We start from the raw sequence: 143,819 nt of genomic DNA on the forward strand, positions 1-143,819 counted from the left end.
GTGAAGATAGTTTTACACTGTTTCATTCTTTCAGAGACAGAGTGCTTGATATATACTTTCAAGCTTAATGCATTTGTTTTGCTCAGTATTATTCACTCCTTGCAATGAGGAGCCGAACCCTGAATTCTCCTCTGACATGGACCTCTCATAAGAGACCGGTTTCACTCCGGCTGCAGCAGGGGCACTTCACCAGCGCCCTGCTCATGGCCTGCTGCCCGCCAAAGCGAGCGTCGTCCTCCTCGCTCCCGGCCAGTCCTGCTCCCTCTCCAGGGCAGAGAGCAGGGAGCCGGGGCGCACCGCCTCGGCTGCTGCTGCCCAAGACGCCCTGTGTGTTGGCGTGGGTTTCTGGGAGAGGGCACAGGTTGTCTGTGTCTGAGGGGACGAAACACCAGGGCTCGCGTCTGCGTTGCTCGGACAGTGCCTGCAGGACACGCCGTTCCCAGCCGGATCCAGCAGCTGCACCGAGCTTTCGGCTCCAAAGGCAGCAGCTGCTGCTGCGGGAGCCCGGAGACTTCCCCTTCTTTTGCCTTTGCCACGATTTTGGACTTTTGCCTGGGGGACAAACTGAGCAAGGAACCAGGGAGCCTCGGAGCTCCGATGTGCGCAAGGGCTGCGGCCCGGGCCCCGGCAGAGCCCAAAGGGCTCCCCTGAAGGGAGCGGGACGCGGCCTCCGCCCGCTCGGGACTAGCTCGCTTCAGCGGGACCTTTCAGCAGCGCCGCCCGCGGGGCCCGCGCACGCGGGTGGGCGCTCCTCGCACCGCAGGCGCCCGGTGCCCTGGGCGGGAAGGAGGCGGGGGCCAGGGGTCTTCCGCGCCGCCGAGGCCTGCAGCGCGGCCCCCGCCTTCCGGCCGTACCGAGCTGCAGGGTCGGGCGGGCTTCTCCTCCTGGGCCGGGAGCGGCACATATCCCGGCAGCCAGCGTGGCCCCCGCGGCCGGTCTCACTGGGCCGGCCCGAGGCGGGCGGCTCCCGCCTCCACCGCCTTTGGGGGCGCCTTGTCCCGCTCGCGGCGCCTCATGGCGCTTTGCAGCTGCAGTGGGAGGGAGAGGAAGCCCACCCCCCTCTCCCGGCGGCTGCCTTTGTAACCGCTCTGCCCGGCTCGCCGCCCGGCCCGACTCGCAGCAGCTTAGGCAGCGCCGGAGAGCGGCGGCGGGAGCACATGGAGCCGGAGGGTAAGGCTGCGCCCTCCGTGCCGGGCCCCGCTGCCCGCCCGGGGATCTGCCCCAGCACCCTTGGGCAGAGGTTTCCGTGGGCGCCCCGGGCTTGCCCGCCAGGTCTTTTCCTCAGCGGAGGCTGGGGCGGGCAGGGGCCGCGGGGAGCCCGGGCTGGGGAGTGGGGCGGGTGGGGGTCTCGGTGGGGTGAAGTCTGCGGGGTCACCCTGGTGGGCGCGGAGGAGGCCGCTCCCTGGGCCGGCTCCGCTCCAGGTGTGCAAGGCCTGGAGGGGCAGCGCTGCCCTGTCGAGCAGTGCGCCCACACCGGTCGCTGCCATGCCCTGTCCGGCCGGCGGGCGCTGCCTCGGCGGTGGGGCCTTCCTCTGCCCGCTCCCCTCGCCGGGTGCTGTGCCTGGCCCGGAGCGGCGGCACCCAGGAACGCGGGGGTCGGACTGCCCCGGGGCGGAGGTCCGGCCTGCCCCGGAGCAGCCTGGACAGGTCCGGAGGCACGCTGAACTTTTCTTGGTGTTGATTTTGTTCTCCCCTCCCCGCCCTCCGCCGCGGGCTGCTGTGCGTCTGAGGCGAACCCATTGTCCGTGGGAGCCCGACCAGCCCCTCTTCAGGCCCGAGCTTTGAAGCTGGGACTGGCAAGTGCTGCTGCCCCGGTCCTGCTAGGTGGAGGTGAAGTACTCCTGCGGTGTTTCCCTTCAAACCTGGTGGATGTCTGCAGGCACCGAGCAGCCTTGTCCCTGCGTGGCTGACAATGCTCAGAGGTTGCATGTTTGAGTAAATATAGTACTATATGTGTAATAGTACTATATGTGCAAATAATAGTGCTGTATGTGTAAATATATTTTTAGTTCTCCTAAAGCCACATAAAACCAGTTTTGTTACGTGCTTACTTTAGTGAGACTAGCATTAACTGCATAGATTGAATTTATTTTCTGCCAATCCATATTTAGGCACTTATGCTGAGTTTTTCTCCACTCTTGCCTTTTTAAATACCTTTTGGAGCTGTTAGTACTTGTAGTGTAAACCATTTCTAGTTGCAAATTGGAAACCTCTGAGCCATAATGGTCCGTTGCATTTAGCTGGCTGCCTCTTGTAAGCCTTACATTCTCGTGCAAAAAAAAAAAAAAAAAGGAAAGGAAAAAAAACCCACCCTGAAAACCCTTATGAGATTCATGTTTAGAAAATTGGCTGCATACATTGTAGCTGTTTTTTAAACCTCGGTACCTAAGTCACATTTTCCATTCCAAATATTGAGTGGTTAAAATGTGTTAAAGGGATATACTCTACCTTAGCTCCCTTGCAAGCTTTAGGGAATTTTAACACAAAGGAAAATGGCTCTACAGTTTACAAGAGTCTGGGACTAACCGCTTCTTGCAGTGCCTGATCTGCAGCAGCAGCAAGCAGTAAAGAGACTGCTGGCAATTGTTAATGACCAGAATTGGGTTTGTTGCCCAAGCAGAGAAGTGTGCAGAATGTAAATGGGATATTGATAAAATTATTCATGTATGTTTTATAACAAATATATATTTAATATAAAGCTGGTTTTCACAGTGCTGTTACAATACTTCGGTTATACAAAGTAGCAGAGCTGTGTCTATAATCATACCATGAAACAAGCAAGCTGGGTTTGTTCTTGATTTAGCGCATTTATGACCTAGTTCTTTATATTGTATATCTACTTCTTTAGTAAAACTAGAGAAAAATTATAACAATGAGGTTAAGTTTAAAGGAATTCCTTCCTTTGAAGAAATAAATACTCAAAAAACTGAAAGTTTTTGGCCCACTTCTGAGGTAGGTAAAGGCAGATCAACCGAAGAAAAGATTCCAGCGAGCTGCAGGCCTGTTGAGGTTCCCCATCTGCACTGGGTCCAGGAATATTCAGCCAGTCTGACTTCTGGCATCTCCTGAGCTACACAGGTACCAATCTTCAGTACATTAAATTTGGAGATGGGTCCTCCCACATGGGTTGGACACTGCAGGAGCTGAAATACCTGTGTTAGCAACCTGTTAAAAGGAGCTGGGACTCTCACGTCAGATCCTTGTGGATAGGTACTATAGATATTCCACGGCATGTGTGAATATGTAGTTTTGTTGATTGTGGTTGTCTTCAATGAGTTATTTCTGTGCTCAGAGTTACAGCACCTGGACTCTGGTGATCTCATGGAATGCTGTAGAGACTTAAGCTTGCTTGCTCCTGTGACTTTGATCAGATGTGTTCTGCTTGTGTAGTCCTGACTCAGTTCTTGAATGGAGCTGGAATTGCCATTGTCCAGTCCCTTTTGGTGCAGCTCTTTGCATTTAAATTATGTCTAAAACTCTTGATGAAAATGAAGTCGGGACTTTCTTCCCAAAGGAGCTGCCAAATGTGCAGATGCAAGCTGTTAATAGGTATCTTCCACAGAGACAGGGAAGAAAAAGTTGATACTCAGTTGCCTTTCATCAAGGAAATCTAGTCGAGCGTAGTATGCCATGGCAAATACTGACCTGCAGAGTTCCTATGGATATCTCTGAAGCTCCAAACATTGATTGAGGTGGTAATGTGTGAGGAGATTGGGATTTGGAAGCTTATTTGAAGTGTCTCAGGGATGCAAGAGAGGATGATATGTTCAAACCAACAAAAAGAATGGAATCATAAATGGAGTGGTGATGGTCCTCATGGCTTGCTTTCTGTGTGGGATGGGCTTCCATAGTGTGATCCAGAATGAGGAAGACTGTCTTGGGTCAGTAGCAGTGGAAGCAGGTTGCCAAAACCCTGGGCCACTCTGAGGGAAAGACTTCAGAAGTCAGAATCCAAGGTGATAATTTTTTATTTGTGCATTGTTTGCATTGCATGTTTTCAGGACAGGCTTTGTGGTTGAGTTTTTCAAAGCATCCCAAGGGTTTCCTGCTCTGAGCTCCCTGATTAGGTTGCTATGGGTTTGATTTTGGGGAAGTCTTGTTTTCAAACTGTGAGATGGGATGATATGGGGACTGCTGCCCTCTGACATGCTATGTAAAAGCCACGTGCTTCCCACTGGTTTCAGATGAAAAATGAACTAACTTCTGTAAGAGGTCTTTGGAACAGCTTTGTCTTCTTGTGTGTCTGTAAAGCGTCTGCCTCAGTGTGCACTGGATGTTCCTGAGTGGAGCTTTCCTGCTGACCTAGCTCAATAATAATGAATACATGTTTTTTTCCCAAATTGTTTCTACCTTCTTTTGTTCTAGGGGTCTTGTTAAGGTTATCAGACATCAATAATATTGGTGCAGATGATCCTGCTGTGGTTAGTGAATGGGACCTAGTGGGCTGTGTGAGGATTGAAAGCTCAGAGAGTGCAAATGTAACAATGATGTAGTTAATGCTTTGTTTCTGCTAAGACTATACACTGGTTTCTACTAAAGGTATGCACCTATAAGATACTTCTGAGTAAGATTAATTTTCTTCTTCAAGCTATTTTGTAACCATTTAAAATATTTTTCATTTACTAAATACTGAAAACTTGCAGAATTCGAAACCATTTAAAAAAGGTGAGTGATAAAAACAAAGTAGCTCTCAGGACTGGATACAGATACTGTGTTAGAGGTCTGAGCTGATTGTCTAGATATTAACTTGTTTGAGTAAATAGTGTGGCAGATTAAAAGTAGCAATAACTACTGCGGTATTTGTTTGTGTTGGTGCTACCAAAGTTTAATGTGAAAATGAACGTTTCCTGACAGCCATTGGTTTATCATTTTTACATAATGATGAATATTGATACCACTGGTAAAAAGTCTCTTGTTCCAAATTCTCTGAACGAATTGGAAGTTCCTTTCAAGTTAAAAAAAAAAAAAAAAACCCAACCAAAACCAACATCTTTGTATATTTTTTGGATGCGGAAACAGAGAATTTGGGATAGCCTGAGATGAGGTGGACTAAGGTACAAACGAGAGAGAGAAAAAATATGAGGGAGTATCACTGAGGTCCTGAGCTAGTTTCTTCCATGATGCGGCAGCTCTCAGGTCACACTGTGTGCTCACCACCAGCTCTCAGGTTTCTTAATTTTCTTGTCCTCTACTAGCTCCTGTGAACTCACTGAGTACGGAGCCCAGTCCCCCAGGCACAGGACCCCAGACCTCCACCGTGAAAATTTATGTGAAATTGGGAAGAGATGTTTGCAGATCAATGTTGTGTTCAGTGGAGCATACAGTAATTGGAAGGCAGTCAGTCACAAGCACCGCACTTCAGCTGGTTTGGAGGTTATGAGTAGTGAAATTTGAGAAGGCCTTTGTCGGTGGAACAATAGTGGAAGTACACTGGAAAGTGCTTCCAGTGGAACTTTTTGCCCCTCCCACTATCTCCCCCCTCCTGTTCCCCAGCCAGCTCCTAAAAGCGAGATTTAGTATAACTATATTTACATCTAATGCTTGGCACTATCTTAAAATTTTATGGGTCTTTGAATTTGATTTCACACTTTGTAGCTTTTCACTGTTTATCTGGTTTAGCTGTCATTAGGAGTTTTTGGTACTGAAGTACTGCATGCTTGCTATACCTTGATACCGGGCAAATACTGTCCTGGCCAGCACAGAGAAGTGCTAGCTCATGGTGTCTTCTCCTGCAGTGCTAAATGGAATGACAGCCTGACGTGCACCTCTGTTTCCTCATTGATATGGCTACTGCTTTTTCTGGCAGTAGTCACCATGTATGTCTGAGCAATACCAAGGTGTGCAGTTGTGACCTGTCTTCTCAGGGTTAAGTTACTGAGTTTAAATGGTGCTATTTCAAGCGTGTTGCCTTCATACTGTTCTCAGAATGCTGTTCTCCCTGCTCTTTCCTCTGGTGTTGCTGACTTTCTTTGCTATTTTCACCTTTATGTGAAATGCAATTGTATTTCAGAGTTTATTGGTATTACCCACTTCCTTGTTTTCTGGGTTGCTCTTCTCTTATTGTTTAGCTAGGCTTAAGACCCTGGTATGGGACAGAAAGTGATGTGACTGCTGTGGGAGGGCTTGGTGGGGAGCTGGGCCGGAAGGCTGGGAAGAGGAGGTTGTTTACGTAGTATAACCTCAGTCCTCTCTTGCAGGATTCCCTGCAGGGTCCTTGGTGGGTTCAGAGAGGTGATTTCATCAGCCATCTTCAGAAGCTCCAATAACAGAGGCTCAAGGTTTCTACCTCAAAGCTAGGCTACCTGAATAACCCTTCAGTTGTCATCAGGATACATTTCTCCCTTTGTCTGTGTTCTCCTCTTAATATGATTACTGTTTTGGTTCTTGTCCAGGGTTTGGCTGTAACAGTTATTTTTGTCCTTCTTAGTAGCTGGTGCAGTGCTGTGTTTCCAACTTTAGTCTGAGAACAATGCTGATAAGACACTGATGGTTTAGTTATTGCTCAGTAGTGCTTACCCTGATCAAGGACTTCTTAGTCTCTCATGCTCTGCCAGTGAAAAGAGGCACAAGAAGCTGGGAGGAAGCAGAGACAGGACACCTGACCCAAAGATATAAGAGGTACACACCATGGGCCACCCTATGGTTTTACTTGAGGGATCATGGAGAAGACAGGAGAAAGTGGGATGGAAAACCCACCCCACTTCTGGTTGAATGGATGCGTGACTTGAAAAGGAAAACAACTGTCAATGATGATATCACTGGCATTGATGATAACAGTCTGTATCCTGGGCTGCATCAAAAGGAGCGTGACCAGCAGGTCAAAGGAGGTGATCCTGCTCCTCTTCTCTGCTCTTGTGGGACCTCATTTGGAATATTGTGTGCAGTTCTGGTGTCCTCAACATAAAAAGGACATGGAACTGTTGGAACAAGTCCAGAGGAGGGCCATGAGGATGATCAGGGGACTGGCGTACCTGCCGTGTGAAGGTAGGCTGAGAAAGTTGGGGCTGTTCAGCATTGAGAAAAGAAAGCTGCATGAAAACCTCATAGCAGCCTTCCAGTATCTGATGGGGGTCTATAGGGATGCTGGAGAGGGACTATTCCTTAGGGACTGTAGTGACAGGACAAGGGATAATGCGTTAAAACTTAAACAGGGGAAGTTTAGATTGGATATAAGGAAGAAATTCTTTACTGAGGCACTGGAATGCCTCAGTAATTCCAGTGAGGCACTGGAATGGGTTGCCCAGGGAGGTTGTGAATGCTCCATCCCTGGTGGTATTCAAGGCCGGGTTGGACAGAGCCTTGAGTGGCATGGTTTAGTGTGAGGTATCCCTGCCCATGGCAGGGGGGTTGGAACTAGATGATTTTAAGGTCCTTCCCAACCCTAACTATTCTATGATTCTATGATCATGCAGCTGATGCTACATGGAATAAGTGGTCCGCACTGATCACACTACGAGCTTGAGTAGGAAATCCCAGTCGTCTAGGAATCTTGGAAGTGATCATGGACTGATCTGAAGGCAAAGACTTAGAATGTCACCAGAGGGGGAGGTGACATGCTGAGGAGGCCCCACTGTACAACCAACTCCCAGACAGTGAAAAGCAATATGCCTTGTTTACTGATGGGTCCTGCCATGATGTGGCAAAGCACTGGTGATAGAAGGTGGCTGTATGGAGTCCCCTACAACAAGTTGCAGAAACTGTTGAAGGAGAGGGTGAATTGAGTCAGTTTGCTGAGGTGAAAGACACTCAGCTGGCCTTGAACATTGCTGAATGAGAAAAATGGCCAGTACTTTATCCCTATACTGACTCATGGATGGTGGCAAATGCCCTATGGGGGTGGTTGTAGCAATGGAAGCAGAGCAACTGGCAATGCAGAGGTAAACCCATCTGGGCTGCTGCACTGTGGCAAGATAATCACTGCCTGGGTGCAGAACCTGGTGCTGGAGATACGCCATGTAGATGCTCATGTATCCAAGAGTAGGGACACCAATGAACATCAGAACCACCAACATGTGGATCAAGCTGCTAAGATTGAAGTGGCTCAGATGGATTTAGATTGGCAACATAAGGGTGAATTATTTTTAGTCCGGGGTGGCCATGACACTTCAGGCCGTCAAAGCAGAAACGTGAAACGTGCTGCAGTTAAGCAAGCCAAATGGTTAAAGCCTCTCTGGTGTGGAGGGCGATGGCTGAAGTACAAATATGGAGAGGCCTGACAGGTTGACTATATCATACTCCCACCAACCCACCAAGGCAAGCGCCATGTGCTTACCATGATGGAAGCAAGCACTGGATGGCTAGAAATACACACTGTGCCCCATGCCACTACTCTGAATCCTATCCTGGGCCTTGAGAAACAAGTCTTGTGGCAACATGGCACCCCATAAAGAACAGAGTCGGAGAATGGGACTCATTTCTGAAACAACCTTATAGACACTTGGGCCAAAGAGCATGGTATTGAGTGGGTTTATCACATCCCCTACCATGCACCAGCCTCTGGGAAAATCGAATGGTACAATGGGCTGTTAAAAACTACACTGAGAGAAATGGGTGGTAGGACTTTCAAGCATTGGGATACACATTTACCAAAAGCCACTTGGTTGGTCAACATGAGGAGATCTGTCAACAGGGCTGGCCCAGTCTAGTCACAACTTTTACATACTGTAGAGGAGGATAAAGTTCCTGTGGTGCGCATAAAGAATTTGTTGGGAAAACAGTCTCAGTTATTCCTGCTTCAGGTAAAGGCAAGCCCACTTGTGGGATTGCTTTTGCTCAGGGACTTGGATCTACTTGGTGGGTAATGCAGGAAGATGGGGAAGTCTGGTGTGTACCTCAAGGGGATTTAATTTTGGGGGAAAACAGCCAATGAACTTAATTGTATGCTATTGCCTGCTATATAACACTTCTGTAGCCCCTTAACTTGATGCCTATCTCTGCCACTCTGGGTTTTGAAAACAAGATACGTGCTGTCATGATCATCAATAGAGAATAAAATCATTGGAAAGCCAGCAGCAACAGAACTGTCCTCAGGTCACCATTGACAGACCCTGACTTCCCTCAGATCATCACCCCACCACAGAACCTTGATGAAACCAGATGAGCTCAGCAGTGACCAGACCGAGTTCAGCGGTGTCATCAGCAGGCAACAGTCCAACACTACACACTGTCTCTCATGCCCTGAGAGACTGTTACAACAGGTGGAGCCTGACAACATGGACTGGATGAATTCAGAGAACGTTATAGGGATGGTCCATGGACTAAGGAATGATACCTCTCCCTTTGTGTATGTGGATACATATATATATATGAGACAAAAAGCAATGGTTTATTGAAAAATGTGGGATCTGAGCATGACATGAATGCTATAGAATAAGGGATAGATAAGTGTTCTGAGTTCAGCTGTAACAGTTATTTTTCTCCTTAGTAGCGGGTGCAGTGCTGTGTTCTCAACTTCAGTCTGAGAACAGTGCTGATAACACACTGATGTTTTAGTTGTTGCTCAGTAGCGCTTACCCTGATCAAGGACTTTTCAGTCTCATGCTCTGCCAGTGAGGAGGGGCATGGGAAGCTGGGGGAAAGCAGAGACGGGACACCCAACCCAAACTAGCCAAAGGGGTATTCCATACCACAGCACATCATGCCCAGCATAGAAGCTGGGGGGAGTTACCTGGAAGACCCAGATCACTGTTTTATTGTTTTCTTTTCCCCTTTTAGTTCTATATTCTCTCCCCTTGTTATTTTCCTTATCATTATTCTTGGTGATAGTAGTAGTGGTTTTGTATTATACCTTAGTTGCTGGACTGTTCTTATCTCAACGTGTGGGATTTACATTCTTTCAGTTCTCCTCCCCATCCTCCCATGAGCGGTGGGCGGACAAAGGAGAGAGTAAGCGAGTGGCTTTGTGGTTCTGAGTTACTGGCTGGGCCTAAACGATGACAGTTCTGAACTCTAAAAAACCATGGCTCTTTGACAGTCTTCGACTGTGGTCGAAGTTAATTTAGGGAGAAGGCTGAGGTTCTCAATGACTTCTTTGCCTTGGTCTTCACTGGCAAGTGCTCTAACCACACCACCCGAGTCTTGGAAGGCAGACACAGGGACTGTGAGAATGAAGACCTTGGGCCCACTGTAGGAAAGGGTCTGGTTCGAGACCATCTTAAAAACCTGAACATGCACAAGTCCATGGGACCTGATGAAATCCATCTGTGGGTCCTGAAGGAGCTGGCTAATGAAGTTCCTAAGCAACTGGCCATCATATTTGAAAAATCATGGCAGTCAGGTAAAGTTACCAATGACTGGAAACAGGGAAATACAACCCCCATTTTCAAGAAGGGGAAAATGGATGACCTGGGGAATTACAGAGCAGTCAGTCTCACCTCTGTGCCTGGCAAAATCTTGGAGCAGATTCTCCTGGAAGGCATGCTAAGGCACATGAAAAACAACAAGGTGGTTGGTAACAGCCAGCATGGCTTCACTAAGGGGAAATCCTGCCTGACCAATTTGGTGGCCTTCTATGATGGGGCTACAGAACTGATGGACAGGGGCAGAGCAGTTGATGTCATCTACCTGAACTTGTGCAAAGCATTGGACACTGTCCCACACGACACCCTTGTCTCTAAATTGGAGAGACATCAATTTGATGGATGGACCACTGGGTGGATAAAGAACTGGCTGGATGGCCACACGCAAAGAGTTATGGTCAATGGCTCAATGTCCAGCTGGAGACAGTAACGAGTGGTGTCCCTCAGGGATTGGTGTTGGGACCGGTCTTGTTCAACATCTTTGTCAGTGACATGGGCAGTGGGATTGAGTGCACCCACAGCAAGTTTGCCGATGACACCAAGCTGCGTGGTTTGGTTGATACGCTGGAGGGAAGGAATGCCATCCAGAGGGACCTCGACACGCTTGTGAGGTGGGCTGATGCCAACCTCATGAAGTTTAACTGTAACAAGTGTAAGGTCCTACACATGGGTTGGTGCAATCCCAGGCACATCTGCAGGTTGGGCAGACAAGAGATTCAGAGCAGCCCTATGGAGAAGGACTTGAGGGTGTTGGTCGATGCAAAACTTAACATGAGCCGGCAGCGTGTGCTCACAGCTCAGAAAGCCAACCGTATCCTGGGCTGCATCAAAAGGAGCGTGACCAGCAGGTTGAAGGAGGTGATCCTGCCCCTCTACTCTGCTCTTGTGAGACCTCACCTGGAGGATTGTGTGCAGTTGTGGTGTCCTCAACATAAAAAGGACATGGAACTGTTGGAACAAGTCCAGAGGGGGCCATGAGGCTGATCAGGGGACTGAGCACCTCCTGTATCAAGATAGGCTGAGAAAGTTGAGGCTGTTCAGACTGGAGAAGGCTGCGTGGAGACCTCAGAGCAGCCTTGAAGTATCTGGAGGGGGCCTATAGGGATGCTGGGGAGAGATTCTTCATTAGGGACTGTAGTGACAGGACAAGGGGTAGCGGGTTAAAACTGAAACAGGGAAGTTTAGATTGGATATAAGGAAGAAATTCTTTCCTGTTAGGGTGGTGAGGCACTGGAATGGGTTGCCTAAGGAAGTTGTGAATACTCTATCCCTGTGAGTGTTCAAGGCCTGGTTGGACAGAGCCTTGAGTGGCATGGTTTAGTGTGAGGTGTCCCTGCCCATGTCAGGGGGGTTGGAACTGGATGATCTTAAGGTCCTTTCCAACCCTAACTATTCTATGATTCATTGAGCTGGTGAATTAATGTGAAAGGCTAAACCACTGACACTTTGGAGTCTGGTTATTTGTTAGCCTGTTGTTGGAAGTCCAACCTCTGTCCTTTGAACAGAGCGTTTGGGTACAGTGTACGCATGAGCTTGCACAGCTGTACACATCATTGTGGCTGTCTGGTTGGAAATTCTGGGAGGCTACCAGCCTTCATGTTAAAGAATGTGATTTCTAAAAGTCCAAAGAGCCAAGTATTTTTTTGAAGGCAGGGAGACATCTGAATATTGCTTGGATGTCAGAGTTTTCTTCTGTTTACTTTAGACTTCTGAAAAGCAGGCAGGTGTCTGACTATAATGAATGAATTTAAAACTGGGCTTCTGTTTTCTTAAACTTTTGGCCTCTTTTTATTCTTTCTTTTTCAGCTTGCAGGCTCTGAGAAGAAATTCTCTCTTGGTAACTCTACCCTGAGCAAATATTTACATTCATGAGATTCTTCTACTTTAGCAGTCCTTATGGGCCTTGAGCTTGGTGCAGGGTGAAAGTTACTGTACCAAACATTGGGGGTGGGGAAGGAATGGGGATAGGAAGCCTGAAGAAGCCTCCAAATGGGATTTTACCTGTTCAGCGTGTATCGGTTGTCACTCCACAAACATTGATGTATTTCAGAATGAGATTTGCAGAGATACCACAGAGATATCCTGCCACTGGCCCTATGCTTGTGATTTGAATTTCACTTATGTCTTCAAAATGCTGAAAAAAATATTTTTGTGTAAAAACTGAAGTGAATGGAGTAGTAGAAGGAAAGAGTAAGATGGAAAGGAAGGAAAAAGTGAATGGAGTAGTAGAAGGAAAGAGTAAGATGGAAAGGAAGGAAAAAGTGGAGAGTACAGTGCAAAAACCATTGCAAGGGGTGTAAGAAGACATTTTGAAGGAAGAGGGGTTTAAAGTCAAAATTGCTTAAGAAATCTGAAGTTGTAAAAGAGGAAACCCATACAAAACGCAGTTTGAAATTAACCTGTGGACGCTGCAGAAATAAATGAAAGGTTCTCCGAGGTACAGAACAACAGAGAGCTGACTCATTAAGGCAAAGGAGGGAGTTATGTCCCCTAAAACCAGTGGGTGAAAATACCACCAGATTTTACCCTCATGTGTGTTATTTTTTTCTCTAGACTTTACTGCTGTTGTCCAGCAGCATGCCCTGTGCTGGCTGCACTCTGAGAAAGGGGGAAGATGACCCTGAACTCAGTTCTTACACCCTTTGTGGGCGGTTTCTTATGGGGGATCTTAGCAGAGAGATGTGGCCAGCGATGCAGCATCCTCTCCCAAGCTCATCTCTCCCATCTTGGGTTGGGGCTGTGCAGGGAGTCCTGTGGCAGCGGCCTGGCCCTTGGGCTGAACACTGCAGCTGACCGCAGGAGCACAGGAGAGTATGTACTTGTATGGGAGAGCTGGCCACATAAGCAAACTGGGCACTGTATTTCCTCTTAAGTTCCTGAGATGAAGGGATTGTGCCCCTGCAGCTAAATTTGTACTGCTGGTTGACATGGTTCTGCTGGAGCCATGGCTGAATGTATAATAGCTTACACTGATTAAAGGTCTAGGCCCCAGGCTGTAACAGTGTATAGCTACATGTTGGAACTATTACCCCTTGCACTGGAGGAGCATATATGGTTTTTCTATTATTTTTTTTTTCCCCTGTTTGTTGGATAGCTGCAAAGGCTGGGTTGGGGGTGGGTAAATTTGCCTGCAGGGAGATCTCAGCGGTTCCAGTTTCCTGCTGCAGCCAGGTGTGCCACCTCCTGCATTGCTCCCACCGGCTGCGGGAGGTGTGCGCTGGGAGTGAAGCTTCCCATGAAGGAATGAACAGCGGCTGCCTGCTGAGCCCTCCTGGATCTGTTCCACTAATGACTATTGAAATTCTTGCAGCTAGTTTCTCGGCTGTAAAAATACAGAGCCAAATATCAAGGTTGAGGAGAAGAACCACCCTGGTATTATTGTGCAGTCAAGAAATTAAGTTCTTGAAAAAGCCTGCCTCATCCATACTGTCTGGAGTTTCTGCAATTGGGTTGTTGGTCTGAGTTACGGCTCCTTGACTTTAATGGTTGTGCAGTCGAAAAAGTTGCTTCACTGGGAATGCAGAACAGATGCTCTTCTTATTAACTTGAAAGGAAAGTCTAATTTTTTTTAATTTTATTTTTTTATTTATTTCCCAGAACATGAAAGTCCCCAAAGTTATTTTAAAAATTGCTAATCCTCTTTTTAGGACAAAGAAACTGTGGAAATGAATTTTGAGGGTAAAGGAGCTGCTGTGTTCATTTAGTGCAGGGTTCAAGCTCTGCCCCTGCCCTCAGCCACTGCTTCAGCCATGAAAATCTTTGTAGTAAATGGTTATAGAATAGCTGGCAGCAAGAGGTACTTTTATTTTCAGTTTTCTTCCCTCTTTTTCCCCCAGCTGTTTAAAAATGGGATTGTGTCGTAAGACAGGAGAGTTCATAAGCTGTCAGAACTTGTGGCCTCCACCAAAATAGACATTTTCTTCTGTCTGGTAACAGATTTAGGGGTTTTAGTAGATCTTATTAAAAAAAAAAAAAAGTTCATTTCTAGTTGTTAAGAAGATATGTACAGAGTGGTGTCGTTTTTTTACTTGTATGTTCAAAGTGTTAAACCACTGGATTTTGACAGCATAGTTGGGGAGATAGGTGCTGTTCATCCCTGCTACTGTGTACATGGGCAAATAGAATCAGAGAATAGTTAGGGTTGCAAAGGACCTTAATATCATCTAGTTCCAAAAGTTGCATTTTGCATTTAAGCTGACACTCCCAAAACAGTAAGAAACCTGCAGATAAGTTGCTCCATTTGGGGTACAGTGTGCACTATTTTGATGTTCCCTTTTCTCTCCTCCATCCTTGTTGAATTAGGTTTCAAGCAAGACCACTGTTGAAAATTGAGCAGGATCTTGCTTAATGATTATTATGGCAGCAGAGCCTCCATAGGGTGATGTCTTGTGTTCTGTTTAGTGGACAGTTGGAAACCCAAGACCCATAAGGGTGTCTAATTTGGGAATGGCTTGGTGAAATGCTCTTAAATGCCTTAAACTGGACATTTGATTTCCACTATATCTACTTTTGCATCTACATTCCTTGAGTCTCCCAGCCACACAGGTATTAGCTGCTAAGACTATATTCCAGATCTGCCAAATGCTTTAGATTATCCTGTCTTCTGTTTCCTGATTTATTCCATTAGCTTCATTGGATGAGCCTCAGACTGCTGCTGAGTCCTGTTACCTGTTTGTCCTGCTTCAGGATGACTGTGGAACCTTTGAGTGCTACGGAGGAGGCTCAGCATTGGCCTCCCACTTGCTTTTATCCATTTCTCAGTGTTCTTGATATTTTACCTCGCCTGAAATCTCTGGTACCTTCAGGATATTCCTGATGACATCTCTTTCCAAGATGTTTTTTAGATTTTTAAATCCAAAACCTTGAGGTTTAGCTAGATCATGTCCATGCAGTTTTGATACTGTGCTGCTGTTTCCCTGTCTCCCACCCCCACCCCTCTAATTTATGTTTCTCTATCTTGTCATGGTAAAAGAAAATGATCTTGTGTATTAAATCAGACTTTTGAGACAGTGTACTCTGGGTGTAGTTTGCAGAATTCTGGGTGTGGTGGTATGACAAATACCAAGATTGATCATTGTTGTCATTCCATAGAACTGTGCATCCCTATAGGAAATCCCTCAGGTGCCCTGTCTGTGAGGAACTACACACTGAAAACTGCCTTTTTCTTTTATTTTACTATGTAGTGGGGGGTAAAGAAGATGAGTCTTCATCTAATGTTTATTTGATTAGTAAATTCATACAATCATAGACTCAATAGAATAGTTAGGGTTGGAAAGGGCCTTAAGATCATACAGTTCCAACCCCCCAGCCATGGGCAGGGAAACCTCCCACTAAACCATGTCACCAAAGACTCTGTCCAGCCTGGCCTTGAACATTGCCAGGGATGGAGCATTCACAACTTCCTTGGGCACCCTGTGCCAGTGTCTTACCACCCTCACAGTAAAGAACTTCTTCCTTATATCTAACCTAAACTTCCCCTGTTTCAATTTGAACCCATCACCCCTTGTCCTATTGCTACAGTCCCTCCTGAAGAGTCCCTCTCCAGCATCCTTGTAGGCCCCCTTCAGATACTGGAAGGCTGCTATGAGGTCTTCACACAGCTTCTCTTTTCCAGACTCAACAACCCCAACTTGATTTATAGCTCCCATCAATCCCCCTTTTGAAATATATTAAAAATGTTTAAATATCACGTGCTTTAGTTTCTAAAAATACTGCAAAATCATCATTTGCAGTGAAACCCTCAAAATTTATTTTTTTTTTCATGGCATATAATTGAAGTTTCTCTTTTTAAGATTTTGGGTAGGATTTTTCAAAGGGAGCACAGTTAAAGCGGAGCTTAATTCTATAACTTCCATTTCAGTTTTGTTTGGGTTTTTTTAAGACTTGAAAATCTGGTGGTGGTTTTAGGTCTTTTTAAGTTAATGTGCATGATTGCAGTGGTGTCCCCTTGCTGAAAAGGCATATGGCAGACCGTAAAGTTAGTACTTTTCAGTCTGCCATAATGATGGAAGAGAATACTGTCATTTATTTTGCTTAGAAGCTGAGTATGCAGAGTACTTTGTTTTTTATTTTTTTGTCAACTTTGATGTTAAAAGACATGTCCCAAAGGAATTTTACATTTTTATCCGTGACACTTCTGCTGCAACATCTTGAGGGGAGGTCACGCTTAAAGGGATTAACAGAAGATGGAGCAAGATAAAGCTGTGTTGAAGCTGCCTGAGCAGGAAGTGCTTTGCATGGGTATTGATTCTTCTTGGATGTCTTATAATGTCAGTGGGTAAACAGTACAGGACTATAGTCAATCAGCCATAGTGAATGCCTGGAGATGCCTAGAGACAGGGAATCTGTTTGGAAAATGCTTATCCAAAAGGGGAGCCTGGCCTGGAAATGCTGGTGGTGATGTTCAAGTTGCTGTTAAAATTACGTGCAGAGTTCTGCTTAAAATGATGCTTCTTTATTATATGTTTTTTAGGTAGTGTTATGGCTGGTTAATAGACTTATGGAAATGTGTTGAATGAATGTGTAATTAGTGCTGAATATTATGCGCAGAATAAAAGAAATGTAATTTGCAAGATCTTCATAAGGACTGCATTTAGAAAATAGGTTTGTTTTTTCATGTTAGGAACATGCAGAAAGCTGCATGTAGGTTGTTACTATTTCCTGCTTTGGCTCTGACTTTTATTGAATTTGGTTTTCAGTGATGAAGAAGCATTCCATGCCTTTATCTGACTCTTAACTGACCCTGAATTTGTCCCCACTGCCTGTGCCCAGCTGCCCTGTTCAAAATGGTGCGGAGGGTCTTCATTTAAACTTGCTGCTATTGATTGAAACTGTAGTGTCTGGGTTTTTTTTTCTCCTTTTAAAATCTGTTAAATGTATTTTTCAGAGCTCCCTGCTGGATTCACAATTGCAGGATTTGAGCTAGTTTGCGTAAACAAAAAACCCAACACAAAACCCAACAAAAACTGGAAGTCTGCATTTTTTCTGCGTTGTTATTTTTGTGTCTATTTAATGGCAGTCATGATAAAGTCTGATTTATGTATGGTTTGTAGCATAGACTCAGCTGTGGATTTTTACAAGCAGAATTTTAGTGTGCTTAGAAGTGTTTGTAGAAGTTAGATAATGACAGATTTGGTGCTGTGCCCTGGCTGAAATACATAGCATGTTAAATAAAGGTACCGACATATCTGATCTTGTATCTGGAGCTTGTCTAAACATGGCAGTGTTGCTGCTCTCTCTTCAGGCCCACCCTGTACAGGCCTGTCTCTTCTCTACATAGTCTGAATGTAAGGGCTAAAATCTAGTTAAATACATTTACAGTTTTTGTTGACTATTGAAATGAAATCCCAAGTGGTTTTTGATTTGGGTTTCGTTTTGTAGTTTGGTTTTGGTTTTAGTTTTATTTTATTTTTTCTTTGCTGTATTAATTGCAGCACAATCCCTTCTTGAGAGCAGTCAGCAATATGACTTCTGGGCTGTTTTGCAGTGCTGACAATTGTCTTCTATGTATTTGGTCTAAACCAGCAGGTTCGTGCTCCATCAGTCAGACTTGCTTCTGAATCCATTCCCAGCACTGTAACTATTACAGGAGGTTAATGCAAACACAGTTTCTTCCTACCCTCAACTTCTGTCATACTGATCATGTAAAAATAACAATTTCTGATTAAATTTGAATAGTTTCTGTTTGCTAGTCTCCAGCAGTGCTCCATAAGCTGTCTTCTGCTAAGTCATCTTGGAGGCAGTCAGGACCTGGCTCTCTGGGGCTGAACGTGTGAAGTAGGCTGAGATATGGTCAGAGTAGTTAAGGGTCTGTTGACTGGGAAGACAGCAAAATCTATATTACAAGTACTGTTTTTTTTTTGGGGGGGGGGGGAGGGGCTTGGCTTTTTTTTAAGAAGGCCTTTGAAAATAACATCATCTGTTGTACACATGATTAAGTACCTCTGTCTCAGCTGAGGCAAACAGCAGATCCTTGGCAATATGAGCTCAATTTTAGTTTGCATTATATGTTGTCAGATCCCTGGATGGATTTGCCACTAGGAAAGGAATGTTATCTTCTGCATTCTGGTTGGCTAACGCACTGTTAAAAGCGGGCTTGCAGTGTTTGTTAGCTAGGGTGCACCATACTCTTACGTCATGTAGCCAGGATTATTCTTTCTTTTTATGCTTTCTACTCTCTGCACAGTCATGCTTAGTGGGATGACATTTCAAAACATTTTTAGTGCTTTAGGCAGCCTGCAATACTAAGCAGACCCTGTACAGCAGGAGATAAAATATTTACCAGTGTCTTGTCAGGAAAAACAAAGATTCTTCTGAGTTCAAAAGGAGTCAGTATATTTTCTTGCAATTACATCCAGCTTTGTAAGACAAGTGGTATTTTGCTCACGTTTAGGTCATTAAGTATGCTCAGAAACCTGAACCAAACTCGGAGTTCCCTGGAAGTCATGGTGCAAGTTTTCCCTCCTTTAAGTTCAAATGCTGGGTAAGACTTAGATTATTTTTAAAAGTGTTTTAGGGTACAGATTATAAAATAACATCAGCATTTAAGATCTAGGCTATTTAACAATTAAAGATTTTCCTCACCATATCAATATCTTTAGGAAAACCCCAGTCTATTATAAGTTGTTTTCTACTATCTTTTCTACTAATTACAGGCTTGATACGGGTTTTATCATTTAGGTGGCATGACAGACTTCGGTCAATAAGAGCACAAAATGACAGGGACAAATGTTTGCTGTCTGTTACACCCCTCTGTTCCAATGGGAAAATAAAAGTAGGAAGAAAACTTTTATTTTCCCCTTCATTTTCCCATTTGTGAGATGAGTATGAGTTCATTCTGATAGAAATGAGTCAACGAGACTCCATTTGCAGTTCTGCTTATGAAAAACATGGGTACATCTAGAAAGGCTAGATTGTTTTGCACTTGGGAGATTAGGGCAGTTTGCAGCAGTCAAAGGTGTCTGTCATTCCTGTGGTGAACATGAGATGTTTTAGGATCAGTGGCGCAGGGGGTTGCATATATACCTAATGAAGGCAGTGGGAAAAGTCAGAGCCTGGATGCTAAAAAGTGAGAGGGTTTTGGTTCTGTCAAAGAAAAGAGCTTTGCAATGATTTTTTTCTGTGGGGAATACTATAAACTGTTGGCTCTGCAGCAGTTCTTGGTGTCTTACAGGGAGTCACAGTGGTAGCAGAGCTTGTCTTGGTGTCTTATACTGCCTAATCAAGAAGACAAGCATGGCGAAGAGAAGAAAAGCATCCTGTGCATTTCTGCAGCAGTTCACCAGTGCTCTGCTGGTGTTGCAGGAAACTCCTAATTGTTAATATTTTTAGTAATGCTTCACCCTCTTGCTCCCCACTGTTGCAAGCCTAGTTACTACTGTGCTGGCAGACAGCATACTTGGCACCAACGTTAAAGGCAACACTATAAAGATGTATATTTAAAGAATCTGTAAGATGTATGTCAGGAGAAGATTTCTTTAGCTGGCAGCTGGTGCAGTGGCAGAGTTATGTCTGTTTGTAGTGAATAAACTGGCATTTAATTGAGTCCTCAGAAGACCACAGATCTCCCCTGGAAAAAGTGGGTGTTGTAGGAAATTCTAGATATAGCCGTGCTAATTCTCGTGATTTATGAGAGTTTCTTTCTCAGTTTCTTTCCATGCCCCTAAACATAGGGTTTGCAATCCCTAATGGGACATGAAGACACTGCATTGAAGTGGCTTTACTTGGCACTGTGTTAAGACATGTTGGTGCCTTGAGCTGTAACACAACTTGATTCTGGCATCATTGCTGCACTGCAGTTCGTGGAGGAGGGCTCCTCTTATCATACATGCAGAGTTAAGAGGTTTTTATCCTCCTAGGACTAATAGCAAGGACCTTGGAGCACCAGGGGTACATGCGTGGGCAGTATACCCATTATTCATTTTTTTGTTTGTTTTAATATTTTAGTCTCCTTACTTGCCTTAAGTATTTTTAGATGTCATGCAGAAGCAGCTGGGCATGGAGCTGGGAGGTTACTGGAAGGTGAGGTGCTGCTTTTAAGTGACTTCTTTCAGCTTTCCTGCAATTAGGCAGACCATGTTTACACTCAGTTGCTTGAAAGTTTTTAATCAGGAGAACCAGAAACTTACCCTGTTTCCAGTACTGATTTACACTGTATAATTTAAACAACTGAACCTTTAGAAGTTAGTATACAGTACCTGCAATTTAATCTGACACTGAATCAGCTGCCTTTGAGCATTGAGGTAATGCTTTTTGGTCTTTGTCAGCTCAGCTGGACTTGGCAGCTGTTGAGGAAGTTGAGAAGATTGTTTCCTCTAATCTGTTGCTTTGTTACCTCTAATCTGTTGAAGCTTTTTGTCTCTTTGTTAGCTCATCTGGGGCAGTTGAGGACTTCATTTGGAGTATGGAAAGCAAAAAAAAAAAGAGGATTAGGTTATTTAAGGCTGCCCAAAAGCTTGGTTCAGATCTAGGCTAGCTTATTACCAGCCAGGCAGCTCTTTCTGTGAACTGGTCTGTTGGTGTTTTGAGTAACCTTTGAAGTTCCAACTTGAACTGGAGTGCGTGAACACATGGTCTCCCTTGCAGCCAGATGGACCAGCTGGCTCTCTGTGGCATCGGCATCTATCAGTGGCAGCTGCAACTTGGGATACACAGGTGAGCAGTCCCTCACAAATATTTTTCCAGTGGGTACTGCCTGTTAGAAATCCCTGCTGAGAAGCTTGCTCTTGCCTCCTCCTGAACAGCCTGGGCTTCATTTTAAAAAATGCTGCAGTGGTTGGCTTCTCTCTTGTGTCAGGTTTGGGGAAGGACTTGATTTGGTTAGTAGGTGAGGCATATAAACAATGTTTGGAGTATTTCTGTCCCTGGTTCAGGAGTGGGAAGCAGTTCCAGTTGGTATAGTCCATATTAAGATGTATTCTTAGTTCTTAATGTTTAGTAGTAGGTTTTATTTAGGTTAAAAGTATCAAAGAAAGGAAAAATAGTTTAAGTCAGCTCTGTCTGCATCAGCAATAAATGTGGCCTAGAAAAGTGGGTCTACAGAAGGCAGTGCTGAGGACCCTACATCTGCCCTGTGTGTTTGGTGGTCTTTTACATTAATTAGGCCAGCTCTAGGTAGGCCCTGTGGGTTGAATGCGTTAGCTGCTGTTGGGTGCTAGATGCACTCACTAAATGCCTCTTCTGTTTCTTCTGAATGGTATCCAGGTCGTATGCTCCCATGCTGCAGAGCTACAAGCCAAAACTCAGTAGGGTAAGGCATACAGGGAGACTGGCTTTAAAGGATCTCTCTGGTCAGGACTGAAGTGGGGTCGGTGACATATTCATCATCAGCCCCATGGCAAGCCAGCACAGCAGGGTTGGACAGCCAGCTTGGTGGGGCTGTTCTCCAGTTGGGTCTTCTTAGTGTTTTTTGCCCAAACCTTTGATCCCACACATGAAAGGAGCATCACGAGCGTATTGATTCTGTATGCAAAAAGTGTACTTTTGGATTAATACTTGAACTTGATGAAGTCTAATTTGTGTAGACCTTGAGAAGCAGAGCCAAGTTGTGCTGCCTGGTTTGCCTTCTCCAGCAGTCAGATTTTCAGTGGTTTCAAACAGTTAAAAGTCATTTCCATTCCATTGATAGCTGTGATCTTCCACAGCTGAAATTGTTTAAAAGTTCAGGAAGATACTGTTGATTTTCTACCTTAGAACTTGATTGACATTCTTCTTTCTAAAATCTTTTGAGTGTTTCCCAAAGGCATCTGCCCCATTTACTTATCAGGTTTGCTAAATTACCTATTTAAAAATCAGTGTCTTTAAAGTAACACATTTGGGGGGGAGGGGGTAGTTGCTTTCATAGTTGAAGCATTGAAACTGATAGAAGTTAATTTTTTGGTGGTGATCCTGGCAAAAGCTTTTACTTTTCTTTCTTATTTTTTCTTTCTCTTTAGCTCCATTAGGAGGTTGTTGTAGTCACTCTTCTCTTTCTGGCTCGGTCTCTTACTTCTCTTCAGTGATGTATTTTTGTTGTTTTTCTCAGAGGTAGTGAATCTTGGCTTAGAGAGCAGAATGTGTGTTGAGAAGGAACAGAAGAAAAATAGGAAGTTTGTTTTCTAGTTTAATATTTGCTCTTTTATTTAAAACATTGCAGCGTGCTTGTTGGCATTGATTAGGGCAAAAGTAATTTGACTAAAGTTTTCTTGATGTCTGTGCTGGAAACGTACAGCTTTTTAGTAGCTTTCTGAATGCTTTTTGGTAGCTTTTGGACAGTAAGTCACAAGTAACCTGAGTTTCTCAAATTTGAGGTGAGGCCATCAGATCTCTAGATGTGTTATGAGAGGCTTATAGCTGATCCTCTTCTAAACTGTACACCTGATGGAGGTTTGTACTTCTGCTCTTTGCATTTCTGAGGTCCTATGTAAATATTATCTCAGCTTAGTTTGTTTAGTTTTACTTTTCCAGTAAGATTTGCTCAGAGGAAAGGTTACTTTCAGTGCAATTCTGTGTCAATCCACCAGATGACACTTGATGCTTAAAGATGAACGACATCCATGTCTCTGAATTGGAGAGGCATCAATTTGACAGATGGACCACTCGGTGGATAAAGAACTGGCTGGATGGCTGCACACAGAGTTGTGGTCAATGGCTCAATGTCCGGCTGGAGATCAGTAACGAGTGGCGTCTCTCAGGGATCAATGTTGGGACCGGTCTTGTTTAACATCTTCGTCGCTGACATGGACAGTGGGATTGAGTGCACCCTCAGCAAGTTTGCCAATGACACCAAGCTGTGTGGTTCAGTTGATACCTTGGAGGGAAGGAATGCCATCCAGAGGGACCTCGACACGCTTGTGAGGCGGGCTGATGCCAACCTCATGAAATTTAACCATGCCAAATGCGAGGTCCTGCACCTGGGTGGGAGCAATCCCAGGCACAGCTACAGGTTGGGCAGAGAAGAGATTCAGAGCAGCCCTGCGGAGAAGGACTTGGGGATGTTGGTTGAGAAAATGAGACATGAACATGAACCGGCAGTGTGCACTCACAGCTCAGAAAGCCAACCGTATCCTGGGCTGCATCAAAAGGATCATGACTAGCAGGTTGAAGGAGGTGATCCTGCCCCTCTACTCTGCTCTTGTGAGACCTCACCTGGAGCATTGTGTGCAGTTGTGGTGTCCTCAACATAAAAAGGACATGGAACTGTTGGAACAAGTCCAGAGGAGGCCACAAGGATGATCAGGGGACTGGAGCACCTCCCGTGTGAAGGTAGGCTGAGGAAGTTGGGGCTGTTCAGCCTGGAGAAGAGAAGGCTGCGTGGAGACCTCATAGCAGCCTTGAAGTATCTGAAGGGGGCCTATAGGGATGCTGGGAAGGGACTCTTCATTACAGACTGTAGTGACAGGACAAGGGGTAGCGGGTTAAATCTTAAACAGGGGAAGTTTAGATTGGATATAAGGAGGAAATTCTTTCCTGTAAGGGTGGTGAGGCACTGGAATAAGGTTGCCCAGGGAGGTTGTGAATGCTCCATCCCTGGTAGTATTCAAGACCAGGTTGGATGAGGCCTTGGGTAATATGATTTAGCGTAAGGTGTCCCTGCCCATGTCAGGGGGGTTGGAACTCGATGATCTTAAGGTCCTTTCCAGCCCTAACTATTCTGTGATTCTATGATTCTATGAAAAGATGAATGCTCTTGCATTTAAAATTCCATGGTTGATTCAGAAAAATCATAAAATTCAGAACATTTTATTTCCAAAATGTAAGTTTTCAGTTGTGTGTATTAGAACTGTTTATATGCTGTACTTGGCCTTCTCCAATGTGCTCAAAAGAAAACAAAAATTGAAGGGAGACTTTTTTTTTTTTAAATAAAGGTTTTGAACAAAACTGCAGGTAAACCCAGAGTCATCATCATGTTCTGATGCGCTGTTACTAGACATGTTACTCTTCTTCAAGAGAGGTTAATGGTGGGAGGAAAGACATTCTTAAGGTTGTATTCTTACACTTAAGCTTATTGGAAGGGAAGTGTTTTTTGTCATCCTTTTGTGTAATGGAGTTCTGGTGTCTTTGCAAGCTACACCACAATATTGACAGTAATTGCAAATAGGTAAATGGTTTAGACACAGCTTTGTCAACGCAGAATGTTCTTGAGCACAGACCTGTCCATGCAAGCCAAGCTGTACTGTAAAACCAAGGGAAGGTTGTTCTGTTTTGTACCAGTGCAGAGCTGAACTCCCTTTACGACACTTATGTGACAAGTCAGAGGATTAGAACTGTGGTGTTAGCATACATCTCCTGTGTGTATTTTTGTGCATATAGAAAACAGAGTAGACAAATGAGCCGGAGAATTTTGCTGTAGCGGTATTTATTTTTTTTAAAGTCAATAAAATAGTATGTTGCAAAAGGTCTTGGGAGATGTTTTTTGTCAACCTGGACTCATGCCATCAGATACTGAACTTGGAGTGAACAAGTGCTGGGAGAAGTGGGGTTCTGTCCCTTTGGACAGATCCCGGAAGGGTGCACATCCACATCTCCATGCTCAAACTGTAGTTACTTCAGCAAGAGCTTTGTAATGTGTAACTGTCTCACTGCTGCTCATCCTGAGAAGCAGCTCATAATTAGAGATGCATCGTACTTGGCTGTTCCAGTTCCAACCGTGTAGTATCTAGGAAGCTTATAGATGTGTAAAAAGGGCTGATGGGTGGTTCATGGGTAGAATACATACATTTATATGAAGTAATCTCCCTCCCACCAACTAACTTGTTTTGTTGCACCTCTTCACATCTTTTTCTTTACCCTCTGCTTAAGATATTACTAAGGTGCTGTGCCTAAGCCGTGTGATCAGTTACACTGCAATTTTTGGAAGCAATGTACCTCAGTGATGTTTTAATCAAAAGCTTTAAGATTAACCTAACATCTTACTGATACTGTCTTTGAAATAACACAACTTGAGCACCTAGCACACAAACTATATTACTTCTTCCACTGAAAAACATCAACCTGTGGTTGTGCCTTACTTGCTTTCCAAGTAACTTCTTTGTATTTGTTTTTTAATTTGTTGAGTAGCTGGTTTGCATTGCTCAGCAAAAGGTCTGCTTTGAGGCCCTTGGTCCCAGGAAGTACTTTCGCTTTATGTGGCTATGACTTGGCATTAGTGGTTCAAGTGACTTTCTTGGAGACACTTGACATTCTTGTTGCTCTTGATGCTGCTTGTGATAATTAAAGGAGCCACAGTGCGTACAGACCTTTAACAGTGGCATTTGCAATCTGACACATCGGGGTGTAGTCCCAGGATCTGGGAAATGTTCTCCTGGTAAAATCCATAATCAGTTAGTTAGTGACATTGCAGTTTAGATGCTGGCAATTCCACCTGTGTTTGGAATCTGTCCTAACATTAATCTGGGGAAAAACAGGGATGGGTCATTTTCATTACTGGACCCTTGGTCAGGAATTTGTTTCAGGCTCATGACTGGAAAGATTGTGTTGTCTGTCTGTTCACAGCTGTGGGTTTTAAGGAGCTGCAGATTGATGCTCTGTGGCCCACCCTGTAGGTTTCCACTTCCTTAACTTGAAGGGAATACAGAGGAGGCTTGTAGAATTGCTCCTGAATAGTGACCTGGCCTAGCAATAAGTTTTTTTCTAAATGATTGTAGAGAAGAAAACAAGGAGGAGAAATACTGGACATGTGGAGCTGTAGGCTCCTCCTGAGAGTAGGCTGGAGCAGCAGGATGGGTGTCTTCTGGAGAGCTGCTTCTCAGCCCTAGGTTAGGAGCTGCTGGAGCTGAAGGAGTGTCCATGGGTGGCAGTGTTGGCTGTCAGCCTAGCAATTCCTTTAGTTAAGGTTCAGGTTTGTAGAATTCAATGTAAATGAACAATCATGGAATCACAGAATAGTTAGGGTTGGAAAGGACCTAAAGATCACCTAGTTCCAACCCCCCTGCCGTGAGCAGGGACACCCCACACTAGACCATGTCACCCAAGGCTTTGTCCAACCTGGCCTTGAGCACCGCCAGGGATGGAACATTCACAGCCTCCCTGGGCAACCCGTTTCAGTGCCTCATGACCCTAACAGGAAAGAATTTCTTCCTTATATCCAATCTAAACTTCCCTTGTTTAAGTTTTAACCGGTTACCCCTTGTCCTATCTCTACGGTCCCTAAAATACAACTCCAGAACTCAAAATCAAGATGTGCTTTAAACACCGTGTACACTTTCATTGAATTAGTATAAAAAAAGTGGTAATCCTGGCAACTGCTTTGCTGGTATTTTATTTATGGTTCTAGGATTTAAGCTGACTTTTGCAAGTACACAGTTCTACGTTTTTCAGGTAATGTGCATTGTCTTTAGCCCGGACAGAAGTTCAGATGTTGTCCCGTTCCGTCAGAGGATCGGTCTGGGATTAGTTTGGAAATAAAGTTCAGAATGGGTTAGTTGTAAAGCTCTGTGGTCTGTCTGCATGTGATGCTACAAGACCTGACTGTCAGGTTAGCTCCATTTAGGTGAGAGGTGGACAGTGCCAAACACAACTTGGAAAGCTCTTAAATGTCAGGAGAAACACTGAAGTTTGTTTGGAGGGTTGGCAAAATTGAATTACATAATTCCTTTCTAATTTAAATCCTCACCTCTCTTTCATTTTTGCTTCCTCCACCCTTCATACCTGGGCAGTGTATTAAAATAGAGGAATTGCATGTCTGATGGCACAAGAGCTAAGGAGGGATGAAATAGTTTACAGGGCATAGTATGCATTTGTCATGTTCCTTGCAGCTCTTCCCTTTCCATCTATTACCCAAATATTTTGTTTTTAATTTTCAATCTTATTTTTCTTTTCTTAGAATTGTTATGGTCAACTCTTTTGTTACTCCTCAGTTTTGTTTCAAAACCCCACAAAAGAATTATGCTAAAAAGGTAAAGCAGTAGTTCCTAGACAAGCTGCACTTTTAAACTGTGTTCAAAGGAGGTTTGAAATTAGGTGATGCGAGTTTATGAATCCCTGATTAGAGGCAAAGTTAAGGGACCATGACAGATTCATTGATGATCAACCTCAGCCCTGATTAAACATCTGTTGAAGCTCAACTTAATAAATTACAGCAGATTACTGCTGCCTGAGATGCAGTTACTGTTTGTGGGGCTCTGGAGGAGCCCCATCACAGTGTGTTAGGGGGACTAGTAATAGCAGTCTAGGGGCTCCATCCATTCTGCCCAGTTTGCTGCAAGAGATAAAGCCCCTTGTCCTCCCTAACGTCAACATAACTGCTTGTTTCTTTAAAAAAAAAAAAAAAAAAAAGAAAATCCAGAATCTCAAGGTGTTCTACTGAAGGGAACAGAAGATAGTGGAGAAAACTTCATTTTCTTTTTGATTAAAGAGGATCTGAACAGATCCTGAAGGCAGACAGAAGGCTGTAAAGTTTGAAGGGTAACAAAATATTTGGCTTAATGTGAATTTGAGCTTACTTGTGCGGAAAATCATGTTTTACAGGTTGGAGAAGAGTGCAGCAATCATAAGGAGCTTCAGTGCAGCTTGGGTTAGTGCTGGTGAAGATCACCTGGGGCTTGGGTGGTTTGTGTGATTCTGGCACATCTTCCCGCTGTGGGGAACCCAAGGATTTCTTGAATATGGTGTTTTGCCTTTCCTCACTGTGCTCAGGTGTGTCCAACTTCTTTTTTCCCTTTATTCCGACAGATCCAAGATGTGTTGTGTTCTGTAATCAGTATAATAGTTTCTCGCCTTTTCACCTTTTTCATATTCATTTAGCAGTATTGAAAGATATTTCCTTGAGAAAATGAGTTTCTTGAGCCAAGAGTGCATTGCCAAATGTTTGTCTAAACCATGTCATTAGTATGGACGAAACAAATGATAATAAGCACAAATTGAAACCTCTTGGCACTAAGCTAGAACAAAGAACTCTTTTGACTCTCTTGTGCCAAACATTTAAACCCATGCAAGAGACTGTGCTTAAAAGAACAACATTCAAAATAGAAGCCCTGGGTACCATAAAAGAGGCAAGTTTGTACAAGACAGGAGGGCCTGGTACTTTATTCCTCAAGCCAGGATGTAGTTTCATGGCTATTTGAAAAATAAGAGAACAAAGTAAATCCTTTTCCTGCAAATACTGAGCTTGTGCTGGCTCCAAAGCATCTCAGGCTGGGCTCTGGTCATGGAGCCATGGTCCTCAGAACAGAAATGCCCAGCAACTCGTGGGGATGCTGCAGAGTGGCAGCTGGCTCAGAGGTTGAAGCACTCAGTCCGTTGATTCGTATTTCTTTGGTTCCCTTAAGCAAAAACCTGCTAAATCTTAGCCAGGAGGTGATTGGATTTCTGTAATAGATATATTATTTCATGTCAATAGAAATGTTACTTAATGAAGTGCTTTGGGGTTAGGTTTTTTTTGTTTTGTTTTTTCTTTTTTTTGGTAAAGTCTTTTGCATAATAAATCAGTAAGTCTGATTAATTATGATTGAGCATATTCTGAAATCCAAGATGAAGGCTTTAGAATATGATTGAACATATTCTGAAATCCAAGATGAAGGCTTTAGAAATGACAGGCTTGAGTTGAGTGTGCAGGCGCTGATTTTTGATCGATACAGTGCAGACATTAATAGGAATGGCCAGATTTTTTCTATTTATTTATTTATTTTATTTGTGTCCCTACAGTTTTAACTTCTTCCGTGGTGGAGCAGGCTGCACTGATTGCCATGCTAGGCAAGTGCACTGCTGCAGGTTCCTGGCAAGGAAACCAGGTCATTTGTACCTCTTGAGCCTGATAGAGAAACGAGCAATTGAGTGAATTGTAGCCTTTTTCTTTACAGAAAAAAAAAAAAAAAAACCAAACCTAAAAAGACCTTTGCTTTGTTTTACATGAAAGCATACATGTACAGATAATTGCAAAAGCTGCAGAATAAAGCTTTACATGCAAAATCTTTTTTTATAAATCAGAAAGTGGAGTGATAGTCCATACTAAAATTGCAAATCTAATCATGGTCTCTGTTGCTGTGCAAATTTCTGCAGAGTAATTTGTCTAACACCATTTCTGTTGTTTCTGAATCGAGTTGGAAACGAAGTAAGAGAAAGCAGCAGAGCTCTGAGTCCAGTTGTATATTTAATTGGAGGGAGACAGTGCAGTGCTCTAACTCCTCTGGCAGGAGGTGCTTGTACTGAGCTGGAAACCAGTGTAGGGGAGAAGACTCTCCTATTATCATAGGCTTACAGAATGGTCTGGGTTGGAAGGGGCTTTCAAATCTCATCTAGTCAAATCCCCCTGCGTTGAGCAGGGACATCTTCAACTAGGTAAGACTGCCCAGAACTACATGTAGCCTGGCCTTGAATGACCACCATGTCTCTGGAAAACCTGTGCTAGGATTTTACCACCCTCATTGTAATATTGGGCTCTGTCACCTTTACTCATGAAAAGTAGCTGCTGATTCAACTAAATTAATTCAGTTAAACTTTTCAATTCCTTTGTCTAAGGCTGTTGTATTTTTTTTTAATTCCTTTGACTAAGACTGTTGTATTTTGGCATATGGATGAGAATTGGTCTCTGTAGCATTCCATATTTGCATATAGGTCCTTATAGAAATACAGTTTCTGTTCTGCATAAATTTACTTTGATATAAATTTATGTATGGGCCTACCTGCCTTTTGCCATGGGCCAACCAATACCTTTAAAAGCAATTTTTGACAGAGGACAAGACCTTTCAAACATTAAACCTTGTAATGGCAGCTGTGGAATGACCCTGCTTCACCACAGCACAAAGAGGAAGCACGTTCTTTGAAAAACTTGAAGTTCTTCTTGGAAGCACTGATTTCAGTCTTTAAAGGGAACAACTTCTTTGCAAATATACTTGCTGCCCAGTGCAGAAAATCTGTGTGGTAGAATAATGTGTTCTATTTAGTATTTCTTGCAAAAAAAAAACCAACTTTTTTGCATTGTGTCTATTCTCTGTGTGTTCCTTTTTTTTATTATTATTTTTTAGTGGGACTTTGGGGGGGTGGAGTGGGGTGTCCTCTCCCCATTCCCCCGCACAGAATTGCATAATCTGTTTGCACTGGGCCATGGCTAATGTATGGATTTGCTTTCTGCAGCACCTGTGATGTTCTACCAGTATGTTAGCAGGGGAATCCCACAAGAATTTCCCTGCCTCTCCCATGGAGCAGGGAGGAGGTGTATGCATCCAGAATACTTGAACTTCATTCATTTACTTTGGCGAATGAGAAAACAGAGGCTTTTTTTTCCTCTGAACCAATACTAGCAACTTGTTAGCTGTGAGGGGGGAGAGGCAGCCCTGGCATGGGAGCTGGGCAGGATGACCACTGGCCAGGAGTCTGCTCCAGTGCTGCTCTTGCTGGGAAACCTTGGTAACATTCCTTTTTTCTTCTTTTTCCATTCATTTTCAAGCATTCTTTGTTTAGACTGTGAACAAAGTCTTGTTTTGGTAAGTATTTGTACAGTGCCTGCCTCTCTGGGCTCTGCTTTCTCTTGGGGATTGTTAAGTGCTTTTGTAGTAATTATAAAATTAAAGTTAGACGCTGGAACAAGCTGCTATCAAAGTGCTCTCACCAAGAGCAAGGACTGGCATTCCTCATCCCAAATCTTCTGAAAAGGTTACCTACATCAAATGTATCCACATCCTCAGCTAGTTGCAAAGACTGATTCTCTTCACTGCTGTTTCTCTTCCCACTTTCTTCCTGCACTCCTCAAAGCACCTCTAAATTGTGTGTCCACCTTTAGAGCTACATGGAGGAGACCATGACCATGGTCACTTAGGAGAGGGTCAACGGAGACAACTGCTGTGGTTTGGAGGTGTGGGTTTATCTTCGTTTATTTATTTCATGGAGAGGATGAGATGCCGTGAGATTCTGGAGGACCGACTGTGTCTGGGCTTTGGCAGGAGAATGGATAAAAGTAGCTTTAGAAAATGCTACTGAAGGTGTCTCTTTGCAGTTTGCCCTTTTGGGAAGGATCCATGCCTTAAATGCCCATTTTAGGATTTGGCAAAATAAGTACTTTTGGGCATTTTCCTGGCTGTCTTTACTGCTGAACTTTTTCTGGTATCAGGATGATATCGGACCTTTACAGACCTGAGCACTAACAGTATGTTGCTCTCTTGCACTGCCTGCTGTGGCAGCAGAGATGGGAATTTTTGGAATAAAGTTGTTCATTGATGTATTATTTGTGAATAAGTTTTCATTCCTGTTGTTCTTAAACAGACGATGCATAAAATTATGAAAAGTTAGTATAACAGCAGCAAACTACCGCTTTGAGAGTTTATAGTTAGAGGGAATGATTGTCAAGGTGAATGTGTGTGTGTATATATATTTATATAAAACATATGTACGCATGTAGGTATATATGTATATAAAAAGTAAGAATTATATGTATCAAAAATTTAAAAAGAATTGGCCTGGCTCCTGCTCTTGCTGAAGCTGTTTAGTGTTATGCACCGTTCAAAGTACACAACTGGTTCCCCTGGACAAAGGCTATCTTTGTTTTTTGTGTGAAGTCATGGTCTATTTAAAGCCCTGTGTTTTAATAATGAATTTTGCTGGAAACTGGAGGAAGTGAGACCATAGGGTTTTGTCTTGATAAAAACCAAATTGGAAATTGCAGAGACAGCTGTGAATAAATACACGTCACATTTTATTGTTTCTGCTTTCCAGTTTTGTTTCTCTGATTTAAATGTTTTGGAAGAAATTAAAAAGCTCGAATCAGTGACTTCATACAAGTAAGTTTTATCTACTTTTAAAGCATGTGCTGACCATGGACAGAAAATGAGAATGGATTAAGGCACTTCACACCTTTCAGATTTGTTTTTAATAGGTTTCGTTTAATTGGACTTGCCGGACTGACCATGTTCCCCCTTTTTCTCACTCTCACTAGTCGGGTCTTGGTTTTCTCCTGACACTCCCTGGCATGGTTTTAGAGTAGAGCACCCTGGTGACGTGCAGCCATGGGCTTAAAGTCTGTCTTCAGGGTTTGCTGCTTCAGGTAATCCTCAGCATTGCCTGTCTGTTGTTGATGTTAATGAAAATAATAATCTATTACTAGTACAATGAAATTTAATACTTTTATTGAACATGTGGAGTGAAATGGTTGTATCAAAGATATCTTATAAAGACCCATTCACCTAGTTTTATTGCAGAATATATGTATTTTTTTAAGAAGAATAATTAGCAAACTTCAGTAGCTGAAGCTATTTGAGACTTAAGTCTTTTGACACCAGTTTTACCCTGCAAGTGATTTAAACCTTTCGCTTTTTTTTTTTCCTACGGAAGTGTCTAAAATAGGTTGCAGAAATCTGTATGACCAGGGCAAAATTTTCTGTTTAGGTTGTTCATGCCTAAAACAGCCAAGCTGCTATGGTCAAAAAGGAACGTATTTTGGCAGCACAGGTGACTGGCAGCAAAGCTAGTTTAATTTTCTCAAAATCTATTAGGTTTTCAAAACCTTATCTTTCCACTGAACAGTGATAAACACCCATTTCTGGCTTAATGCCACCAAGGAAACTCCAAGCGGGTTGGAGCAATCATCATTTAAAGTTGCGGTGCCCTTGTAGTAAAGTGATCTTCTGAAAAAATCACTTCAGCTTCCTTTCTGGTGACTTGGACTGGGTTAGAATGTGTGGAAAACCTGCATGGCTCGCAGAAAGCCTCGTGGGGTGTCTGTCTGCCCACACAGCCAGCTCTGCATAGGAGGAAATGGTAAAATACACCTTGCAAACCCCAGACAGTCCCTGTGTGTACCTCTGTATAGCTTCATTTTCATGAGCTGGCTGTTTCAGTTGTAGTTGTTCAACTTGGGGAGCTATAATGTATTTACCCGGTGTGCTTGTGTAGCTCTCGGGCAACTTGATAATTGTAGAGTTTTTGATGGTTATTCAGATGCTGTTATTCCATTAAAACAATGCCTCTGTTGCACAGTGCTACTGGATGGGTGCTGCTGGATGGGTGCTTTGTGGCATCTTCTGGTGGGGGTTGAGATTTTTTTGTTTTCCTTTTTCTGCATGCAGCTACTGATACTACTAATACACAGCGCTTCAGGAGTCAGCATTACGTACACAGCGTTGCGGTTAGGCAAGCTGACAGGGTTTTCCTTTGCTTCATTTGCAGGTGAAAGTAGTTGCCAGTATTAAATAAAGAGTAAACAAACAGCAGGTGCCTCCTTGTTCCCTGTTTTGCTGTGTGCACAATTTGAAGTGTTAGTTTAACAATGGCCTTTTTTCTTTTTTTTCCTTCTTCTTTTTTTTCATTTTTTTTTAAATAACCTCTTCTTCCATCAAGAGGTTGTCAATAAATCTATAAACTACCAGCAAATGAGAGATTAATTCTTCAGTTCTTTGCATGTGAGCATTTATAATAAAAAATGTCAAGAAGATTGCAGGAGGATCACACAATAGTAAATAGCCATTCACTTGTCATTTTTATTCCATTTAGTCTTCTTCAATAAAAGACTAAAATCTGTTGGGTTTTTTTTCCCTCAGCTTTGCACATCTGGTATCTTGCCTTGTTACCAGGAGATGCAGGTATGATCTGTATGTTGTGAATGCTCCATCCCTGGCGGTATTCAAGGCCAGGTTGGGCGAAGCCTTGAGTGGCATGGTTTAGTGTGAGGTGTCCCTGCCTGTGGCAGGGGGGTTGGAACTGGATGATCTTAAGGTCCTTTCCAACCCTAACTGTTCTATGATTCTGTGGTTCTATGTTGGTATTAGCCACTTAATCCCAGGGGTGTAGGCTGGTAAGAGTCTATTGCTGCTTAGGTGTTAGAAAGTCTAAACCAGGAATGCTTTTTCATTTGTTCAGGAAGTCTCTGAAGAAACCTGCTGACTATCCTTTCCAGACAGATGGATATGTGTGATTTTTATATATGTTTCAATGGGTACATACCTATACATGTTCCTTGACTTCTGATAAACAATATATGCTATTCCTGCAATTTCTTGGCCTTGTACTGTGCTTCGATTGCTGCCTTTGTCTCTCCCTAGCAGGCTAACTTTTAAAGGAAAGAACAGTACATCTGAGCTGCTCCCGTGTGGATTCCACTGATCCTGCTGAACTTCCTTGGTAGTCGACATTGTGGCTTTTTAACCTGGTTTCCTGCAGAAGTGCCAGTTATGCAGTTTTCTCCCTGTCCCCTGGTGCTCAGTGACTGGGGGCTCGTTTCTGAGCAGGCTGATAAAAGGGACAAAGGGCTCCAGAAAGGTTGTTTTGTTTTTTAATTTTTCCTTTCATTTTTCCCCAAAAGTTATTAACCAAATAGGCAGGTTTCTGGAAAGGAGGAGACAAGTGGGCAAAGCTCTCAGGTTGGCAGCCACCAACTGGGCAATGGATGCATGAACTGCTCCAGATCAGGCCCCCACCCACGCTGACCCATGCACAGTGAGAAGCTGGTGCTGGGCTCAGGGGATGTGCCTAGGAACAGGCCAGGCCAGGTGTGCCCCCCTGCTCCTCCGCTCACCCTGCAGCCCTTGGGCTACTCTGGTGTCTGGCTCTCTGGATTTTTCAGCATTTTAACCCTTCCCCATTACTTGTTTGTAGCAGTTTTTTGCCAGTGCGAGCACAGTGTTTTGCTGTGTTTGCATTGGCAGATTTAGCTCTGCTCTCCCTTCAGTTTGCATAGGAATTGGGATTCTCTTTAAGTGAAACTTAGTGGTTATAAAGCTGTGTCATGATTTAAAACCCGCAGAGGGCTTGTTCACTCACTCCCCACCTTCTTTCCCTCCCTCTACTCCCGGAGGGACAGAGAGGAGAATCAAAAAGAATGCAACTCCCACAGATTGAGATAAGAACAGTTTAGTAACTAAGGTATAACACAAATCACTACTGCTACCACCAATAATAACAATGATAAAGGAAATAACAAGGGAAGAGAATACATCACCTCACCACCAGCCGACCGATAACTCACCCCCCCAGCCTGACCAAGCACTGACCCATACCTTCTCCAACCCTGCAGACTCCCAGCCCTTCCGGCTAACTCCCAGTTACATCCTGGGCATGACGTGCTGTGGTATGGAATACCTCTTTGGTCAGTTTGGGTCAGGTGTCCTGTCTCTGCTTCCTCCTGGCTTCCCCTCCTCCCTGGCAGAGCATGAGGCTCACAAAGTCCTTGGCCAAACCAAAATATCCTTGTTATCAGCTCTGTTCCCGAGCCGAAAGTCAAAACACTGCACTGCACAGGCTACCAAGAAGGAGAAAAATGACTGCTACTGCTGAACCCAGGACAAGCTGTGATGGTGGGGGCAGCTGCAGGAGTACAGAAATTCACACCGCGTGAGCTGAGTACCATGTCGTCAGCAAAACTTACTTTTATTGTGATGCTATAAGTAAGATTTTGGTTTATTCGTATTACACTTCTTGATTTGTGGCCTGGTAAAGAAATGTTTAGATCCTGTTTGGCTGCAGCGGAAAACACAAATATGTGGATAAGGCTGTATGCTCCTTGCTTTGCAGGAAAGTGGACTATGTTCCTGCTGGGGTTTCTCCCCTCCTGTACCAGCGGTATGTCTTCTAGGGATGGTATACGTGTAGATGTAATATTACTTCATCTTCCTGCTGTGAGATGATGTTGGGAAAAAATTTTTTTCATTTTATTAATTTTTTTCCCATCTCTCAAAGGAAAGATGCTCTTGCAAAAGCTGTATTAGTCAGAAAGGGACCCAGCTTAGGCTATTTCTCTCACCAGTTCTTCCCTGTCCTACTTGGTGGGAGGTATCAGGCGCATCTCAGGTGGTGCTGGGATCACAGTGATGTCTCTGGGGGGATGAGGAGGGAGTTCCAGGGAGAAGGCTCTGGGTCTGGGGCAGGCGTGGGAGCAGTCACTTACAGGGTTTCTGCAGTGAGTCTTTTGCTACCTAGTGCCCAGCTGGCTTGTGACTGTTGTGGTGTCCTCACCTCAGCGCTGTCCTTTTGTGTGACTCACAACTCGGTTCCTTTCTTCCTGACTTAGCTTTTTAAGCAAGCCCACTGGAAATAAGTGAACATGTCGTGGAATTTGGAGGGGTTTGCCTGTAGCTGCTGTGCTTACAGACCCAAAATGGTCTGCTGGGTGATGCAGGCTTCTCGGTGTCCTCCAAGCAGTGAGGATGTCTGGCTAATGTGCCAAGGTGGAACGCTGTTCAAGAGCTGTTATAAAAAAACCCTTTAGCAGTTCCTATGTATTCAGATGGTGCATGGGGACTTCTTCACGTACAAAAGTTAAATGCATTCGTAATTAATGGTAAACTGATGTCTATGGAGCTGCTGTTGCTTTGTGGCAAATATTGGACAGTGAGTTTTGCACTTGGTCAGAAGCACTACATTAATGTCACTACCTAGCAGCTCTTGAATTGATACAAATTAGATTTGTAGCACATATAATCACTTTGATGAAATTGTATTGACCATCCTGGCCAGGATTTTGGTTGTAGGCTTCAGCCTACCATGTCTTAGTTTAGTTGACGTTTAATGGGAATGCTGACAAACCCAGGGAGAGGAACATGGTGGTGGATGAAGTTGGGATCTCACTGGGGCAGCAGCCTGGAGCAGGCAGTTGCAGTGCCTGCCCTGCTTTTGCTGATGGGCTGTTCTCATTTCTGCAACCAACAGAAAAATCATTGGGGTGATCTGTTTCATACTCTGCCTGATAATTGTGCGTAACAGAAATGCTGCCCTGCATCTTAATAAGCTGATGCTCCAATTTGAGCCTTCCTGAAACTAATCATCCTTGCTACAGCCTCAGCTCTGCAACAGGTTCATCTTTCTCAACGAATTTTTAATTGGAATTGAGCATTAATTCCCATCTGTGCAAATTCTAATATGTAAGTGAAGTTCCAGTTCTTCATCCCCTCCTTGGAGGCTCTTACACCACACTTGTTTCAAACAGCATCCCCCCAGCATCACTTAGCAGTTTCATGCTTTTCAGCGGTATGGAGTCTGGTGAAAATGAAAGTAAGTGCATTGTAGTGGTAGTAGTAAAACACATTTTATTCTCCTGGTGCACAGTCCCATGCAGCCTGGCGTTAAAGCATTTCACCAAGCAGCAGCATTGCCATCAGTGAAGCCCCCACCCCTTCCCACATGTATTTCCATGGAAACCCAGGGAAGGCATTCTGCAGCCTCAAAACTACTTTTGCTCTTTCATCATGCAAGCTGGCATTGTCAAGGGCTGAGTGTATTCCTACAGCTTTGAATGAATAAAAAAAAGCTGAATTTGGATGGGCAGTTGTTATTTGGGAGGCCCTATAGCAGAAAAGAACGGACAACCTTCAGGTGACCTAGTGTCTGTACATTGCTTAGTAAGGCAAACCCAGTCTTGCTTCATTAATTGATTAACTTGGAGGGTGGAGATTATCAGAAGGATCCTGTGAAGCGAATCCAGTGATTTCCTGCAGCAGCTCGTGGAGAAGAAGGGGCAGATGGCTGGGTAGGCGTTGCTGGCGGGCTGCTGGTAAGCTCGCGTGTGTGATCTGCTGGGAATCTTGCTTTCTCATGGAGTCTTTAATGTCTTTTCAGGTATCGTTTAGAAAATGGTGTCTTAACAGATTCCTGCTCTTTGACTACATGATGCATTTACGTTTTATTGGTGTATTAAGTGGGAATGTTGAGCAGCATTTGGAAGTGCATGCTCTCTGTGAGCAATTCAGGGGCTGGTAGTAAAATGTTTGCTGTGTTTCCTGCCATAATGAGCTGGAATGATTCTATGATCTCTGCGGTGTGGGCTTTCTAAAATCTGTATTTGTGCAGCATTTGGGTGGAGGTGTTTAGAGGATTTTATTATATTTGAGCAAGCTGAGGCTATTTGATTGCTGTGTGTGATACGAGTAGCATGTGGAACCGGTAGCACTTGGTAAAAGAAAACCGATTGCTTGCAAACAGTCTCTGCAAATGGGGAATAATGAAATGATGTAAGTTATTATTTTTTAAAATATTCTGAAAGCAGAAACCTGTCTGATCCAAGCATGCTCAGAACTATTTCATCTGGTACCATCAATTGAGTGGTCAGATCACTGGTTTTTAATTTTCTGCTCCTGTCTGTTTCCATGTTGTCTGAGTCCAGGAATCACAGTGCAATAATAATATTGATTGAAATATTTCAGGGGTGCTGCCTGATCAGAGGGTTGGATTGCCATTTAACTGCCTTCTGACATGCTGGCAGGAGTTTCGTTTTTCCTTCCTTGCATTATTTGGTTGGGAACAAGTAAAAATGTAGCTTTCATCTAAATGTGTCTGAAGTGCATAATGGCTGTGAAGTCACCATGACAACACAGGGACCTGGATCAGATTTTTCTCCACCCTTTCTCTGTTCTCTTGTTTTTTAAATCAGTGTTTTTAATGCATTCTCTGAGACAGTTGAGGGGGTATCTTACAGCCTGTGTTGGTATGGGACTTTTAATGCTATCCAGCTCTGGAAAGAATGTATGTTTGCAGGGTTTTCTTTGATTAAGCACAGTCCAGTGTATATAATTTGCGCTACAACTAAGGTGGGATCTGAACAAGGACATGAGCAGCTCCAGCAGAAGTTAAGGATCTACCTTTCCCACAATTACAGTGTTGCAGCCCTGAAAACTTCTGCTGAGCTCTGTCATGGTCCCAGGGCTTCCCATGTTCTTGTGGCATTGCCATGTGGGATGTGGAGCCTGGGGATATCTGAAAGTTATGTATGAGCTAAGGTGTAAGATCATCTTAATTGGAGTTTGGGGCAAGCTGGAGGACAGGAAGAGAAGAGTCAGATGGTGGTGAAGAAACAATCAGTTCTTCCACACTTCTCTGCTAAGGGACCCTGAATGCACTTCCCAGGTAGGAAGAGAGTGGAGGGTCTGGCTAACCCTTCCACTTGTTGGGACTTACTAAATACACGCTGCCCAGAGCAAAGTGAGGTTGGTGTTCCGGTCCCCTCTTGGGCTGTGGCACTCAAATTTCACAGCTTTTTCCAGCCTGCCAAGGGATGGACTGTACAGGGCCCTTCAAGCTCTTCTGCAGCACTGGCACCGTTCAGAAAGGAATCAAAGATGCATCAAGTTAGGGTGTGCAGGATGGGCAGCGGCTGCAGCACACTGCAAACACTTAAGACTGCAGCACACTTAAGAGGCTGTGTTGGGGAGTGATGCTTGGAGAACATCTGGCTTCTGGTCTCCAATCCCACAGCTGCAGGCATCTGAATGGAGTTAGATAGGTGCCTACTTTGTGGTTAGTATTTCAGCACGACCCAACTTCGGAATCTTCTAGGTATTTGCTTTGGGGAGTAGACACCTTATCTGGAGATCTCTCCCTAGTGCCACCTTCTGCCTCCTCTCAGCAGGGTTTGTAGGATGGAAGGGAAGGTGTTTGTTTCCTACTTGTAACAGCAACCCGTGTAATTTATAATGTATATAGAATAACAAGTAGCAGTAGATGCTCTGCGGAGGTGACATTTCAACGTCAGCAGAGGTGGGTAATCACATACTTCTAAGCTATCATACTTATTGATGGAAAAGGCCACTGTAATTTGGGTGAATGGAAGTAGAAATCATTGCAGTTGTTGCCTGTGCGTATGTAAATCTGGAGAAGTGCAGTGTCTGTGACATTTTCTGAGAACATACAGACTTAGTTGCCCTTGTGCAGCTGTGGTATTGAGACAACTGGAAAGCAAATACAACATGCCAGAGAGGGACTCTTCATCAACAACTGTAGCGATAGAACAAGGGGTGATGGGTTCAAACTGAAACAGGGGAAGTTCGGGTTAGATATAAGGAAGAAGTTCTTTACTGTGAGGGTGGTGAAGCGCTGGCACAGGTTGCCCAAAGAAGTGGTGAGTGCTCCATCCCTGGCACTGTTCAAGGCCTGCTTGGACAGAGCCTTTGGCAACATGGTCTAGGGTGAGGCGTCCCTGCCCATGCAAGGACTGGATGATTTTAAGGTCCTTTCCAACCCAAACTATTGATGGTGACTTTTGTCTGTGTCTTATAACCCTGCTTGACGTGACAAAATGAAGAACTGGATATTTTTCTTTTCACTGCTATCAGCTTGATGTCTTACTTGCTGTTACATGAATAGTGTAACTTTTTTTAATTTGGAAAAATGTTGAGTTCTGTCTAATGCTGGGGCTGAAGCTCCAAGTAATGTTTAACAGGAATTATCTAGAGCTGGGTAGGATTATGTCCTTTGAGGAACCACATGTCTACATCACAGAACCTAGTTCCCTTCTCCTTAATGTTACCTGATGTTATCATTTTGAATATAGCAACTGTGCAGAAAATCCAGTCCTTTGGAAATTCATCTTGAGTATTGGAGAAGAGATTCTGTTTGAGCCAGAGGATCAAAAGAATGAGCTAAATCAGTGCTGGGAACAAGAAGTAAGAATCTGATGAAGTTACATTATACATTTTTTTTGTGGTTACATACCTTCAAGGCTTTCAAGATCATTAAAAGTTAGGAAACATACTGTAAATGCTAGAGTCAAAACTTGAAAGTCGTGAACTTGGAAAAAGACAAGCACAAACAACAAAACAAACCCCCATCTTATTTCCAAGGTTTGAGCCAAGCCTTGTGCTGTAACAAAATCTAAGCCAAAAGAAATCCCTGTAGATGTATAAAATTGCAATGGGGATAAGACACATGGGCAGTGAAGATGGCAATACAGCGTTCTTGGTACTTAAGAGTCCTGGAGATTGAAATTATGCTTTTTACTTCATCTCATGGTAGCAACAGTGATTGAAAAGCTCACCTACAATCACCTGAAATCAAAGCATTCATATTTCTTTTTTTCCCCTGCTAATTTTCTTCATTTCTAAGTGAGGAAAGGAAAAACTTGATTTCAGTCCTACAGAATAGGGTCATGTTCATTTGTAGTACTTTATTAGGAACAACTTGGTTTTGCTCTGTGTCAGAAACTGGCACTAAGTTGCACTGTAACTGGTCTTCCTAGCCTTTCCCAGTACAGGGGGAGTGTTGGCATATGCACTGCCATGAGGAACTGCATCTGAGGTCCAAAAATTCTTTTCAACTTACAGGGTGTTTCCCTCTTGCAAAAAAGTGAAGGATTCACCATGGTTGATAAATTAACAATTAATTTTAAAAACTGAATCCTGCTTTTATAGAGCTGTTCTTCTTTGCCCCTCTTCCCCCTTCAGAAAAGCTTTTGCATTTGCAGGTTCCAAAAGGAAACCAAAATTGAGCATTTTCATTTAGGCGTGGGATCTATTAAGTTTCATTTTCCCTTTAAATGCAAATGTGTCATTAAAAAACCCCTGTCACAAGAATGATAGAGGTCTGGAGAAAACACCTTGTTGAAAAGACTGAAGGTTTCAACCTCTTTGGTTGTCAAAGACAAGCTTGTTTTAACTTGGGTTAATCTTGGGTTAGATTTATTGAACAACTAGCCAAAATGCTAGTCTGAGAAGGTGGGAAAATGAAACTGTGGTTGTTTTGCTTGTAAAGGTGACTTTTTTTTTTTTAAGAAGAATGAAAAATATCAGGTTTTGGATACTTCTTTTAGCCAGTGAAAGTCTTTTATTGCAGAGCAAGGGGTTTTGTTTTTTACATGCTGTTAGATAAAAATAATTGTGACACGGTGCTTCTGCTTAGTAGCCAGTTGAGTTGCTGTAGACCATATTGTTCCAGGGTCCCGCCAGAATAGCAGCTTTACCTGTTGTCCTACAGTGGGAGATGTCACGGAGTCCAGTTCCACTTTGTGCAGCCTGTGGTTTTGTTGGCTTCCATCCAAGCACAGTCTGCTTTCACACCCCTTCCCTGTGTATGGGATGAGCTGAATCAATGCAGAGGTGGGGGTCTATTTATTGACCTGACAAAACCCTTCTAACCAAGAATCATGTGATGCCTGGTTGAGGGAGCAGAGTGGGAGGAATCCACTTGGAGGAGCTTAAGTACAGTAAAAAACCTGCACCATTAGTCCCACCATCTGTATCTTGCACCTGTGTTAATTCTGTCCTTTTGCACTGGGTAAACCATTTCTTTCTGCTATTGAATATTTGGTCTGGTTTGTTAAATATTGGTTTGTGGAAATATTGCTGTGAGTAGCAGAATGAATGCCAGTTGCCATTAACTTAATATACTAGCATGGAAATAGATGTGACACACAGAGGACTAATGGAGCTCCAGGGCTGATCCCGTGAGGTGTTGAGTTTCCCTTCCATAGAGCACAAGCATAGTGCTCTTGTGTTCCTTCTGAGCATCCTGGATGGAGAAATACAAAGTGCTTCAGGACCAGACCTTTCAAGAGTTAAATGCACAGAATCAGTGAATATTTAGGTCATGGAGGACTGAGACTGGAGAAAGACTGAATGTTTCTGGCAGCTGATGGGCTTTGTGCTGGTAAGAGAGACTAGAGAATATCTTCTGTCTAGTATTAACATTAGATTTTGAGTTTCTAATTTTACTTTCTGTTGAGTTTGTGTTCTTAGTTGCATTTCTGTTGCTTTGCAAGAGGTGAGGTGTGCAATGGGTCTCTAAATGGGCTTTCTAGGACTTTCATCAGCTCCTACAGCCCTAGTTGGAGTTGACTTCCTAGTAACAATGGATGTTTTGAAGATTAAATATGGGTAATTTGCATTTTTTTCTGAGGAAATGCTTACAAAATTCAGTGTCTTAACTGACTTTCTGCAGGCCTTTGACCCATAAACCCCTTCTCAACAATATGGATAGTCCTGGCTTTGAAAGCTGAGTGACCGTTTGCATGGTGCGTGTTGTAACTGTGGTCCTGTGAGTAGTCCCTCTAACTCATGTGTCTGGCCATGTTGACACTCAGGCTTGAAAAACTGTTATTTAGCATCCTGGGTAAGGTCTGCAGGAGTCAGGTCTGGTCTGTTATGTCCTTTCTCTGCACTGGGCCAGACATGCCCTGGATGGAAGCTTGGTCTGATCATGCTTGCCTGCAGCTGTACCGGATGCAACAGTTCTTCTTAGGCAGACTTTCATTCAAGCCCAGCCATGCTAATGTGGCTGGAGAAGTAAAGAAACTGGATCAGCACAGAATTTGTAATAGTGTTGTGAGAAGGGCTGGGTGTTGATGGTTTGGAGAAGAATCCACTGAATAAAGCTTACTGAAATGCTGTTAATAGGACTTCTTTTCTTTTATGGTTAATGCCTGTGTTTACCTGGGAAGAGTAGAGTGGGAATGAGTAAGGGACTCTGAAACGCTGCTGTAGCAAAAGAGTGGACATGTTTCCAGAAGAAATAGGTTTTGGAAATAGATGTATTTCATGCCTTTGGTCATGATGGTTGAATTTGTAAACTGTCATTCAGTGAAAAAAATACTCTGTAATTAATTTTTTTTTCTTGTCACTGGGCTTGTTTTTTTCTGATTGGTTTCTTGTCTGCTTCAGGAGAGGTCTGTCTTCATTTTGGAATGAATTGGCTTTTTGCTTGGCATTGTTGAGAATTGCTCAACCTACACTATTATCAGCAGTGTTCATAGGAAATTAAAAGCACCTTTAGTATAGGTATAAACACTGAGCACCCTCACTTCTGCATGCGTGGTTAGTGAGGTAACTTTAAAATGTTAAGGAAAGAGGCAAGCATTCCCATTAACATGGTACGTTCTCCTGGTTTCTTATATTTCCAGGGGAGTGGAATTACATGCATTGTTAATGTTAAAAACAGATAGCATATACTTTACTATGTAAAATAGAACTGTCCTGGCTTCCTACTTTCCTAATAATTTTCTTTGGCAATGGTTTTTAGCATGGATAGATCAAGACATTGCTGGTTCAATTAAATGGTGCCATCCTTGTCACTGAGAAAGAATATTCACAAAATTCAAATGTAGCTTTAAGAGAATATCTGTAACCTTGATTTGAAAGCTTGTTCTGTTATTTACATGAAACAGTAATTTCTAGAATGTGCATTTGCTGAGCAGCAGCCTCTTGTGCCTGTTCTGAGCAGGGTATTTCAATGGCAACATGGTATTAACCCTTTACTATTATTAAAAAAGTTGAAATAGAATCTGACAATCTGGCACCCTAAAGTGTTCAGTTGATAGGTAAATTATCTACCCAATACATCCTCACTTACTCCTGCACTTGCCCCATGTTGTGTGCCCAGAACACAGCAGTTTGGGTGAATATATGTTTCTATGCTGATGTAGGGTGAGAGAAGACTAAGAGAACATTTCAAAGTAGGGAAAATCCTGCAGTTTTCCTTCATCCTTACGTATTTGGAAACTGATTGGAGAGCTCTCTCAAACAGTATGGGAATCTGTTTATTAAATTATTGTGAAATAGGTTTATTTCTAAGCCACTTTATTAAATCTAGGGGGCAAGCCTTTCAGGCTGTGTATGTGCTGCCAGTATGAAGCATGCCCAGAGAGAAGGGCTGAGCTCAGTGGGTCAGGCAGCAGTGTGGTGTGCTGAAGTCAGGGTTCTGGCAGGTGAGTGGTGGGGAGAAAGTTGCTTTGACCTTAAAGACAAAAAATAATTGGAAAGGTCTGAAGAAAAGTGATTAAGCAAATTGAGCTGTGCATGTCAGGAACTTTCTACAGACATTTTCTGCTTAAAAGTGATGTCCGACATTGGTTTACCTGTTGGCTTAATTACTGAATAGAGCAAGCAGAGGAAAACCAGTATAATGCGCTCTCTTTGACTTCAGCTCCATTTAAAAAAAAAACCATTTTTACTATGTTGTGTTGTCTCCCTGGTGTTGCTCATGGTTTTAATGAATTCGTCAGAATAACTGATTGAGAGCCTACATTTAAAGTGGATAATATTTCCATCCTTACATAATTTGTATTGTGTGTATGGATCAAAGCCCACAGTTCCATGGGCAAAAAGATAATTGGGCTATGCAAATAAAGAGTTGTCATGCTGAAAGGAATGTCAGCTACCATTGTACCCTATTCCCATTACCTGCGGCATGTGCTCGTATGGTGTGTTTGGAGCTCCACTGGGAAAAGCAGAGAAAAGGAAAATGAGAACCCAGAACACAAGTTTTACATGTCATGGACTTATCAACATACGTAATATCAAATCACTTCATTGTGGAGGCAGAAAGAAGACATTACACCTAATGGTGGGAGAAAAATTCCTCTGATGGATATGGACAGATCCATTGCTACATGTAAAGTAGCTCCCAATAATATAGCTCCCAATAATACTGTAAGTCATAATCAAAATGAGAAGAATTCAGATGTATCTTTTAGAGAGACAAATTTACAATACCTTTGCCAAAGGTTTACTTATTACTATTTGTTATTACTTATCATTTAATAATAAGAATTAGACTGATCTAAGTGAGTGGACTAATGATAGCCACCTCAGAATGCCAAATTTCATACGGTTTCATTAAGCCCTGGATTATTCAGCTCCCTTCATAATGAGTTGTCCCGCTATGTCCTCCCTTCATAGTGAGTTGTTTCTCAGCACAGCTATGCGTAATATAGGCAGTTGGGTTTTGGAAATCAGTATTGTTGTTTCATGCAATGGTGAAATACTGCTTTATTGTTTATTCTTCACTGGTTGTACGGCTATTAATACTTTCTTTGGTGGTATAGATTACATTGCTTTCAAGCTTGGTAATTACATCATCTTCAGTGTGGTAAAATTCAAGCCATCCTTGACCCAGTGGGGACTGTCTGCTAATGAATAGCTGCATTCCCGGGGGGGGATGGAAATGCTGCGAGGGCTGGAGCAGCTCTGCTCTGGAGCCAGGCTGAGAGAGCTGGGCTGGGGCAGCCTGGAGAAGAGAAGGCTCCTGAAGGGAGCTGCTCCTTAGAGCAGCTCCAGTGCCTAAAGGGGCTGCAGGAAACCTGGAGAGGGGCTTTGGACAAGGGCCTGTAGGGACAGGCCAAGGGGAATGGCTTTAACCTGCCAGAGGGGAGATTGAGATGAGCTCTTAGGCAGAAGTTTCTCCCTGTGAGGGTGCTGAGGCGCTGGCACAGGGTGCCCAGAGAAGCTGTGGCTGTCCCATCCCTGGCAGTGTTCAAGGCCAGGTTGGACACGGGCTTGGAGCAAGCTGCTCCAGTGGAAGGGGTCCCTGCCCGTGGCAGGGGGTTGGAACTGGATGTGCTTTAAGGGCCCTTCCAGCTGAAACCAGTCTGTGATTCTGTGATTCTCTGGTACTGAAACTTGCTCTGATTCTTCAGTGAAGAACTGGACTTTGGATGTTAATTATGCAGACAAAATCAGCAATTGTTTTAAAGCATTGTTAAGCACAAAAGCAAGAATCAATAGCTTCTGCAAAATATGGCACCGTGAATGGCACGGATACCATCTGGTGCAATTTGTCTGCGTACTTTTGAAAGCACTGTGCAGAAATATGAGCTTAGCTTTCTGAGATGATTACCCTTAGTGAATATGAATACCAGCCTGTTTCTTCCTCCATATTTAAAGATAAAAGAAAATTCTGTCGTGTACTTCTGTAAAAATAAGCAAACAAACCCAGGCAAATTAAAACCTGGCCTTAATCTTGCAGTCCTCCTAAATTGTCACTGATTTCAGTTTTTGTGTTCATGGGTTTGTGCTACACAAGAAGTGTTGGCAGTGTGGGAACTTGGCTGTCGGAGCTGTGTGGCAGTAAACCCTGTGTTGGAACAAGGTTGGGCGTTTTGTAGTGTCAGACTAGGGGGACAGTTGTGTCTGTGTCTTTGTATGCATGCGCACACACCATTTAAGCTACAGTCACAACAGAAATAAATTGCAATCGCACAGATTTCTTCTGATTGTGAGAAAGGAGGCAATGCGCTTACAAAACCAGGGTTTGACCTCATAAATGCCACGTTGTACTGCTTCACTCAGTGAAATGAGTTCTCTTACTTTCTAATATGGCAACAACTTAAAAAGTTTTTTCATCTAAGAAATGCATGTGAATGGTTGTGTGGCACATGCAAGACCTTTAAACCAATTTCTCCATACCCTTTATAGTCTCACAGCCAAAGTTTGGAGCCTGAATTATTTAGGAATGCCTTTCTTTCAAGCCATATTGTTACCCAGGTTGTCTTGCTTAATCTGATCTGCTCCCTTATCCGAGTACCTACAAAGTAAAGTGGATTTAGAAATAGCAAAGTGTTGAGCCTCTTTTGACTGTGGATGAGTGCTGCTGTAAGGAATTATACTTTTCCTTAATGAGACTTCCCTCTGTTCAGTTCAGAGAAAATCTCAATTTAGTGGAAACCAGAATGTTTGAGAAACCTCCAGGAGTTATTTCCACCCGTTGCTCCCAATTTAACCTCTGAGTCAACTGAGAAAACAGGACAAAACGTGGCTTCTGCAGTGCCAGATACAGAATCCTTTTGTGCTGTTAGACCTTGGATCTGTTCTCAGGTAGACTGAAAATGTTAATGGATTTGAAACAGTTAAGGGAATCCAGGAATGTAGCTGTTTGCCGTCAAATTAGGGTGGAACAGTAAGTTACCATTGATCAGCTCACATCCTCAGTGGTTAATGTGCAAGCTGTTGCCTGCCCCAGTTTTGAGATAAAATGTGTCAGTTTGAAGTTTCTTGTTCTCTGTGATCACACAGGCCATCCTGGCAGGTCTGAGGAGGAGGAGGCAGGCATTTGCTTAGCTGCAGAAACTCGGGATGCTGTTATCCTGAGCTCTGCTCATGCTGCATTCTCCTATGTGGAGCTGATGGCAGAGGGGAAAGGAAGATGTTTGTTTTTCTTGGTGCTAATTTCTTGCCATTGCTTGCCAACTTCTGGAGTGTTTATTGCTGATACCCATCTTAAGATGCAATGTTGGGTAGAAGATGAGTTTTTACCTAATGAAAAGGGAATGAAAAAGTTATTTTTACTGGTGGAGAGCTAGTACCGTGCTGGGGTGACTGTCTGCATCTCTGTGAAACAGTGTGAAGTGCCACCCATCAGCAGACTAACTGATTTCTACAGTCATCTTGCAAGGAAAGACGAAGGCCATCAAGGAAGATTAAGCAAGAGCAGAGTGTTTCATGTTATTGCTGGTTCTTACCTGTTCATGCTCTTCCGTTAGTCACAGGTTGACCTTCCTTCTCCTCAGTTTCACAGCCTGTTATAACTCTCAATTATGTTTGACATCACGCCTGTCATTGTAGCATCCGAGTGTTTCCAGTGCATCATCTGCTTATTGCAGAGAATTCTCAACTTTGTGATCACCTTCCTTCATCAAACAAGTTAAAATTAGACATGGGGAGGAAATTTACTTTCAATTCAAGCTGAAGTAAATTTCTTGACCTCTTTGCTCCCTGTTCTTCCTGCCATTACTGCTGACCCAAAATGACAGGGAGAGCCACACGGCCAAATGCTTTCTCTTTGGAGTTCTTCCCTCTGCAGCACAGCCCAAGCTCTCTGTGTTGCACAAGGTAGGAATAAGTGTCCCAACTGTCTCTTCTGTGCTTGTTGCTGCAGATATGCTGGAGAAATGGAGTGCAATGTGCACAGGCTTGCTCAGAAAGGCTTACACGAGTTCTGCTCATATGGCTTTGTTCTGTCCTAGCAGAATTTGATGCCCGAGGGCAAGGCTTTTTAGTCTTTAATCTGTCTGTAAAATGTCACTGAACATCTATGGTGTGGTGTAAATAACAACTGTAATGATAGTCTTGCCATGTGGTGTATTTCCCTGGGGAGAGCAGGGACTCCGCCTCCATGATTCCCAGTCCCTGATTCCCAGATGGTGGTGACTCTTAATAGACTTGTTTGCATCCTCTTCGAGCACCAAAACTATGTGATTTGGTAGTCTTTGACACTTCAAATGCAGTCATTATGAATCCTGCAATCTGCCTTTCAAGTGCTGATTTTTTTATTATTTTTTTAAATGCCAAGGCCCAGTGATTTAATTTAACATGATCATCTACATTTCGAACAGATTGCTGAGTGGATTGGATTTTTATGCTGTTAAATGTGATTATAATTTTAGTTCTGTATTCAAAGAAAATAGTGTGTTGTTATGGCTCTAGATTTTATATTTGTAATTCTGAAAATGTTTTGAAATAAGATATATCTTACTGTTTAGAAGAATGAGGAACACCAGAGTAGATTTTAGACTATGTGATAAATTGATTTTTCATTGATATGAAAAAGTTTATAGAGTTTTCATGGCTATAAGGAATTATTTGATTTAACTGTAATCTAACTGTTGTAATTCCATTGTCAGATTAGATCAGTGAACTGAAATATTTGGGGAACATCTCTGGTTGGGTCACTTACTTTGAAAACTGTACGTGCTTTGTGTATGCTATGCACTCTTGCATTCAGGTATCATTGAATGTTTTTAAATTACATGTTTTAGTAATCTCAGAATTCTGTACATGTATTGGGTATCCACTAAATCCTACTTGTCAATGCAAAACTAACCAATCTTTAACCACTTTATGTTTGTTACACTTAAGCCAGTCATGCTTCTGTCAAATGCATCTCCTTGTTTCAGGAAATGGAAGATTAAGGTAGTATTCCTCAGCTGTAGATCTTATGCTCTATGCCTTCTTAACATAAACCTGCAAAAAAGGATGTTGCCTTTTTGTGCATCTAAGAATCTAAAACTGGCTGCTTTGTGGAGAGAAAGAAGCATCCGTTCAGTCAAGGAATGGTTTTCCTAGATAGCTGGTTAGGAAAATAAGGCTGTAGATGTTGCATTCCCATATCTAACTGGGTGAAGAAGGTGCATCACAGTGAGAAAGAAGAAATACACTTGGATCCATGACCAGAAAATTGGAGAGATTAGCTAGAATTTTTTTCCATTTGTCTGTGGTTTTATTTTGGTTGTTTTATCAGCAAGCATGCATCTTGCAGTGAGCAAAATACAGGATCCTTCATGATCATTAGTGCAAATGAGCTTTTAAGTTGAAAACCACCTCTTAACAGTTACTTGCTTGATGGTTAAGGTTTTTCCTCTGCGGTCATCCATAATGAAACCTGACCAGAGTTGTTTCGTTTTGAGAGCAGGGCTTTAGCTGAGGGAACCTGGAGATCAGAGTCGATCACTCTGAGTGGCACCAAGCAGTGTGTTCCCAAGGAGGCAGAATGTGTACTAAGGAATTTGGAGATCTACTGGTATTACCATGTCATTGTTTATTAATGATGCTAACTCAGGTCCTAACTTTAGATTTAAAGATACTGCTTTAGAAGGTGTCTTATTCATCTTCTTGTGATGTGACGTTGACAGCAGTTCAGGCCAGCTGAAGCCAATATGTGATAATAATAGATGTAAAAAAGCTCAAACCAAACAAAACCCAGTTATCTGTAGCTCATTCTGAGGAACTGATACAATTGTGATTGGATGATCAGGTAGTGAGGTGGACTGCGAACTGGCTGAAGGAGAGAAGCCAGAGAGTTGTAGTCTATGGGGCTGAGTCTAGTTGGAGGCCTGTAACTAGTGGAGTGCCTCAAGGGTCAGTACTGGGACCGGTATTATTTAATATATTCATCAATGATTTAGATGAGGGAATTGAGTGTACTATCAGCAAGTTTGCTGATGACACTAAGCTGGGAGGAGTGGCTGACACGCCAGAAGGCTGTGCTGCCATCCAGCGAGACCTGGACAGGCTGGAGAGTTGGGCAGGGAGTAACTTGATGAAATATAACAAGGGGAAGTGTAGAGTCCTGCATCTGGGCAGGAACAACCCCAGGTTCCAGTATAGGTTGGGGAACGACCTGTTAGAGAGCAGTGTAGGGGAGAGGGACCTGGGGGTCCTAGTGGACGACAGGGTGACCATGAGCCAACACTGTGCCCTTGTGGCTAAGAAGGCCAATGGCATCCTGGGGTGTATTAGAAGGGCGGTGGTTAGTAGGTCGAGAGAGGTCCTCCTTCCCCTCTACTCTGCCCTGGTGAGACCCCATCTGGAATATTGTGTCCAGTTCTGGGCCCCTCAGTTCAAGAAGGACAGGGAGCTGCTGGAGAGAGTCCAGCGCAGGGCAACTAAGATGATTAAGGGAGTGGAGCATCTCCCTTATGAGGAAAGACTGAGGGAGCTGGGTCTCTATAGTTTAGAGAAGAGGAGACTGAGGGGTGACCTTATTAGTGTATATAAATATATAAAGGGGGAGTGTCACGAGGATGGAGCCAGGCTCTACTGGAGTGACAAACAATGATAGGAAAAGGGGTAATGGGTACAAACTGGAACACAAGAGGTTCCACTTAAACTTGAGAAGAAACTTCTTCTCAGTGAGGGTGACAGAGCACTGGAACAGGCTGCCCAGGGAGGTTGTGGAGTCTCCTTCCCTGGAGACATTCAAAACCCGCCTGGACACATTCCTGTGTAACATTATCTAGGTGTTCCTGCTCTGGCAGGGGGATTGGACTAGATGATCTTTCAAGGTCCCTTCCAATCTCTAGCATACTGTGTGTGTGTGTGTGTGTGATCATATAAATAAATCATACTTTCATTGTCAATGACTGTAAGAGCTCAGAATTATAAACACATTGTAAGAGTCATTAATTATCTGAAGTAATCTTGTAGTGATCTTTTCTACTTTTTCTTATAATGAAAATTCTTTGCATTTTTCTTAATAGATTCTAAATTTCTGTAATCAGGTTTATTTTTAAATCCCTCCATTATTTCCAGTTATCTTTTATCCTTAACAACGCAGCTTTGCCAGCAAGCGTACTTTGTATGCATTGAGTATTTTCTATCCATATAAGGACAGTATCAAATAATGACATCGAAGTTTCATGAAAACCAGCAATTAGTGAAACAGCAATTGCCAGACAGTAAATGCATTTTATACAATAAAATTTTAGACACAAATACTCAGGTATGTCCTGTGTAAGTAGCATGGTTGATTATTATCCTTCTTAGCTGTACATTTATATTTGAAAATGCTAGTTGCCAATCGCATTGCATGTAATGATGGACTAAACTCTTTCTTAGCCTATGTCAGGATTGAAAACTATCATCTAAGAGAGAGAAAAAATATATATATAAATATATTTTATTATATATATATAAAATATATTTTCAGGGTATTAATTTAAATACATATTTTGGGTTAATGATCCAATTCTGAAATTGTTGCCTGTTCATCTTGAGCTTCAGATTTCTTCAGAATGTCTTTAAAATCATTACTGGCAGAGTTGTCATGCATTTTTTGAGATGAAGTATATATGTTTATTTCTTTAGAATGAAGGTATAGTTGTCAGTTGTAAGGATTTTATTATTTGTGATTTATAACTGTTGTCCCAAAGAATCACCTGGGTGCTTACAAAATGTTCTTGTTTTCACACCTTGTAGTTCTTGATTTGATGAAAGTGCATTTAAAGATAACAGGAGAGATGAAATAGTTGCTACAGATGTAACAAATTAGCTGGAGTTTTGTTGGGAAAACTAATAATAGTTCCTTTTACTGAAGCTGTTTTCTGTAGTCTGTGTTATAGGCCTTTGAGATGGTGTTACTCTCTTTGGAGCTTGCCAGGCTGAAAAAAATATAAAGGGTGCTTTATACCATCCTGTCTCCGTTCTGGGATCCAACATACTGGAGCCAGTTCCGTGGTTTTCAGTCTCTTCAAATTTATTTATCTGCTTGTTGTTTGTGTGGACCACCTTTAACCTTTCCAGGTTCTTTTTCTTGCTCTCACTTCAGCCCTTAGAGAGTTGTGGATCACAGAATGAAGAAGCATTGGTCTAGGTGAAGGAGATGTTAGTGCGAGGGAACTAATGCTTTGTTCATGGTTCCTCCGTCTGGAAAGTATAGAATATGCTTGTATATCCCCTTGGAGTTGGAAGCAACATGGGTTTCAACATCAGGAGCGCCTGGAATAACCTGACAGACTTGTACCTGCTGCGAGGATGCAGTCTACAGAGCCTGAGGCTGCACAAATGATGGTGGGAACTGTGTTTTCTATTTAGCTGTGAAGCTTTTGCAGTGTGGCATGGACCTTTGGTCATTGTTGTAGGCTGCTCAGTGCCTCTAGAGAGTGGTGACTAGGTTCCTGGTGGCTGGACCACTCTGAGGCTTCCATTGCAATGGCTTTGCAGTAGCCAAAGTGGTATTGCTTTGTCACAAGTACAGTCATGAAGCAGTGGCTCAGCACTAATGATGCTCTTGTTTTTAGCCTCTCATTTCTGCACAGCTGCTCTAAACTGTGGTTGCTGCTGTAGTAAATAGAATAATTCTCATAGATGTCATACCATTATCACAGAGTCACAGACTGGTTTGGGTTGGAAGGGATCTTAAAGCTCATCCAGTTCCAGTCGCTTGCAGTGAGCAGGGACACCTTCCACTAGACCAGGTTGCTCAAACCCCTTGTGTCCATCCTTGGAGATAGTCAAACCAGGTCCTAAACAACCTGCTCTGTGTGACCCTACTACTTTGAGTAGAGGGGTTGGTCTGAATGATCTCCAGAAAGACCCTTCCACCCTCAAAGACTCTGCAGCTTGGTCATTTTCTGTAAATTCAATTTTCAAGCAGGAAGTTACCAAGAAGCACTAAGAGATTAAATATATTCTCCTTTAATGATTATTGTGAACTACTGGGAATGCACTATTGTGAAATTGTTCTGTGTTTTGCAATGTGCAGCTCTGCTACCAAAATAGTGCATCAGTGTAAAAATACTCATTATGCTTTTCAATAATGAAGTGAAGACAGTTCAAGCTTCTACGCTATGGGGTAACAGCATGTTGTGGTGACAGAGGAAAGCTGGTCCTCTCCTGCAAAGAAAAAAATCTGAGCTGAGTTTTACCTACTTTTTATTCAGTACCAAAATAGACTTTGAAATGAGCAGAGGCTAACTACTGTTTTACTAAAACTAATAAAATGATTCAAGATGAAAAAAGAAAACCAGTCGTTTGGGACACTGTTGGAGGTCATCTATTGTCACTGAATCTTAAGCAAAGGATAATTTTTATTCTCCTTGCTGGTTAAATGAGAGTTCACTTACAGTAACAATGTGTGCTATTAAGAAGATCCACAAGCACATCAGCTGAGCAGTGTGAGAGTCTTGCAGGGTGCTTTGGTCGTTAGCAAAACCAATCAATACTCTTCTAGTAAAAGGAGAAATGAAGCACATAAAGCCTATTTTTGTGACACAGTTTTAAATAAAGGCTGGAATCTGGCTTATGGAGACAAGCATCTGGCTGTTTCTCACCTTTGGGTAGGATAGTCTTTTAAATGACTGAAAGGTGGGCAGCATAACACTTTTCCCTCATTTTTTAATTTATTTTTTATTCTCCCTCTCCCTTCCCACAATATAAACAATTCTGGGAATTGCACATCTGCTATCTTCCTCTTTGAGAACAAAGAGATTGGGAGAGATTCCCCAAGACAGTAAAATCACCAGATGCAGGTGGTCCAAAAGGAACAAATGAAATGGCTTTGGTTGGGATCATTTGTTAGTGTCTAACTGGTATAGACTCTCTAGATTTTTACCGTAATGGATTGCTCTGGCGTGATGATTCCTGTGTGACGGAAGTAGAGGTGTGAAGTCCCTGGAGTATTATTAGCTTGAAATATGTTCTTTGATTTGCATAATCAGTGTAATTATAAATCAGGACGCTTTCATCATAATGAAAAACCTGTTACCTGTCAAGAGAAAAAGACCAAGACCCAAACAAACTGTGCTCATCTAAGGGGAAATCTCAAGACCACTGAATGGCGATTCTGCTTGCTTCCTGTCAGCAGGGGTCCAGCGTGTGCATCTTCTCAGAGGAGAGGCCAGGTTGCAGGCATCAGTGAGGGCTCTTGAGGTTGTCAGATAGACAAATGGTGGCTTTAACTTGGGAAATCCGTGGTGAAAAAGTATAGTTTGCAGCCACATACTGCACTTTGCCCTCAGTGACCTTTCAGCTCCTATCTGAGGACACTATAGGAATCAAGGACAGTTTTGTGGGGGACCAGAGGTAGTCCCTAGGTGAGCATCTCAGTGTTGTGCAAGAAACATTCAGGCTGAATCCAGAGACCAGAGTTAAACTGAATTAGTAACAAGATAAGGATGTGATGAGAAGCCAGTTTGAATTGTGGAGAGTAACAGGGAGGGAAAGGTAAGCTGAAACACTGGTGCTCTGCTGCAGGACCCTGTGGTGGTGGTATGAGAGACTCAGCCTGTGAGTCAGTGTCCTCTGTTGTCTGCCCAATACTATATAATCCCACTAAATTTTTTTTGTAGTAAAAAATCAGGAATAAATGAGGGTTTATTATCTGCCATCTTCAGTGAATCTTTCTGCCAAAGAGAAAACAGAAGCAAACCAAGGTTGATGAGCTACTGAATGCTGGGTCTCATTATAAAGATAATGAAATATATGAATGAAAATCCAGTTCTCCCTCTATCTGCTAAATTAGGCACCTGCAACAACTTCAGCTGGACTTCTGGTAGCAGTCTTGCCTGCTGCAGGAATTAAGTCTGAAATCTGAAGTTAAACAAGTTGCTTTGCACTTCAGAATGGTAAAATAGGACCTGTATGCACCAAGGAGATGAGCCTGGCTGCTCGTCTCTTCCTGCCCACCTTTCTGTTGTAGAGGAACGTCATTTGGCAGCCCCACTTGATGGCTGGATCTCCTGCAGTGTGCCGTAAGCAGGGCTCTCTCACCCACAGTGTCGCACTGGCTGACATCTGCCCCAGGCTGCTTCTCCTTTTCTTTATGCCACAGTGTTTATACATACAACCTGCCTTCCTTACTAGATGGAGGAGTCTCAGGGTTGTTTTTTTTTCCCTTACCTTTGATCCTGGTGTCATGGAAAGTTACTGTGCTTATTATTTTAGGCTAGAGTAATTCAATGGTGCCATTTTGGGAAAAATCAGCTAAATGCTTCCTCCAGAAAAATGAGTTTTTCATAGCTTGTCCCTTTTATTTTGTTAAATCATGAAAGTTCATAACTCTGCCTTCCAGTTATGGAGACTTGATGTTCAGTATCCCTCAGTGTTTACTCTGTGCCTACGTGGAAAGCAGGCTGCATGTAAATGCTAAGAAAACTATAGGTAAATTCAAGGATTTACTTACCCCTGAACAGTCTCCATCACTAGAGTGAGACATTAAACATATTTTTTTTTAAACTGGAAGTGTTTCCTTTGCCCTCTGCCTTGAATGTCATTGGAGGCTTTAAATTATATTGCCAAAGTTTGGGACCAGATCTAGTAAGATGTGTCCAAGTTCTGAGATGTGATAGAAATGCTGCTGTACTGCAAAGGTTGCTGGTGGGCATCTGTGTCAGGCGCTGTGGAAATAATTGCTAAGGGCAGACTGGTATTATCTGGAATAATAAATATAAGCAAAACAAAAAAAAGCAACACCCCCAAAACCCAACAAAATAAAATAAACAAAAAAAAAAACAACCAAACCCCAAAAAAGAATTACTTTGGTTCAGGTTTGTCACAAAATGAAAGAAGGAGCTTGAGGATTGCCACTTGGATATGTGGCGAAGTATGGATTTTAACAGTGGCATCAGTCGGGTCATTGACTGTAGTTCAGTATCATACCAGAGAGCACATGACTACTTAAAAAAAAAGCCCCCCAAACAAGCATAAAGTTCATCACCCCCCGCCCATACTCCAGCAAAGTTTGAATTAAACTCACCTAGAGGTTTATTGGCCACTGAAGGGCTTTTAGAGGCTGTTCAGTGCAGCCCGTCCTGACCTCAGTGTCCATGTGGATGGTACAGAGGACTTGGTTTGCTTTAAAAGGAGCAGGTTCTTTAGTGTCACTCATAACCTGAGGAGACACAGGTAAGTGACTGTTGGCTGCAGCAGCATATCCTGTTTCATGCAAAAAAAGAAAATGTTTCTGTTTTGAGCTTTAGTGTGCGAGGTGTTATTCTGGTGGAGAGTGCGTTATGTGGTGTTTGACTCTGGTTTCTTTCTTGTTTTCCATTTAAGTGAGTGTATTTTCGTTCCCTTCTCAGTATGGTTTTTCTGGTTGCTACTTCTGCTTCTCCAGCCCCTTTGGAATCACTGGGGTTGGGAGCTGGTCCTGCCTCCCTTTCAGCTGCTGTTCTTTTCCTTTTCCCTTGTATCTAGTGACAATTGGCTTGGCAGCCTGCTAGAAAATAATAATACATACTTTTTTTGGCTAGGGAAAATGACCTTCCATGCAGTTAATGCTAGATTCTGCCTTTTTTTTCTCGTGGAAAAGTAGTTTGAACTAACTGTGTTGAACTAACAGTACCACCAGTAGTTCTTGCTGGACAGAAGGGTCTGGGGAGTGAGGTTTGTTAATTTACATGCAGGATAGAAAATGAGAACTGTGCTGTAGTACCCTGTCCAGGCAGTGTTGAGTAGGACAAGGAGTATGCTTGGCTGTTGTGAGGAGAAGGCTAATGTATGTCTGTGGAAAAGCTAATTCTTTAAGTGAAATAAAATTAGATTAGAGAAATCATTAAAATTCTGTGATGAATTCTTTGTAATAGCTGTGGAGTAATGCCTGGCCACACAATTAGGTGTGAAATGTCCCAGAGGCAGAGGAGGTTTTGAATGGCATTGCACAAGACCTGGGTTAGATGTTGTTCTGGATAGAGCAATGAAAAAGAGATTGTAATAATAGATACAGACACAGCACTGAAATGAGTGTGTAAAAACAGAGAAGCGCTAGAAAGAGTTATGAATACCAGAATCCCAGACTGGTTTGGGTTGGAAGGGACCTTAAAGCTCCTCCAGCTCCAACCCCTGCCACGGGCAGGGACCCCTTCCACTGGAGCAGCTTGCTCCAAGCCCCTGTGTCCAACCTGGCCTTGAACACTGCCAGGGATGGGGCAGCCACAGCTTCTCTGGGCACCCTGTGCCAGCGCCTCAGCACCCTCACAGGGAAGAGCTTCTGCCTAAGAGCTCAGCTCAGTCTCCCCTCTGGCAGGTTCAAGCCATTCCCCTTGGCCTGCCCCTACATCCCTTGTCCCAAGCCCCTCTCCAGGTTTCCTGCAGCCCCTTCAGGCACTGGAGCTGCTCTCAGGTCTCCCCTTCAGGAGCCTTCTCTTCTCCAGGCTGCCCCAGCCCAGCTCTCTCAGCCTGGCTCCAGAGCAGAGCTGCTCCAGCCCTCGCAGCATCTCCATGGCCTCCTCTGGCCTCTCTCCAACAGCTCCACATCCCTCTTGTGCTGCTGCCCCAGAGCTGGATCAGGGCTGCAGGGGGGGTCTCCCCAGAGCACAGCAGAGGGGCAGGATCCCCTCCCTGAGCTGCTGCTCACTCTCTGGGGGTGCAGCCCAGCACATGGGGGTGTTCTGGGCTCAAGCGCACACTGAAGCTGGGTCACAGGGAGCTTCTTTTCAGTCAGCACCCCCAAGTCCTTGTCCTCAGGGCTGCTCTCAGCCCAGTCTCCCCCTGAATGACCAGTGAAATCTCATTCCCCTCTACAGGCAATAGTGAAGTAGTCAGTGGTCAGACAAATACCCTTAATTTCAATGAAGACTGTGCAGTTAGCTCCACTTGTGGCTTTCCCACATGGGAGTGCGGCATGGCTGTATGTGGGGAGCTCACTTCTAGGAGCACTGCTTAGTGGTATGACAGGCCTTTGGTCTGGTTTTGAGAAGAGCAGAAAAAGAGCCAAAAACTGGTTTCTCAAGAGCATGTAAGTTCTGAATCAGATGATGAGCGGCATAAGGTATGTGCTGGTGCCTGTAAAGTGTAGCCTTGGATTACTTGGACTAGCATGCAGGAGCTTGCGTTAAAAGCAAGTTAAAGGTGTGAAGTCTTGATGTAAGTTTATGGAAGATACTATGGCAGTGATGTTTAGTAGTGCCCCTTGGGACGCTATGGAAATGTCTGTTAAAAGACACATCCTCAGTGAAGGCATTTAAAAGTAGAACAGGATAAAAGTACAGTAAATCTCAAAATCCCAAGTCCTGCTACTGCAGGTCTGCGGAAGCTGCTCCTAGTGCTTTGTATGCACAGATCTGTTTATTTTAGCTATTTGGTTCTTTCTGTGAAAGATCTCTTTTTTCTTTCCAGAGATAATTCTGTGGTGTTGTATGTGTGTTAAACTGAATTTACCAGGTTCCTCTCAGGCCTCCTCAGACTAAACAACCTGGGGTGCTTTGCAGGCTGTGTGGACCTCTCGCGACGACACAGACCAGTTGCCCTCCTGCAGCTCCCAAGGAATGGTGCTTGCCCTGAAATGAAGCGTTTCAGTTGAAAACTCTACATTTTGTTTCTTCCTCGATGGTTTCCCATGGTCGGATTCTGCTGGGAGAGCAGGAAGAGGAGGGAAGCGTGGAAAATTTTCAGGCCTTCTGATGGAAACCTTTTAACCAGCCTCCTGATTTGCATTTATTGTCACTTCTGTGGCTGTTTCATAGAGACTTAGCGCCTTTACCTTCAGAAAGCTATCTAGATAACCCAGGCTAACCCTTCTGGGAGGTTGCATATGGTTGTACCAGAGCCCTTCATTCCCCAGAGGGGCTGGGAAGCAGCCTGAGAGTTTGAGTGCTGAGAAGTGACGTTTTCTGGTTTGTTTTCTTTCTGTGCCATGTTACTGCTGTTACTGGCTGTTCTTGCATATAATGCTAGACCAAGCAGAAAGCTTTCTAAAGAGATCCACATTTCTTTTCTGCTTCAGAGAGATTCGAGCTTCCAAGCCATCCACATCCTATATGTTGCATTTCAGACATGTGTGAAACATAAAACTAGAGAACGTTTTTCTGCAGACTCACTGCAGTCTCCTGCAACTTGTTCTCAGTAAAGCTCCTCCGCCTGCTTTTGCCACATTTCTGTTCTTTGAGTCACCCAACCACACTGATGGTCGGAAGTGGGATGGGGGGGTCAGTTCCTGTGAGCATGGCATTTTAAGCCATGAAATGAGAGCTGCAGCGTGAGCTGGTCACCCTTATTTTTAGTTGTCTTACAGCTTGAGCAAATGAGAAAAAAAGTGGGTGTCTCTGCTCAAACACAAGTAAGTAATACATCTCTCTTTTGATCTAGACTTACAGTCCGTGCTGGATTCTCACTCGCTTTTGAACATAGATGTTTTCCTGGTTCTGTCTTGTTTCTTAAAGGTGTCATTCTTTTTATTGAAGTTGACATTTTGGAATGACAGAAAAATAGTTGTCAGGTGAAGTAACATGGTTACACTGTCATTGTCATTGAGGCGGGTTTGACAGGAGGGCATGTGTACAGCCCCGGCATGCGCTGCTTTACACCCCTCAGGGGGTTTACAGGCCATGGGCACGAGGAAGAGGTGAGTTTTTTAAGTGGATTGGAGGAAAACACTGGCGTTAATGAAGCAGCATAAGAGGGAAAAGAAGGGTATGGAACCACAGACTGATTTGGTTGGAAGGGACCTTAAAGCTCATCCAGCTCCAAACTCTGCCACAGGCAGGGACACCTTCCACTAGAGCAGTTTGCTCCAAGCCCCTGTGTCCAACCTGGCCTTGAACACTGCCAGGGATGGGCTGCTTCTCTGGGCAACCTGTATGCCTGGTGGCAGGATGGGAAAGGCTTTGCCCCTGTTTTGTTCAGCAGGAGGGGGTTAGGCGCTAGTCCAGTGCAGGGCATCGTGGAATTGGAGAGATGAGGAAAAACAGAGGTTCCAGAGCTTTTGGTCCTGGACCACTGGGAATAGTGTTGAGTGGTTTATAACTGATTGTAACAAGCATGATTGATGGCTTTTTGCCATTGCTAGAGCTGGCTCCATGGGATAATTTCATTGCAGTATATGACAGGTGAGGCTGTGGGCACTGGGTTTCCCTACAGTGTAGTGAGTTCTGTAGCTTCTTGAAAGATGTCCTTACTTAGATGTGTCTGCAGCACAGCCTGAGCATGAAGGACAGAGCATTATACTACTCACCATATTCCTGCTGACACAAGGAAGGCATAATCAGCACCTTTTATTTTGTGTCAGAGTTCCTCTTAGCAGTTTGTTTTTTAATTGAATACAGACATCAGCTGTGACCTTGAAGCCCTTTGCTTTCTACCGAAGTAGGTTTCTGCTGCAAGAACAGGCTCTCCCTCCCGAAAGGCTTTTACTAAGGAGGAAGAGATGAAGGAATAGAGAACTTCACTGTCAGTGACAGCATTAGGGAACTCTCAAGTGGATGTTTCAGTTGACACGAATGCTTGAGCTGGACATAATGAAGCCTGTTGACAGAGATTAGAGGTACATGGTATATGCTTGGTTTATAGCCAGACTTTGAGAAGAGCTACATTCCTGATAAGATGACTATTAAGGTGGTTAGGCAAGGAACAGCTTTTGAAATAGCTCTACCTGTCAACAGCTGAGGGGTTTGTTGTTATTTTAAAATCTGGTCAACATGTTTAGTTGTCCAGATTCCTGCTAGCTGCAAAAATGTCTTTTACCATTACACAGATTGTAGTCCATTTGTCTTTGTGCGTTTTCCTGCAGGCAAGTTTTTAATCAGACTGGTTATGATTGCTTATCCCTTTAATGTGTGTGATGCATATTATGGAACAGCATTAGAAATGGAGACAGCATTACTGGATGCATTTGTGGATCCAACAGCCAGTTTCACTTTCAGATGCTTGAAGATGCACTTTAGATGCTTAGAGAATTCTAATGTCTTCCCATGCTTAGAATGGGACTTGGGTCGCATTACACAGCCTTTTGGAGCTGTTGACTTCGCTGATGTAGCAGAGAGCCTAAATCAGCAAAGAATTAGGAAACTGGAAGCTCCCAGAGCTGTGGGTCACAGCAGTGGGTGATAGCAGTGATGGCAGGAGTAGGAAAGCCCTTCCACTGGTTGGTGACTCAGTGTTTTCTCTTCCCTCCAGATGGCAGGGAAAGTTGCCCAAGGAGGAGCAGGGGCTCCATGGCTTAGGGTCACGCTGCCTGTGGGGAGCTGGAAGCCCTGGGCAGAGCCTTCCCTCTCCTGGGGTCCAGATTTGGGTATGGCAGAGGGCTTGAGAATTGCCCCTGGACAAACCTCCCTTGAGCGGGCATTCAAAGTCATATCCATGGAATCACAGAATCAACTGTTTTGGAAAGACCTCTAAGCTCATCCAGTCCAGCCGTTCCCCAGCACTGCCGAGGCCACCACTACCCCATGGCACTGAGGGCCTCATCTACACGGTGTGTGAACACTTGCAGGGATGGTGATGACTTCCCTGGGCAGCCTGTTCCAATGCCTGAGCACCTTCTTGGTGAAGAAATTCTTCCTAATATCCAATCTAAACCTTCCCTCCATCACTCTAGATGGGAAGAGAAATCCCCCAGCGATATTAATTCTTGGTGAAAGCAAACTTCACAAGTAGGTGTTGTTTATCAATGTCTTTCCAGCATGTCTAGTCTGCAGAGCCTTTTTCTGTTGGTCCAGTATTTATCCTCCCCGTTACTCCTTACTCCTTGCACGTTCTCCATACCTCATGGAGGGGTAGGAGGTGGGCTTGCCAGATGAGGTATGAGCTTACTTCCTTTGACAGCAGAACACTGCAGAACTCTCTTCCTCTAAAAGAGAGCTGGGTGAGAGCTCCTTCTGTCACAGCAGCAAACATAGGATGTGCCATACAGGTAGCTTCTCTTAACATTACAGGTTCTTGCTGCTGTCATAGGCCTCAAAGGTATTTTTTATTTTAAACTGGGGTTATTTTTGAAGGCTGCTAACTGGGGCCTAGGTGCCAGGCATAAGATCTGAATCTGGCTTATGCGTGGGGAAAAAAGCCTGAGAAAGCCTGACATTCCGCATCTTGGGTTCTACTGGTCTCTTTACTGTTACATTCAGTGGAACACCCCAGATCCTTATGTTTTATCTTAGTCCAATAGAAAAACGTATCACGGACTCTCAGAGTGGTTTGGGTTGGAAGGGACCTTAAAGCTCATACAGTTCCAACCCCAGCCATGGGCAGGGACACCTTCCACTAGAGCCTTAAATACATACTATTTTATTAATAGTGCAAAAGCATATCTCTGGAAAACACTGTCTTTTCCATTTTCTGCTTGGATTGGTTTTGGACAGAGAAATTGTAAGCAGTGTTACTCATGTGAGTATATATGCTAAAACACATTAGAGACACAAGGACTGCACTTAGCAAAGGCGAGTTTCACAGCAAAGTGTAAGATGTTTGGAAGTGCTTGCTCAGGCTGTTAAAGCGCTGCCAGTTGTGTGTGCTTGGAGGTGCTGGCATGTCCATGTCTGGGCAGGTGGTGACTTTCTGTCTGGAGCTGTCACAGATAACCAGGGATCAGATGTGAAGTCAGCATCAGCCAGGGTCTCTGGGAATAACAGTCTATTGGCAGTAGCTTTTTATAAGGTTTGGACAGAAATAATCACTTTTTATCAATTTGCCCATACCAGTGCACATCCCAAGTGCTTCCATGGTAATTATGGCTAATCTGGTCTAGGGAAGGTTCGCACAATCCAGCACTGGATCGGACTGCAAAGAGGAGGTGATTTCTACCTTGGGTCCTGCAGGTAAGCGCAGGAAGGCAGTTGATGGGGGTCCCATCACCTCCCACCTCTGGAAGTGTCTGGGAGAGCCACAGACATTTGGGGGTGGCTCTGTGGGCTATGCCTGGATCTTGTTTATGTTTTCCCTCTCCTCCATTCCCAGGAGCACCCTGGAGTGTGCCCAGCAGACAGTGGGTTTTGCTTTCAGAGAATTCCCTGTGAAATAATCCAGTAAATCTTGTTCTCACAAATAATAAAGCACTTGAAAAAACATGTAAGGAAAGTGGATTTTTGTCTTGTGTGCAAAAAGCACCCCCTGGGGCCCCATCAGAGATGAATAGAGAGAGCCAGCCTGACTTCAATTGAATAAAAAAGAATGAAAGCCACTTCTGTGGTTTCACCCATGCATATTTGTCTTGATTTAGAGCCAACACTACATTTGGTATTTAAGGACACATTTGGTGGCTTTCCAAGTTCCTCTTCTTTCCAACTACTTACCAATTTCATTTTCTTCTCTGTGCCCACGTATTCTTTGCATCAATAAATGCATAGATTGGGTGTGGGCAGTAGGTGAGCAGTGATATATTTTCAGCAGTAACGTGGATATGCAATGTGTAAGATGAGACAAAATACTGAGGTTTTAGATGTTTTGGTGGTGATTTTTTTTTTGTTGTTGATTTGTTTTTGGGTTGTTGGTTGGGTTTTTTTGTGGATTTTTTTTTTTTGGGGGGGGGGGGGGTTGGGGTGTTTGTTTTTTTTCCCATTAGTATCAGGTCCTGTTTAATGGGAAGTAGCATAAGGCTTTGCTAAGTATTTACTTGCAGATGCCTCTGACCACTAGTCCTTGAGCATTGGGCACCAAGTTCAGAGCTTGTTTTGGGCAAGATGGATGTGTTTGTTGAGTACATACTTCTGGAGGGTTTCATGCCTTGATTGTTTGATAAGTTTATGCAGTAGAAGAGAAAAACTTCTATGTGGATTCATCAAATATGCATCAAAGTGCTCTACTTCTCAGTAGTGTAAGCAGGTTGTAAGAGCTTTTACTACAGAGATAAAAGAGGTGTCTGGTGGTGCCATGCACTTGAAAGCAAGCAAGCGAGCACAAGCTCTTATTTTTATCACTAAGAAAGATGGTCGGACCTGCTTTCTCAACAGTGAATCTTGGCAGGAAAAAGAAAAGAACTGGACTTCAATTCCTTTTGAAACTTTACAAAATGGTACCAACCATATAGTCCTTTTTGTGGCATTGGTTGAAGACGAACAGGGAATGTTAGGGCAACCAGTACCTTAACCGAAGTCAGCATAAGAGTAGCTGGGCTCAGTTTAGGATGCCCAGCTGAAGATACCCCTGGGTTGTGGAACCCGAGGGCAGAGATAATGCATCCGTGATCAAACAGCATAGCATGGTTAGAGATGACTTCTGATCTCCTATAGCTGTTGGAGGTACAGAGATTTGTCCACTGAAGATCTGGATCGTTAAAGTAATTTTTGGGAATATACAGCATTGCCGGCTTGTCTTCCAGACGCAGGCACTGGTGAATACCTGCTTAAACACTGAGCTCTCTTTTCTGCCCTTTTCATTTTCTTGAATTAGAGCTTTTCCCTTAAGATCGATTTTAATTTCTAGCTGTGTTGAGCTACTGTTAATAAGGAGAAAGTCTTGGTCGTTCCCCTGAAAAGTCATCCTGCTGCAGCACTGCTCTTGTTGTTGCTGTCAGAGGGATATCTTGATACTCAGAGCTGAGGCATCTGCATAAGCTCTTCCTATGATGATGTGTTTGCAATAATCTATTAATCTGCTCTAATAATCTGCTTCCATTTTCACTACCTTTCCCTGATAAGCGAGATTATTTTGAATAAAGCCTAGTACTTATAAATTCCTGGTTTCAGCTGGAAGGATATTATAATAGCTGGTCTCAAATCTGCTGAAAAGCAGATTTTGTGCTAGAAATGCTAATGAAGCTTCAACAGCAGCACCTGTCAGCCATACCGAGGGGTTCCAGGGTTGTATATTTGGGTGGCAGACATCAGTAAATACACTTGTGCCAACTGACTTGATTTTTGTCAGCAAAATTGACTGTACTGTTAAAAAAGCAAAAATGTGTATCTCTGTGGGAGTTTGTGCATTTTAAGCCTTCAGCTCATCTCCCCAGGCTGGCTGGATGGCTCAGAGGTTTTATTCGGAAGGTCACATCCTTATTTAATACTATTAGTATAAACTCAGGATAATTTAGCTGATGCAGATGGAGGTACTACTTGTCAGTTCAGTTTTTTGATCTTCATATAAATCTTGCCAAGAGTAGGTTGCATTTGTGAAGCTAATGCCATGTTCTTGAACACATCACAGGAGGGCAAACATTGGTGTTTCACATTTAGACGAATCCTTTCTACAGGATGCAGGTTATTTCAGCTAGTCTGCTTTAAAATGGGAATATGGAAAGAATGTTTGCCATTTTTTCATGAATTAGCATTCAGATTTGTACATTTGGTATGTTTTGCATTTCTCAATACTGCTGGAAGCATATTTATTACTGTGTTCCATTGCAGCAGTTTTAAACCACAGTCCTTTTTACACTCTTTTTTTACCTTCTTATGACATACTAGAAAAGCTGTAGGCTTGCCACAAATCCAGAAAATCCCAAACCAAATAAAACAATGCAGCATCCACTATGTGAAAGTGGATATATGGGTTTATTTCCACATTTGCCACACAAATGAATCAATAATCACTTCTTTCTCTATTTTGCCACTGCATTATATCTTAATGGCATCTTCCAAACCAGAGCCTTTTGAAAGAATATTAGTATTTTATTAAAGAAGAAATAATCAATAGCAGTAAAATGCAGATTGAATGATTACATATCTTGAAGGAATGGTTATTATACCATTCTCCTCATGCAGACATGTTTGTAATTCACCATAACTTAGTTGTATGTTCCTAAATAACATGATATTCTATGTGGAGGCACTTGTGTTTCTGTTTGGTTGGAGAAATCCTTTTGAAATGTTTTTTATATTCTATATTTACTCTTTTATTTTGTGTGTCCTTACTAAAGAAGTAATTAATTAATTGGGGATTTGATTACCAAAACTCTATCTGTCTTATCAGTCAGCCAATTTGATTATCATCAGCTAGATGATTGTTAAGGCTGGATATATTGGTTGTAATAACCTGGAAGCTCACCCTTCTCCTATACCCCTCCCTTTCCTCAGGAGATCAGATGACTGATATGCTTCTAAAAGTAGCACAATTTTTCTTCAGGATTAATAGAACAAAATAAATACTTTTTTCTCCTCCTTCCTTCAGGTTGCCCTTGCTCTCCTTTTCAAATCAAATGTCACATTGACTCAAATCCGGTGTTGGAAGCATGTGGGGAACTGCAGCACATCAGCCCGGCGCAATGTCTCCATCAAACTGGAAGGAAGCCCAAAACCAAAACTCCACTGGCCAAAATGCATCCTCTGCAGAAACCCCAAGGCAAGTGGCTTTGTCCTTCTAGCAACTGTACAAGCTTCCATTGCACTTGAAGTGTCGTATTTTTAAAATGAATTGGTTTTATTTTAGGTCACAGCAAAATCATTATTTTTGTGTTGGAAGGTTCAAGTGCAGCTGGTAGTGTTTGATTACCTTCATTTTTTCCTATGTTAGATAACCTCTTAGGGAAATCTTCAAGAAATTGATTCCGGAGTAACAGATTACTTAGCTGGTCAATTTATATTTCCTGTGTTGTTGTTATACCTCATGCAACTGTAAAGTGTAAGTTTAATTTAGCAATATCATTTCCATTCTTTAATAATTTTTAAGTATTTAGGTAAGAATAGCTTATTGTTAAAAATCGCTCTGTTTTCCATTTACTGTCAGAACTGTGCATAGCAGCAGGAAATATCTAAATGGAACAAATGCATTTTGAAAATGAGGAATAGAAGCTAAATCAGTCACATGCAAGGGTAGCATGTGTGCTGTGGTGATAGCGCAGACCTGCCAGACTCATAGCCAAGTAGATGGCAATCCCAAAGCATGGTAGAAGAGAAATCAGGAAGATAATCTATCTGGTCTGCAGGCAGGTCTTCTGTTCTCCCCAGCTTTTCTTCCCTAAAACTTGGGAATGCTAAAAAAAGACTGCAGTAAATTTCTTGAAAGAGGATAAATTTTTTCATGTTTCTCCATCAGTGAAATGACGCGTGGTCTTACTTTGTCATGTCAGTTGGTCAAGTGCCTCCCCTGCCACCACACTCTTGTATTGGTTAAAATACTGTATAAAATGGGTGCTTGCCTTAAGGGAATTATAGATGCAGAAAGCATATAGTTCGAGGTGTTTGGAACAAAGGAGAGTGATCCCAAAGAATGTTCTGAGTTCATAAACCAAATTTTATATAAGAAGCATGTCCATGTGATAGTTGGTCTTTGTCACATGAGAAGAAAAGATATTTTGGTCACTGCTGTAAAAGTTGTGGAAGAAGAAACAGGATTCCTAGTGAAAACTCCCATGAGAGACTGTCGTGTAGTACCGAATTCTGGAAAATCGAACCACATACTGGTGTCTGACACTGAACCAGGTTAACCAAAGTGACAAATCCACGTTACAAGTCTTGGTCATGGATGTGCCAGTCATCTTCCTGAAAGACACTTCTTTGTCATCAACTCTAAGTAATAATTTATTTTTTCACTTCTTTATAACAAAGCTACTTTTTAAAAGTATCTGCAGTTAGCTTACATCTGACAGGAGAGGACAGGACATATGATGCTTTACAAGGAAGGGAAGATGGTACAATTTTTTTTTCTGTTAACTTTTATTGACTTTGAAAAGGCTTTACTTCCCTGTAGAGTTTGTTGATCTCCTGTTACTGTATGAGTTGTATACCCAGTAAACAAATGAGAACACTTAAAACACTTAATGCCTCTCCAGAAAAATGAAATTGTCAAAATAATAATGATAATAATAATAAAGAAGTTGGCTTTTATTGAATTAACTGTATTGAAGTTGACATTTTTCCTGTAAACCATCCTTACTTCTTCTCAGTGTCTGTGTACATTGCCTTGCAGCAATAGAATTATACAATCATAGAATAATTAGAGTTCTATGAGGAAAGGACAATGGGCAGGGATGCCTCACCCTAGACCATGTCACCCAAGGCTCTGTCCAACCTGGCCTTGAACACTGCCAGGGATGGAGCATTTACCACTTCTTTGGGTAACCTGTACTAGTGCCTCACCACCAAGTTCAGTGTAGAACTTCTTCCTTGTATTTAACCTGAATTTCCCCTATTTCAGTTTAAACCCATTCCCTCTTGTCCTATCACTACAGTCCCTGATGAAGAGTCCCTCTCCAGTATCCTTATAGGCCCCCTTCAGGTACTGGGAGCTGCTCTGAGGTCTCCATGCAGCTTCTCTTCTCCAGGCTGAACAGCCCCAACCTTCTCAGCCTATCTTCATACAGAGGTGCTCCAGCCCCTGAGCATCCTCGTGGCCTCCTCTGGACTTGTTCCAACAGTTCCATGTCCTTTTTATGTTGAGGACACCAGAACTGCACGCAATGCTCCAGGTGAGGTCTCACAAGAGCAGAGTAGAGGGGCAGGATCACCTCCTTCAACCTTGGTCACACTCCTTTTGATGCAGCCCGGGATATGGTTGGCTTCTGGGCTCACGCGCACACTGAAGCTGGCTCGTGTTCAGTTTCTCATCAGCCAACACTCTTAAGTCCTTCTCTGCTGGGCTGCTCTGAAGCACTTCTCTGCCCAGCCTGTAGCTGTGCCTGGGATTGCTATTTCTCCTGTTTTTTGTTGATATTTTTATGCAACAACGTTTCTTCCCAGGGCTTTCTCTCTAGAGCTATATGGATGCCTCATTAAGGCCTGTTTCTATGCTGGCATCACCTGAGTAGAGCAGCTCTCTACCCCCACCCAAGGTTGTGCCTTTGGGTTGCTTATTCTTCTTACGAGTGTGTTCACTTGTGAGGGAATAACCCTTCATAATCTGCTTCATCATGTATGTTTTTTAAGGCCTTTTCTTGTCAAGGGACCATAACTTAAGCAAGTGAATTTGCAAGTAAGTCACCACTTGAATTTCTCTGTATTAGGTCCTCCCAGCTTTCTCAGTGAGTCATGACAGACCCACCACCACTGAGTTGATTGATGGGAATGCCACCATCAAGTCACTGATAAATGCACATTACTGTAGAGGAGGCACTTGGGAGAGAAATTCATGGCCAGGGGGCTGAAGTAATGCAAAAGTCAAGATGCTGGTTTGGCAGTGAGGAAAGGGGCCTAATTCTCTGCTGTTTTACAGCCCCAGGCTGTACCTTCTCCCACGTATTTAACCTTGTCTTTTTTTAATTCTGTCCCTCTTCTTCTCATTGTTTCACTTGCTTCTTCTGCAACAGAGCTTTTGTGTCTTGGTTTCTGCCTCCTCCAAATAGCTGTAGGCTGCTATCAGAAAATCATAGAATGGTTTTGGTTGGAAGGGACCTTCAAAGCTCATCTAGTCCAGCCCCCTGCCATGGGCAGGGACATCTTCAACTAGATCAGGTTGCTCGGAAACACATCCAACCTGGCCTTCATTGTCTCCAGGAATGAAGAAGGACTGGGGAAATACCATTCCAGCGCATGGCTTCAGCCTTCAGGCACCACCTGAAGTGTGCTACATAATACTAGTATCTCTTCCACGCAGCTGGCTTGCTTCCTTTCTCCACCAGTTCACTTGTCTGTGTGTAGAACAGGCACTGGAAGCCGCATCCAAGGCTGTGCTGTTTTGAGGCTGGGACCTGCAGCAAGAAAATAGCAGCTTTGGTTCCTGCATGGGCTGATGTGTGGAAGGTGGCTTCAGAGCATGGGCAGGAGGGCTCCCTGGGCTCCCACACTGGGTCCTGGATCCCCACCTAAAACAGCACCTACTTTTTTTCCAGGGCTGACTGCATTTAGTACTGATGAGCTCATCTGATGTGGTTTGCTTTTAGTGTGCAAGTCTTTCATTCACTCTTTGTAGCAGTCTAAAATGGTTTTGAGTTTAAAAGTGTGTGTTGGGATGTGTAAATTCTGAATGTAGGCTTTTTGTGCCAGCTCTGCAGTAGATATCTTGTGTGGTTGAATTTTGCTTCATAAGTCATGCTTGATAGGCATTGCCTCAATGCTCAAAATTATTTCATTAAATAAAAATTCAGAGCTAATAGAAGTGTTTTCCTCCTTACTTTTTGTCCAGTGTGGAGTGTGCTGTCTTGGGTGACTCAGGTGGAGTCCACTAGCAGGAAAGACATAAAATGTTCTCCTGGACAGCAGTGACACCCATTGCCATTAGTGTAAATGCTTTGGCAGTGAACTTCTGGGTGTTGTGGACCAGTCTGAAACTATGAAGGGCATGACAGGGGATGTGGGGCAGGTTCTGTCCTGTCTGCCTGCTGCTGTTATGCCCCTTCTGTAAAGAGCCTAGAGCTTGCTTTGCTGGCTAGATGAGCCAGATGGCTGCATGGATACTTTTTTTAGGTTTGGTTTTGTTTTTACAAGGAAGTGTGGCTGGGCTCTCACTGCTCATGCAGTGTGTGAGTGAAAACCCAGTGACTCAAGCATAGGGCTCCACCATTCCATTCATACACAAGATTATTTCCTTTTCCTGCTCAGCTGTTATTCCTGTATAAGGTTTTATGGTGATGGTTTCAAAATTGAACTATTAACACCTTTATTTTAAGACAGGAATTCCGGCTGGTTTTGGAGACGGGGTTAATAAGACCTTTTTATAGGAAGTGTCTCATTTGGTACTGAAATAAATTCAGTAATGTAGGTAGTTTAAAGCAGACCTTTACTTGGAGCAAAAACACTCTTTGAGCAGTCCTTTATCACAGACTTCAGACAATGACCATCCATGGCAGTTCCTGATCTGCTGGAGCAGGGAAGACATCTGGACTGGTGCTGGAGCTCAGAACAGATGCAGGGCCTTCTGCAGGGTAGGGACAACAGCAGTTGGCTTTTTGGGTACATACGCCTCCATTTATCCTCCTAGAGAAAGTAACTGAAATTATATTCAGAGCAGTTGCTAATTAAAACTCCATTACAATGTTAATCACATTATGTTGTTCTGCCATCTGGACCATTTAAAAATTGGAAATGCCTGAAATAAATTGTTCTTGAAGCAAAACACACATTTAGAGTTTCCTCCTTTACTGTATTAACTGTGGATGGTCTGCACTGGAGGGGATGCTTGGCTTTACCTACCCATGTAGCGTGTGTTTTGGGAATATTCATGCAGTTGGTTTTCCTACCTTGTGATGTCAGGTCTGCCCATGTGAGGCTGCTTTCACTGTGAAGCTACAGCAGCACGTGAACCTGTTGCCAGGGGTTACTGCTTGCATATTTTCAAACCCATGTACTCTGCAAGCAATGCGAGATCTGAATAAATATTTTAAAATGATATGTTTTTAAAATGCTGCATTAAATGTTGTACCCTCACCTCCTGCTGAATCGTTAAACAGAATGTGTATGTTATACAACCTGTGCTTTATTTATATCATACAGAACTGAATGTAGAACCAAAAGAGGAAGTGAAGAAGCACCACAGACGATGGGGGAGGGAGAAGGAAAGGAAGAAAAACTGCTATGTTCTGCCTGTGGTGCTTGTGACCAAGCAAACACAAGGCACTGAAATCCACGGTGGGATGAGTTTTGGTGGTTTGGTTTGGGTTGCTTTTGGTTATTGTTTTCCAGTATAAGAGGTTCAACAGAGTGCCTGAGTTCTGAAATGTCTGGGAGGGGATTTCGATGGTGAGCATATTTGCAAAACCGAAGGGTGAGCTGTGCATCCTGTTTCATAACAAGGAAGCGGTGAAGTTCTGTGAGCTGCTGGGCTGTTATCAGGACACAATAGGAGAAACACAAAATAGAAGCCTGTCGTTTCTCTTTAGTGTACGGCAGCTTGCTTTGGCTAAGAAATACTTCAGGACTGCGCCTGTGCCATTTATAAAGGATGGGGAAAGAATGGATAGCCTCGATCTACACTGAGTGCTTGGATTTTGTTCCCAGTTTAAGATGAAGAAGATGGAGATTTATCCTCCCACTTTTTCCTCTGTCTTTTATTAGTACCTCCTAAGCCTGTCCATCTCAAACCTGGGCAGGAAAGAATTCCTCCTGCACCTTCTCGGCCTTTGCCAGCTGACCCCAAGTCATCAAGGAGCTTAGCACCTGGAGAAGAAGAAATACCCATATCAGCAGGAGTCAACACGCTCATTGAGAGATTTGAAAGTATTAGGTAAATATGGCTTTGGAGATCTGCTCTAATCTCCCTTTTTTGCATTTTTAACTTGGAATTTAACCATAGAAAACATCAATTGTAATTATCATGTAGAAACTCCTCTCAAGATGTTTTCTACTGGAAGTGCAAAACTTGACTGACTACACAATGAGTTGCTTTTGTTTATTTGTTTGTTTTTATAAAAGCATATATTACAGCAACTCTCAGTTTGTGACACATAGTTGTTCTTAAGGAGCTTAAGACCTGCTGAGTTTGGTAAGTGTTCTATGAGAAACAAGAGGTCAAGAGTCAGCTTTCAGTACATTGCTTTGATGTCAGGATTGGGTTTTGATCAGAGGAACTTGATCACTGTGATATAAAGTAATTGAGTTTTCTGCCTAAGATTCAGTAAACACCAGACATGTTGTTAGCTTGCTTCTTCGAGGCAGGGGAGAGTTAAATCACAGTGTACTGTGGAACAACATCCTGTAGAACAGCGTTTCCTCTGAAACTTTATATATAAGGGGCATTAAATGGTAAAATATATGTATTTTGCTGTAAACCCAGCTTTTTTACAAATACATGAAAACTCTCCAAAGACCAAATCAAGCCAGACTGTTCTTTAAGGCAGTGTTGGGAGTATTGAAGGCCCAGGGTTCTAGTGGTACCACTTCAGTAAAACTCACGGCTAGGGGTGGTGTATTTTTACTGGGAATTGTTGGGTGAATATCATTATGGCAATGTGCACACACTTGCCTCCTAGGATTGTCAGAGGGGTGCAAGAAATACAACTTGAATCAAATAATAATCAGGCTCTCCCTGTTTTGGGGCACTCTTGAAACCTCTGGATGTTATTATGAACGGCTGTGGTGCTTTCTCTTTGCCTGCAGGCAACCTGTACATATTCTTCAAAGAAACCAGCTCAATTTAGCACTTAAGATGGACCCTGGCCTGGACTCATCCAAACAGCCAAGCTCGTGTGACTGTGACATGATGGCTTCTAGCAGTTCTCCAAATGAGAAAAGTGAACCAGATGAAAACGAGCCAGATGTCCCATGCAGCGCAGATCTGACCAACACAGACATCATGAAAATAAAAGAGCTAAGCATAGGAGATAACAAAAGCTGTGAAGACTGTGCTGCTGTGACTGTGAGCAAAGAGCCGTCTGCAGAGCTTAGCAATAAAGACTCAACTGCAGAATTGAACGGTAATGGTAAAATTCCCAACAGAGACAGTGGCATTGACAGTCCTTCTTGTAGCGTGGCAGGGGAAACCTTCCCCAGTGAAGAAGGTACAGAGCAGAAAAAGCCTAGCATGGCTGGGAACCCAGGGGAGATGGAATCTGACAAAAAGGGCACCAAACCTTCCTCTGCGGAGCAAAAGAGAGACTCCGCACAGGAGGAGGACAGTGACATTGATGAAGGAAGCAGCGAGGAGCAAGAGACGGTAGAAGTGCCAAAGTTAGAGTATTTGGATATAAACAAGGTAAGGTAATTTGGTTGGTTGCTGAAGTAGTCTCTTGCATCACTTTCATATGTTGTTTGGGGTTTATGTCAAAAGATCATAACAGTCATCAAGATTTCCTGCTTGATGCAGGCCATAACTTGCTCTTGACCTAGATAGAAAGGTTCCTAGTCTTGATTTAAAAGGTTTCATATAAAAGAATACATCACAACCAGAGGTAAGGTGTTAAAATTTAAGTGCTTTTGTCGGTGAGCTTTTTTGTGTCTAGCAGCTTCTAGCTGCTAGATCATGTTTTCAGTGGGGCTTCATGATCTGCAGAGGGCAAATTGGATAGTGCATCTTGCAGGGTCATAGCCTTGCATCCTACAAGGACGTGCATGTTGGAATCTCTTCCAACAGTGATTTCTTTTTTAAACAAAGACTGTGCTTCTATTGGTGTGATTACTTTTTGAGTGCAAAGAAGTGTTTTGAGGTGGATATATCAAATTACTCTTCAGGAAATGGTAGCTAGAAGAGATTGTCTTTGAATCTAGACTAATGTAGTCCAGGCTGTTGTGCATTTGCTGCATCAAAACAGTTATATAGTGATGATAGGATGGGTTAGTTTTTTTTCTGAAAAAGAAAACAGAAGGTGCTTTGAGCAAAATGTCTGCAAAATATTCCACTTTTTTTTTTGGTGGGGTTTTTAGTTGGTGTTTGGAGATGTTTGGATTTTTTCCATTTTCCCCCCCAACAGTAAAGTTAGTATAATGGATTTTTGTTCTTCAAAGTATATGGTGAGCACCAGCAACTAATGCACTGCAGCATTGGCACCTCAGTTTGTGCCAATTGAGTAGTTCTTTTGAAATCAAGTATATCCCGATTTGTGTGTGTCAAGAGCTTGTTCCCTTGGAAATGTGGCAGTTGAAACTCATGCAGTAGCTGCTGGGTCAAATCAGGCAGTGACATGATGAAAGTTGCATGCATGTATGCGGTAGATGGGGAGGATGTTATCTCGTTTGCCTCTCTCTGAGTCTGCAGTCCCTGGCAGCTGGTGCAAATGCAGGAGGAGGTACCCCTCAGCCTGTCCCACATCCATGAGAGCCAGGGAGCATGCCCTTGCCTTGGACTGCCTGTGCTGGATGGAGCTACCTGGGCATGGAAGGCTGTGCTGCAGGTTGCTTGGGACTTAACCAGGAGTACATCCATGGCATCAAGTTAGAGGATCCAGTAGGACTGCAGGGTCTGTACTGCTAAAGGAGATCTCTGTCTTTGATCTTGTGTGCAGGAGTTTAAAGTGGGCATCTGCAGGAAGCATCTTAGAGATGAAAACTCCAATTAATGTCTTGCTATTAGCATTTATTGCTAATGCAGTATCTTGTATTATCCACTTCTGCACCTGTAAAATCATGGGAGTGGTGGATACATGAAGGTGGTGGGACACTGGCACAGGGTGCCCAGAGAAGCTGTGGCTGCCCCATCCCTGGCAGTGTTCAAAGCCAGGTTGGACACAGGGGCTTGGAGCAAGCTGCTCCGGTGGAAGGTGTCCCTGCCCATGGCAGGGGTTGAAGCTGGAGGAGCTTTAAGGTCCCTTCCAACACAAACCACTCTGTGATTCTATGATCTATCAACACATCTAACACAGCCATTGACATGCTCTGTCTCCTCAGTAGTCTGCAGTGAACGCTTCTTTATATCTCATACGGGCAGCATCACCATCACAGTGCAAGGCTTCTTGCCTGCTGCTGTTGATTTTCCTCATTTGTGTGTTTATACACACACACTGTGAGATACTGTAATTATTTTATATTCATAATATGTGTGCATGTGTGCAACTGAAATCTTATTTAAAAGATTGTTTTTTTAGTGGTAACACGCCTGCAAGAAAATAATGTATTGAATTAAACAAAAAATATCTTTAATATGGTAATTAAATTTACTGTTTGGACTAGGAATGCAGTATCAAACCAGCTGTGGCAAGCTAAGCAGAAGACTTTGCCATGTGTTTAAGGAGTGACTTGCTGGCAAATGCCAGTGTCTTGTGATACATCAGTTTTGATGGCTGTTCTTTAAGTCTTGTTCCTTGGGTTAAGTATCCATATAGTATGAAATAATGCTGATAAAACACAGAGTTATGAGACCATAATTCTCTGCAGGATGCTTGGTGAATTTATAAAAGAGATCTCTCTAGAGGATGATCCTTCTGTTTTGTTTTCTTGTGTTACTTTCCTTCGTGAAGTGCATTTAGGTGATGCATCTCAGGTTCGCCCTTGTATTTGGATTTGATTTCACCTTCCAAAAGGCAGTTTTGATGCTGTTAGCTTGGGTTTGCAGCCAAGTGGAGGGGGAAGGCTTAGAGGCCTGGTGACTCTTCTGCTGTGTAAGGGTTCTGCTGTCTTCTGGGGATGCAGCATGTGAAGCCAATGCACATGTTAACATCATCCTCCTGCTCTCGCCTTCAATTCTGCTGCATATTTGGGGCACTATGGACCAAGGCTTAAGGTAAAGGGCCATAGCTTCTAGCAAGGAGAGCCATTGTGATTCGAAGTTGACTTGTTCTGTGGTTATTCTTAGGCTGAAGTTCACATCACCCTTGACAAAACTGGGAATTTTCCAGAAAACAAGGTGCCTGTCCTGCCTGAAGCAAGAGAAGAGTGCAGTCAGCGCCAGCTGCTGGCTTGAAGGCCAGGGAGACCCCCAGCTTCCCCTAGAAAGCTTTGTATAGGGAGCCAGCATCTTTTTCCTGTGTCCCCTGTGCTATCCCTAGTACCAGGCTCTGCAACTGCACAACAGGGGTAACCAAGGGCTGCTTATGTCTGCAGGTTTCCAGAAAGCTTTGTTATAGTTGGAGGAAGTTGCATAAGAAGTACAGCTGCAGACTGATTTAGTGCTCAGTAACTCTTAGTATGTCAAGCTAAGGGAAGCTCATGAATAAACATAAGTATGAGAAAAAAATGAGATTTGCTTCTCTCCACTAATTTTCTGCTTCAGGTCTCTCTCCATCCACCACCCAAGCTTTCACACATCCCATGGCTGGTGAGGCAATGCTGCCTGATGTAGGACTCGTATTGTTTTATTTAACTTTGCAATGTGATGTGGCTTCCTGTGGGAGTCTGCAGCACAGTTTAACTGGTCTCACTATTAGCTCAAAATTATTGGAATATGGTTTAAAAGCTCAGGAGTGACTTACTGAGCTTCCCAGTTATCTCTTGTCAAAATGAAAATGAACAAAGGGAGCTTATTAGTTTGGATGATGTCTCAGAAAATGTCAGGAGCTCTGAAAACTGGGGCATGTTAGCCTTGATGGTTACAAAAAAACCAGGCATGAAAGTGAGACTGAGGGGCTGTCATGCTCTATAGTCATATACCCAAGGCTTCTGCTGACTGCCTGGGAGCAACAGAGTAATGCTGTGGAGATGGCTAACACTTCTTCATATCTTTTTATTTAGATATTTTGCACTAAGAATAGTATGTGCTCATTAGTAATTACCAAAAAATGCCTTCCTCCATCTGTCCTGCTTCCTGCTGTGTGAAATAGTAGTAATGAAGTCCCATGTGGGCCTTACACAGTCCCTGACATATGCTTGCGTTCTGCCTGGACATGGCTGGAGTTTGACTCCTGTTTGTGCCAGAAAAGTTGGCCTCCAGTCCTGCAAGTCAGACCTTTGGGTGGGATTATCTCCATGTAGTATCTCCACGCTGAGAAAAAATTTCGTAAGTCAATGTTTTAACTAGTCATAATGCTGGCTAAGAAAAATCAGATATGTTCTCATCATCTTTTCTTAAAATATCCTAAGGAAAATGAGATCTCAATGCAAAAGATGATCACCAAGCACAGGACAACTTTTCTGTCTTGTTTTCAGCATTTTCAAGTAGGAAGTTGTCTGTCATCTTTCTTGGACTTTCTGTGTTCTCTGTAGGTGTGACTGGTGGGGTTTTGAAGCGTAACTGTATGTGATTTTAGCCTGAGCTGTATCGCAGCAGCTTTCCTGCAGGATTCTTTGGAAGGCCCTTGTGACAGAGGTGCTAACTAAATACTGAATGGGATTGTGCACAACCAGTTGTATGAACACTGGTTGCTGCAGGGTATTGTTCAAGTTTTCTCCTATCAAACCTTTGTTTTTTACTTTAAACGTTCATTTCCAGTTTGCTTTCAGGACAGATGGGTCAGTCTCTGCATCCAGCGCTCTGTGGCCTGGGTGTGCTCAGTGGAGTAGGTGAGTAGGATTGCAGGAAGCAGCAATGCACTTGAGGGCACTTGACTTTACAAGTAAACTCAGCATGTGCCATGGCCTAATCTGTGTCTGTGACTGGGATATTTCAGATGCATTCCCACCATTGATGTGTATCTGACCTTGGAAAGAAGGTCCTTTCTCTTCAAAATGTGTTTTGGACAGGAACAGCTGGAAATGAGCTTTTGAACCTTCCACAAAGAAGTGAAAGAGCATCATGTTGCTTTGAGCACTGGAGTGAGCTTTCTGTGGTGTGAAGTCGTAGAATAGGATCACAGAATAGTTTGGGTTGAAAGGGACCCTCAAAGCTCATCCAGTCCAACCCCCCTGCAAAGAGCAGGGACACAGAATCATAGAATAGTTAGTGTTGGAAAGGACCTTAAGATCATCTAGTTCCAACCCCCCTGCCATGGGCAGGGACACCTCACGCTAAATCGTATCACCCAAGGCCTCATCCAACCTGGTCTTGAACATCTTCAACTAGATCAGGTTGCCCAGAACCACATCCAGCCTGGCCTTGAATATGTCCAGGGATGGAGCATCCACCACCTCTCTGAGCAACCTGTGCCAGTATTTTACCACCCTCATTGTAAACAATTTTTTCCTCACGTCCAGCTTTAATCTCCCCAGTTTTAATTCAAAACCATCACCCCTCGTCCTGTCACAACAGGCCCTGCTGAAAAGCCTCTCCCCATCTTCCTTATAGGCCCCTTTTAAGTACTGAAAGGACACAGTAAGGTCTCCCCTTCAGGAGCCTTCTCTTGTCCAGGCTGCCCCAGCCCAGCTCTCTCAGCCTGGCTCCAGAGCAGAGCTGCTCCAGCCCTCGCAGCATCTCCATGGCCTCCTCTGGCCTCGCTCCAACAGCTCCACATCCCTCTTGTGCTGCTGCCCCAGAGCTGGATCAGGGCTGCAGGGGGGGTCTCCCCTTCACACAGCAGAGGGGCAGGATCCCCTCCCTGAGCTGCTGCTCACTCTCTGGGGGTGCAGCCCAGCACACGGGGGGGTTCTGGGCTCAAGTGCACACTGAAGCTGGGTCATGTCCGTGTCAACACCTCCTGCTTCCCTTTTCTCATGTTTCATCTGAATTCAGCAGCGAAACAATTTTGACAAGGCTCTGCAGGAGAGGTCCAGCTGGGATGTGCAACTGTGGAGGACAGTCAGAGCATGCCGTAGCTGTGATGTCAGCAGATGTCAGCAGATGCATTGGGCAGAGCAGGATATAATCTACATTTGAGTTTGCAAATTTGTTTTACTTTTCCTTTAGAAGCACAGACTGTGAAATACCGTGTTCATAGTGAACTGAACTGTGGCTCGGGCTTTGTTGAAGCAGTCCTGCTCTGGGGACTGCATCACCTTCGTTTATCTGCTGTTTCATTTAAAACGTTTTGTCCATTGAAAAGCAAATATGTTGCAAATTAGGCTGAGAAATGCCTCGCTGCCCCTAGCAAAGACAGCACCTGCAGATAGAGTCGCTCTTTAGAACTGAGCTCAAGCTGAGTCTGTTTAGCTGCTACTTAGTATTTAAGCAGATGTCAGCAAGGTTTTTTGGAAATACAAGCTTAATTGCAGACGGTGAAGGTGCAGAGGTTAGGAAGCGCCTGTGCTGTGTAAAGGTTTACTTCTGAGAACAAATGTGTTTGCTTGGAAATGATTTTTCAGATTCTGAATTCAAAAAGTTCAAAAGATGCTGTTGGTGGCTGGCGTGCTGGCCTGTTCCATCAGTGCCTCATTCGGGCTCTTTTCTGTGCCCTGAGTTCGAATGGCCAGCAATGCATTTCATTCTAAGCTGTAATGTTGGGGTTTTGTTTTTTTTCTTTTCTCCTAAATATTAATATATATCACATAAATGAATGGAGCAGGATGTTCTGTGCACTGCTAGGATATCTTAAGACAGTATTTGAATTTGCTTGAAATCATTTGAGTAGTGGGGTAGGCAGAGTATGTGCCAAAGCTTTATTCCTGGCATGGCTGCCCATCTCCAGGTTTGTGCCTAGGAAGAGAGGGATTGTTATAAAAGACTGATGTGCTTTTAAACCCAGAAAAGCTGTTCACCCTCTATAATTAATACTTATATCATGGAACTGTGGGTAGTTCATGCTAAGTGGTATCTCATTTCATGTAGGGTAACCGTGGGTCTGGCTTGTTTGAATTCTTGGCTAGCTTTGAAGAGTCCTGGAGGTCTTTCCAATTGTATTGCAGTTTGCCTAAAGGGAGGCAAGGGGGTGGGGGTGTTACTTTAATATTTTCTTGTCAGCTGTGTTTGGAAACACAGGAAAGTGTTGTTGAAGAAGCTCAAAGAGAGCATTCAGTTGACCCTTTCTGACAATCTGGTGGTGGCCCTCAGGGCTGTGCCTAGAAGTGCCTGACACAGGTGGTGGCAAGTGCACGGAGATGGGCATTAGGGATGGAAAGCTCTGCTCCTGATGAGAGGCCCAGGTGCTTCCTGAACTGGAGACAGCCCTGTGTGTTTAACAGACTTCAGCTGGACTTCTGCTTCATGGATTTGTTCAGTCCTTTTGCGAACCTGCTTGTCTGCAGTGACATCTTGCTTGAGGAAGTGGCTCTTGGTCTTTAAGCAGCACCTTGGTAATGTTTTTTGATGCCCTTTAGTTTTCCTGCAGATAAATAGTGAATAATTGCACCCAGTTGTTGCTCACTGTTCCATTGATCATTTATACATCTCTCTTAACTTTATGGCAGTTGTCTTTTTTTTGTGGATCCAGCCCAGTAAAATTCCCCTACTTTGATCATCCTTGCTGCCCCTTTTAGATGTTTGTATTCCTAACCACAGAACAGCCAACCCTCAGCTCTGACTGGCTTGGTAATACATAAGCATGGCATTGAAAACCTGCACCCTTAAAAAGCTGTCTAGAGTGTGTCAGAATGCTAAAGCCTGTGTCCTAATAATTTGAGTATTTTAAGCACTTGGCGAACAAGGAGTCTGTGTCTTTTGGCTAAATTGTGAATAATGTCAGTGCTTTATAACTGCATTCAGGTTTTTTAATTAATCCTTTCTCATTAATTTTTTGAAAGGAGTTTCATGAAAGACTTCGCTGAGTGACTCAGGTTCTGTTCCTGAAAATTCTTTCCAGGGAATTGGCTGGTCTTTAAAGCTGTGCAAAAATCGCAGAAATACAGCAGGGAGAATAATGCTGTGCTGGCCAGGGAGAGAGACCTGTGCCCAAACTGGTCTGGTTTCTAGTTTTCTTTTTGGTCACAGGACCTGAATCCAAAAAGGAGAACAGTTGATTTATACTCTCATGCCTTAGTTACCAAATACAGACTTATTTCCAGATTTAGCAGATGTTTAGCGGATGAAAATCGTAATGAACTCAAGTGATATGCTGACCAGCCGTTGACTGCATTACTAATTGCTCTTTCAGGAAATAGCTTTCAAAGTGTCTCTGGAGCAAACTGATCCTTTGATGAGGGGTGCAGAGCAGACTCTGAAATGTGTTACCATCCTTCACTTCAGGTGTCTCTGCTGGCAGGGAATCTGGCCCATTGAGAAAATGGAAAAGAGAAGAGGTGATGAAACTTAGATTTGGAGGTGCGGATGGATTGTGTTATTTGTAACTTTTTCTTTCAGTGTACAGAACCCCAAAAGCTATTCAATATCGCAAATGAACTGCTCCATACGGAAGAAGCATATGTTAAAAGACTCCATCTGTTGGACCAGGTAATTTGATTTTGGATAAACTCTGCTTTCTTTTCTGTGAGCAGCAAGGATGTCTCCTGTTCATGCCCTAACCTGTAGCCCAATAGTGTGAAACCCCTGTTTAGAGGTGGGAGATGGGGACGGCTTGCCAGGCGGCGTGCCTTGGGTCCCAGAGGTCAGCTTTTGGCAAGGGGGATCCCAGAGCTGGAACCCAAGGATTAGGATGTTGGAAAGAAGAATGGGAAAGCAGCAGCCCAATGGTATACAGATACCATCAACATTTGGTTATTCCCTGGGGCGTATGTGGAGAGGAAATCACAGGGACACCGGAGGCACTGTGAAATTATGAAATCAGTGATTGCTCTGTAATGTGCAAGAAGTTTGAGTTTTACTAAAATCAGGCTACATTGGTAAGTCCTAGGCTCACAGAAATTAGGGGTTCTTTTTGCCCACTGTGTTTCGTAATTGTTTTCCATCATGTTTACACATGGGGATAAGGTAAAGCTGATGTGATGAGCCTGAACCTTCTTCCACTTAAACACCAAGGCAAGTCTGCAGAGTTCAGGCATTTCTATAATTAGCTCAAATTAAAAAAACAAATCTGAATGTGCAGGAAAGGAGTAAAAATGGGTGTGAGTCACATTGCTAACAGAGGGCTTGTTAAAACCGGGGCAGGAAGAAAACTGTCACCTTGTTAAAAATCTTGTTAGAAGCTGTAACTTGCAGAGCCCTCTACACTCCGACTCTAGGACTCTATGGAAGACTTTGCAATGTTTGCTTTGGATAATCAGAGACTGTTTCAGGACCTTAGAAATCATGGGTGTCTTTCCCTGTTGTTCAGTACACAGACAAACAAAATAATCACACAGTTTATTTTGCATCACAGAAATAGGAGTAAGTGCTCTTCAGGGAGTGGTTGTCCTTTGCAACTGGCACTCCTAAGTACAAGATGCCCAATCTTCTCGTTAGCTCCAATCTTTTTGATTTACCCATATCACTATGGCCTAGAGACACAAATCTAACCCTGCTTGGCAGTGGGCTTACGTTTTCTAAACCTCTTGAAAGACCCCAAGGAATGACTACCAGCAGTCAAAAGTTGTAGCTCTCTTCTAAGGCACTCAGCTTTGTAATACTGCAATCTAAAGCCAGCATGTCCAGGGATGGTTTTTGTAAATATGTCGGTGCTGTCTTGTTGTCTTACGCAGGTTTTTTGCACTAAGTTGTCCGAAGCAGGTATTTCATCTGAAGTGATCACAGGCATCTTTTCAAATATTTCTTCCATCTATTGTTTCCATGGACAATTTCTTCTTCCTGAGCTCAAAACAAGAATTACACAAGAATGGTGGGTAACTGTCATTACAATTGTTTTAAAAATGCATTTTCAAGAAGCCAGAGCAACTGTAAGGCCTCATCTCATTCCAGATTTTCAATTGTTTAATGCAGCAGCTCACTTGTTATTCTATACATTAGTCTGGAGTCCCTTGAGCATTTCTGACTTCTGGAGTAGACTTGAGCCCTCAAAATATGGAGTGCATTGTGAGAATTTTTTCAGTCCAAAGTTTTCCTCACTGTACTGCCACTCTCCTGTTAGTGCAGTACTATGAAATTGCACTATTGGGAAGGAAGGAAATTGCTTGTTTTGGCTCGCTAGATAAAGTACTTCACCCCCACTCTGAGGTGCTAAAGAACCTAGTTCTCAAAGCAGGAAAATGCATTGTCATGTCATAGCCCAGGCTCGCATGCCATTTTGGAGGTGTCACCAGAAACAACCACTTTGTGTGGGTTTTTTGAGTTTTGTTGTGGTTATATAAAATTTAATGTTAAAATCAGCATTGTAGCAGTCAACCAGTGGAAAATCTGGGCAGATGAGTTGGATGACTTCATATCTATAAATCTGCTTATGTCATTACACAACTACTTCTGTTGTTGAGCACCACAGCATTGTGTAAGTTTTTACCCCAGAATTTGTTGGCTTTTTGTTCTAGGAGATAATAAATATTATTGGTATACCTGCTTTCTTCAAGAGAATAGGTGCAGTTATAGTTTTTGGATTGGCTTTGGTTTTGTTTCTTTGGGTTTGGTTTTTTTTTTGGGGGGGGGGGGGGGGGGGGGGTTTGAAGGTTTTATTGGGTTTTTTGTTTTTTTAACTTGGAGTTTGTTTTTGTTTTTCGCTGAGTAGTAAAGGCTCAAATTTGTCAACCTCATAAAGTTGTAGATAAGGCAGAAATACAGCAATAGGTGGAAACGTTAATTGTAAGGCAGACGTAGGAAACTTGATTTGAGATGACACATTGACTGCATAGTGCCCTGCAGTGGAAGTTTCAGATAGTGCTGCCCCTTTCCAAGTACCCTGACTGATGAAGACAAGACCAGAGTTCACATCTCTCTTGACTGAGGCCAGTCTTCATATAGTTCATCAGTGACCAGAAGGAATTAGTGAGTATCAGCATTCCTGGACCTGACTTGGCACTTACAGGTACAGCTGCAATAAGGGGAGGGAAACCGCAGAGTCTGGAAGTCAGAGAGGGCAGAAGCTTGTTCAACAGCTGAAGAGTTCAGCAGGAGAAGAGAGCTGGGAGAGAAATGGCTGTCCTCTGCCCAGCTGTGAATCTGGAGAAGACAGATGTCTCTGGGACTACCCAGCTGCACCGAGTGACCTCTCTGTATTAAAACCTCTTCCGATATTTGGCTGTGGTGGAACAGATGATTTTAACAAAGTAAAAGTTTCCTGCAGAAGTTTGCACTGGACAACAGACATCTATAAAAGTCTCTTTTAACAGTGTGTGGTCAGTTTGAATTTGATCCTCACTTACAAGAGTGACACTGGGGGCAGAACATCTGTATGTCTAGATTACTGTTGGCTTTTTCATCTAGGATATGACATAGATTGCTTTAAAATTAGCCTGAAATATCTTCATTGCATATGTGTGTAAGTGCTTGTGCATGTGGGAGACAACTGTGAAAGTCTTGCAGTTGTGGTTTTTCTCAGAAGATAGTACTGATTTCCAGAGATTTCAGTGCTTACCTCTTTCCCATAGGAACGCCAACCCACGGCTTGGAGATATCCTACAGAAACTTGCTCCTTTTCTGAAGATGTATGGAGAATATGTAAAGAACTTTGACAGAGCAATGGACATGGTGAACACATGTATGCAGAGGTCCTCTCCATTCAAAGATGTTGTTCAGAACATACAGGTATGTGGTTAATTGGCATAACATGGAGATACTTATTCATTTGTGTGACTTATTTTTTTCCCAGTATGTGACACACAGTGTTTAGCTACAAGATAACACTGCTCTAATACTAAGAATACATCATTTTTAGTGCCAGTCGTTTCTTTTCTTTTTGCTGTCTGACATGTATTTTTCACCTATGTAGCTTTTTTTCTGCTCATATATTTAAGAGGAGTATCAGAAGTCACAGAACAAAACCTTGCTTCTGGCCCAGCAGTTCTGACTGAACATGTCCATTTATAAATGCTTTTTGATTTCTTTTCCTCATCACTAATTTTAATTGCTTTTTAATAAATACATTTCCATTCTGAGGTGGGTGTGTTTGAGTTCAAGTGTGTCGCCAGCAGCATGTGCTGCTGGTCTGATTTTTTGTGAGGCTCAGGAAGTGGCATGCAGCTCTTGGGGCTCACAGCTCTGCAGGAAGATGCTTATCATGGGTTTTCATGTGTTTCCTCTTAATTGTATAAAAAGCTGTGTGGGGAGGGGGGAAGAGCTCTGCTGATGCTGGTGTATCTTTGAAACCTCTCTCTACTCTCAGGCCCAGGGCCAGCTGAAGGGATGAAGCAGGCTCCAGCACACTTGAAAGCATCTCTCTGCCTGTGCTGGGAAAGCGGATACCATCCTTTGGGAAGGGCGAGCTGGCAGGGAGTGGGTTAAGCTGAGGAGGGAGCGCAGCTGCCTGCCCTCAATGGGAGGATTGTGGCTGGGCCAGCTGTAGGGAATCAAGTAATCCCCAGCAGCATAGGGGAGAGAGGCCCCGCATGGAGGGTCAGGGCTTGGAGGAGTAGGGAGTGGGGAAGTTCCTCTCCTACTAGACTCTCACTCCACATGGCCCTTTCTTAACCTTGTTCTGTATGAACCCAGCTTGGCATCTTCCCACCCTGTCTTTTCTCACCACCAAGTTGCCAACATAAGCCATGTGTGTTAGCTGTCAGTCTGCAGAGCTGGTCTGCATCTGCCTGAGACCATGACCATTTCTGCTGTTGCTTGAGCAAGACTTTGTGAGACAGTGTGAGTGTGCAGGCAGTGAATGTTAAAGGTGCCGTTCTGAACCTAACCGACAGCAGGATTTCATTGTAGGTTATTTTAGTGGCAACATCAAAGCACCTTTTGCTTCTGTCAGTGCCCATACCTACAGGAGGCAAAGATTTGACCAGGAATACTTAGTTCACTCATCTGGCCTGTCTCTGTGCTATCAAAAGTCGCTGTTACTTTTCAGAATACCAGTTGCAGTTTGTTGTGGTCCTTCAGTAACAAACTGTCCACCTAAGCTGTTAATGGCAGTGAATTGCAGTGTGAACTCTGTGAACTTTAAAAAATCTCACAGCATTAAACTTTTCCTATTTTGAACAGTTTATTTTGTCACTGCTGGCTTTTTCGGTAGGGATACACTTGGCATGTGAATACAACTGATGTAAGCCTTGATGTGACTTCCTCCTCTGCTTCCTTATTGCTGTTCAGTGTTAAGATTCATTGTATTGCTGGAGTAAAAAGGCAATAGAGAAGGCTGTAGTAAGTGGATTGGGAGTATAAATCAAGCACTAACATGCAGTAGTGAAGTTCCATGCCCTTTTTAGTTCTTCCTGGAATCTCTCATTCTTTCCATCCCAGTTGCATTTTCTGGGAAATGTGGTTCTGTAAAACACTGAGAGAGAATAATTTCACTTTATCTCCTATAAACAGGAATATTGTTCATGCTGTTCCACTGTGACAAGAGAGTTTTAACAGCAAATTTACATCTGAGTTTCTGGAAATATAGCTTTTCCTTTTCTCTCAGACACTCATTAACTGCAGGCTTTTCCTTGGGAATTGGGTGAGCCAGCAGCGTGTGATGGCATTAATATTTATGAGGAAAATTGCAAATACCTGAAGTGAGCACATTTCCCTGAGAAAAACATGTTGAAATTCATGTGGTTGTTGAGGGGCTGCTCATAGTAGAACAGACCAGCACGTGGCATTAGTGTGCTGACGTAAAATGATTGCTATGGAGAAGAGCATGTGTGTGGTTAACACACTGATGTGGGATTCAGGGGTTGGATTACATCACTAACAGAAATTTCCTGTGTGCTTTAAAGCAAGTAACTTATTTTCATAAGATCCCTATGAAGTGAACGGGCATTTCTATTTGAAAGAGGAGAGGAGAAATGAGAAACACAGGAAGAATAAGTACACTGCAATACACCACCACTGCAAGCAGAGCAGATCAGTGCCTTGTTGGGTAGTAGTTAGTGTAGTCAGTCTCAAACCTACCCCCTTCTTGGTCAAATGGAAAGAAAAAAAAAGGGAATTTGAGGCAGCTCCTTTTCCAGAGGGGATGCCTGAGCAGTGTGTCTGCTGCTTGTGCTGTAAGCTCTAGCAAGCACTATAGTCCTGTGGGATTTCTGACTTTACATATTCTTTGGGAGGAAAAATGCTGTGTAGCGCCATGGAGGGAAAGAGCTTTTCTGAGCTTGGGAAGGAGCATGCAAAATCTGAAAGAGGATTGTTGCATGTCTGCAGACAATGCAAGACATGGCACCTAGATTCACATGAAACCTGTCAGCTCTGATAGCTGCTGGTGGACAGGAGGCTCTACAGGGGGATCCAGATGGGCTGGACCCATGGGATGTCACCAGTGGGATGAGGTTCAACAAGACAAAGTGCCAGGCCCTGCACTTAGGCCACAACAACCCCCTGCAACACTCCAGGCTTGGGAAGAGCGGCTGGAAACTGCTCATGGGAAAGGAGCTGGGGGTGCTGATTGATGGAGCTGAACATGAGCAGCTTGTGCCCAGGCAGCCAAGAAGCCACCAGCATCCTGGCCTGGATCAGCACCAGTGTGGCAGCAGGGCCAGGGCAGGGATTGTGCCTCTGCACTGGGCACTGGTGAGGCCACAGCTCGAATCCTGTGTTCAGCTCTGGACCCTTCACTACAAGAGAGACATTGAGGTGCTGGAGCGGGACCAGAGAAGGGCACTGGAGCTGGTGCAGGGCCTGGAGCACAAGTGTGATGGGGAACGGCTGAGGGACCTGGGGGGTTCAGTCTGGAGAAGAGAAGGCTCAGGGGGGACCTGATGGCTCCCTACAAGTGCCTGACAGGAGGATGGAGCCAGGAGGGGCTGGGCTCTGCTCCCAAGGAACCAGGGATGGGACAAGAGGAAATGGCCTCAAGCTGCACCAGGGCAGGTTTAGATGGAGCTGAGGAACAATTCCTTCCCCAGAGGGTGCTCAGGCATTGGAACAGGCTGCCCAGGCTGTCTCTGTAAGCACAAGTCATCCCTGGAGGTATTTAAAAAGATGTGTAGATGTGGTGCTTGGGGACATGATTTAGTTGAGGACTTGGCAGTGCCAGGTTAATGGTTGGACTTGATATCTTAAGGATATTTTTCCAAGCTAAATGAGTCTATGATTCTATGATAGCTTGAGAAGCTGTTTTATGCTCCTCTAGCTACTTACAAAGCCAAACTCTTCTGTGCTTGTTTTCTCTCTGTTACAGAAACAGGAGGTGTGTGGAAACCTGACATTACAACATCACATGCTTGAACCAGTGCAAAGAATTCCTCGTTATGAGCTTCTCCTAAAGGACTATTTAAAGAAACTTCCAGAAGAATCTCCAGATAGGAAAGATGCTGAAAGTACATGCAAACTCTTCTCTGTCTAATAAGCACAATTAAAATCTTGGAGTTTTTTCTTCACATGTTCAGATTCTTTCAACTAGGGCTATGGTTGAAATGGAGATCTGAATGAATAATTTATTCCCAAATATAGCACAAAGTGATTTTGAATGCCCTTAGAGAATAAAAAGGGTTAATATGTTTGCTCTAGGAATAAAGGGAGGTTTGTCAAATAAACAGTGACAAAATATTGGAGTTTGTAATGGTAAAATATATCTCATTTTTATTTAATCCATTGTATGGCCAAGCACAAATACAGGAGGACTTCTCTGCAATACCCAGAGGAAGAAAATAATAATGGCCTTAAATGCATATGCTTGCCAGCAAAGCAGGTTAGACTCTGTTGAGAAATGGATTTCTGTTGGTTTCTTGGAGTCTGTGATCTCAGCCGAAACAGGGTTCATGTTACTTCATGTTACAGCACAGAAGCCCTGTTTTGGGAAAACACTCTTAGAAACATGTTTGTGAAGACTTGGCTTAAGTGAGACTTAAGTTAACTTTTAGTAGGTTGATTCCCAGAAGATGTTTACGGTTTTTGCCACTGTGTGCTTTGGCTTGCTTAGATTTCTACGAGAGAAATACTAAACACTTGGGTGCACATGGGCCTGCTGAGCATGCAGAAGTGATTGTGTATATAAAGTGTTCCTTTTACTTCATGGAAGGAAAAAATACACAGTCCTTGCTTTTGCAACAGGAATTTTGCAGGAAAATTGCTAATCAGAGAGGTGAAAAAAAAACCAAGTTGTTCTTAACAGACGTATTTTGGAGAGTGCATAACTGTTGCTACCTTTATTGCAGAGTCACTGGAGCTCATATCTACAGCAGCAAACCACTCGAACGCAGCCATCCGAAAGATGGTGAGTAGGAATTGCGTAATAGAATTGTAATCTGACTGGAACAGTTGGTTGGACCAATGGTCCCCCATTACAACAGGCTCAATAAAGCAGGCTGGGGTTGAATTTTGCAGTACAGTGAGTCAGGCTTTAAACATCAGTTGGATATCTGAGTTCTCTTTATCATAAATGATCCTGTTTCATTGACCATGGATTGTTGGGCCACCTTCCTTCTCCCTAACGACCGAGTGGGTTGAAAAAGGAGGTCTTTATGAAACTCATTATTTGCCTTTAATTTAAATACGTTGAAAGTATTCCAATTGTATCCGTTCAAAAGGTGTTCTTGCACATTTTCACTGGTTTTTATGGTCCTACAGTAATTTGCCAGACTGGAGATTGGTTTGATTTTGCCTCACCTTAGTGCATTTAGTATGTGTCAGTAGCTTTGGTAAGCTCTACTTGTCTGAGACTGTTGGGATTCTGAAGGTTAGCTTTATGTGCTTTGTATCCAGAGCAACAAGTGCATTACTATTAAAGTAAATGGACTTTATAGTTACAGATGTTACCCCTTTTGTGCACCCAGGTGCCTTGGGAGCTTTTGTATCTAATTGATCTGAAATGCTACGTATCCAGCTTAACACTCACTGACCACTTGTGGGTCTTAGTTTTATGTCCCCTTCCTTATCAGACACACACTTCCTTCCCCTTGCTGGTGGGGACACCATGAAACATTTCCTGTGGCTGCTGTAGGGAAGTACCCATCTGATGTCTGTGTTTTCAGTATGTCACAGTGAAAACCGGTTTTGAAACCATCTGTGTCTATGTGCATTTAGCTTGTTCTCTGGATAAGGATATATTTTGATGGAGATTTTCCCACTTTGAGGCACTAAATAACTACTTTGCTGGGGACTGTGCACAGTATCTCCACAGAGAGGATGAATATGAAGCCACCAGCTAGTTGCTTTCTGCGTTGGATTTTTTTTTTTTTCTGTTAGTACACAAAAACCTATTGGAAAAGGCTGCTACAATAATTTTGCACCCTCAGTTTATTTCTGATAAGAACTTGAAGCCTCTAATCAGGGCTTCTTATTATATTGAATTCTTCTGTAGTTCAGGTTTTACCTGAGCAGAGACTCGAAGGAAAAATACCTGAGTTAGAATTTCAGGTTCGACTTCACGGAACTGCTCTTGGTGTTCTAGTTCCCCCTTGAAAAAAAACAGCTCGATAAGTTTACTGGTTTTTGTTTGTCTTTAAATTAATGGGATCTCTTGCTCATCCTCCCATCTGGTGCAAGAAGTCTGCTTTTGGGCTTAGGTGATTTCCTTACTTGCTTTTAGTCCAGAGCCTGCCACCATCCATTGTGTTTTGCAGTGAGTTTATGTTAATGGTTAGGTTTTGTTTGGGTTTTTTTGTTGGGGTTCTTTTGTTGTTCATTCTTTTAATCATTGGTCAGAAGAACTGATTAGGATAGGAACTGGTGTGATGTGTATTTGTGGTGAAAATTCTCAAGCCAAAGGGTGTATGTAAAGACCTGAAATTCCAGCTTAATCTATAGATGGACAGAAGTATGATTTAGAAACAGGCTTGGGCATATATTTGGGTGTAATTGCATGGATCTCTGTCCTCACATTCTGAACAATTGCTGGCAGTGCCATTTGGAGCACATCAGTCCAGCTTACGGCTAAAAGCCAAACTTTTCCAAAACTCGGTAGCAAGATTTACACACCTTTCTTATTTTGACTTGTGAAAGCTGCTTTGACTTTAACATTTGGATGACTTAATATAGGTGGAAACAGTGCTTTGCTGAAAAGGAAAAAGTAATCCCTTCATAGAGAATTTTGATGAAGACATAAGGATGCCTGAATGACATTATAATTTAAGCATTTTGGCTTTGCCTGTTTCAGAGGTACGTTTTTGCCATGGAGGCCCCTGTGTAAGACTGCAGCATTCCTCATATAGCTGTGGTTTCAGACTTAGCTTAGAAATGCAGAATATGACCATACTTCCTGATGGAGACCTAACTGCCATTGTATCAGCAGTAGTACAAGAAGCAAAACTTCACTTTGTACTTGCAGGAAAAGATGCACAAGCTTTTGGAAGTCTATGAGCGACTTGGTGGTGAAGAGGATATTGTTAACCCAGCCAATGAGCTCATTAAAGAAGGGCACATTCAGAAACTCTCTGCAAAGAATGGCACAGCCCAGGATAGATATTTATTCCTGGTGAGTTTTTCTTGTTGCTTTCTTATTTTCAGAGTTGTACTCTGAAATGGTACATTTCCATCTCCCTATTCTCAGATGCAAAAAAACATTCACCACCTGAACCCAGCTGCTCCTTCCTCTGAGCAGCAGTTTTCTGGATGCTATTTCCTTGAGGATTTCCTTCCTTCTTTCATGCTTGTGCCTTTGCTGATGGCCCCAAAGGGGGTTTTCCCACCTCCCTTCTCAGAGGCTGCTGCCTGAGGACCACCTTGCCATGTAAGGTAACCAACTCTTTCTGGCACTCACAGAATTGCTCTCATTTGCCTTCAGAGCAGCCAAATTGGTACCAAAGAGAGGGGAGAAGGCAAAAGCGACTGGCTGACATGTTTCTGTCTGTCCACTTCTCTCAAGTAGTGATCTGTGAACCTAGCTTACTCCTTAAATCTCTTCTTGAGAACTGCAAAGTAAAACACACCACTCCTAAATGGCCAGAATGCATGAAAACCCTTCATTGAAAAATCTTCCCTTGTTACAGTTTAACAGCATGGTGCTATACTGTGTGCCAAAACTGAGGCTGATAGGCCAGAAGTTCAGTGTTCGGGAGAAGATGGACATTGCAGGACTGCAGGTTTGCATCTCTTCTTTTCAGTGCTTTAATGCTTCCACACTCAACAGCATCAGATTCCCCCTCAATCCAAAATATAGCAACATATGTAAGCAGAAATAGAATAAAATTCTAAAATCCAGCTTTGAATCTCTTGGGGGAGGATTATTATGAGGTAATTATCCAAAAGTGGGTTAGAAAAGGGTGACTGTCCATGCTTTGATTGGAAGCCTGGTCTCGTCACCTAGTTGATACAGGAGCCACCTTTTCCCCTATGGCTGTAGGGGATGGGTTATGGAAACAGATTCACAAGTTTTGTAGTAAGACAAGTAAGTAATTATGGAAACAATCTTTGGGTTTTGTACCTCTGTACTGTATTCTGAGTGATCCTTTCTGACAAGTTTTTCACAGAATGACTGTATTTGTAAGTTGATTTAAAGCAATGGAGACTGGTAAGAAGCTGACATGTTCTTTTTACAGGTCCAAGAAATTGCAAAGCAAAACGTGGCTCATACATTTTCAATAACGGGAAAAAAGAGATCATTGGAACTACAGGCCAGGTGTGGTGCTTGTTCTGTCTTTCAGGGTTTCTGAATATCCATGTAGAAATTTACCATCTAGGGGATGTGGCTGTGCTAGTATGACATAGCTTTAAACCAGGAGATGAGCACCAGAGATACATAACTTCCATATGCAAGGATTATGTTGGTCCTAAGTCAGAGTGTGTTAAATTGCTATGTCGGTTTGCTTCATTGAATGCTACCAGTGCTTTTAGTAGTGCTTGTAGGTTCCACTGTATTAGTAATTCAAACTTTTTGGTGTTTTTTGGTGGTGGTTGAGGTCAATTATTATTAATATTGTTTATAAAATGGTGGATAGCAAAGCTAAACTCTTGATGCATGTAAAGCTGTGAAGATGTGAGTTGAATTTACTGAAAATATTGGAAGTAGAATTATGATGTTTTCTGTATTTTTCTTTTGTTTTAACAGGACAGAAGAGGAGAAGAGAGAATGGATTCAGGTGAATACAAAACCATAATGAAATGGGTGGAAATCACCATGCAATCAGCACCTGCTGTTTTTAAAATGATCTTTTTCGGATTCCGCATGAAAGCAGCTGTGCGAGAAAGCTGATGTCCACTCTGGTGAAGCTGCTTATGTAGAAATGCGGACCCAGGCAGGCTCCCACTGCTGACCCACTGTCTAGAGGCGGTGCACGGGCACTTCAAGTGGCTCCCCATTTCCTGCCATCCTCAAGCCCAGTGAGAGACTGAGACATCAGCTTAGCCTTGTATATTCTTGCAATCTGATTTACATACTGTCTCATAGCTCTCTTAGTTTTGAACTTGAGCAGTAGTGTGTTAACAGCACCACTCATAGTTATTAAGGTTTTGAAGTTTTCATTTAATGTATGCAAGCATAAAGGGATTTTACTGAAATGATAACCCTAACCATCTTCCTATGAGAGAATTTTTCCAAGGCTCCTTTTATGAAACTTGTCATCTTTGCTGGATTTTTTTGTTTCAGGTCATTCAGGCAACAATTGAAAAGCACAAACAGAACAGTGAGACATTTAGAGCTTTCAATAGCTCTTTTTCTCAAGAGGAGGAGCATCTTCCAGATTCCTCTGTAAGTACAAGTGCTTAATTCTTCTTTGCTATCAGTTTTACCAACAGTTAAAGTAGACTTACATAGTTAATTTTAAAATAGTGTAGTCTTGTTCTTAATTTTTATATTACATTACAGTACAGCTCCATTTCTCGGCTCTCAAATGCGTATCAGCCATAGTTACTTAGCCATGCAGGTATGGAATAAATTACCCAGGGTAATTCAGTGCAAGAGATCTATTGGTCATTTTTTCCAGACTAGTGGTTAATTTAGCATAACAAGTGTAATTCTTCCAGTGGTTGGCTGGCTGGAAGAATGTTTGTACGCCTGGGAGAATTTGTTCATTACTTTTCCCCATCTCCTCAAAGACGCATTTTGGGATTGCTTCTTCTTTATTATTATTTAAAGAGTTGAAAGGAAATTGATGCTTTTTAAAAGGATCTTAAAATCATAGCATCATAGCATGATTAATGTTGGAAAGGACCTTAAAGATCATCTAAGTTCCTGTCTTACAGGTAATAAATATATTTCAGGAAGGATACTCTTCAACTAAATACGCAGAATAGTCTTAAATGGTTTCTCTACATCTGCAGTGTATTGCACTGTGATGTGTGTTGGTTGTCAGATATGGTGGGTCTTGGAGAGCAGGGAGAGAAGGACCACCTGCAGAGTTAAACTTGGGGGTCATTTTATCTTCCTCATGTATTTTTTTGGTGCCTAACCATTTGGAAACCTCTCCCTTCAGTGACTCAGTAAGGCTGGATTTTTATCCAACTGATTTCCCAGGGGGCTCAGGAGAGATGTCAGATATTCCTCTCATCCCAGCATTAGTCAGACTGACAATGGAGATCGTCACAAACCTCTGTCACAAATCAGCAAATGATCCTGTTGCTGATAGCAGCCAGCAATGAGTCTTTTTCAGAATATGGCCTAGCTTGATCATCAACTACTCATCAGATAAAAACAATAGGCTAAAAGACGGAAAATAATCATTCATGCCTCTGCTTTTAACTCAGGGCTGCCTTCAGAACCAGGATGCTCTGATCAAAAAAATTACCCCTTGCTAATAAACAAACTAGTAAGCACACTTCTTTCTATCCAGTTAAGACATGGTGCCTGTTCAATCCTCCTTTGTAAATTCTGGTCTATTTTGCTTCTGTGTAAATGGTGTAGCCACATGTTTATGCTCTACTGGTTCATGACGGTCAAGTAGAGCAGAAGTCTGGTTTATCTCCTGGCTATTAATGCAGAACACACCTTAATTTCTTTTCTGCCAGAATGCTGCATTTTTAGGAGGTTATCTTATCTGGGTAATGAGCTTTGAAAACTGATGCTATGGGTAAATGTGTCAGAATTGCTGCCGCTTAAACAGAGATAAAGGTAGTTCTGTAACGAAAACTGAACAAATACTGAAAATGTTCTTGGTAGCAATATGCTGCAGTGGGTAGCATCCACCAGAGGTATTCAGTCATCTTTACGGAATATTGGGCAGTGTGCTTTAGAGAAACAATGACAGTAATCTTCTCTTTTTTGGTCTCATGACTCAAGAAATAGATATACACTCAGGGATTCCGGCCTGGATCTGTAACAGCTACTAGAAATTGGACTCTGGTTCTAATAAGCCCATAGAAAAATAGCCAAATTGCTCTTCTCTCCTTGGCTGTACATTTGATACATTACAGTGCTTATGAGTTATTTTAGCTGCATGACCAGCACATGCCTTTGCATGCAACTCTTAGCATGCTTTTGTTTTCCCTGCTGATTTACGTAAGCTCATCCGAGCATTAAGGGTTGGTCTTCAGCCTGTAATTTGCCTCCAGAAGACATGCGGTTTCTTGGAGGTGCAGGGATCTGACATTTGAGTCTTAAGATTATGCTTATGCAATAATTCACAGCAATTAATAACCACCCAACTGTGAAGAGGTGAATATTTGGTGTCATTGCCAGGCAGCCCTGGCAGGGTGACTGTGGCAGTGGCCTTTTATTTAATGAAGTCCTGTCAGGAATCTTCAGGGTCCTTTTGTGGCTTAGTTGCTTCAGAAGGAGGGCACGCATTTCCCTCTTTTCCATTTTCATCTGTAGCATTTCGAGGGTATGTGAAGGGTTTTTGTAAATCCATCTATAAATGTTCTCGAGGAAAAGGACCTCTTTTACCACTGCGTGATATTAGAAGAGTTGAAGGTTTGTGTGGGGGAAGGACCCAGTTTGTGCATTCTTAGAAAGCTGGCAAGGAAAAGTGCCACAGGGAGCTGAGCTCTGTGGAAGTGCCATCCCAAAGATTTGAGGCGTAGGTGTGCTTTTGTTGGTTAAATCATGATTTTTAGATCCTGTTAAATCATCATGATTTCCCACCCCTGTCTCTGTTCCTCCCCTTAGGTCTGGGGTAGTTCAGAGAAACCCTTTTGAAATCTCTTCCAGGTTAAGAGTAGAGAGTATCTGATTTTTGGCACATTATTCCAAATAAATATTAAAAGGGCATGAGGATCTGAATGGGCAACTAGAAATATTTACTCTTTCCCCTAAACATGCTGGGAGTTTTCTTCATCTCTTTCAGACCCCATTTTCTTTCCTCTTTTTGCATTCCATTCCCAAGTCCTGTGTCACAGCACACACATGTCCTTTTACTAGGCAGAGATGGCTAAGTACCTGGATTGGTTAGGATTCCCATGGAAGGAAGCCCTTTTCCCCAGGACTGGAGAATAGATAATGTGAAGCCCATCGGGTTGCTGGTTTTGTGTGGAGGCAGAAATAATTGTCTAGAGTTGAGTACATGATGCTTCCTTTAATTAAGTTGCATTTCCTGAGGAAGTGCTCCAGGGGTGGCACAGCCCTAGTCTCAGGGAATGCATTTGCTTGTTCTCCAGATTCAATTGGTTGTACTGGTATATAAATAGATAAATTAAGTGTTGGAATGAGTAGCTTTTCAATTTGGCCACTTACAGTTCAGATTGTTTCTAATAACAGATTAAACCCTTTTCTTTCAAAGGGAATGAAGGGCAGAAATGCACTGGAGATTTGGATAACCTTGATATAGGAGATGTTCTCTGATTGGCAGAGTAAGAATGATCTGTGGGAATAACAGGAAAATTTATCATAAAGAGTCTAATGCTTTGAGATCACCTGTAAACTAGAAAACTCCTTGTAAATTAATGACAGATAAGATGGTTTTCCTTCTAGGATGTAGCCTATGGTTTTGATGTACATAAGCTTGGTTTTTGCCCTTTATATGTATTGAATACATATATGTGCCAGTTTGCATTTAGTAAGAGACTGAGAGATGTATTGCATTTAAGAAAAGCTTAACTTTTTAACTCCGTTGGAATGGAGTAAATACTCTTACTCCTCAGAATGCACTGACTATGCAAAGCACCTGCTCCTTTGGCTTGCAGGGCTGACATGGAATTCAAAACATGGCTGTTTATGTTCTGTGGTGCTTGTGGGGAATTAGGCACAGGCTGCAGGGAAGAGCAGGCTTGGCAATCCAGTGCCATCTGCAAAGTCACCTGTTTCGTAGTCAACCCAGCACTGGAGGGTGGCTATGAACATGTGCAATTAAAGTATATTCACAAGCAAATGGATGAGGGGCTAAAAGCAAATGATGCCATGTTTTCTTTTTCAGCGTTTAGTATCTTTTAGGAGGCATGTCCATGTTGAAATTCTTCTGTGTCATTCTGTTTCCCTCAGATAGCAAGCACCAGCTCGGTGGAATCGATGCCAGGAGCAGATGGTGGTGGTGCATTTGGAGGGGTCAGTAATCTGAAGCTGATGCTTTGGGTAGAGTAGGGTGGGTGGGTGGTTCTTTTTCTTCTATAGCAGGAAAAAAAGCCCAGAGCTGCCTCAGTGTGCTGGCGTGTATTCTGCTGTCTGTTGCTGCAGCTGTGTTGTCCTTAACGTCTTGGCTATGTTACACCCACAGCTACAGTTTGCAGCATCAGTGCACTGAAATCCTCTTGTTGCAGATTAATGCTGCACTTGTGTGTGAACCTACTTATAGGGTACCCAGCTTGAGGAAAGCCAATTGGTACTTTTGTAGTGTTGGGGGTTTCTGTTGTGGTTTGTGTTTGTTTGATTTTAAATTCTGATACGGAACTCCAGGGAATGCTGGTGGGAGGGTGGGCAAGGAGAGGCGAGGAAACCTGCCTGCTTAATGCTGTCATATTGTGTAACTTGGGATCTCATCTCTAGAACTGGATTTTGATTAACGCTTCTTTCATAGTGTGCTTTACATGTTTCTGCCAATACAGAGGGGGAGATTATAGTACTTTCATACACCTCTGGCCTGTAAGTGATTGCCTGCTGCAAAAGCAAAAGATGCTTTTAAAGGTATTCTTTCATTTTGCTCTGTACAATGCCTGTGACTGCTGCTGAGTCAAGCCAGAGGTTTTGAGTCCTGATAAGGTCTATCTTTTAGTGTTCATATCTCTCCCTTCTAAAATGTCTTCTGAGAACAACAGATTTTCAGGAAATGCATTAGGGTCAGATAAGTTTACTGAAAAAAAATCTCCAAAAGAAGAAGCAATAACCCAAAAGCCCCTTATCTGTGGAGACATACCACAGGATATATAGTATTAGCATGATGTTTTTAGTAACAAAGGAGCCACTCAGCAGACTCCTCCAGATCTCTGGCTTATTAAAAATAAGTGTTTATAATTAGCGTGCTCCTTGCTGTTTACTGTTTGTTCACACATCATCTTTGCCCTAAGCATTTTTTTTATTTGTAGTCAGTTTTGTGATTAGTGCCCCTGTTCATTGAGTTACAGATGCCCCAATGAGCTAGCTACTGATTGAGAGTATTTAAAAACAAACAGAAAAATCCTTTTTAGTCTCAAGTTTCTTAGGGAAATGTTAATTCTAGTTGTAATAAAATCTTAAAAAATAGATCTTTGCAGTTGATTATAAGCAGTTGCGCAGTGTATCTGATACAGGAAGTGATTTTACATAAGTTGCCTATTTTTGATAAAGAATTCCTGAGGTAAAACTAAAAATGGAGTTCATCAAAAAACACAGCTGAAAACGTCACAAATTTTGTAGTGTTGATTCTGGGATCTCATTCTGCTGTATTGTAGCAAATGTATAACATCAGCATGAGTAATGGATTCAGATGTTACTTACAGCTTTAGAAACTAATCTTTAATGATGACATCCCTTTAGAAAAATCTCAGTGAGGGCATGAGAATGAGTACATTCTATGCTGGACGACTTCCACATGCAAACCACTTGGTGGTGGTGGTGGTCAGCAAACTAACATCTCTTTCCTGTGGTTCTGCTGAATCTGGTAAAGAGTCTGCAGGGGTTTCATTAGTGTTGCAGGTTAGCACAACCAGACAGTGGAAACGTGCTGCAGGAAGTGTAGTCTGCTTGCTCTGCTGCACTGTGGTCCCTGTTTGCTGCACTGCACTGCTAGAACAACTTTTGCTCAACCTTCTGCCTGCATGAGGAAGGTACAAGCCAGGGGAAGATTGTCTTGCATGTAACATTGCATGTATGACATTGGGAAATAGAGAAACATACTAAACAATTTTGCTGCATTACAAAGTACAAAATAGACTATATAATTTAATTTCTCACATATGATCAGCATTTCACTGAAGCCTATAGAGGGTGGAAGCAAGGGCAAATAGCCTGGAAGGAATACAGAGAAATTGTTGGGGAGCCAGAGATTAGGTTAGGAAAGTAGAAGCCCTGATAAAATGAAATATGGCCAGGGACATCAAGGGCAACAAGAAAAGCCTCTATCTGGTACGTTAGTAACAAAAGGAAGACAAGGGAAAATGTGGGCCCCTTCTGGAAGGAAATGGGAGACCTGGGACATGGAGAAGGCCGAGGTATTCGATGAATTTGCCTCAGTTTTCACCAGCAAGAGCTCAAGCCTCATCAAGCAAGTTGTAGAAGGCAAAGGCCGGGACTGGGAGAATAAGAAACTGTCCACTGTAGATGATCAGAGAGAACATCTAAGAAACCTGAAGGTGCACAAGTGCATGGGACCTGATGAGGTGCAGTGCCTTCAGAACCCACAGATATATTTGCCAAGCCATTTTCCATCATATTTGAGAAGTCGTGGCAGATGGGTGAAGTTCTTGCTGACTGGAAAAGGGGAAATATAAGCCCCATTCTTAAAAAAGGAGAAAAGGAGGAGGTGGGGAAATACAGGCTGGTCAGTCTCACCTCAGCGCCTGGTAACATCATAGAGCAGATCCTCCTGGAAGCTGTGCTAAGGCACATGGACAATAATGGGGTGGTTGGTGACAGCCAACATGGCTTCACTAAGGGCAAATAGTGCCTGAGATATTTGGTGGCTTTCTATGATGTGGCTATGGCGTTGGTGGGTAAAGGTAGAGCAACTGATGTCATCTACCTGGACTTGTACAAACCATTTGACATTGTCCCTTACAACATCCTTGTCTCTAAACTGGAGAGGCACAGATTTAACAGAAGGACCACTCAGTGTATAAGGAATTGGCTTGGTAAAATCATAGAATCAACCAGGTTGGAAAAGACCTTTAAGATCATCAAGTCCAGCCATTACCCCAGGCGTGCCAAGACCACCACTAAACCATATCCCTGAGGGCCTCATCTACATGGGTTTTGAACACTTCCAGGGCCGGTAACACTTTCTTGGGCAGCCTGTTCCAATGCCTGGTCACCATTTTGGTGAAGAAATTGTTCCTAATCTCCAGTCTAAACCTTCCCTGGCACAGCTTAAGGCCGTTTCCTCCTGTCCATTGTTCCTTTGGAGAAGAGACTGACCCCACCTAACTACAACCTCCTGTCAGGTAGTTGTGGAGAGTGATAAGGTCCCCTTGAGCCCTCTCTTCTAAACAACCTAGAACTAAACCTCCCCAGGTCCTTCAGCCATTCTTCATTGTATTTATTCTCCAGAACCTTCACCAGCTCCATTGCCCTTCTCTGGCCCTGCTCCAGTACTTCAGTGTCTCTCTTGTAGTGAGGGGCCCAGAACTGGACACAGGGTTCGAGATGCAGCCTCACCAGTGTGCAGGGGCACAATCCCTGCCCTGGCCCTGCTGCCACACTGGTGCTGATCCAGGCCAGGATGCTGGTGGCTTCTTGGCTGCCTGGGCACAAGCTGCTCATGTTTGGCTCTGTCAATCAGCACCCCCAGGTCCTTTTCCATGAGCAGTTTCCAGCCACTCTTCCCAAGCCTGGAGCATTGCAGGGGGTTGTTGTGGCCCAAGTGCAGGGCCCGGCACTTTACCTTGTTGAACCTCATCCCATGGGTCCAGCCTATCCATATCCCCCTGCAGAGCTCCCTACCCTCCAGCAGATCAACGCTCCCACCCAACTTGGTGTCGTTTCCAAATATACAGAGGATGCCCTTGATCCCCTCATCCAGATCATCAGTGAAGGTATTAAAAAACAAAGGCCCTAACTGAGCCCTGAGGAACACCGCTAGTGACTGGTCACCAACTAGATGTGACACCATTCACCACCACTCTTTGGACTTGGCCATCCAGCCAGTTTCCAATCCAGTGAAGAATCCTCCTGTCCAGGCCATAGGCAATGTCCTCCATTTGTCCAGGAGCAAACTGTGTGAGACAGTGTCAGATGCTTAAACCCAAATACAGAATGTTTATAGCCTTTCCCTCATCAACCAGGCAGGTCACCTTATCGTAGAAGGTACTCTGGGACCTGCCCACTAGACCAGGATGGCTGATAGATGACTGAGGGTGGCTTAGAAAGCTCCTCTGCCAGCCCTTTCAGCACTCTTGGGTGGAAACCATTATGTCCCATAAACTTGTGCACATCTAAGTGGAGCAGGAGGTTGCTAACCATTTCTTCCTCAATTATGGGGACTTCAGTCAGCTCCCCATCTCTGCCATACAAATCAGGGTACTGAGTACCCTGGGGATGGCTGGTGTGACTCTTAAAGACTGAGGTGAAGGCAGCGTTATGTATCTCAGCCTTTTCGTCATCCTCAGTCACTAAGCTTTCCCTAGAATCCAGAGAGGATGAAGGTTTTCCTTGGCCCTCCTGTTATTGCTAATATATTTGGAAAAATACTTTTTATTATCTTTTATGGCAGTGGCCATATGTATTTCCATCTGTGCCTTTGACTTTCTGTCGACATAACCTAACAACATCCTTATACTTTTCATGGGGTAACAGTCCCTTCTTCCACAGGTAATAAATTGTCTTTTCCTGAGTTCCAGCACTATCTCCCTGTTCAACCCTGCTGGTCTTTACCACCAGTTTGATTTTCAGCACATGGATACCGCCTGCTCCTGCGCCTTAAGGATTTCATTCTTGAAGAGTGTCCAACCTTCCTGGACCCGTTTGTCCTTCAGTAATGCTTTTGAGGGAATTCTGCAAACCAACATCATAAACAGGCTGAAGTCAGCCTTCCGGAAGTGTAAGGTGGAGATTTTGCTAACCGTCTTCCGGACTTCTCCAAGGATTGAAAATTCAGTCATTTTGTGATCACTTTGCCCAAGATGTCCCCCAACCATCACTTCACCCACCAGTCCTTCTCTGTTTGCCAACAGCAAACCTAGCCAGGCATATCCCCTGGTTGGCTCACTGCCAGCTTGGTCAGGAATTTATCTTCCACACCCTCCAAGAACCTCCTGGATTGTTTCTTCTCTTCTGTGTTGTACTTCCAGCAGACATCTGGTAGGTTGAAGTCCCCCACGAGAACAAGGGCAAGCAATGGTGAAACTTCCCCCAGTTGTTTGAAGAACGCTTCATCCACAGCTTCATCCTGGCTGGGTGGTCTATAACAGATTCCTACCAGGATACCAGCTTGGTTGGCCTTCCCCCGATCTTCACCCACAAACATTCAGCCTTCTCACTCACAACATTGAGTTCAAGGCAGTCGATGCACTCCCTACCATACAATGCAACCCCACCCTATCCCTTCTGAAGATCCTGTAGCCATCCATTGCAGCACTCCAATCATGTGAAACATCCCACCACATTTCTGTGATGGTGATTATGTCATGATTTCCCTGGAAGCACAATGGCTTCCAGTTCCTCCTGTTTGTTGTCCATGCTGCGGGCATTGTCATAAATGCATTTAAGTTGCCCCATGTATCTGGACTGCAGCAGCAGCACGCTACCCTTGGCTCATTTCTAGAGAGCCTGGTGTTATCCTCTTCCCCTTCAAACCTAGTTTAAAGCCGTCTCTATGAGCCCTGCTAGCTCTTGGGCTAGAATCCTTTTCCCCCTTTAGGACAGGCATAGCCCATCTGCCACTGGCAGGCCTGGTGCTGCCTAAACTGACCCATGGTCAAAAACCAGCAAATTCTAGTGCTGACACCAGTCACGGAGCCAGGAACTAATTAATCTGATTTTTCTGAGGTAACCGTTATCATTGTGACTGGCATGAGGGACAAGAATACTACTTGGGCTCCCGAATCCTGAACCAGTCACCCCCCAATGCCCTGAAGTCCTTCTTGAGTCTCCTCAGGCCTCTTGAAGAGATTTCTTCAGTGCTCACCTAGAAGACTAATAAAGGATAGTAGCCACAGGGCTGTACCAGATGAGTGAGTTTTCTGGTGACATCCCTCATTCTGGCCTCAGGAAGGCAGCAGTGAGTCTGATCAGGCAGGCATATGGGGCCCTCTGTTCCCCTTAAGTTGGTCACACTGAAAGGGCTGTTATTATCAGCTCGATGTCCAAGTGGAGATCAGTGATGAATGGAGTTTCTCAGGGACCGGTGCTGTTCAACATGGACAGTGGGATCGAGCACCTTCAGCAACTTTGCCAAAGACACCAAGCTATGTGGTGCGGTCGACACCTTGGAGGGAAGGGATGGGATCCAGAGGCACCTGGACAGGCTGGAGAGGTGGCAGCATGCAAACCTCATGGAGTTCAACAAGGTCAACTGCAGGATCCTGCCCTTAGGTCAGGGCAGTGTCAAGCACAAGCACATGTTGGGTGGGGGCTGGACTGATAGCAGCCCTGAGGAGCACTTGGGGGTGCTGATTGACAGGAAGCTCCCCATGACCCAGCTTCAGTGTGCGCTTGAGCCCAGAACACCCCCACACCCCCGTGTGCTGGGCTGCACCCCCAGCGTGTGAGCAGCAGCTCAGGGAGGGGATCCTGCCCCTCTGCTGTGCTCTGGGGAGACCCCCCCTGCAGCCCTGATCCAGCTCTGGGGCAGCAGCACCAGAGGGACGTGGAGCTGTTGGAGAGAGGCCAGAGGAGGCCATGGAGATGCTGCGAGGGCTGGAGCAGCTCTGCTCTGGAGCCAGGCTGAGAGAGCTGGGCTGGGGCAGCCTGGACAAGAGAAGGCTCCTGAAGGGGAGACCTTAGAGCAGCTCCAGTGCCTGAAGGGGCTGCAGGAAACCTGGAGAGGGGCTTGGGACAAGGGCCTGTAGGGACAGGCCAAGGGGAATGGCTTGAACCTGCCAGAGGGGAGATTGAGATGAGCTCTTAGGCAGAAGCTCTTCCCTGTGAGGGTGCTGAGGCGCTGGCACAGGGTGCCCAGAGAAGCTGTGGCTGCCCCATCCCTGGCAGTGTTCAAGGCCAGGTTGGACACAGGGGCTTGGAGCAAGCTGCTCCAGTGGAAGGGGTCCCTGCCCGTGGCAGGGGTTGGAGCTGGAGGAGCTTTAAGGGCCCTTCCAACACAAACTATTCTGTGGTTCTTTGATTTCTGGTGATTTTCTGCCCCATTGCAGGTGTCTCCAAATACATAATTTGTAAATGGAAACTACACAGCAGTATAAGGATAATGAGAAGAAAGTATTTGAAATGCCTTTGTTTCTCATGCATCTGCCTATGGAAGTGTCTCTCAGTGTGTCTGTATTGTGTATACAGCATCGAGGCCTCATTTCTACTTCCTGTTCCAGACAGGATGAAATATAAAGCAAGTCATAAACCACAGAACAACAGTCTCCTGAGCCCACTGTGCTTTTTCTTCCAGCCCTTCAGTGTTTCCTCCCCCCTTTTCAGAAGCAAATGAAGGCTCCAGTGGTTCATTGAGCAGGCCAAGCACAGGCCTTCACCTTGCAGTCACTTAGGTCTAGGTTGGAGTTGTACCTCTCATTGAGGTCTATACACTTCTTCCACCAAAATTTTAAAGTTGGAGGAAACTGTCAAGATTTAGAGAGTTAAATACACTGTAGGGTAAAAGCACAATAGTGGTCAAAACAACCCAGTCTGAAAGAAGTTATTGTAGATTCTGCGATTCTGCCTCTGAACTTGATTTTATGCAAGCGTTTTGTCGTGTCAGGTTCACCAGGTTCAAAACAGAGCTGGGTACAGGAAGAAAGATTCAAGTGCATGATTATTAAGATAGTTGAAGATAGGGCAGCTTTGTACTTCTGTCTTAACATACATCAACAGTAAATACTGTAGCTTGTGTAATAAAGGACCCAGATGCCGAGTGACTGCTACATTTGTCTTTGATGAGCAAAGTTTGTAAATGACAATGCATGTCCTTGTTTTCTACAAAAGCCTCTCTTTGATAGGTAGAGTATGTGGCAAGGTCAACCTGAGCCACTGCTGGGTGGGATTAGGCGGCTGCCTGTGCAGCAGGATCCCATGGTTTCATAGGGATGGAAAGCTAAGGACTGCTTAATTCTTTCCCAGTGTCAACAGTTAAATAATATAATACTGAGTAAGTCATTCTTATGTAATTGCTCATTGGAATTTGCCAAGTAATAAAGAAAATATGTTTTCATTATCTTTTCTACAGCTGCAATAGCAGTGTTTCAAACTCTTGTGTTCTCACTGTATTCTCATAATGTTGAGAAATGTTATGAAACATTTCTGGTATTCATCAAATGCTAAAGGCCTCTTTATACAGTGCCTTTTTTGATTAATGAAGTTAGTATTAAACGCTTATTGTATGCTACAGCACAAGTTAAAATACAGTGCTCTGAAAGAAAAGCTCATATGTAACTCATAACAAATCTTGACCAATATAATATCCTTTCTGCTATCTTTCCTTTGTTAAATATTTGGGTTGTGTATTTCTGCCAGTGAACACTGTCTAGGCTGTTTCACATTGAGGAGAAAGTCAAATACGAGATCCATTAGAGGAAGTGTTCAACTGGAGTCTTACCTGTGTTATAGAAACATGCATGTGGGTGATGATGGATATTCCTGTTGAAGTACAAAAAATTAACCAATTTCTACATGAAGCAGTACATTCAGTTCATGTTAGAGGAACTTCAGTATTTTTCCTGTGCAGGCACATGTAGGTATCAATTGAAAGCAAAAAAAAAAATGGTTTTGTTTAGCATTTACCAGCATTATCTTCCAGTCACATCTCACAAAGCTAAATGGTACCTTCATTTACTCCCTTGCCATTCCAGTAACACTAGTGATGATGTTACCATCAGAATTAAATGACTTGTTGTGCTATATGCAAATTCTAGTAAGGAGAGAAAAAAATAGGTTGACCAGTGAGGAAATGCTCTGATCTAAGAACTGAAGAGGAACCCATCCCTAGCCAGTGGAAGGAAAATCAGTCTTCTAAAACAATTAATAGCATTAGTATAAAAATCAGAGTGAGAAATGGCTGACTTTAGCCTATATATATGATATAAATAACAAAGTTACTCTGTAGGTTGCTGATCAGTAAAAGCTTTTCAAATTGCCTATTAAGGCAATACATGCCTGCTTTGGAGGAATCTGTTCAATCCTGACAGGAACATTTGTGCCGGTGATTCATCCGAGCCATTGTTCAGTTAGTGTAATTCCAGTGGGACAGGTCACATCTGATTCTTCACAAGAAAAGTGAAATTCTGCACTCCGCTTTTTGGGGGGGAAGGCTCAGATTTGCAGGAATTCTGGTTTGCTGAGCAGTTAGCGTGTGGGTGTATGGGGCTGTGGTGATTTTCCTGAATGAACAAATCCTTCTGGCTGTGCTTTCCCAGGCTGGATTCCAGTGTATTCTATGTATTTGTATACAAGTTTGAAGCATTGCTATTGCAGCTATAGAAAGGATAATGAAAATTAAAAGAGACAATCCAATTAGAAGTAATTAGTGTGGGTTTGGTGTGTAATGCCATTACAAGCCAGGGTGCTTTCAGCAGCTCTGCTGAAAAACAGTGAACTTTCCTCTGTACCTAGGGAGTCTGAAAGATGGGATTGAGGTGTCAGCTTTTAAAACTGATATTTTATTTTTCCTAATTGTCCTGAAAACATGTTCTAGTGACTGCTGCAGGTTAGTTGTAACCACTGAGGTGAGAGTTTAGAGTGAGTGTCAAGGTTGCCCTAATGCTGGTGCCACCAACCTCTGCTCAGTTTAATTGCTGCTGCCTTTCCTCACACCCCCACATGCCCACATCCTGTGTTAAAGAAAAGCTTTGAAGAAGGGGAAATTTGTTGAGTGAATTGTTCTCTCTCAAGTGGATTTAAGCTGTGACATAGTATGTGCTAGTACTTTAGAGGGAAAGGGGGGTTGTCAAGGAGTCCAGAATCTGTGTAACAAAGGGCCTGTCCTCAGCTGGTTGATCTTCAGAAAAACTGTAAAATATCTCTTTTCTTTTAACTTAGAGAAATGTTTCTTCTCCCAGTAGTGTGTTAAATGAGCGTGCCAAGCAAGCAAAGATGAAGTTTACCAAACCTCTTCTCATGAAGGAGTTGGGCCAGGGGAACATGATGCAGGCAGATCCTTGGGGCATGTGTCTCCAAGCAGACACTACCTGGCTGGAGGTGCCTTGGGCTTCCTGTTCCCTTGCACACAACCATCCTGATTAGGAAGGAGGAATGATACTTATTTATTTAACAAAAGAGAAAAAACAGGCAGTCTGGTTGAAGTTTTCTGTGAAACTGTATTTTTGTGAACTGCACATTGTGATGTTCATGGTCTTCAGTTTATCAGAAAATCGTACGATTGAGTTTAATTACACCTCTGCTCTGGAGCCAGGCTGAGAGAGCTGGGCTGGGTCAGCCTGGACAAGAGAAGGCTCCTGAAGGGGAGACCTGAGAGCAGCTCCAGTGCCTAAAGGGGCTGCAGGAAACCTGGAGAGGGGCTTGGGACAAGGGCCTGTAGGGACAGGCCAAGGGGAATGGCTTGAACCTGCCAGAGGGGAGACTGAGCTGAGCTCTTAGGCAGAAGCTCTTCCCTGTGAGGGTGCTGAGGCGCTGGCACAGGGTGCCCAGAGAAGCTGTGGCTGCCCCATCCCTGGCAGTGTTCAAGGCCAGGTTGGACACAGGGGCTTGGAGCAAGCTGCTCCAGTGGAAGGGGTCCCTGCCTCTGGCAGGGGTTGGAGCTGGAGGAGCTTTAAGGGCCCTTTCAACCAAAAACACTGTGTGATTCTCTGAGTGACTTTGTGTACTGGCTTAGGTGCTTAGCTTAAGAGGCTGAACTTGCTTGGCTATCTAGACAGATGCTAGAAAGTGTCTGCTGCCCAGAGCAGTTGATAGTAGGTCCCTTATACGGTGTCCATGTTGTCCTAAGTAGCTTTATATTTCATCATGGGCCTGGAGAGAGCCTAAAGAAACTCCTTATTTCAGCATTTGAAGTCAGATGGTGCAGGAATCCACTCTCAGCACCGTTCACTTCTTGTCAAGCCATTTTCCCCAAAAACTTCACATTTCCTCCCCATGAACAGAAGAGTACAACACACTCACTAGGTCAACAGCATTTACCTCGCTTAACCAAGTCATGTTGTGGTGGCGGGGGGAAGAGGTGAGTTCTGGAAGGAAAGCTTCTCCTGAGAAGCCCACATAGAATCACAGAATAGTTTGGGTTGGAAGGGACCTTCAAAGTTCATCCAGTCCAGTGCCCCTGCAATAAGCAGGGACATCTTCAACCAGATCAGGTTGCCAGTTCCTCTTCCTCCTTACCAGAGGGCAGTGAGATGAATTCACTCAGTGGCAGGAAGGGCACAGGCGGGCAGAGAGGGACGTGGGGAGCTGGCTTTAGTAACTGAGATCACATAATGCCACCCCAGAACCACCCAGTGGCTGGGCCATCCACCCACCATACACCATCAGGAGTTGATGGGAATTCTTTCCTAAAAAGGTGTGAGTTAATTTGCAGTCTTTAAAAGGAAAAGAAAAAAGTCACAGAATTGTACTTTTCATTTCAGAGTGATTCCTGTAGGAAATCTTCCAAATCCAAGCGAGACAAGGAGAAACAGGCTTGCAAGAGCTGCAGTGAAAGCTTCAACTCCATCACTAAAAGGCGGCACCACTGTAAGCAGTGTGGGGCAGTAAGTATCAGGATGCACTAAGCTCTTTAGATTCTTCTGCTAAGACTGTTGAAGAAATTTGTTAATGTTTTCCAGTGCAGGAACTAAAAGATGTTCTGGTTTGTGGCAGGTCATTGACAGCAGATCTTTCCACTTGCTTTACTCCCTGGAATCTGGGGAAAAAAAGAGCAAAATTCTGGGATAAGGGGCATAGTCTTTGCTGGTTTAAAGGCAAATATAGTGCCTCTGTGGATAACAGGACAGGTAGTGCTCCCTGGGGATGTCCATATATGGGGAGGGAGCTGTCCCCTATACTTCGTGTGCAGAAACAGAATGGCCCCCCGAAAGCCTCACTTCATAAAGCAGCTCTTTCTAGGATGAACAGTGAACATACAATATTAAAGATAGATGGGTTCCTCTTCCCCTGAAGCAGAGTTGTCAAGAATTGCTTGTGCAAAGTTGTTTTGTCCTGCTTGAAAAGTCATAAAGAAAACAGTCCTGGAGATTCAAAGCCAGATTACTGAAGGCACTTGGCCATCCTTCCCCAGTTCCATTCACTGACAGCTTAATTCCTGGGGAGTTTTGTCTGCAGATCACCACAGCCAAAATGAGATTGATTGCTGTAAATGTGACTTGAAACCTGCCTACCATGACTTCAGTTGTACAGTTCAGTGTTTCTAATGTAACTACTACAGAATAGTGTTACTTAAATGCCATTATTCATTTGAACTGCAGAAAAATTTTCAGCTGAAGAGAGACACCTAAGTGTGTAATTATGATCTTTAAAGAAACCTCAGTTCCAGCAATTGGAATAAAATTGCTGTGGAGGAGACACTTTTTGCACTGGGGGTAGGATTTTCAACCTTCTTGGGTTTTTTTATTAATGATTACTAAAATCACGAAATACATTTATGGAGGTTTAAAATGTTGCGTTGCAAATATTAGCTTCCACCATGGCCAGAGAGATAACAAGAATTGCATTATTAATAATCTGCTGTTAAACAGTGGTTGGTTGTGCCATGTCTAGTGATGTGTCAATGGCATTCAAATTAAAGAAGTTGATTTGTGAAGTGTCAGCCACCTTTACTCTCAGAATCAGTCCTTCCTAGACCATTGGATGATTGGCATTCAAAAGCACAAATTCCTTTGTCAGCCTAAGCCCTTTTGGACTCCTGAAGGCTTATAGGAAAAGAAAAACAAACTTGCATGGTGTTAATCATAAAGTATTTCCCAAAAGGCATGTGTTTTCTTTAGTTAGATATATTGGTACACAGCATGGGATCACAAAACCATTAATTATTAATGGAGGTAAATAAAGTAAATGTTCAATTGATTTCTCTTACGCTTACATTATGTTTCTGGATTTTGCTTTAACGACAACCGTTCTGCAAATCACTTTCTTTGTGTTTTGATGATTCATAATAGAGCACCATCTTTCTGATGCAGGTGATCTGCGCAAAATGCTCTGAGTTTAAACCACTTGCAGATAACAGCCGTCATAATCGAGTGTGTAAAGAGTGTTTTCTGCAGTTACCAGCAAGCCCTTGCAGCCCTGGAGTGGAAGCAGTGGGAGAACACAAGAAAAGACTAGCTGCAGAGGTACAGAATTTTAGCTAAGAAACTTAGGGTGTGCCAGCTGCTTGAGTCTTGTTTGAAATAAAGTTGTTTGATTATCTTTTTTCCCCCACCATGGTATTTGACCCTTTAGTCTCTAAGTTACATTGAATGTGACGCAGCCTGACTGCTGTTTGCAAATGGCTAGTCCATCAGAGGATGCTGATTACAGGGGGCTGCAGACAGGTGGTGCAGCTGAGCTTCAGATTTCAAAGTGAAAAAAGTAAGAGGAAAAACTTCTGGCTTTTTTTTTCTTATGGTACATTTCAAATCCTAAGTTGTACTCAGTAACTGTTGGCAAAATAAGGCTTGTTTTTTTTTCACTTTTAACTCCATCTACTTTTGCACTCCTTATTTTGCATCCTGTCAGAATCTCATTGAAATGAATTTTGCCTTAGTTGCTTACGTAAAAGCATGGCATCCTTCTGAAAGACCATCAGGATTTGCTGAAACTTTCTCAAATGTGCTATAATGCAGACTCTTTCCTGCAAGATGTGACTTCCACAAATTATATACTATGTGAACTACTGCTCACAATTGCCACAGATGTCACCAAGCTTTACACCATGGTAGCAGCACATCCTACCTGTATTTTTTACAAGAACAGAAACGTGTTGGCAAACTGCTTTGTTTTATCCTCACCCACAACAACTGCCCATTTTAGACTAAAAGCAGAGCTGTGAGTACTATTACATGCCGTGCTTTTCATGGGCCACCTTAAGAAAAAGGTTTTTATTTTACCTATGAAATATAGCCAGAAATCACTGTGTGTATAAAAGAGGACATTCATCTGAATTGGAAGTGGACATTGGGCTCATGAAAGAGACACTGACACATTGAGAATTTAAATTCATTGCAAACCATCATTCCCGCTGATGCAGTGACGTGCACCATCCTGCTTTGAGCACTGCATGGAGAACTGGGGAACAGTTGCAGCCTATACTGAAAAACATCTTATCTTGAAAAACATCTTTCTTGAAGCCACCCCTCAGAGCCATTACACTGCTCCTAGACTGTTATATTCCTTAGGAGAACCAAACTACATGGAATATAGCTAGACTGAGCAGGAAATGGAAACCTGCCAGTGCATATCCAGAGCTCCTGTTGTAAATGCTTTCTCAAATAGTCTTCTTAGACCCTGCCCCACTGCTTCCCAGCATGTCATATTTCTTTCCAGGCTACTAAATATACCTATACAGGTAAAATTACACCAGAGTGAATCCTGCTGCTCAGGTATTTTGTACTCAAACACTTCCAGAAACTCAGGAGTACCAAGTGGGGTAGAGTTACAAATGTGCATTGCCCTTTCCTGAACTGCTGTGTCTGCAGAGCACTGATGAGATTCTGGATCCATTAAAAACTTCAGATATATACTGCATTATATACAGATACATAAGCTATGCCTATAGATGATGAGCACTTAATATGCTCATACTATAGTCTGTGGTATCTCCTGATAAACTTTATAGCACTGTTTCAACAGAGCTGTTTGCCTGAAAAATGAAAACCTGCAGCTAACCCAGCCAAGAGCTCTGTTAACCTGAAAACCCAAAAAGCAAACCAGGGAAATATAACCTCTGGCTTGACTCTAGAAAGCAAATTATAGCAAAATGTTGTAAAAACCCAAGGAAAAGAGTAATTTTGCTGTCATATGCTGAGGCTTCTAGCCTTCTGCTCAATCTTCAAAGGAGCAGATAAAATGTAAGAAAGTGGGTGTATAAAAAAGAAAGATCAGAGACAGACTTTTCCTTTCAGTCCTGTTTACATTAAACTTTCTTAACAAGCTTAATGGCAGCTGAGGAGATTGCCACTTTACAGATGTTATTATCAGATGCCAGGAATCCCCAGGAGATGTCTGTGCAAAGTCTAATGTGAGCAGGAATTCTGTTTTTCTTCCTGTCAGAAGGCAAAAATCTCTTTCAGTCTCCCTTTGCCCTAGTGCTCTGATTTGGCTCCCGTCTCTCTGCATCCAAGCACAACAGTATCTGTTAATACACCTTTTTCATTAGTATGAATTCATCCCCCCAGCCTACTTTGCTAATCAAGAAAGTAGCTGCATCATCTTCATCACCATTCTCCGTGTACTTGGTGGAGGTGGAATTGGACTTCGTGTCCTCCGGGAACACTAGTTCAGCATCTGCCTCTATTACATGGAATTGTGCAGTTTCTCAGTAGTATATAATAATGATTAAGCTTGTATTCATTTATATGCTATCCAGCATTTGCCCTACAGTAGTATTTGATTCTGAACAACTTAAATTAAGTATGCTTTATACTTAATTCTTGAAGCATTTTGCCCACATAAGCATCAATAGAAACAAACAGCTCTCTTCTTTTCTCTTTTTTTTCTCTTTTTTTTTCCCTTTCCTCCAGAAGCAAAGCATCTTGGCAGCTGAAAACAGCCTCTTCAGCAGCTACCTCCAGTTCCTTGAAAAAGGGAAGACTTGGTACAAAATGTGGGTGACTATCCCCAAGACTGAACCTCTTGTTCTGTATCTGCAAGGGAGTAGTCAGGTAAAATGGCATTCGTGGATAACACAGAGCAAAAAGAAAAAAGCATTAAGTTTAAATATGTCACACTGGGAAATAGATCAAAGGGTTTGGCTTGGTTTCAACAACAAAAATGAACATGGTATTCAGAATATATGGCACAAAGCCTCAGAGATTTCAGATCTTTGCTATCTGTAGCTACTGCTGATATGGTATGAGCAAATGTTTAAGCTCATTGCTTTTCTTCTCAAGTTTTTAACCAAAAAGGACAAAATAAGGTTAATGTGGTTGTGTTTTGGGCATTTTAGAGGTTTCTGACAGGTGTGTTCAAAGGTTTTATTAGGGAAAGCCCTGCCTGGTAAGATGTATAGAGCTGCAAAGCAGTCTGAATATTGCAATTACTGGTTCAAGCTTTTCTGTTTTTTTTAAACCTAGTTCAAGGTTAAGAGGGTGGAAGGTTTCCTGGAAATGTAGATGTTGTTCGGCCTCAAAAATGGACTGTATTTGGTAAAGCTTCTTGTCAGAGCATCATGGAATTTTATCTTTACTTGAAATAATCCCTGTAATGAGTGGATTCTGGGTTTTTTTAAAGTGTGTTGTTGAAGCTAACTAGCATTTGTGTGTGATGAAAGTCAAGGGATAGAAATATCTGTATCCAAGACAGACTATCCAAAATAGAAATATCAGTCATGCTTCCTTAGTGCTGAAGGTAAAGAAAGACAGTGCTGAATACCATACCCAAGTTCGGTTTTGGTGTTTGACACTTTTATATAGAGCTTTGTTTCATCTCCTAGGTGGCATGGAAGAAGAAACAGGTCCGAATTCAGCCTAATCTGCTGAAGTAGTCATGATGTGAAGGGTTTATTTTTTGTTAGCATCAGTTTGAATGGCTGTAGCAAGGAACAGTCTGGGAGCTAAATATTACTCATTATTTTATACAGGTATTCAGAGTAAAGCTTACCCTGTAGCAAATATTCAGCAAGAAGAACACATCTTTAAAAGTGCGCTAGTTTTGCTGCTTGTCAGCAAGAGCACCTCTGGTTTTAAATAAGCATGTGTGATATTTTATGTATAGTGCTTGAAGAATCTCAAAGCTTAAATGTGGAGCTCCAGACACAGCCCACTTGGCTTTGTCTGGGATTCACACCCTACACTGGGTAAGCTTCCAATTCATCCTGCAGGCAATGGGCTGCCTGGCTTCTCTCCTACTAAACAGGAGATGCGTGACTGAAATTACCAGTTGAAGAAGCAAAGGGCTTCAGACAGAGCACTGAGATGAATGCATCAAACCCAATCTTCAGATCTCTCTGGAGTCAGAGTCTGGAGAAAGGAAAAAAGGTTTAAAAAACAAAGCAAAGAGAATGGCTTTGCTGGAAAACTTTTCAAGTGATGTGAAAGCTGTGTCTCAGCAACAGACCAGCAGAAGCCCTATATCCCATACATATCAAGACAGAGTGTCTCACACAGAGGCAAGCTTGAGGAAGGTGAGTGGGATTAGAGGGAAGAAGTCTTAAATTTTTGGGCTTCCTCACTCAGGAGCAATGTATGTCATCTAAGAGATGACTGGAAGGAGGAAATGAGAGGAAGAAACATCTCTTACATGGTTTGACCTTGGAAGATAATTTCTCCTAGTGCCCAATCAATTGTTGCAGGACAGTACAAATTATAACCCATGGGATATACATCAGCTGCATTTAATGCAGAGCAGAATGATGCTCAGTTCTCCAGACACCCTCCTGACAGTTGTAAGAAGTCAGGGTTGGAAGCTGTAGGAGCTTCTGTGCTTCAGATACTACATTTTTTGTTCCATGTCCTGCCAAATTTAATCTTGAGCCTCTGTTGATATTATTAGTAAGGTCCTATTTCTTATGGGGAAAGGGTGCCTTTGACACTGATAGTTAATTTTATGACAGTCAGATTTAGTGGGTAGTGTCCTCAACTGTTTTAGGTGTGAGATAAATCTCCCAGTAAAGCAGGGAAAAAAGCATACAGGACAAGGTTGATTTATCAATAACTAAGCCAAGATTTACTATCAGGAATCAGCAGTTGTAGGCTGAGACTATAAGGAACAAAAATGAATTCCTTCTTTAAGGGCTTACTATTCCCACTCGTATACTTTTTTCCATTTGCATCCACCTGAAGGAAAAAATTACAAAGCAAATCACATTCTTTGGTATTAACCCAAGTTAATAATTAACCCAAGTTAATGTTTACAGGGTATACACTAGAATCCTGAGAAAAATATCTTCTAGAGCTTCTTTCCTGGTGGCTGTGTCTGCAGTCAGCAGGAAACACTCACGTGCTTGAATGTTACTTACCCAGGCATTGTTTTATTTTGTAAAACCACCTCAAAGCATCTCACAAACCTCTTCAGGCCTGCAAATAAGCATAAAAGTTTCAGTGCCCAAAGAATACGGGCTTCTTGGGAATAATGTTGCCAAAAATGGTATTAAAGGTCTTCAAACACAGGCCAAGTGAAGCATGGCTGCAGGAGTTGGGAAGTTGGGGGGCTGCTCTTCAAAACAACAGAAAGAATAGCTGCTTCCTGGGAGGAAGGAGTAAACCAAAGTGAATCTGGAGCTTCTGATGCAGTAAAAGCGCTGACAGCATTTGTCCTCTGCACTCCCAGCCCTCACACTGAAGATACACAGAGGAAAATGCAACTCACAGGCTTTAAAATAGCAAGAAAACTGCTCTTCTGCTTTAGATCCTTGTTCCAGCAGAATTAATTAATCTGCTGAGCATTCATAGTTCAAGTAAGTCTTCTGTAAGGCAATAAGGATAAAATTCACAGCTTATTTAGGTATGGAAATCATACCAATTTTATCTGTCCCCAGTCTAAACAGAGCTTATGCAGCTGGATTTTAAATGTTGGAGTAGAATTATAGAAGTTTGCTTATAAGCAAAGACCACCTCAAGCTTAATGATCAGGGTTGTTACAGACATTGGTCTGTCTTTCGAAGAGCTCTGGAAGGAGGCTTGGAGAGAACCTGGAGCTTCTGCCCCACTGGACTTGTAAAGTGTGCAGCTGCCACCACAGCTCTGGCATTAACCTACACCTGATGAAGAAATGAAGAATTAGGGAGTCCCAGATAGCTAGAAAAGCAATGAATTTTGGAGAAATACGGAGAGTAAGTCTGTACTAATGAGAGCTAGTGTATGTAATAGTCACCAGGTTGGATCCAAGAGAAAACTGCTTTCTGAAGAAATATCTTTTGTTAATCATGTAGATGTGATTTACTCTTAGAAAATATGGGAGTAGCTGAAATTGAAGTTGAGCTGAAGGGTTTAGAGAAGTATTTTTGGGGCTTGTTTGTTGACCCTGTTTAGGTGAAGCTTTCATTGGACCTGTGCAAAACTCAGCCTCACCTTTTTCAGTATCCTGCAGAGCTTTGCATCTTGGCACACCATTGTATCACAAAACCACAGACAGGTTCAGGCTGGACCTTAAATCTCGACCAGTTCCACGCCCCTGCCATGGGCAGGGACACCTTGCGCTAGACCAGGTTGCTCACACCTGATTTTGCTATTGCCAGTATCTAGGTAAACTAGACCTGTGGAGTTTCTGATACTTAGGCACTGCTGGCCTTGTTAGGATCTGCTGCCCAAAGCTTCCCCTTGAGCTACCTCTGAAGCCTGCCTGTCTTTAGCACCTCTGGTGCCCTCCTAACTACCTTGTGAAATCTGCCTCTCCATCATGGTGCTGTCAATTTGATGGTTCCTCATCGATAACTGTTAAATCCAGTGGTTTTTCATGGTCTCTTCAGTGAGTTTGATGTCAGGCTAGGGACTAGCGACCTTCCAAAATATCTTTTCTAAGGTGAACATTGTATCACATGTGTCTGAAGTTGGAATTAGATCGTAAGTGTGTAGAGTGGTATTTGGATAAAAAGAACAGGGATTTTCTAAGCCTTCTCAAAAGTAGGAGGGGAGGATGGTCCATCAGTGGGTAACTTGTTCAGTGTATTTGTGTGAGAGAGCTCATATGCTGCAGAGAGTTGTGCAGCGCAGGAGGCATGTCTGTATTGAGGGGGGCATGAAATAGAACTGCCTCTATGTGTGTTGTAATGGCTATAATAGAGCAATAAATAAATGCTGCTGTGATTATCTAGATAAATAACCCATTATATGTCACTGCTTAGAGTCATGATGAGTGCACAATGCTTGTGATTACTGACAGTGTTCCACATCCAGTAGATTTTTGTATGTCACCCACTATCTCAGGAAAAGGAATGAAATCAACGCTAAAGCAAAGCTCTCCTCAGGACTGGGGGTTTTGGTTTGACAGGATACTGATACCATACAACCCTAGTATATTGCATATACAAATATATAAAAAAAAAAGTAACAAAACGCCACAATTAAACCAGCCAAATCCAGTACTCTTAAAATGGAATGTGAAGTTTGTCTCTCTGTGTAGGTCCTGAATTCCTTGTGTGTGCAGAATAACCCCTGTATTTGCTGGCCTCCAGGTAGGAGGGGAAGGACTCAGTGGAATAGAGGGAATCCAGAGATGCTCATGGTGCTGAGATCTGGTCTGAGTGTGTGGTGTGGGGCTGTGCTTCGCCTTTATCTGTCAGTAGCGCAGCTGTGCAGAGATAATTGAAATCCCTTCCTTTTGGATCAGGCAGGTACACAGAAAGTCGCAAAGGCATCATATTAAGAAAAGGGAGGAAGCAAGACCAAAGGCAGGCTGCTTAATTTGCCTGTGTCTGCACATGTTGGGTAGGTGTAACATGTACAGTTCAAACATCAGTTTGCTCTTACACTGCACTTCTTGGCTACAAACAATATCATTTTCCATTGTCATGGACAACCTCCAGCTTTACATGTGGCAAGTCCTAGTGCCTGTTTTCCTAAACCAAGTTCAGTGAAGCAGGCATGGTTGAGCTTGCATGTGCTCTTGTGCATTTTGTGTTCATGAGTCCCATGCTGCTTTGCTTTAGCACTGCCACATTTGCAGGTCTGTTTGAACCCCTGCATGTGCAGACCTCTCTGTTCATACTGATGGCTGTGGTGTCAGAATCTAGAGATTGTATGCTGCTTGTAAGACAACTGCTTATGCTCAAATAGGAACTGAATTCTTCAGTGTTTGACCTAAAGCTGCAGTGAATCTCCTTGAATAGTGCTTGGTCTTCAAGAGATGGGATCTGGCATTTTTGCATAACAGCAAGAAGGAAGCCTGTATTGATTTAATAGTGTGTAGACACATGTTTTACTGTGTAGTTTTTTCCCTTTGGTTAATGTATGTGTTTGCACTGATGGGAGCAGTTCTGAAACTTGAATTACTTCGGTCTGAGGATTATCAAAAAGAAGTTTTTCTTTTTTTGTTTGCCATTGATTTTCAGAGCCGTGGTCCCCTTCCAGATTTACCAAGTCATCTGCATTCCATATGGGGTGACAAAAGAACAACTTTGCCACCTCTTTGTGGGATACCTTGTTAGCTTTGGTATGAGGCTGCTACAGAAGTAGCTGCTACAAGAGGCAACAGCTTCTTACAGATACTTGATGCTTGTGTGGTTTATACCTCAGTTTGGGAACCTTTGCTGGCATCAGTTGAAATGAGTTGCTCTATGATGCCATAGTCTTGCCTTGCTGAAGTACACCTTTCCTGAGAGCTTAGAAGAGTTGGTTGGTGCTCAAGATCTGACTGTTGGATACCTGTATTGCTCCTTAGGTCTTTGAGTTAATTTAGCCTTGAAAGGATGTTCAAGAATCTGAGCTCCAACTCCCCTGACCGCTCTGAAAAGCAGCATAATTAACCCAAGACCTTTTTGAGAAGATTCACCAACTCATTTAAAAGCTGAAATTTTCTTTTATTTCAGTCTCTTCCTTGGTGGTTGTATTTATGCCTCTCAGTGCCCCACTCTGCTTGTTTGTCTCCTTTTAACCAGTCCTACAAATGTCCCTTGAAGTTCAAAAGGGACCACGCTGACCTGTCCTCAGCTGGGTCCAATTGCCTGTACCTAATGCAAAAGGGTTTTTTTGTAAAAGACAGTGTGCGTTGTCTGTGAAATTGTATGAGGAAAAGCCCCAGCCATGCCACTGCTGGATCCATATTCTTGCTGTGAAAGGGACCTTGTTAAATAAGAATAGAGCACCAGTAACTCTTTGCCTTTTGTTGTTCGAAGGTAAGCAGTCAATATAGCCTCTTCTCTGTGTTGTGTGCTACAGTCCTGGCTGAGGAACTGACCGTACATGGCTCTGGAACTGCATTCTTGTGCTGGTTGAGGTGTGTGTGTGCTGGCTCTGCAGGCGCTGGCACGGGCCAGGGCAGGGGGGTGGTGTGTCAGCTGGCAGCACACCCTGGGATGCGCCGGTGCCGGGGGAGCTGTGGTGTAGCTGCTGCGCCCGAGGCTGTGCCTGGTGACTGAACCCCGAGTGCGGTGTAATGCATCTCCAGCCACATTTTACTACTGCAGAGCGAGCTTGGAACTGTTCGAAATAGGCTTTTCATTAATCCCACTGGGAGGGAATCTTTCATTCCTCCACAGCAGACCTCCGCTCCTCCCGTTTCCTAAGTACCATTTGTTGCTGAGTTTTTACATTTGTTCTCTTCTTTAGGATGGACGGAGCCCACGTCCTATTCCTCTGCCTGGATATGAAGTCAGTTTACCAGGTTCTGGTGAGAAGTTTGAAGTAAAGCATATCTTTAAGCTTTGCCAGTCCCAGCAAACTCTGTATTTCAGTGCGGAAGATGAAGAACTGCAGATGAAATGGATGGAAATTCTCACCAAAGCAGCCAAAGGGGAAACTGAAGATACACCTGAAGGGCTCAGCAACCCGTAGAGCAAGTTTCGTTTAGTTTCTTTCCTACATGCTATAAACCATCATCACTTGAATTTAGTATTCATGGCACTTTGGAATCTGTATGGCTTTATATTTTCATGTGTCTGCATAGGAAATTCAGTGGTTTCTCTCCTTTTATTGTACATTTTTCACATGCGGTAATTATCTGGCATATATTATGTTAATGGAAAAAGTAGTTGTAGTTGGTGGTGTCGATGCTGGTTTTAAAACAAAAGACAAAGAGAAAAGCATTAATTTTATCAAAGGTAATGGAAAAACCATTGGTCTCTTGTTTTCCTAAATGTATATTTTCCAGTCCTTTTGATTGCTGTTTAGTGCAGGATGTGTATAGTCTGTTATTAGTTCTATAAATGCTGCCTTTTAAGTTAAATGTTGTAAAGGCTTGTGCTGGCCACTGACATTCCATTCTCTGTCCTCTCCCTCCTGGTGAAAAGTCTTTGTGAAGTGTGACCAATGTCCTGAGTATTTTCCCTTTGCTAAAACTATGTCTCTGCTATTTTGAGATGACCTGTTCACAAGACAAATACTGTAGAAGGGACTTCTAAAAATGACTGCAGACTGTGCAGAAAAGAACATTACGAAGACTCATTGATTTTAAGCATTTATAATATTGTTTTGTTTTCTTTTGAAACCAATACCTTCCTTCCTTCTATTTGAACCCATTTTGATGTAAGTGAACAAACGTTTTATACTGCAAACTGGGTTATGATCAATAAACAAGAACATTTTTAGTACACGCAGTACAAAAAGGTGACTTTTCTGTTGTATTGGTTAATTTAAAAGTGACCTAGGATTTATTTATATAATTTGTAAATAATGTTTCATAAGTATTTTAAGAATTTTTTAAGGTCTCAGCGTAACACAATTTAGTGCTTAGAATAAGAGATATTTGTATGAACTGAATTTGTAATTTAATTTTCCTGTTCACCTGTATTTGTCTCATTTTCAAAACTAAGTGCTTATCTATTTAAATAAAAATTCATTCAGTTAACTCCTGAGCCAGATTTCCAAGGCACAGCAAGCTTTAGGTCAACATTTAATATAGGTTTAAAGAAAGAAAAAAGCAAAAAAAGGCATGTCTGTTCCTAGTGGTAGTAAGCATGTAGTACTGAGAAAAATGAAATAAAATCTGTCACAGTACTGTATTTTTAAATGGTTTGGTTTAACTTTTGTTTCCTCTTCAGCCTTTTACATGTTATATTGGTAGGAGCAAAGAGCTACTCCATACAGACAGCTTGTTAAGAGTGTTGAAAGTCGGTGATCTGCACCAGCCAGTACTTTTATTACCTGTAGAAAAGGATTTGGTTTTTCCCTTGCTTGGGGTTTGTTGGGTTTTTGTACATTGGTGTCATAGATACTATAGCTGAAGTCCATGATGCTAAAAATGAGAAGCCATGTATTTAATCAGCTACTGAGGCTCACATCTTCCCCCTCCTCCCTGTCTGCACCCCACTGATCAGTTGCCATGAAAGGGGGTTCTTGCAGAGTAATTTTTACCATATAGTTCATGAAAAGGAATTCTTTTCAGCATATGCTATTTTCTCCCTCAGGCTTCCCTGAAAATACAGTAACATAGAATGCTTGCCTTGAAAATGTGCTTGTTCTGGAGTATTTCTGGTTTGGGGTTTGGTTGACGGTTTTGGGGTTGGGTTTTGGTTGGGTTGGGATTTTTTGTTGTTGTTGTTTTAAAGTTTTTCCTTTATTACTCCACATGCTTGGGTCTTTTTCTTTGTTACCAAGAGAGAAATGGGAAGGGAAAATGTTAAACCAAAACAAAATGAATGCATCTTAATGCATCTTTCATTTCCTGTTTTTATTAACCAAAACTTTAGAACACCTTTTTTGATTTTTCTCCATGTTATTCTTTTTTAAAAACTATGTCAGAATACATCTAACCACTTTCTATTCCTCAGGTCACCCTTTTATAATAAAAAGTATTTGTATTGTACCTGCGGTGTTAACACACAGGATGATGGCACCCAGAGGTGTTTGTGGTGCAGGTCTACTGCAGCCCCTTTGTTTCCAGCACATCTCCACTTTGGGGTAAATGGAAAGGAACCTGGCTGGGGAATCTCTGCTTTATGACTGATCGAGAACTTTTATAGCTTAAAGTCAGCAACTTAAACCTTGTCAAAAACTAGCACAAGTTACAAGTGTGAAAATGCTCAGCCTAGAGACTAAACTGAAGCAGTTAATGGTGTGACAGACTGGGATCTGCGTCCCTCAGTCATGGTCAGGAGTATGACTGTTGTCTGCCTCAGTGGCACTTCTTCGATAGAGACTATTATCTTCTTTCAAAGCCTGATTGAGGTCCTGGTGAAGCTGAAGGAAAAGCCTCTGTTGACCACAGTGGCAGTCGCATTGTGTAGGATTGAGAGAACTCTCATCCTTTTTGAGGCGTGATTCAGGCTTCAGGTTCTTCTTTCCTATTCTTGGGACATGTGTGTGTCTTTTACATAAACAAATTCAATTATATGAAGGTTAAGAACATGATCCTGGAGATTAAGCTTTCAAAGCATCTGGATGCACAGCTTTTAAGAACACCAAAAACAATCCCTTCGTACTTGCTTCAGTCCCAGTTAATTCACGTATCCTGTGGCCTCAAGGAAATAAGATGCTTTTTTCTTCCCTTTTTTTTTTTTCCTATGTTTATGAACACAAAACAAGGCCTGAGGTGATGTCAGTCTAATTCACATGAACACAAACAGGCATGCAGTATTGCAGGCAGCTGAGCCAAGCAGGGTCCCTGAGCTTCTAAAATCTGCATTCTCCCCATTTAGTTCTATAGCTGTGCACTCGAAGTAGAAACCTTAGTTGGTCCCTGGCTGGCAAACGGATGGGGCTTAGGAGTGCTCTGGGAAAAGCATCAGTAAATGTTTTCTCTCATGCATGCTCTTCCCTGCACATGAGTTTGATTACTGTCAGAATCAGGATGCTGGTTATATGAAGCTGTAGTCAGCCTCATTCTCTGTTGATGAAACAAGAATATTTTATTTAAATGACTTGTCAAATGAAGAGTTGCAACTGAGAAACTCGGTCAGTGGGATGAGGGAGATGGTGATCAGTCTTCAGTGTTGGAAAGCAAAAGAACCTGCAAAGACAGATGCATATGCTGCCTTAGTGGGATTATCTCCACTGCTGTCCATAGACCAGTGCAAAGCATGGGTAAAATCCTCTGCAGTATTGGAGCTAGCATAAGACATGATTCAAATAAACTTCACAGGCAATTAGCTCTAACGAGCTTAATTCTTAGTTTAAACCATTACTTTTTGTACTATCATTTCTGCCTGTGATATCTCACAGATCTATTAGATGTGCACTCACTCCCACAAATAATTGCATATGCAGAAGAGGGGGAATTGTGTTGTAGCTATTGTATTCATATAGAACAGACAAATACAGCACAGAAACCTCCCAGCACTTTCTCTGATCATCGCATGGGTGTTTTGTTGGCTTTGCAGAGTAGTTGAAAATAACATGTCAATTCAGACCAATAAATGGCATTTGCAGGAACCCAGAGGTGTATCTGGCATGTTTGTCTCCGAGAGCCACATGAGTTAGAAAGAAAAGTTTCTTATAAATCAGTGAATTGAATGGCTCAGTCGTATGTAACTGAGTCACTCAGAGGAGAGTGATGTAAATATCAGGATTTTTTCTGGTTTCAGATAGGAGAAGGAGATCTCCTATTTCTTGTAGAGGACACTGGATTTCCAGCATTGCGGCTGTTCATAGAAAAGAACTTATGGCAAATTATAAAGCTAAAAGTGCTATTTTATTCTGAAAGAATTATGTTACATTGGTTTTGATCCAGCTCTGAAACTAACAGAATATCTTTCTTCATGTATTTGGTTTGCCTAAAGGAAAAAAAAATCAGGTCATCAGTTTATCAGACACAAAGTGAGCTCCAAGGCAAGAAGAGATAAACATTATTTTTAGTGGCTCTTACTCACAGGAAAAGCAGCATTAGTTGTTTCTTGTTCTTTGGGGTGACCTAACAAAAGATGAGGGTGTTTATGTGTCTGGTTTGCATTCTAACATAGTTCCCAGAAAGAGCTGCCCAGCAATACTGAAACTGTAGATTAAAGTTGGTGGTTAACCTCTCTGACAGCTGCTTCACTTCCCTCCTTGCCTTTCACCGGCATGGAACATTTAGCTGCTAAATATAAGTGACTGCATATCCTGTAAACAAGCACCTTCCCTTTTTACTTACCTACCATTTCTCTTTTTCTGTGCTTTGGTCCACATGGGGCATGGCAAGGCTTATCTCTAGCTTGTGCTTTTGTCTGGATTTTCACTTGGGGGAGTTGAATGTTTCAGAAAGCAGTTCCTGGCTGTCCTCACAGATGCTGTGTGATCTGTGATCGCAGGAGATTGAGCTGGAGGAAGAATTCTGTTAAGTATCTCTAAAACAAGGTTTTGAGGAGCTGTAACCAGCTTACGTAGATGACGCGCTCAAATGCAGAAAAATAAACTCAGTCCTCTTTAAAACTGCTGCTAGCATCAACAGTAAAAGACTGTTGTCTTGTCACCACCTCACAGGGAAGAACTTCTTCCTAAGATCTCATCTAAATCTACGTATCTATCTAATACAGCCATGTTTAGTGTGAAACTGGTGACAGCAAGTACCAGCTGACTTCCAGATTGGGTTAGAATACTTAAATACTGTCTGAGACCTGTGCAGACATTATTAACTTCACTGTCCACATTTGACAGCACATTTTTGTTTTGACGACAGATGCAGTATTGACTCAGATTGTACTGAAGCTGTAAAGGGGTGTCAGGAAGTTTTAATTTTCAACCCTAAAAAGTTGCCTGTGGTGTTAAGTTGTAAGTAGTCTGAGTGCTTTGGGCAAATCTGGAAACACTGGCTTGTTTTCACAGGTAGCTATGGGTAGGAAAGTGTCTTAGGAACTCCAGGAAAATCATATATTGGAGTTTTAGAAGTCCCTTTTAAAATTACAGTAAATACTGTTGAAACCATACCATGGAGAAAGGGAGTAACTTAGCGACAGAATTAGAATAGGAAAGCCTTTGTGCTGAAAGCAATGTGAAAGGGAAATAAACTCACTGTGCATTTTGTACAACCCTTAGCACTGGGAGGACTTCAGGGGTGGTGTTTCAACAGCTGGGTATGGGGAGCAATAATGTACTAGTTGTGAGAGAAAAAAATCTGCAGCCTATTCCTTAGGCTGTGCCAGAGACTCTTTATTTTATTGCTGGAATAATGTTGGGGTCTGTGCACATCTTCACCTGGGAGGAGCAAGGCCTATTCCAGAATTTGAGTACCCAGAGAGAGGGTATGGACCCACGTGCTTGTCAATTCATATGAGGAAATCCCTTCTGATAACCAAGGTCCAAATCCCTCTGTTACCCAGTGTGAAGAAGCATCAAATTCTGGAGTTGTGTGGCAAAAGATCTCTTTAAAATCATGTTAAGTGACAGCATGAGATTGGATTGAGTTTATCACCCACAACAGGCATGTCTGTCTGCGTCTGCCAGTAGTTTATTATGCAGTGCTGTTTCGTGTCAGCAGGAAGGGGATTTGCTGCCTTGCTCTTGTTCATAAAAGCAAAGATTAAAGATAAGGGGATGGTGCTCTCCTGTGAGTGAGGGAGGTGGTGGGATTTCTGATTGCATTTTATACGGAAGGAATCAGTCTGTTGCATCTGTTAATAGAAAAGTTTCTGGCAAAAGGGAGATAGAGCATACCTGTAATCATCTTACATCCATTGCATGAAATGAGGAAGTGGAAAATAAGCTCCTTGGCTATGTGGATCTGAATCCTCCTTGCAGCAGCTTCATGCTGTGCACTGAATGCATTCTGCAATGCTTGCAGAGAAGGAGATCAAATTGAACATCTACAGACAGTGGGTATTCTGCACATGGCCAGATTCTTAAGTCTTTGGTTTTGCCATGTAATATTTTCCAAGTAATTTCAGGAGGGGGGAAAGAGTTGAACGGGTTTTGCTTGAAAGGTAATTTCATTTAAAAAAAAAAAAATACATATTCTTTCTCCCACTTCGGTTATTCGGAGAATTGCAACAGCAAAGATTTCTGCTGAAAGCTAATAAATGCAATCATCCTAGTATGTTATCAAACAAATTACCAGAGCCCTCATGGGGCTGTTGTGTCCATAGTTGAGGCTTAAGGCAGTCAGATGAGGGAGGATGTTAGAGCTGGTGATAATACATGGCACCAACACCCAGACAGATGTTTAGCATAACATTAGGGAATATATCGCAAAGTAATAAACCATGACCTGACTATGTTGTTTCCTGTAGGCTGGTGATCATCCACAATTACTAGAGGCTTGCCTTGGTTTTAAAACAGCAAGTTCTGGGGATGTGAAAGAAAGGTCAATGAATAATAGACACAGAAATGGCTGGGGAAGAACTGAGTTAAACAGGGGCAAAAGAGATACTGAGGACAGAGGGGAAAAAAATCAAAAAAGAATGTACTTACCCTGCGAAGAAGCTTTTCCCCTTGTTGCAGCCACTGCAAAGAGCTGCTTCAGCCCAGTCACACCCTGAGTAGGTCTGGCCCCAAGCAAGGTGTAAATCCCAGAACAACCTCCTGCGGAGGTGTGTAGTACCAGGTGTTCTCAGGCAGTGGTAGGCACTGATTAATGCAGCTGAAAGTTAATTAGACACACAAAATCATTTAGAGGAACACGGCATTTCCTGAAGAAGTCCCGTTTTTCTGCCACCTTCTTTCCTGTCCCATCCTTTGGATGTACCAAATGGCTTTTGTGTTTTTCAAGCTCATTCTTTTTCCTACCCCTGTGGATCACTTTTCTTCCCTTCGAAATTCTACTTTAAGGGAAACACGTTGTATAGCCTTATTTATATGTTCATTTGAAGGGAAAAATACCATCTGGAAGTGGAAGCAGGAAGTGTTTACTCTGAGCTGGGGCTGAATTTAAGTCTCCAGAATCATACCACATTAAAACACTCATTTTGTTACAAAGTGGGTACACAAAATTACATTAAAGTGCTCCTAGACTATGATTGCAGGATACTGCAGGGAGATGCAACCTGTCTTCAGGTGGAGCAGCATTATTTTAATCACCTCCTAAATACAGTGCTGTTGATTGAGGTGGGGTTTGCAGCTGGTCCTAGAACATGTTTTGATTTCTCTGCCGAGGAGCAGCTTTCAGGAACTGGTGCTCATTGGGTTCCTCAAAAGCAGGCTCTGCTCTTACTCCTACTCCTTCTTTCCCAACACCTTTTCTGTCCTTTGCTGTCCCTTGTTATTGTTGCTCAAATGGGGACCACATGTGGTGGTGGTGACTGGCTGCTGCAAATGGGTGATGTAGATTGCTCAAAGAATCACCATTACAGGTATTTGCAAAACTGCCTTTAATGTTGGTTTGTAAAGGTTCGACTTCACATTCAATAGAAAGGTTTACTCTATTACCTACTACATGAATGAAACACACAAAGGAAAACCATCTTAGAATCAATTTAGAATGAGGGTGTCCCTGCCTGTGGCAGGGGGTTGGAACCAGATGATCTTTAAGGTCCCTTCCAACTCAAACCAGTCTGTAATTCTGTGATTTACACAGAGAACAAAGACACAAAAGGCTAAGGGAGACCCTCCTGTTGAGTTGCGAGGTTCAGGGTCGCTTTCTAAATTTATGGATCTTAGGTGCAGCTAGGGCCAATCTTAGTCTCAGACTTGGACAATGGTTTATGTCTAGTGGAATTAGCTACACAGATTCATGAGTACTAATTTAGCCTGCTATCAGTCACATGACGAGGATAATAAGGGTCTCTTTGCCTTGGACGAGAAAGGATCTCTTGGTCTCAAGTAAGGTATCTCAAGCCTTGAAAGATCCCTACTCAAGGGGAGGGTCACTGGGCCTGCAGTCCAGTTGCCATTTAGAGAGAGCTCAAATTGGACTCTTCTAAAGATCTGTCATTAGTAGAAAGTCTCAGCTGGAGGCGGATCACCACAGCTCTCCACAGGACCACTTAGGCTGTCATTTAGTCATGGGATAAAGTGGTTGTTTCATAGTCAAATTGCATGTGATGGGAAAAGTCCATGAGACTCCTTGTATCTACAACTTTCTTTGCTCCTTGATAAAAGAGTCTTGGAAAACCCACCTGCTATCCAGTGTTAATCAGATGATTGGCGTTCCAAGCTCACGTGCAGCAATGCTCACTGGGTCACTGTCCCTTTGTGTGTTTCCTGGTGGAGTTCTTGGCCTGGCTATGGCTCGGGCCTTTCTCTCCTTTGAGGCCTGTACCAAACCTATCCAGTTTGGTTAAGGGGGGCAGGTATATCCATCACACTGACTTTAAAAAGTCTTTCTAAATATAGAGGAAGACAAAGAGGAAGACTGAGCCTTGCTGAGCTTAAGAGCTAGAGCCCTCTCAGGAGGGAAAGATCTTCTGTGCAGGGACTGATAAAACTGCGGTGCTCCCCTAGGCAAAACTTGGTTCCTTTAAAAAGAAGTCAGTCACAACAATGCAAGCAAAGAGAAAAAAATGTAAATTTGCTGATGAGACAAAGCTGGAAACAGAGATGATGACAAGAGGTCTCTAAACGTGCCACATTCTTGCTGGGCTGCCAAGTAGGGAAGAAAATGGCATTCTAGCAGCAAAACAATAAACATCTTCAGGATGAGCAGGAGCCCATAGAAAAAGAACACTTCCAACCCCTTCAGGCTGCCCACTTTTCTTTGCTTTTATTTTCTGTCTGCTTTGTCTTTCCTACATCACTGCAAATGGTTTACTCCCCAGATCTCCTTTCTTGTCCTGTCCCTGTCCATGAGTTGTTGGTGTACACTCTTGCCCTTGCTGACAAGTGACTGTTCTCGTGGGCCTTCCAAAGCTCCCTTGCCCAAGGCAGTGACTCTTCCTCAGGTTGACTGGTTCAAATGATACTGTGTTATGTGGCTCTGGTTTAGTGTCTTTAATAAGAAATAAGCTCTTGTTCATGAAAGGTGTCAAATCAACATCTTGGTAATGAGTATCTGGTGCTGCTCCCCACCTCATGCCAGCATGAGAGCTTATGCCTGTTGTAAAATGGGAATTCTTCAAGCTGAACAATAACTTTCTTCTCTTTTAACCTGGGTCACTTTGAACCTGATCCTGCCACCCCAACAGGAGCGTGACTTGAGTACCTGTGGCCAAAACTGGCAGCTTGTAACTGGTGGTAACCGGTACACCCAGTCTCAGTGCTGTGACATTCATACCCATAATTGCAATAGAATTTCCACTGGGTGCCTGTAAGTCATTTATTATTCAGCTATGTCATCCTTGAAGATGAGTAGCTGCTGGATTTGGGGGTTCGCATTTTGACAGTGGATTTCTTTTTTCTAACTTACAGATTTATCCTACTTAGATCTAGTGAGAAGCAACAGCACATTGTTTGGGTATTAATCACAACTATCACACTGTGCAAACTGACAGGCTGTTTAAGCTCACTCCCTTTTATTTTTATGGTTCAATCACCAGCATCTATAAAAACACATCCTGGGCATGCCATTTCTGCATAACATTGCTGGAAGTAACTGGCTGCAGTTCAGCCACTTACTAAACTGTGAAGGGGGCTGAAAGGACCCTGAATGAAAATGAGAAGCCCTGCCTGTAACTGGGGATGGAGTGGGAGACAGTGGAATGTGTAGGAGTGTGTGCAGCTCCCTTCTGTCTGCCTGGAGCACTTCATGGGGCTCCTGCAAATTCACATGCCTGTTCAGTGACATTTTCCTTACAGTGTCTGTATACACTCATTTCTGTATGTCTATGGACCCATTGCTGTCTATATTCACTCACTCATCTCATCTCACATCCTAAAATTGTACCCAGTTTGGTCTGTTAACTAAGCCTGATTGTGATGCAGCCTGTGATGCTGTGCCGGGTACCACAAGCGCCGCCAATAGAGAATGGAGCGAAGGGAGGCTGTGCTGTGCTGGCATCCTTGCCTTGTCCCTCAGCCATCACCTCTGTCCCATCACCAGGGAGGGTCCCAGAGCCTCTGCGCTCCCTCACCGCAGGGTGTTCTAGTGCTCACATGGAGCCTGCTCTCCTAGTATATTTGCAGATGACACCAAGCTGGGCGGGAGAGTTGATCTGCTGGAGGGCAGGAGGCTCTGCAGAGGGATCTGGACAGGCTGGATCCATGGGCTGTGGCCAGTGGGATGAGGTTCAACAAGACAAAGTGCCGGGCCCTGCACTTGGGCCACAACAATCCTGTGGAACACTCCAGGCTTGGGAAGAGTGGCTGGAAACTGCTCATGGAAAAGGACCTGGGGGTGCCGATTGACAGAGCCAAACATGAGCAGCTTGTGCCCAGGCAGCCAAGAAGCCAATGGTGTCCTGGCCTGGATCAGCACCAGTGCGGCAGCAGGGCCAGGGCAGGGATTGTGCCCCTGCACTGGACACTGATGAGGATGCACCTCGAATCCTGTGTTCAATTCTATAACAGAGACACTGAGGTGCTGGAGCGGGGCCAGAGAAGGGCACTGGAGCTGGTGCAGGGCCTGGAGCACAAGTGTGATGGGGAACAGCTGAGGGACCTGGGGGGTTCAGTCTGGAGAAGAGAAGGCTCAGGGGGGACCTGATGGCTCCCTACAAGTGCCTGACAGGAGGATGGAGCCAGGAGGGGCTGGGCTCTGCTCCCAAGGAACAAGGGATGGGACAAGAGGAAATGGCCTCAAGCTGCACCAGGGCAGGTTTAGATGGAGCTGAGGAACAATTCCTGCCCCAGAGGGTGCTCAGGCATTGGAACAGGCTGCCCAGGGCAGGGCTGCAGTCACCGTCCCTGCAAGTGTTCACACAGTGTGGAGATAAGGCCTCAGTGCCATGGGTTAGTGGTGGCTTTGGTAGTGCTGGGGCAATGGCTGGACTTGATCGTCTTAAAGGTCTTTCAACGTTGTTGTTGTTGATTCTATTATTCTATGATAATCAAAAAGTGAGTAACAAGGAAAAAGTGTAGCATTTCTGGCCTATCACTCATTTACGAGTCAGAAAGCTGCTTCAGGTCCTGGTGTTTTTCTTTTTTTGCAGCAAACTTGAATGTTGCTGTCTTAGGAGCTCACGGATATTGATGTATCAGTACAGAAATTGCCAATAAGCTAAACGCTGATTTCTAGTAACAGTCAACAATCTTTAGGTTTAATTACTGCCATTAGCACTTTCAGTCCCTTCTTTCTAGAGAGCAGAGTTCTACACAAGCACCAGATAAATTGAAAATGAAAAGAAGAGAAGCTGGCAGTGGGAGGATAACGGCTGTGATTAAAAAGTGTTAAACTTTGTTTTGCATTCTCTTTCTGAAAGATTTTTTTCATATACGTTATGCATAATGAAGCACTGATTTAGAATGCAATTTAGGGTTAATTCATTTTCAGTGGACTAGAAGAAATGAATGCCACCTTTTCTTGAACAGAGCTAGCATTCAGACTGCAGTTCAGCCTCACCAGTTCTATAGTGGTTTTGTGTTTCCACACAGCACATGCTAATCTTGTCCATAGTCCATGGATTCAATTCTCCATCATCTCTGTTCAAGTTTCTCTTGTGTGTCAAGGTCGTAGCAAGGAGATTTTTGGTTTGGGTGGATTTAGCTACAGTGAAGTCTGAGTAAGATCTATAAAGGCTGCTTTAATTGCAAACAATCTGTATCTTTCTGAGAGTGCTGCAGAGTGGTTAATAACATCTCTAATAGAGCCAATTGTGCATCATTATGAAATCCATGAATGCTACTTTGGTTCATGTAGAATGCAAGCAGTCGTGGAGGCTGCTCACAGTGATAACAGACCAGACTAGGAAAGGAAAAAGTTGCTTAGAACCCCATGGTTCAGGTTGACACAATGGCTTTGTTTCCTGAAATAGGGGGAAATGAAGGTATTTCCCTTACTTATGTTTTCACAGTTTGAAACCATATCCTGGCTGCTTAGAAAACCCGTGGTAAAATTCCTGTTGACCTCTTTTAGACCTATTTCTATCTAATTTTTTCCTCCCTAGATTTATACAGTTGGGTTTCGGTTTGGGGTTTGTTTTTTTTTTGCATATTATTCACTAAAGCATTTAAATTCCTCAGCCCAGTAAAGTGGATACTTAAACTATAAGGATAAATGTTCTTAGTCAGTAGAATTGCTAACATGCATAGGGTTAGACACACACAGTATCTGTGGAGCAGTCAGTGTCAGTGTTGCCTGTGAACAAGCCTTAGGAACACCCCAAACCTCTCTCTGCCCTTTTTAATCCCTCATGCAACATAGCCCTTATACAACTTTGCACTAAATTTCAGTTACCTGGTTCCTTGCAAGCCCAGTAAATGGGCATAGAGAGTGCCAATCTTTAAGAAGATAAAAAAACCCACCTCACTTTCCTCACTAGCAAGTCCTGGTGGGTTTTTCCTCCCCACTGGGGAAAATGAAAGCACACAATGAAAGCTTGTAGATGCTTTCCCAGCTGGTCTTTCAGAGCGTGAAGAGAAGCTCAGAGCCAGCCACGCATTCAGCTGCTTGCCTGCAGCTCTAGGAAATTCACAGTTGCAGGAAGAGCAGCCCACGTAATCCTGCAAATCCTGTGTGTGCCTGTAAGAACCTGTGAGATGTGTGAGATTCAGTCCGAGGATGAGACCCTTGGAAAATTTATCTTTCCAGTTTCTTTCATGTATAAAGTAGGAGCCCTGATCTAGGCATTGTACATCCCACAGATTTACACCACCTTTAGGGAGGAATTTCTTTCCAGTTCAAACAGAAATGCAGGAACAAAATCTCAGAGATACACTCTGGTGCTTGTCTACCAGCCACTCCAGAGACATCCAGGTGCCTTCTCACTCGGTGTTATGGCATCAGAGCAACGTGAGAGCCGATCCTGCAGTCAGGAAATAGGGTAGGACACAGCACACATCATAGAATCATAGAACCATAGGATCATAGAATCATAGAACCATAGAATCGTAGAATCATAGGATGGTTTGGGTTGGAAAGGACCTTAAAGCTCATCTAGGGATGCCCCACACTAGAACATGTCACCCAAGGCTCTGTCCAGCCTGGCCTTGAACACTGCCAGGGATGGAGCATTTATTTGGGCAATCCATTGCAGCACCTCACCAGCCTCACACTAAAGAACTTCTTCCTTATATCTAACCTGAACTTCCCCTGTTTCAGTTTGAACCCATCACCCCTTCTTGTCCTATTGTTACAGTCCCTTATGAAGAGTACCTCACCAGGGACGTCCTTCCATGCCTTCATCTTGCACAGCTCTGAGACATCCAGTTCAGTTTGGATCAGCAGCCTGTCTCAGCACACAGCCTGCCAAGTGTGCTTTTGAGCTTCTCAGTAAAGAAGAAAGTCCCTTTTTTTATTTTCCTTGTGGAATATCAGTTTATTTTACTGAACAAGCCCAAGGGGGAGCAGATGATCAAAAGGGGAAAAACTGCTGATGGGTACATGAATGATTCATTGTTTTACAAAGATGCTTCTGTGCAAATCTAGACTTAAAACTCTATGAAATGACCAGTAAGAACCCATCTCCAGTGTCTTTCTGTAAGTGTAGGGGGGTTTATAGATTTTAGGTTTTATTTCTAATTCTGCAGCAATAAAATGAGCCTATTGTCACCTCCTTGCCAGCACTCACAGTAGACATTTGCTGTCCAGATTTATTTGAATGATAACAGTCTGCCCAGGGCAGTGGTGGAGTCACCATCCCTGGAGGTACAAAAAAGACATGCAGGTGTGACTTTTGGGGTGTGGTTTAGTGGTGGACTTGGCAGTGCTGGGGTAACGGTTGGACTCGATCTTAAACATCTTTCCCAATCTAAATGGTTCTATGGTTCAATAATGCCAATTTTTCAGTAAGAAAAGTGGGTCAGCCAGATCTAGAAAAACACAGGGGCATAAATGTTGTCAACAATTAAACTCTCCTCGTTGTACATGACAGCCTGATGGATGCAATCCCTGCCACACCTTGAGCAGCATTATCCAAGCATGGAGGTGCAGAAAATACTGTGAATTCCCACCAGAGGCTGTCCCTGGTGTGTGTATTTGGCTTGAAACCCATGAGCTTTATTCTTCAAGTACCTCTGGGTGGTTTTTAGAGGTTACTCAGTGCCTGAATTCGTCCTCCCTCTCTTTCCAGTACAATCAAGTAATAGGAACGGCGCTTCCTCATCCAGCATACATGGCAAAACAGCTTTGATGAACAATTTGATTATCTTATCACCCATCTCAGACCTTCAGTTGCAGAGCAGATGTTGCAGTGAAGGGCACAATACAAGTTGGATTCCTTTTCATGTCATTTCTTTCCTTGACAGCTCAGCTGTGCTCTGAAAGATTGGGGCTGGGGGGGTGTAGGTGGAATTGCTGCCTCTTTCTCAGCGGGTCTGCTCCCCATTGTGAACCCAAATTTCTCAACTCAAATTCGAGTTTACTGCACTTAATCCTCGTTCCCTTTGCTCAGCAGAGCTGGAGCTGTCAGAAGGTGGCTGTGGCACAGCAAAGCTCTGGGAGTCCAGCCCTCCCTGCCCATGCACACCTCTTGGTAACACTTTCTCACTCTCTTTATATTAATTTTAGTTTCAACACTACTGCCAAAGGAAGAGGATCTTTCTCTCTTCTCTAATCAAGCAAAGACCAGTTCCTCTTAACAGCATCTTTTACCTTTGTACATGCAGGAAAACTCAGATTCATCTACCATTTCCACTGCATGCATGTGTGGAGGTATTACAGTAGGTCAAATACGACTGGAACAATATTGTTAAGGTTTTCTTCACATAACCACGAGTTCTAGACTGCAGAACTGTTACATGTGATTTTTAGTTGTATTTTTTTATGACTTTTATTTTTATAGCTGGCCTACTAATTAGACATCTACATTCAAAACTAGAGGATTAAAGCAATTATTTTTTGGGGGGTAAACTTGAACTGAAGCGGTGCATTCATATTTAAAATAAATACTAAATATTCAGAACCTTGTGGCAAACTGTTAGACAAGAGATTTGGTTTCCTTGATGTTACTATCTTCACCACTGTCAATAATGCCTCTTCTTATCTCTTCTCAAGGCCACACTACTGAAACTGAACTGTATTGCCAAACATCTCTCATGTCAGTATGAGTCTAGCTAGGAAGCACCAGTGCATTTTTCATTAAGCTTTCCTCCAATCTACCACACTGACAAGTCTCTTCAGAAAACCACTCTGAAGAAAGCAGAGGAATTTCACCAGTTTTCACAGGCGTTAACCAAGGTAGAACATCTTTTGTGTTGCTGTGCTGACACAGAAAACCCATTCACTTTATAATCACAAGAAGAAACACCTTTTTTGATATATAGATTTTTCAGTTACTCCAAGTGTTCAGAAAGTTTTGGAGGGGGAAGAGCTTGATTATGAGTTAACTTTATTTTAGGCAATGTCTCTGGAAACAAGTCATTCTGGTAACAGCACAAAGGTGAGTCTAAGCAGGTCTTGTTCAACTGGGGGATTGGTGTGGAGTAGGCTGGAGAAAGAGGCCAGAGAGTGATGATTTCTCTACCTGTTTCCAGACTCTTGGTGACTTGTAACAATGCTTCTAGTCTTTACTTACTCTTCCTCCTTTCTGCTCTTTGTTTTTGAACATGGACCCTCTAGTTTGCCTCTGTCTCCTGCTGTCTATCCTTATGTGCCTCAACACCACCAAGCATGAACAGTCTAGAATCTTGGTTGGAATCTTTTGGTGATATTGTGTGTCAGTTCAAGTCTAGCCACAAATCCAGGTTAGGTGACTAATATAATGGGGTGTGTAATGCATTACACATTTTACATTACACTGTTTAAAGCTGAGAGCGGAGCTTTCCTCTATCTTTACAGAAAGAAGACTGAGAATTGTCTGCTTATCTCACTGAAGAACTGTGGAAACCAGGTCAGTTCACCCTGAAAATATCTAAATGACAAAACCTACTTTACAGAAATCTTTTATAGCTTCTTCTGCTTTTCTTTAAATATTACTGTGAACTGCTCCAGTCACTTGCTAATAGGGCCAAACCTATTTCGTATGTGGTTTCCTTTCTCAGCGTTGCTGTTCTTGCAACCAAATGCACCAAGAAATGCAGCAGGAGACCTGGATGTCATTTGCTGTCACTTTATTAATATAAATCCTTTGGGATTCTAAACAATTAATACATTAACAAAGCAACATAAAATAATGCAATAGCAAAACACCCTCAGACAGAGGACGCATGCTGCAAAACACTTTTGTTGTAGAGTCTATCTTGGTCTGCACTGGTTTCCTGTAGCAAAGAAAGGCAAGGGGCCCAGATCATGGCGCTGCCTTTCTCTGAGAACATCACTGCAATTCTCTGGAGGCTTGTCACAGAGCAGCATCTAATTTTGTCCAGATAAAAGGGTGGAGGGTCAGGACCTCTTTTCAGGACCTCTTTCTTCATCTTCTGTCATTTGGAAAGAAACAGGAGCTTCCAAAGCTGAAGAAACAGGAGTCACAGGCAGTATTTGTCATAAAAACTATGAGCTTAAGACTTCTCTTTGTCCTAAAATCTATTCTTCTGAGTACAGGTTGTTTCTGTGCAGAAAGCTGGCACATAAATTAAGCATCACATAAGCCCTACTGATGCCTTCACATTAGTGTGTAAATAAGATTTAAGCTGCTAATAGCCCCTTTCTAGGTCTCGGCATAGAGTTGAATTTTATATGCTAGCCATGACAAGACTAGAGGAAAAAAAATACAGTTGTGGTAGCAACAGTCAGGTTTAAACAGGGGACTGAATTTAAATGAAGTGGGGATTAAAAGTACAATAGCCATAGCTGAGATGTCCTGATGGCAAGCACATTTCAGAAATTACATCAAAACCAGACAAGAAGTCAACAACTTTTTCTGTTTGAAAACCACACATGGTGGTCTGTTGAGCTGCACCAACAATTTCCATTTTGCTGGTTGCAACTGGAAAGTCAAATACATCAGGTCATTGTGGTACCAGCTGACAGATCAAGGCCATCAGGCCCTACCTGCCTGTCACAAAATATCTTTTCTGAGCATGGTCTGCAGAATAAACCCAAGCTGAGGTGTTCTGAGCTCTCAAGCACTGCAGGATCCCAAAATGCTGCTGCATCTGTGAGCTCAACCTCTTGGATTTGCGGCAGCGCGTTCAGTCCTTCCCAGCAGTGGCTAGGTGAAGGTCTTCCATGACTAGTTGCTAATTCAGTAGGCACTGTCTCACTCTGAGGTGCCCACCACCCCTCTTCTGCACGTAATTCAACTCAAGTCTGTCATTTTTTTCTCTTTGAAGAACAAAGAGCTAGAGATGAAGGGGTTGGAACAACCCAGGGTGGTTTCAGGAGGCATTCAGTAGTTAGGTGTACTGACTTGTACTCGTAATAAGCACTGATATGTGATTAGTATCATTTCAGCACATCTTGCAGTCTGAGTGCTTTCCTATTAATTTTCCCATTCTGCTAACATGGAGTGTTATGCCAGCAGAAAGAAGAGCTGGCAAAGACAAAAGCACAAACAAGGGAGCTGCCAAGTGCAAGGGTATTTATACCCTTCCCTGGATGTGGGATGGACTTTGGTGGTGCCTAATTCAGCACATAATGAGAAGCATGGTGATGCAGGTGAGGAGCAGCATGCACTCATGGCTCAGAAAGCCACAGCATTCCAGGAATGAGCCAGCTCCTATTGGAATCTCTCTTCTCCACCTGCATTTGGGCCTTTGGTACTGTGCAAGTGATAACCCAGCTCATTATACCCACGCTGTGATCTTTGCAGCTTGCCCAAGACCCACTGTCAGCACCAAGACTGCAACAAACCAAACCAGGCACCAAAGAGGGCTTTTTTCCAAGTCACTTTCACCACTTAAAATGATGAAGAAGGAATGAGAAATGATCAAAGTAGAAGTTACGTTTTTGCCAAATGTCATGTGATCTTTTAATACCTCTGCCCCCAAATTACTTGATGGTATCCATGCTACCTCATATATTGTCAGACAGGTACAAATCTGATGTGAAACAGGAAACAGTAGGATGAATGGCCCTTGCCTGCTGTGTCTGCTGGGTACCATCAGGCAATCTGGGCCAGGTTTTAGTAGAGGCAAATGGGACTCATCCAGTCAGATGGATTAATTAGTATTCACCTTAATCTTTTATAAAATGTCTAGCTTTCACTGTGCTCATTTGGTTTATTCGTTCTCCAGCTCCATGTTGTCTAGGGGGTAGATGAGGTTCATTTAACTTTTCATTTTCAAAAAGAGAAGAGTGGATCTGAGGTTTTAGGAGAACTGGTGTCACCATTTCAGAGCTTTGTGGGGAGCGAGTGAGGGCTTCTGCTAAACCTGAGCAACACAAGGCACCAGAGGTGAACACAATCACATACCTGTAATAGCCCCTGTATGTAAAACTAAAACACAGGCAGCGTGCATTAAGAGGGGATGTGAGTCCCAAATCTTTTTTCCCGTGCTCATGGATTGCCTTGTTACTGATGGATGCTTCAGAGAGAAAAATGACAAAGCTCTGAATTTCTTGTTTGATGCTGGAGATGCTTAGAGAGAGAAAATACGGTAGAGCAGTGAAAATGAGGATATGTCTTTATGCTCATTATAAACATCTTTACAGATGGAATAAAGTAATTACTGTACTGGAGTACATTGGTGCTGTGTTTGTGCCAGTCCCCCCTCTCTGACAGTGATGTGGAGATAAGCCTGGTGGGATTGAGAGGCAAGCTCCAGAGAACAAATAGCAGCCAGATGAGGAGCATGTCTCCAGCCATGGCCAAGAGCAGCTGTGAAGTAGCATCTAGGTATTTGCTCTGGTGCATTTTGATGTTCAAAGACGTCCCAAGCTATAGGGGGTACCTGGGCTTTAATGGCCCCTTAGAGGACTTTTGTCCTAGAACTCAGCTGAGGTGGGTATTTTCACTGTATAATTATGTATTATTTTATATCCATGATATCCTGTGTATAATCCTACAGCTGAACTCCACTTAGGGCAGAAAGTTCTGAGCCCACTGCGCTGGCAGCTTCTATGTCTCCTGCACCAGCACAGCACCAGCTGCTACTAACAAGGAGAAAAATGACTGCTACTGCTGAACCCAGGATACCTGGGGAGCATCACTGAGCATGGCCCAGACACCCAAGGCTCTAAAAAGCTTTTCCCAGGTGTCAGTTTCTGGAGATGAAGAGTCTGCCCTGCTCACTAATCCCTTGCTGGGAAGCTCTGGTCACATTTGCTTCCCCTCTTTGGATCTCCTTTCTTTGAAGCTGCCCCAGTTCAATGATGCTCTTTTTGGAGCCACACGGTGCAGGGGCAGGTACATGTGTTTGCAGGTGGCTGATCACTGGTTTATATCATGGTGTGGTGCCTGTTTCTGGTTGGTTCTCTCCCACTTTCCAGATGATTTCTTGTATCCTGTATGTAAACACAATCTTCCCAACATCTGTTGACATTTGCAGCCTGATCTCAGTTACTCCATTTAAAGTGAGCACTGGCATTTGTCAGGGTGATGAAGGGGGAAATGTTCATAACTTCATGACCACTGCACTCAGCCTGCTGGCTGAGAGCTTGAGGGGTGCAACAGACAGTTGATATGAGAAAAGAGAGAAAAACAGAGCTCCTTTTGATGTTTTGCAATGGGGCAGGTGCTTCAGAAGCCCTCAGTATTTCTCTGCTGGCTAGCTGCTGCAGTGGCCTGGGCAAGTTACTGGTTTTACATTTCTGCCCCAGGCTGCTTGTGTCTGGGGCAAAGAATTTTTTCTCTTCAGTGTCTCATGCTATTTTGACTGTCTTGAGCAGTAGTGCCATGTCAGCACTTTTGTTGGACACCTTTATTTCCTGTGTTTGGTCCCTTTAAAAAGCCAGAAGAAATACTAACTGATATCAGCTTCAGACATTTTTTAAGTTGATGCTACACTCATGTTTGCATTTCCTTCAAGAACTGCCCTTTGCTTCATGAACAGACTGATGGTGTTGCAGAGCATCTGCACTATTATATTGGAATACACCCTGACAAATCCATGGCATGAAGTGAAAAGGGCAAAAGATTAGAATAAAAATGGCTTAATAAAAGGAATCATTGCCATAATCTGTTCAAAACTGCATAAGGGAAATGCAGCACTGCGGAAAACATTCTCCATGAAAAAAAATCTTGATTTGTAAAAAAAGCTGGTGTAAAGAGGTGGATGTAGTTACAACCCCATCTGTTAAACCAGCTGAGGATCTGACCATATACCTTTGTCTGATCTTTAAGAGTGAGATCATTTTTGCCTCCTGCCAAGGCTTAGATAACCAGGGATTTACCTCATAGCTTTTGCTGTCCCGATATGTACAGATCTGTGCAGTTGTTCAGTTTCATGACACCGTTTCCCTCTTACAGCAGAACTTATGAGGCTCTATCATTTCAGGCTTGATTTTTTTTTCCCCTGGAAACAAATGTGAAACTCCTCCCCCATTTCTGGCTGTAGGCCATCCTGCTTAGTGCAGGGAGAGGATGGGGGTGAGCTGGTACAAGCAGCTCAGAGCAGGAGCACTGGCTGGGACCTGTCATTGCTGGAGTCGGTATGCAGGAGTGGGATGTGCTGTCTGGGTTCATCTCCTCAGCCCCCAGGAGAAGCATGTAGTCTTCGTTAAAAATACCAACCCCACGTCCATATTGGCAAACAGAGCTCCCAACACTGCAGACTTCCAAGCTGGGGTTCAAAGCTTTATTTTTTTCAATTCATTAGAGGCTGTGAAGTGATTGTCTGTGCGGGCACACAATCGGCGTGGGAAACCAGAGAATGGAGGCTTCCAACAGGAAAAAAACCCTACGTAATCCAATTGAAATTGCTAGCTGGTGTGATAGTTTTTCATATTTTTAATCTCTATGGATGTTGGTTTTCTCTTGCTCAAGCTGATGTCACTCTGCCAAATTAGCATATGGCAAGGGAAGACTGCACGCTTCCCTTCCTGTGCTGAGTATGATGCTATGCTATGAAGCCAAGGGTGGAAGCAATAGTACCTGGCTATGAATAAAAATTTAATTAAAAAGAAATTACTTCAATAAACATTTTTTTTTTCAAAGGTTACTGATTGATTTGTGGCATTTCATAGACTCCCAGACTGATTTGTGATGGAAGGACCCTTAAAGCTCCTCCAGCTCCAACCCCTACCACAGGCAGGGACACCTTCCACTGGAGCAGCTTGCTCCAAGCCCCTGTGTCCAACCTGGCCTTGAACACTGCCAGGGATGGGGCAGCCACAGCTTCTCTGGGCACCCTGTGCCAGCGCCTCAGCACCCTCACAGAGAAGAGCCTCTGCTTATTATGTGGCATTCATACCAGAACTGTGTAGCTAAAAAAGAAATGATGCTCCAGTTTTCAGCTCATTAGATACTGGTAAAGGCCCAAGAGAGCTGCCTTGCTGTGATTCCATGTGAAGCTGAACCTATTCACACCATGTTTAGTCCAGGAAGCTGACAAAAAAATCTTCCCAATGGTTATTTAATTCAAATTGGTACCTGGGACAGGAAAAGTCATTATTTCTCTCAAGTTAAGTTTGAGGACTCTCAGAACAAGAAACTGAGGCGGCTTCAGGGTCTGTCACCAATTTGAGATAGAAGTATGTTAAGGATGTGGTTACCCACAGGAAGATGTCATTCAGCTGGCCACCTGAGTCCATGGAATTGGAGGTTTTGGGACTGAACTGAACTGAAGACAAGCTGAGCTTAAACAGGACTGCAACGTGATCAAACTGTTCTTCTTCTCTCACACAGCTTTAGTTTGAAATTGGGAATTATTATTGAAAAGAAAACGTACTTGTGGCCCACAGAGTTTTCATCAGATGCATGCAAGGGGTCACATCAGTTGTGCCTTAATCTCCAAATGGGAGAAGGCAGGAGCTGGACATGGAGGTCTCCCATCAGGCAGGAGGGGCTGTGCCCCTCTTCAAGTCCTCCTCAGCATGGCAGGTGGCTTCCAGCAGCTGCCCCTCAGGCAGGGAGATGCCCACTCTCCATGGAGGCATTTGGAGACCAGGTCCTCTCAGATTTCCATTGATCTTTGCCTGCGAATAGCTCTACTGAATTTTCTCCCTCTTCAGTGGGGTGAAATTCCCGTTTCAGCAGCACAGAGACAACGGACACTACAGTATTATTGTATTATTGCAATAGCCACTTCTTTCTTCTTTTTATACACTCAACACCACCACCACCACCACCACCACCCCCCACCCAAGATACCTGTTTTAGGTCACATTTGTGGTATATTGGCACTTCTTCCCTGATTTCCAAAGTAGCCACTAGGTTTAGGATTATAACGTATTACTGTAAGTCTGTAATGGAGCCATCCTTCAGGAAGAGTACACTAATGATTTAATATTTCTTAGAGATTGGCTCCTGCTGCTTTTTTGACAGGATAAAGCAAATCCAATCAGCATCATGTGCAAGCTTCCAAAGCAGACACTGGTATTGCACAGGTTCAATCCTCATCTGAGTTACACAGCACAAAATATGCAGAACTTGTTTGACCTAGGGACTTGGTAGTTGCCTGTGTGGCGGCTTTGTTATACAAATGTTATCTCCGCACCATGGGTTGGGACAGACATGGCCAGAGATGAAGTAGGTCCCACAAAGTGAATGGCATTTCTTTGGAATCAGGACAACTTACTTGGTATTGGAGCAAGTTGCTCATGTTTCACCTTGGCTGACCCCAAAACCTCCCCTAAAAAGAATAAAATTTGTAAGAAAATAATGATTCTCACATGAAAACCGGATGTAAAAAAAATCTGTTTTCCATATTCTAACATTGGAACAATATTTTAGTGAAGAATTTCTGAGAAAATTAAGACTAGTTTTCACCTGGAGGAGAAACTTCAGCCAGAGACTAGATTTGGACAAGTTTTAGGTAGGTAAATCCAAAATATAATAAGAGCTAGTGTCAGGCCTATGCCTGCAAGAGCCAGACCATTGACTCAGGCATTTAATGCCTCAGCACCGGTCCCTCTCTGAAGTAAGGTGGTCTAAAGCTTTGTCCAGAAGTATGAACAAGGTATGGTGACCCTTGGAGTCCCTCACTGACCCAGGCCAAGAATGGCCTCAATGGAAATGCCAGCATGTGGAGGCAACGTGGCAGTGTCAGAATTTTAGGGGTTTCCTTTTTTTTGTCCTTATGGACAATCCATCAAATTAGTGTTTGTAGGAATTCAGGCTGGAAACAACATTTGTGCTGGTTGAAGAGGCCAGAGAGCTCATCTATTCTAAATATACAAAAACAATAACATTGACATTTCTTCTCAGCCAGTGTCATAATGGTGTTTAAAGTGATGGACCACAGCTCTTGAATGATGAGATGACAGCTTTCCTATATATTACCATTCAAAAGGACTCTGCAACTGAATTTCAGTGGAAGACTGAGATTGCTTGAGGTTATCTGCATTTGCTTTAGAAATACAGAAGAACTGCACTTACGGAGGCGAATATCACCTTACTGTTGAGAGTTCATGGTGTCTTCAGACCTTATTCAAAGCAACACAAAAAACTATTTTCAATTTTAGTAGCAAACGTATGAAAACTGACATTAATGCTTTTAAAACGGTATGCAAAACCCACAGAAAATGGAATCTAGGAAAGAAAACAATGACTAATATGGCTTAGCAAGGTACAAGTGACCTATGTCATGGCACTGCAGGACTACAGAAGCAAGCAGCTCTAAGTATCTCAGTTGGGATATGAGCACCCAGCCCAGTTAAGACAGGGCAGGATTGATATTCCTGATAAAATGCTGAGCAAGGGTTATTTTAGCAGTAAATTTGTAACACCTG

General features: G+C 43.2%; 1 protein-coding gene and 1 long non-coding RNA gene across 11 annotated transcripts in view; both read left to right on the forward strand.

Annotated features, from left to right (window-relative positions):
* The first annotated feature begins 806 nt into the window (after positions 1-806).
* FGD3 (FYVE, RhoGEF and PH domain containing 3) lies at positions 807-121,236 on the forward strand. Of its 10 annotated transcripts, none has more exons than XR_009965024.1 (20): positions 807-1,170; positions 66,698-66,868; positions 72,454-72,622; positions 73,495-74,089; positions 81,869-81,958; positions 83,143-83,279; positions 84,976-85,132; positions 88,647-88,785; positions 89,623-89,681; positions 91,734-91,880; positions 92,395-92,487; positions 92,944-93,023; positions 93,453-93,483; positions 93,990-94,091; positions 97,755-97,817; positions 109,076-109,198; positions 110,624-110,776; positions 113,165-113,305; positions 117,909-118,006; positions 119,846-119,984. XR_009965024.1 is itself a non-coding variant. In XM_062619602.1 (20 exons), exons 1-20 carry the CDS (start codon positions 1,158-1,160, stop codon positions 119,922-119,924), a joined length of 2,643 nt encoding a protein of 880 aa, XP_062475586.1. In that variant the 5' UTR covers positions 807-1,157; the 3' UTR covers positions 119,925-120,074. The 10 variants fall into 10 exon arrangements, 9 of the variants coding, with proteins under 9 accessions (XP_062475586.1, XP_062475584.1, XP_062475587.1 ...); XM_062619602.1 differs by lacking the exon at positions 117,909-118,006 and adding an exon at positions 119,413-119,513 and having other exon boundaries at positions 119,846-120,074; XM_062619600.1 differs by lacking the exon at positions 117,909-118,006 and having other exon boundaries at positions 113,168-113,305; positions 119,846-121,236.
* Positions 121,237-135,863: 14,627 nt separating this feature from the next.
* Positions 135,864-143,819, forward strand: part of LOC134164169 (uncharacterized) — a 19,097-nt gene continuing 11,141 nt past the window's right edge. The window contains exon 1 of the long non-coding RNA XR_009965031.1: positions 135,864-135,939. This is a non-coding gene — a long non-coding RNA (uncharacterized LOC134164169). The remainder of the gene's footprint in view (positions 135,940-143,819) is intronic.

Source organism: Pezoporus occidentalis, unplaced genomic scaffold (assembly GCF_034315485.1).
Source record: "Pezoporus occidentalis ecotype Australia unplaced genomic scaffold, CSIRO_AGI_Poc_V1 ctg212, whole genome shotgun sequence".
In the NCBI taxonomy this organism is placed as follows: Eukaryota; Metazoa; Chordata; class Aves; order Psittaciformes; family Psittacidae; genus Pezoporus; species Pezoporus occidentalis.

Bases quoted from the DNA above. Each gene is read 5' to 3' on its own strand.
- FGD3 (XM_062619599.1), top strand. The intron at 88,786-89,622 runs GTACATGCAAAC...CCTTTATTGCAG, and splicing joins AGATAGGAAAGATGCTGAAA to AGTCACTGGAGCTCATATCT. The intron at 92,488-92,943 runs GTTTGCATCTCT...TTCTTTTTACAG, and splicing joins TGGACATTGCAGGACTGCAG to GTCCAAGAAATTGCAAAGCA.